Here is a 144,179-nt window from a genome sequence, read left to right as displayed (position 1 = left end):
TGGACAGAAGGCGGTTTGTGGTTTTCATCGGACCACCTTCTGTATGAGGGCGGTAATTGTCAGAGCGGCTTCGATGCAATCATGGGTGGATGCGTGTCCTCCTGTATGACGAAAAAACCACCAGGCTATTGGGCGCTAACGGTCGGGCAATGGGACACCTCTGAAATCGCCGAGAGCCGTCGGATCTGGGAGGGGCGGATCGGAGGGCTGACGAGAGACGGAGCTGGCGGCAGGTTTATACAGGGGATCTGCGCACATATTCGGATCTTAATAAAATGCCGCGGGGAGGGTTAAACTTTGGTTTTGTGGGTTTTATGGGTTTGTACAAGCGGGGGAGAACAAAACTTAATGTTTCTTAAGACTTTTAAACATTATCTTTGTGCAAATGATTGCCGGGGGGGGGGGGGGGGGGGGGTAAAGTTACAGGGTTTTGAGGACAGAGAGGTGGGTAATGGTTCTTGGTCTATCTAGAGGTTTATACCAATCCCAGTTTCTTGGCATGGATGGGTTCACAATAGCCCCAGGTGGACTACTATGTCCCAGGACTGAAAAATACACAGCTATAGTGCTATAAGGTGGGATATTTACATAGGGGAGTTATTAACATAGATTTAGTAGGGGAGGGGAAATAATAGAGGGCTATATAGTACAGTCAGTAGTTAATATGACAAGTGATAAGAAAGCACTAAGGTAAGGCACCTTAGGCTATTTTGGGGAAAAGTGACTTATAGAGGAAGGATGGAAATCCTTGAGTGAAACAGATCTTCACCAAGGCCAATGTTATGGAACATGATGAAACTAAGAGGCATCAAGCAGATCTTGACCTCTTTGGGGAAATCAATGAGTGATTTGGGGAATAAGAAGAAGGGGGAGTTAGTTATGTCCAGCTTAAGCTCCTCCTTCTTTTTGGTTTGGGTGCACTTAGACTTGCAGACCTAGCTTTACAATTTTTCTTTTTTCTGTCCTCCTATCTAAGTCTACACTTATTTCTGCCAAGGGCCCAGATTAAGCAGTTGGGCTCCTTTGATTCTCTACCTATCTACAAATCTGCCAAGATTAAACTGTTTGGACTGATATCATTCTCTATATTCTAAAACACGAAATTGAAACCCAGGGAGACCAAGGTTAAGCTGTTTGGCCTTCCCTTAACTGAAAAATTCTTCAAAAATGGAACAACTCATCAAAAATTGAAGTACAGTAGAGGCACTTGGACTAGCACACTTTTATGACTTCTTCCTTGGCTTTCTTTAAGGAAATATGGAACCTTGCAGCATGAAAGATGACATATTTGGCATGTAAAAATGTCAATCATGAAATATGAACACCTGTTGCAACAGGGGGCTAACAATGTTGACACCGCATACTGGTGAAGTGCAAGCAAAAAAGAACAAAGAGGAACAACATGCAGAGGATCTTGATAATTTCAACGAACCAAACATAGAAACCCTTAACAATTTCGAGGATTAGGGTACTGAAAACCCAGTTGATTACAATTGCTTGTAGATCTAAATAATCCAATTTCATATCCTCACTTCCATGTAGAATATATTGAGACAACACCTTTTTCATCGAGATCTCAGGATTGTTAGATGACACAGAATGATGTGGACCATCAGAGATGGAGAAGCTTGCAGGCATTGTTGAGTTCTCTTTGGTGTGATCTAATACTGACGGCTAGCCACAAACAAATATAGTTGAGAAGGCTCTTATGTCATTGGAGATGCGTCAAAGGGTGTGTCAGTGAGGGCTTCAAAGTTGTTCTAGGTTGATGTCTTGGATCATTTTCAGAAGCAGTTGAAGCCTCTGTGTGCTTGCAATTAGAATTGATTGGAGTGAATCCTTCTAGATCCATGGGTGGGTCCTTAGGTTGTTGTGTTTCCATGATGTGAAGAGGGCATTCTTTGAAGGGACGACCATATTAATGGCAAGCTAACAATGAAAAGGGATGTGTCCATACTACAGTGGTTATTGCTAGAGCTCATCCCTGAAATAGAGATCAATGGAGGATGGGAGAGGTTGAGAGATATCCATGTAGACATAGATCTGTGATGTATATTTTCCTCGTCTGGTGACTTCTAAAGATTTGACAAAGTGACCAAGCTAGTTGCTTATAGCCTCTAAGGTTTCTTCCTCCCATAATCCCCTTATTAGAGAGTATAGTTTGATCCAAATTAGAGCCATCGTAAAACTTGCTTTATTTGGGCAAAAGCATTCAATCCAAAAATGGATGCAATGTCATGTAGAATTGAAGAAATATGTACCCCCTTCAAATACCTGCATCTAGTCCTCTAGATTAGCAAATATCACCGTGAAGAAGCTTTTGACCCCTAATTCTAGATCAATTTGTCCTTTAGACTTCCATTTGTTTTGAACCCAATTGATGAGAGCACCTTGCGTGAGCTAGAAACATAAAGTTTTTCCAATTAAAGGATGGTCTTGCATGAATTGGATGCCGTGCTCTATTTGGGAAGCTTTTATCTCGAATGTAGGGTATTTGGCTACTTTTGGCAAACACCGACATCATCTTCAACCTTTCCATGTTGCACCTGACGACAAATGTGTGGAATTGCAAGAGGGAGAGCTGAGTGATTGAAAGATTATTTGCTCCTATATCCATTTGCATTGCCTCTTGGCTTGTCATCACCAAAAACTACATTATATTATAGAAAAAGAATGGAAAGCCAGTTTCTCCACTCAATGCATAAAGAAAGACAAAATAAAAAAATAACTTGAAAAAACCCTAATTACAAAATTTCCAAACCTTAACTACTATTATATTTCTATATTACTCTTAATAATCCATTTTAATATTATTAATAATTAAATTAAAAATTTACAAATCAAAATCAAAATAAACATATTTATCGCCATAAATATAAAAAATATCATAACCATAAATTAAATATTCAAAATATTCTCTACATTCGATGTTAAAAATAAATTTATTTCTCCCATTCAAAACAACAAATTTTCGTTTTCCAACCTCTCTTTTCACTAACAATTAGTCATCGTGATTGAGAATCGACCTTAATGTAAAATACCATCCTGAGTTAAACCCCGGATGATACTGAATCCTAACCATGGTTATTGATTGTCATTAAATTGTTCCTTGGAATCTTTTAATATGGAGTACTAATTTCACCTAATCAAGTTCGTTCTGGATTAAAGTAGACAAAATCTGAGCTGCATGAGTTTGAAAAATATTTTTACCTGAGATGGAACGATTAAGAATCTTCTAGAATGGTTAATTAAGTTTTGGGTATGCGACATGTATATATTATTGTAATGCACGATTGGGAAAACGAAGTGCAATTTATGAGAATATTTTTCAAAATAGAGTAGAACAATAACTAAACTGCAATTACTAAATTAAAAATATTTTTCAAAATAGAGTAAACAACTAAGCTGCAAAATAGAGTAAACAACTAAGCTGGAGTTACTAAACCAGTTTGATCAACAACTTACATTCGAGCTCCTAACATCTATTTTTCTGGGTGTTTATTATAAATTTTCAAGACAATTAAATAAGTTTTATACTCATTCTATTCACAATACATTTATCTGATATTTATAATAAATTATAATTAAATTTTAATATTAAAATAAATTTAGCTAACTAAAATATAAGTTTAACATTAAAATAATTTTAGCTTTAAAATTAATGATTAAAATATTTTATTGATTTTTAAATCACTTTGTAATGAAAAACAAATGGTTTTTAACAAAGCTTTAGTTAATCACATAATTATTAAGCAAGTTAAAATCGAATTTTATATACCGAAATTATAAAAACATATTTATATTTTATAAAAAAACATATTTAAAACAGAGATCCAATTTCCAAAGTACTTTATTTATTTAATTTGACATTGTAAAAAACACACTACGTACAACGAAGAAATAAAAATGTTCGTTGGATAGTTCTTTATTTCCGAACTTTTATTGGCAGCCAAAACATTACATTTCACACCACCATCTCATCGCACCCAGTAATTTATATCCAACCTTAAGACCTTCACAAACGCCCAACAATATTTAGGCCTATACACACGGCCGCCATATCCAAATATTTTCTTGACAGCTAACCGTCAATTTCAATGGCTCTAACCACAGGTTTGGTCTCAGGTTGCTTCGGAACCGTGACAGTGAGCACTCCGTTTTCCATTGTGGCCTTTACCTCTTCAATTTTGGCATTTTCCGGCAGCCGGAAACGTCGGAAGTTAATCAGCGATCTCATTTTCACACCTCATGCTAAAAAAATTTACCTTATGAGTCCTTTTGGTCAAACGGAGGCCAATACCCAAGTCGGAGGGTGGACTTGTAAATAATTCCTTATTTTTCTTTCTTCCTCTTTGTTACGATTGGGACTATGGCAATAAAAAATATGGCGTTACATTAATCGCTCTTTGTCACTTCTATGGATAACCGAACTTTTTAAGGATTACAGTGTATTTTTACAGGACACTCCCATGGATAACCAAATTCTTTATAAGACAATCTCTTTGGTGGTCTTATTTGGGCTTTTGGGAGGCTAAAAACATATCTTAGTATGTTTTTTTCACATTTTTGAGAGAGGTAAACTCATAAAACTATTTTGAATTATACAGGAGAGTTTCCCATGAATATATTAAATAACTCAAAAATATATATTAATTTAGACTGAAATTGTTTAAGCTTTAGATTTATTTACTTATTCACTCTAAATTAATATTAATTTCTTAATTTATATTATCATATAATATAATATAATGCTATAGAAATTATTATATAATATAATAAATTTTATTTTTATTTTTTAATAGTTATTTATTAGTTTCTGATTAGAAATTTAAAATTATGGTGTTTTATCTTTGAGTACTACTAATTGTTTATAGTATATTTAAACATTTAAACATATGTTTAAGCCTGGTAAGTACTAGTTCTGTGGAGTCCTCTGTGAAGTCCTCGTGAGTTAAGTACTAGTTTTTGTGAGTTCGTTACTTTTATAAGTTTAACGCTGTATTTAAACACGACCGACATCGGCCCTAGGTTGTCTTTATATTTCTATTCTAAGTTGTCTTGATGGCTGTGTTTCTTTGCAACGGTCCGCTCCTCCATGGCACAATGTTTAGCGTTGAATGCGTCCCAAAATGGATGGAGGAAGAAACCGAAGAAAATTACTACCACCAAGTATTTTGTAGCTTCTATTTGTTCATGATCCCTATGATGCTGATATTTTGTAGCTTCCGAATTGCTTTTGGTATTTTCCTGGAAATGCTTTTAGAATCGGCAAGGGACCGATCAAATTTTGGAATAGCTGTGTATAGCTTAGAACTAGCATGAAGATTGACTGAAGCAGTTTTTATTTACCTCTGTTAATGCAAAGCAAAAAACAGTTTCAAAGGCTTCCTCGCTGATATTCAGGCTTCATCTGTAGTTTTAAGGAATATACAGCAATTAGAAAATCGATTTTTCCAACCTGTTTTATAAACATAACTGAGGATGAGTCCCCAGTGGAGTCGCCATTATGTTATCACTCAGGTTGTCCCTCAGGTTGGAGTAAAGGGATACGGCCGAGGTAACCACAGACCAATCTTTAGACTGCAGATTCTAGCCCACCTGCAGTCAAAGAGGGCTCTCTTTCTGATTTAGCTCTGTTGAACATGATTTTAGGCTAGATATTGAGTTCTAGGGGTTTTGTTTTGATTTTGGTGGGAAAATTGATATTTTCAAGTAAAGAGGCAGGTATAGTGTGAAAGTTTCGAACCATTGGGCATGGAGTCAAGGAGTGGGACTGCTGGTGCGTTTTCTTGGTCAAAAGAGAGAGATATGGAGCAAGGTAGCTGCACATGGAACAATGTTTCAGGTTAAAAGGATGGAAAGAATGCTGAGGAATGAGAGGCAATTAAGAATCTCTCAATCAGCTTAACAGAGAGGCGAATGAGCTCTATCTAGGAGCAGTAAAGAATCCCTAGACAACAGTCATACACAAGTGAATTAGGGTAAATATGAGCCTTAGGGAATTCATATTCATGTCCAATTCATTTCAGATGAAAACATAAAGAAACAGCAGAAATTGAGCCTAGAGTGCAGTTAAACAAGTTCTAAGCTAATCTTTCTTTCTGCTATTTAGATGGTGCAAAAAATGAAAACAGAGGTAAGAGGCACTTATTGAGTCATGTTGCAGCACAAGAATTCCACATTTACTTCCTCAAACCATTAGACACAGAGTAGACAGTCATTCCTCCAATCTTTTTAGCAATCTTTGATTAAGTAAACATATCAGGTATACAGTGCGAGTCTCTAGTGAAAATTACCAATCGACCAACCCTTGAAACAATACAGAGGGTCGTATATATAGGAAAAATTCTCCAATATTGTTTATTACAGCTGTGACCTAAACAGGTCTAAAAGTAAATAATTACTTTAACCTAAACCTATCAGAAATAAATGCAAGAAAATGGGGTTGCGCTGAGGGCAGCCGTATCAAAACTGAATTAATGCGTTGTCCTCGGTGGCTTGATGCAGTGCTTCTGTAATAACTGTGCATGGGATTCTGCTCCATTGTAGCTCGGTGGCTTTAAGTGCTTTAACTGTGATTTGAGAGCTGGGATGGGCTTGCACCACCTGATTTGACTTTGCTGGAGGCCATTCAATGTTGACCTGCTTTGGGAACTGAAGATTTTCATTAAAAAATGAACTGATACTCTTTGTCGCTTCATCTTTCCTCTGATACTCTTTGACAAATGAATCGGGCCGGTTTTCTCCTTTGCTGTGGGTCAAATGAAAACTTAATGGCCGTTGTTCGGCCCTCTGTTTCCCTTAGAACTGTCTTTTTCTCCTTTCTGAAAGCTTCGCGAAGAAAAACGGGTCATTCGGTGCCTTTTGGGCTTGTTGCGGGCTGCGTGATGAGGGGTTTTCCACTTTGGCCCTTTTCCCGTAGCGCTAATCGCGCATGAAAAACTGCCTCAAAATTTGAATCCGGGCTTCCTAAGCATGATTTTCGCCTCTCGCGCAAAAATTGATGATGACGTCAGCGGGTGGGACCCAGTACGGTGGATTATGTCAGCAAGATGACATCAGCAAGGTGACGTCAGCATGTACGGCGGGTGACGTGGCAGGGACACGGTGGAAGTGACGTGGCAAGGGTGACTTGGCAGGAGGCCGATGTGTGCAGATGACGTGGTAGTGTCCTGGTGCACTCGTCAGGGGGATGGATAGAAGGCGGTTTGTGGTTTTCATCGGACCGCCTTCTGTACGAGGGCGGTAACTGTCAGAGCGGCTTCGATGCAATCATGGGTGGATGCGTGTCCTCCTGTATGACGAAAAAACCGCCAGGCTATCGGGCGCTAACAGTCGGGCAACGGGACGGCTCTGAAATCGCCGAGAGCCGTCGGATCTGGGAGGGGCGGATCGGAGGGCTGACGAGAGACGGAGCTGGCGGCAGGTTTATACAGGGGATCTGCGCAAATATTCGGATCTTAATAAAATGCCGCGGGGAGGGTTAAACTTTGGTTTTGTGGGTTTTATGGGTTTGTACAAGCGGGGGAGAACAAAACTTAATGTTTCTTAAAACTTTTAAACATTATCTTTGTGCAAATGATTGCGGGGGGGTAAAGTTACAGGGTTTTGAGGACAGAGAGGTGGGTAATGGTTCTTGGTCTATCCAGAGGTTTAGACCAATCCCAGTTTCTTGACACGGATGGGTTCACAATAGCCCCAGGTGGACTACTATGTCCCAGGACTGAAAAATACATAGCTATAGTGCTATAAGGTGGGATATTTACATAGGGGAGTTATTAACATAGATTTAGTAGGGGAGGGGAAATAGATAGGGGGCTATATAGTACAGTCAGTAGTTAATATGACAAGTGATAAGAAAGCGCTAAGGTAAGGCACCTTAGGCTATTTTGGGGAAAAGTGACTTATAGAGGAAGGATGGAAATCCTTGAGTGAAGCAGATCTTCACCAAGGCCAATGTTATGGAACATGATGAAACTAAGAGGCATCAAGCAGATCTTGACCTCTTTGGGGAAATCAGTGAGTGATTTGGGGAATAAGAAGAAGGGGGAGTTAGTTATGTCCAGCTTAAGCTCCTCCTTCTTTTTGGTTTGGGTGCACTTAGACTTGCAGACCCAACTTTACAATTTTTCTTTTTTCTGTCCTCCTATCTAAGTCTACACTTATTTCTGCCAAGGGCCCAGATTAAGCAGTTGGGCTCCTTTGATTCTCTACCTATCTACAAATCTGCCAAGATTAAACTGTTTGGACTAATATCATTCTCTATATTCTAAAACACGAAATTGAAACCCAGGGAGACCAAGGTTAAGCTGTTTGGGCTTCCCTTAACTGAAAAATTCTTCAAAAATGGAACAACTCATCAAAAATTGAAGTACAGTAGAGGCACTTGGACTAGCACACTTTTATGACTTCTTCCTTGGTTTTCTTTACGGAAATATGGAACCTTGCAGCATGAAAGATGACATATTTGGCATGTAAAAATGTCAATCATGAAATATGAACACCTGTTGCAACAGGGGGCTAACAATGTTGACACCGCATACTGGTGAAGTGCAAGCAAAAAATAACAAAGAGGAACAACATGCAGAGGATCTTGATAATTTCAACGAACCAAACATAGAAACCCTTAACAATTTCGAGGGTTAGGGTACTGAAAACCCTACAATTTTAGAAGTCCAGGATACTGAAGACCTTGCGGCTTTTGAAAGTTAGTGTATTGCAGACCCTGTGGTATTCGAAGGACAGGGTACTAAAGTCCCTGCAGTTGTAGAAGAGTGAGGAAACAAAACCCTTACTGATTTTGAATGATAAGGTTCTGAATCCCCTGAGAAACCAGGAGAACAAGTTGTTAATAGCCCCAGGGAATTGAGTGCACAAGGCATGAAGATTGGTGAGGGCATCAAAACCCTCAATAATGAGAAAACCTCGAGTATAAAAACCCTCAACAATGTCATAAAGCAAGCTTTCGACAACCTTGACCTTGATGATGATGGGACTTGTTTTGAGTCCGTGACGGAAAGGATGTTCACACCTGAAAATCTTAGCACAACACCCTCCACCCTTTTCCTCAATAGAAGAATAGTAGATCTGGAGCAACAATTCCATGACCTGGAGGTTTTGAACCAGGTCATGAAAGAGTAGAGTTGGCAGAAACAGAGTGAGGTGGAGTTACTTGCAGAAGTAAAGAGGAAGAAGTAACAAGTAAAGGTATGGAAGTATTGGCCTTCCAAAAGCTATAAATGCCTCAATAAGGTGACTAAGCAGCTACAAAAAGCCCGAGACAAGAAGCTAAAGATACTAGTGGAAGGAATAAACATTGAAGTCTAGGACTGAGGAGATGGCCATTCATTTTTGAAGGTTTTTGCAGAGGTAAAACATTGTCTGAGGACACACAACAGCTTAGGGATGGGAGGATGTTGGTATCCTAAATTTCCCTATTTTCTACCCGATTTACATCAAAATGAACCTTTGTTTTATCTCAATGAAAGACCCTTCCTTTTTGCACTAGTACAAGATAGTTATTGATTCCTCAACATGTTTATATTTTATATTAAGATTTATTTCAACAATTTATTAATCATTTTATATGGATTTCATGCCTATTTACATATCTCATGTAACTCATATTAATTTCCTAGAGTAACCATGGAACTTAGTATTAATTATGAATGAGTATGACTAGCACAGGTAGATTCCTACACCTCCACGAAGACTGTCCGAGATCTTCGAGAAGTCAAATCTTCCATGAGGGCATGTCTTGATCCTTAACTCCGAGTTTAGCTGTTGATATACTAAAGCATGATAACAGGTGGCACGCAATCAGGGAATATTTTCCAAAGTTAGGTTACTACCAAGTGAGATTCATGTGTATTATAACTTTTGGCCAAGTTTGTACTTTTAGTTTCTAAGTTTGTTTAGCCGAAAGGCCTGAACAAGAAATGTTTGTAATTAGTGAAAGTGGCTAGAGATGAAAGGATATATAAAATATAGATATAGGTAGGAGGAGGCTAGTCATAAAGGATCCACTGATTGTAATTTTTTTCATGTAATCTGGCTATTGCCTCAGCTCTGGGGTTGGACTAATCTGTCATGTATATTTTCTGAACCAAGTAATACAAGAGAACTTCCATGATTTTCATACACAACATTTAGTTTATCTTTGATGTATCTTTTGAAGTGATGAGCTTTTTCGTTCCTTAAAAGGGGAACAAGCTGGTTGGCTAGGGCCCAACCAACCAATCTCGTTTTCCCCTCTCACTTTCACTATTTAGAAAGAAGGTGTGGATATTTCGTTTGTAGCTGTGTGATGTTATAGTTTTAATCTTTATCTTTCAAATTCTAATTTAAAATATATTTTGTAGCTAAAGTGTGAAATGGATCCGTTGTTTGAGAGTTAGTTGTGTTTACTTTGTTTATGAAATATCTTTCCTGTATTTCCTTTACCCTCAATCTTTTTTTAATGCTTTTCGATCGGACTGTGTAAGGAGCTCTTTCCTACACTAGTGCATGCTATTGCCTGCACTTGGATTTAATTATTCTTTTGTAGCGAACAATGAATCACTTTTCTGCATATTATTTCCAGTTATTACAAAAGTGAATGAATCATTAATTTAGTAACCATATTCAGTATTAAAAGTACATATTTAATAAGACCTGGAAGCAGTTGCATAAAATCATCATAAACATATTATAATTGCAAAGAACATAAGCACCTTTGAATGGATTATTAAAGTTAGTTAACACATGAAAAACACTTAGATTACTGTTTGATTCTTTTGAAGTGCCTTTATTTCATGAAGTTTATTTCCTTTGCAAGTTTTTATGAATTGAAGAATTTCCTTTTTCACAGATAATTTACTTCAAAATTTCATTTATAGTTGCAATTCTTTTCCAGCACATCTTTAAGTCTTTTCGAAAGTAATTTGGAAACTAGGTGAAGGAAGCTCTGCTTTGGTGCAAGAATTGGTCTCTTGTCACAGAAACAGAGTGCTCTAAGCCCTTAGGCTTAGAGCACCTTCACTAAGACATAAGTCTCTAGTAAGGAAGGTCACATATACTTTTGCATAGAGATACTGTACTTGCACTAGTGCAAGTAGATTGTAATAGTGGAAGGACAAGTTGTTTGTGTGGAAGGAAGATAAGAAGGAAGACAAAATTTTGTAAGGGCCCACTTGTCAGATTGTTAGCCATCCATCTGAAGATGAACATAGAATTTCATTACAACAATTAAGATTGTTTACATTTTGTGGAATTTCTTTACTTGATTTACATGCAAATTGTCCTTTACATTCCAGCACTAGAGTTTCTTTGGTGTCAATTACCTTTCCAATTGTTTTCTATCTGATTCTACAAAAAATTTCCTTTAAGAGGTAAGATTAAAGATATGAAAAGTTCATACCATTTCTAGCATTGCCTATGCTTCGTCTCTAAGTTTACAAAACCCTCTGGTTGACAATCAAGTGTTGAGGAGTTTGCTCAATCACAATTCCTGCATGTAGCATCATTGCAAGGAAAAGGGAAAGAATAAAGGCTTCAACCCATTGCTCAATCACAATTCCTTCATGTAGCATCATTGCAAGGAAAAGGGAAAGAATAAAAGCTTCAACCCATGAGCACGAATGTAGGCCTAAGCTTGAACAGAAAGCTAACCTTGATTCATGACCTATTAATGCAGAGATGGAGATCAAGACTCAAACAAAAAAGGACAAGATTTGACAAAAGGAATTTTGATGAGACAAGTGATGTAGAAATCGAAGAAGTACACACCAAAAAAAAGCCCAAGACCCAAGAGATAGAGGAAGAAGAAATCAAGGCTAGTTTGATAGAGACAAAACAACACCAACTAGGCTTCTAGGTGACTTTGGAAGACCCACTGCAAGCTGCTGACTCGTCATCATTAAAGGTAGGCATTCTGAGTTTAGAAGGAAGTGCAACTGCAACTGAGCTTAGCTAGCCTATTGGAAAGTCCATTGAAGAAAGGAATAAGAAAATAAGGGAGGATATGCAACAGGAAATGACACCCCATTCAGTACCATACTAGACCAGACTTAAGGCTATTATGGACTTGTCGAAAAATCAAATGAAATTCTCACTGCATCACCCACTAGCACAGTCACTACTGTCAGGCTCCTAGTTTAGGCCCTGGATGTTTCTTTAGACTTAGAAAGTGTATCTCTACCTAATAATATCAACTTCCACAATCAAGTGGGAGAGATGCTATGCATTGAGCTTAATTGAAATGAAATTACCATAAGTAAGGCTGAGAAGCCGTTGGAGAAGGGTGCAACAATATTAAAGCAGGAAAGAGCTAACTCTAGAGCTCTATATATGTAGAATGAGAAATTCAAGGAGTTGATTGTGAAACTCGGGGTGAATCCTGAAGATAAAGCTACATTTTAGTCCCTTCTTCAAATATCACATGAAGAGGTTCAAGAGTTAAGACACAAGCTGAAGATGCCAGCCAACGAACATGTGTAGTCCAAATAACCTGCAGAGGTGGAGGAAGAGAAAGAAATCCCAGCAAAAGAGCTAATAGACATAAACAATGAGGTGGTGGCTCTTAAGAAACAGTTAGCAGAACCTTAGTTGAGGATAGACACAAAAGGACAAGACTCAAAAAAGGAATTTTGATGAGACAAGTGATGTAGAAATTGAAGAAGTACACACCAGAAAAAAGCCCAAGACCCAAGAGATAGAGGAAGAAGAAATCAAGGCTAGTTTGGTAGAGACAAAACCAAACCAACTAGGCTTCTAGGTGACTTTGGAAGACCCACTGCAAGCTACTAACTCGTCATCATTAGAGGTAGGCATTCTGTGTTTACAAGGAAGTGCAACTGCAACTGAGCTTAGATGGCCTATTGGAAAGTCCATTGAATAAAGGAATAAGAAAATAAGGGAGGATATGCAACAGAAAATGACACCCCATTCAGTACCATACTAGACCAGGCTTAAGGCTGTTATAGACTTGTCGAAAAATCAAATGAAATTCTCACTGCATCACCCACTAGCACAGTCACTACTGTCGGGCTCCTAGTTTAGGGCCCTGGATGTTTCTTTAGACCTAGAAAGTGTCTCTCTACCTAATAAGCAATGCTGAGAAGCCGTTGGAGAAGGGTGCAACAATATTAAAGCAAGAAAGAGCTAACTCTAGAGATCTATATATGCAGAATGAGAACTTCAAGGAGTTGATTGTGAAACTCGGGGTGAATCCTGAAGATAAAGCTGCATTTTAGGCCCTTCTTCAAATATCACATGAAGAGGTTCAAGAGTTAAGACACAAGCTGAAGATGCCAGCCAACGAACATGTGTAGTCCAAATAACTTGCAGAGGTGGAGGAAGAGAAAGAAATCCTAGCAAAAGAGCTAATAGACATAAACAATGAGGTGGTGGCTCTTAAGAAACAGGTAGCAGAACCTTAGTTGAGGATAGACACTCAAATTTGTGTAGTTTTGTTGCCTAAGAACCCTCAGAATTCCACAGTACAACTTATAATGATCCTCACCGAGCTCCATCTCTCGGAAGGGGAGCTGAAGAAAGTGCAGAAGGACTTAGATGCAACCCATTGAGAATTGGCACAAAAATAAAAGTAGCTTGAGACTATCAAGACTAATGCATATCTTATTAGTAAGAACATACAGGTAGCCAATCAAGAGATATTTGAGCTCAAATGCAAAGTGAAAGGAAATATGTCCATCTTGCAAGTTAAGAAATTGGTCTGGGACAAAATAATTTCAGAGATGAAAAAAAATTGGGAGAAGATAACTTTGATGGATGCAAAAAATATTGGGATGAAGAACTATGAGTTCTTCATCCTAGCTGCTAAGGAAGAAGGTGAAAAGAATTCCCAGATTGCCAAGAAATTCATCCAATTTTTAAATGAGAAACCACTCAGTGAGATGAGGGCTAAGATGTGGTGGATAGGGTGTCTGCTATCATGGAGATCTCCAAAGTAGTTTAGAAGGAGGAGGCAAGAGCCAAAGATGAAGAATGCCTAAACATGGTGTTGAAGGATGTGGCTAACTTTAACTCTGAGTTTGAGGAGAGAGTCAAAGCAAGGCTATCTAACTATCTGGATTTTGTGGGAGAAATATAGTCAGATGTTAGCTGAGGCCAAGAGAAATGTGGATTCATCTCACGAGAAGACTTCCACCCTAAAAGGTAAAATTGTCCTTAATTATATGAGAATGGATTTTCAATTGTTAGCATTGGTGAATATCTTCTTTCGCCCTAGGTTGAACTATGCAGGGTTCAGAAATCTCAATATTGTATATCAGTAATTGTTTCAATCTCATCTACCAACTCCAATGTTGTGGAAAGGATGCGAACAATCCATCAGTCCTATATTGCTCTAGATCATTGACACAATGATGCTGCCTCCTAAACCTACCTATCATAATTAAATATTGTTGGGCATGGAATCCCCCCACAACAGTCCTTTTGGGATCAAAGCCCAAGTTTTGGTTGAAGATGTTGTAAAACTCTGCGAATTGTGGGTGTGGAGCGCGAAGTGTACAATTGAGTCATACGGTTGTCTGCCATAAACATTGTATGGTAAATTAGTGTAAAGTCAGCCTACCCATGGTCCGCGGACCATGGGATTGTATAAATAGAGCAAGGCTCTAAGTTGTAAAGTTAGTTAAGTTAGGAAAGATAGAAAGAATAGCGAAGGCATGGTTTGAGCTTAAAGTGAGATCTAAAGTGTACTGGGTAGTAGTAGTAGTAGGAGGCTCTGTAGCTGAGTGCGCAGAGGCCTAGTAGATTCCACAACTGAGTGCGTGGACCCCTGCAGCTGAGTGCATAGGGCGGGATCAAGTTTGTAATTGGGATTGAAAGCTAATAAAGAGAAGTTTACTTTGTGCATCTATTCTTGTGCCAGTATTTTATGATTATTCATTACGTTTACTCTGCCTATTTACTGTGCGTAATTGAATAAATACCTATATGAATGCTTATATATGAAAATAACCTAAGTAATAAGCTAACAATGCATAATTAAGTAAGACTGGGGTAAATAACATGGGTCGCGCTGTAGCTAGAACTGTGCGAAGACAGTATCGTAGGGCACGGGGTGCCTGCTGATGCGCGTAGCACCGTAAGTGCGAAGGTTGGACCGTGTAAAAATTCCATCATATCAGACATCCCCAGGGTGCAAAAACCTAGTTCTATCACCCTCCCATACTACTTAGAGTGAGACCTCAGTCCGCGCTCCTTGGACTATTACCGAAAGGGCCAGTAGTATTAGGATTTACTTTGCTAAATCATTTCTGAACATGGGTCAGGCCCACTAAGCCAACAAAAGGTTCCATTTCCGAGACCGGGATCTACATAAGGGATGTCTATTGTCGTGCCACTGGAACTCAACAAAGAAGGAAATTGAAGAGTGGTTGGACAAGAAGGTTCACAAGTTCACGACACAAGAAAACAAATCTCTGCGAGTATCTAAGGAACAGTGGTTGGGGGACTAGGTCTATACAGAAATCCACGAAATTTTCTTTACCTCCTTTCCTTCTGAGTTGTATGACGAAGTTAGCAGGCAGCCAAAGAAGGTGTAGGCTCGACACGCTAATAGTGTGGACTCTGGAATTAGTGCGCGGACTAGAAGCCTCAGAAGATAAGATAGCATGAGCTGTGGATCACTAGCTCGACTGAATAATAGGAGGATCTATCACTAAGTTTGCAGTAGACACGACCGTCATCTACAGTGAGGTAGAGTGATGTTTTCTCAAGGGAACGCGAGGTAAGTATATCAAATCTTTGAACACTTGGATTAATATGTTGTTGTGTGAAAAGAGGATTATGAAAATAAATTAATGTTTGGGACTATGCAGAGTGGAAAGATCTATAGAAGCGGAAGTAGTGAAGAATTAGAAAATAGTCCCTTGATTTCACCCTCACAGGAGAGTGAGGATGAGGTCACGAAGGTTTCTCCAAGAAGTGTGGTCAGTTTGATAAGGCAGTGAATTCTGCGTTTACTACCTCCACCCACACTGCCACCCACTTCACCACCTTCACCTCCATCTCGACACACTCCACCTCTGCCACCTCCACAATTCAGTATGGCAAGTGTGATTAAACTACCAATATTTGGAGGAGTAGGGAATGAAGATTCAGACTAATTCTGGTTCGTAGTGAGAGCAGTATGGAAGCACAGGGTGTTGTAGATGATAATATCAAAAAGGCTACACTGGTGAGTGCATTGCAGGATCACACATTAACGTGGTACATCAAGCATTCTAATGACCACCTGAATGCATAAATTACAGAGATCTAGAATGCATTGAACAGGGAATTTAGCAGGCCAAAATCAGAGATGGAGTTAATCATCAAGTTTAAGGAAATTGCGATACTTCTGAGCGAGACCGCCTGGGATCTGGATCAAAGGCTGAAGAGTATGATCCGTGAAGCCAATATGACGCTAAAGTATGCATAAAATTGCACACGGTTTGTGGCCTCACTTATGAGACAATTAAGGATGGTGTTGTCATAGCAAAAACTTTCCACCTAGGCTGAAGCGTTGGAGATGGCAATGAAGTTGCATGAGACCCCTATACAAGACCCTGGATTGGGATTCCAACAGATCCACGCGCAGATACAAAATATATGTCTAGAAATGCAGAGTTTGAAATAGGATAGGACACCTCGGTTAGAGGCACGCGAAGAAGTATGGTGCATAAAATGCAAACGCCAGGGCCACGACAAAGATCACTGCCCAGTGTTTGTGGACTACTTAGCAAGAGGAGCCAATTCCATTAAGACTAGAGTCATAGGTGGGGCTGAGCTCAACATCTATGTTATGGTGTGTAATCTTCCAGATAGGAGGAAAGCATACCATAGATAATTGTCATCTGTTGCAGAAGTATACACATACGTCCCAATAGTTGTTTTGTAATTTCTGCAGGTCAGTAGGTGATGACGAACACACCTGCCGAAGTTATGAACTAATGATGGATCAGACCCCTACCTACAGGGTATGGGTAGAAACACGAGATCTCCACCCAAATACAGGTATGGCACACATTGGGTTTCAGGGGCACGATCAGGGTTGAGGTGGAATGGGACCAGGGAGGGGTTGCAGACAGATAATCTATTACAGTTGCGGAGGGCCAGGGCATTATGCCCGCAATTGCATGAACCCGACTAGGATATCATGTTGGTACTATACTCAATTTGATCATGAGGCAGAAGATTTCCCTGTGCTGATAGTGAAGATGCCCAAAAAGGGGGTACTCCATCCCTTTCGACTCAAAATATACAAAAGATGAGGTTTGAGCCACGTGAAGAAGACCCAAATGTACACATGATGCTCAGGAGCAGTATGACAATGGGAGATGATAAGGGGAAGCAGTCAGAAGAAAGTGTATGGGTTTGTAAGGCTCCTACAAAGGAACCCGAGTTTGATTTAGAATGATTTAAGGAGACATTCATGGAAGCTAATAAGAGCTTCACGGAGGCCTCCACTCCAAGTACTAAGGATTAGCTAGAACCAGGGATGGATCCTTCAATGCTCACTACCTTTCTGGAGACATGCATGAAACTGCTACACGACAATAAGGTAGTCAAAGGACTACAAGAACTTATCACTATGTGCACGGGGTCAGGGGAACGTCGAGTAGTCTGGAAATTGGGGAAGCATGCCTTGCGCACAAGAAGGGAAATGAGGTTGACTGTGTAGATTGGTGAGTATGAAATGGATCAGGTAATCCTAGATCTGGGTTCGAATGCGAATGTACTACCAAAGAAGACTTGGGAATGCATGGGCAAACCTACATTACAATGGTTCCCTATTCAGTTACAAATGGCAAACCAACAGAAGATTTTGCCCATGGGGAGGTTGCAAGGGGTCAAAGTTGATATTGAAGGCATGAACGTGTAGGTGGATTTTGAAGTGATAGAGATTATCGGTGACAATAATCCCTATCCTGCATTGCTAGGAATAGATCGGGCCACCGATATGAATAGAGTCATCAATCTGAAGAAGAACAAAATGATCTTCGATAAAAAGTCACTATGCATAGTAGTCCCGCTGGACCCAACCAAAGGAGTGCGCTATAATGAACCAGTGCGCGACGACGATAGCAACAATGATCTTGAATGCAATTACAAGATAACTGCGTGAGACTAGGATTGGGTGAATCTGATCGCAGATGGGAGAATCTTGTGGGAGCACGAAAGCTCCTACACTTCGGATTCAGATGAAGAAGCAGAGCGATGGCAGAATCAGTTGCATGAAGTCATGATGCTGAATTACAACATGATGGTTAGATCACTACGTTGAATAACAATAGAGGTAAGAGAGTTGCTGACATATGATGGATTGACAATGGTGGATGAATTTTTGAGAAAATTTGAAAGCGCAGTACCTAAACAGGAGCATTTGATACGTTGAGGTGGGCACTACGCGCAACACTTGAATGATGGTGGGGTACACATCAAGGAACTTTTGAAGCCTAGCATGGATGCAGAAGGATGATGTGCTTACGTTTCAGAAAAACACAATTATGGCTAGTAGAAAAATATGATGGACGAGATGATCTACGCACACACCTTGCGAAATGGACCAAGGTCCATGGGTAAGAGCCACAACTTGAATGGGTGCACTTATTCTACCATACCGTGGATTTCATACCCATGAACTGGTATACTGAGATAGAACTATGCCATGGTACAAGCAAATGGGATGTCTTGTGCGAGGGATTTTTGCTAACATTCATAGTCAAAGATCGGTGGTCGAATACTATTGATGATGCGCTACAAGTAGTTAAAATCCGCTATCTTCAAAATACGATAGGAGCTAATGGGAGTACTTCATCTAGATTGGGTGATAGAGTTAAGCAGTGCAATGGAGTGTTATAACATAAATGTTGAAGAGGATGATGAGGACCCACGAAACATTAACATTTTAGAAATCGAAGGCTCTCACGAGGTTTGCAGACCATCACTTGAAGACCCCAACATCACCACGCCGCTAAAGACAAAACAGGTCAAAATTGGAATGGAGGCAGAGCCAAAGTACGCAACGCTTGGGGACTACTGGAAATATGCCACGGTCGATAAAGTAGCTGAGTTACTCCGCGAATACCAAGACTTATTCCTGATAAAAATTACAGACTTGAAAGGGATCGTGGGTGATTTAGTTATGATGAAGATCTCCTTGAAACCCAATGTGAAGCCAGTTAGGTAGCGACCATACCGCTTGAACCCAAAGTATAAAGAAAAGGTCCGCGATGAATTATACAAAATGCTCATAGCAAGAATTATTGAACTAGTGGAAGAATCTAACTAGGTGAGTCCTATGGTAGTACAGGAGAAAAAAAACAGAAGGGCGAAATAAGAATATGTGTGGACCTCAGTAAGCTTAACAATGCCTGTGTACACGATCCATTCCTAACACCATTCATAGATGAAGTATTGGATAATGTTGGCAGTCAAGGAGCTTAGTCATTCACGAATGGATTCTTAGGGTACCATTAGATCAAGATTACACTGGAAGATAGGAGCAAAATGACCTTTGCAACAGAATGGGGCTATTTTCAGTGCACCGTTATGCCCTTTGGACTAAATAACACATCAACTATATTTTCACGCATCGTGGTGGATGCGTTCAGGGAATACATCCATAAGTTCTTGGAGGTCTATTTGGATGATCAGACTGTATTTGGATTAGTTAAACACCATGTAGCAAGCTTACGTCCGATGCAGGATACTTGCCGCTGACACCAAATCACATTGAATCTTAAGAAGTTCCCTTCCTCATTCCCTTTGGGAACCTGCTGGGACATGTGGTTTGAAAACAAGGTCAGATGGTGGACCCTATGAAGATTGATGTTATTCTGAATTTGGAAGCACCACGAAGTGTTAAACAACTGTGCGCTACATTGGGACACACTGGATACTATAGGAAGTTCATTAAAAGTTATGCCCAAATAACTGCACCGATGGAAAAGATATTGAAAAAAGATGTTACATAATGTTAGAATGAATATTGCTTGAAGAGTTTGGATGTTCTAAAGGGGAAACTAGCCTCCGTGCCAATCTTGATCTTCTTAAAATGGGACGTGGAATTTCATGTACATGTTGATGCATCGTGTATCACATTGGGATCCATACTCACACAGGAGGGCGTAGAGGGTGTGGATCACCTGATAGCATTTGCAAGTCAAAGATTGTCCAAAGCTGAAAAGAACTACTCTACCACTGAATGCGAGGGGCTGGAAATGGTGTACACACTCCAAAAATACTGACACTATTTACTTAGAGGATATTTCAAGATGTATACTGACCATTCCACATTAAAATACCTTGTGAACAAGCCTATGTTGGGGGGGGGGGTGGGGACGCATATGTAGAAGGCTTTTACTATTTCAAGAATATGATTTTGAGGTCATAGTCAAGCCGAGATGCTTCAACTATGACCATATCACTTGTCACGAATTGAGACAGGCGAGGAACCAACAAATTTGGAGGAGGGACTACCTGATGCACAACTCTTCATAGTACGTGTCATGGACGACCACTTTGAAGATATAATCCATTTTCTAACCACAAGGATTGCGCCAAAGAAGTACTCAATCCTGCAGAAGAAGGAATTGGTCGAGTGTGCAGTAGGGTTTTCTGTCATCGTGGGGTACCTCTACAAGATGGGCAATGATGAGATATTATGAAGATACGTACCCGAATTTGAACGAGGTCAGATCCTTGTGGAAACACATGGGCGCGCTGCAGGAGGACAGTATGCTAGACGCGCGACCAAACAGAAGATTTTTCTCGCAAGGTTATGGTGGCCAACCCTGCACCAGGATTTGAAAGCACACTGTAAGGCTACGATATATGTCAAAGGACAAGGAAACCATCATGAAGGGACGAGATCCCATTAAATCCACAAATTACACAGCAACCATTCGAAAAATGGGCAATCAACTTTATGGGACTGATCAAACCTCAGGGAAGGATGGTGGCATGCTACATCATCATTGCGATGGAGTACCTGACACGGTGGGTGGAAGCGCAGTCGGTCAAGGACTGCACGACCGCTACGACTGCGAAGTTTTTGTTTGAAAACGTGTTGACATGATTTGGTTTTCCAAAAATCTTAATGAGTGACCGCGGAATGCATTTTTTGAATGAAACCATCAGCGCTCACAGAGGAGTTCTAAGTGTATCATCAGCAAAGTACACCGTACCACCTGCAAGCTAATGGAACAGTTGAGGCATTTAACAAAATACTGGAGATTGTGTTAACCAAGGTATGTAACATGCAACGAAACGACTGGGACCTACACGTACTTGTTGTGTTATGGGCGTACAGGACAATGTGAAAGAAATTGACGGGAGAGACACCCTTCTGGTTGGTCTATGGTACAAAAGCTATCATGCCGACAAAATACATCGTACCTAGTCTGCGAATAGCAGTGCTCATAGGCATGACGGACTGCGAAGCTCTGGAAGAAAGGCTTGCACAACTAGAAGAACTCGAGGAAGAACAATTTTTGGTTGGATTTCATCAACTGGTGGAAAAACAGTGCGAAAAGTCCTGGCACAACCACCATATCAAGTTGCATACCTTCAAGGTAAATGACTTAGTGTTACTATATGACAGAAAGTTTGAAAAATTCCCGGGAAAATTCAGGATGCACTGGTAGGGACTATATGTGGTAAAATAGGTCACAGATGGAGGCGTTTTCTAGCTAGTCAAACTCAATGGAGAACTCTTCCAAGGAAAATTTAATGACAGATAGTTGAAGCCCTACACAAGTGGGCTAGCTATCTAACTAACCAGCCAACTCACAGTCTTCACGATCCAAGGAGCCGAACAAAGGCACAGGACTATAAACACATGACCTAGAAACTGGTACCAAAGAAAGGACAATATTCATATGCAGATGATTCAGAAGCACGAATTCAACAGGTCCAGCAGACTGTAGATCAGTGCACTGCGGACCTACGGAAGCATAAGAATGGTTGGAGGGGCTCCATGCCAAGATCACCACACTAGTAGAGTGACTCGGGATGAGTCATGATGATTGTGTTGGGGGCCTGTTGGGCATGGAATCCGCCACATAGCAGGTTTTTGGGGCTCAAAGCCAAAGTTTTGGTAGAAAATGATGTAAAACTTCACAATTTGTGAGCATGGAGCGCAAAGTGTACAATTGAGTCACAGGGTTGTTTGCCCTAAACATTGTATGGTAAATTAGTGTAAAGTCAGGCTACCCATGGTCCGCGGACAATGGGATTGTATAAATAGAGCAGGGCTTTAAATTGTAAAGTTAGTTAAGTCAGGAAATATAGAAAGAATAGCAAAGGCATGGTTTGAGATTAGAGTGGGATTTGAAGTGTACTGGGTCGTAGTAGTAGTAGGAGGCTTTGTAGCTGAGTGCATATAGGCCTAGTAGAGTCTGCAGCTGAGTGCGCGGACCCTTGCAGCTGAGTGTGCAGGGCGAGATCAAGTTTGTAATTGGGATTGAAAGCTAATAAAGAGAAGCTTACTCTATGCATCTATTCTTGAATCAATATTTTCTGGTTATGCATTACGTTTACTCTGTCTATTTCCTATGCGCAATTGAATAAATACTTGTATGAATGCTTATATATGAAAATAATCTTAGTAATCAACTAACAATGCATAATTAAGGAAGACTGGGGTAAATAATACTGGTGGCGCTGCGTTAGAACTGCGTGAAGACAATATCATAGGGCGCGGGGTGCCTTTTGGTGTGCGTAGCACCATAAGTGGGAAGGTTGGACCATGTACCAATTCCATCATATCAGACATCCCCAGGGTGTGGAAACCTGGTTCTAGCACCCTCCCATACTACTTCGAGTGACACCTCAGTCTGTGCTCTACGGACTGTTGCTGAAAGGGCCAATAGTACTGGGATTTGTTTGGCTAAATCATTTTTGAACCTGGGTCAGGCCCCACTAAGCCAACAAATATGCTGTTAATTGTCTCAACCTTGAAACTTTGATATTTTATATTTTATGTAAATATTATGTTTTCAGAGACTCAATGCTAGTTAGTTAGGATCCGACTAGTACAATTGTGCCACTAAAACATACCAATATTTTTGTTATGATGATTCACTGACAAATCAAGAAAGAATATTTTGTAGAGGGTTCTCTCCATGAGGCCATATAGAAAACAATTTATGACACAGAACAAGGGGTTCTGAATTTTGTTTTCAAGAGGGAAGCTCTACAAACTATAAATGAAAAGTATGCCCCGTTGAAGAGTAATGAAATGTTTTGGTGATTATAGCTCATATGAATGCGTAGTATGTATTCGATCTTGTGGTTGTTCCATATACCCTCACTCTTCTTCTCATATTTTTTATGAATTCATGGATTCATCTATGTCTAATTCCGATCTAATGTGCCTATGACTGATAAGATTATTATCCTTAGAATGAACTCCATGTATCTTAGCACATCATTTGAATGTTTTTATCATCCATTTCATGTTGAACGTTGATGCACTAGATTCTTAATTTAAACCTTGTGCGTTGGTTTTCTTTCCTTCTTGATTCCTCTCTCCAATATACTACAAATGACTAATAAATCTGCATGCTCCTGTAATTTTGGTCGGTGGAGTCAAACATTAATGCTTCTATGAGTATTACTTTGCATCTAGATTCGTATTTCTCTTCGCAAAGAAGATTCTGAAGGAATTCTGACTTAAAATCTAGTTAAATATTGAGTCTAAGTGAACAATTCAAGCATGGATTATAAGCACTCATCAAGATGTCCTAGGCACTGGTCTCTCTTCAACCCGGGGGCTTTCTATAGGAGCTACAATAAATATATTGTAGGTATTTTGGGGAAGGGGGGCATAGGGTATTACAGGTATTGGTGGGTATATTAAAAAATAGTATCTAGTAAAAAAACTACAGTTTTTATTATTAATGAAAAGCTACGTATTAGGATCGGGGTTCAACAAAAGGATTTTTGGAGATAGTTATAAATATCTAGTCAAATAAGGTGCATTCTTTAAATGCCATCATTGCACACACTATGTAATAGGTCCACTAGTAAATACCCTATGCAATATTTACCATAGTCTCAAAAGGTCTTGACTTGTATGAAAAGTCATTTTTGGAACCCTTCCGAAACTATCGACAAGGTTCCTAAAGAACTTGCCATTGCAACATTCAAAAGCTAACATTGGAAGCTTTTTCCATACCAATATCTTCATTTTGGGCTATTTCTTATGGTAAAAAACTAGATTATCTCTCTACAATGCAAGAACAAAGGCTCCCAAATACCATTTCTTTCCTAAAAATTTCCTTGCATCTTCATCTATCTTCTTTAAAAATCCTATCCAACCTCTTCACATCATATAGTATTATTAAGGAATATAATATATAGCATTCAACCATAAAATAAGAATATCATTAACCACGTGATGACAATAAAATCACCCAAGCAAATCTAACACCTAAGACTCTATTATTTGTTCCAAATATTTCTTCTATGACTGTCATTCTTACAACTTTTTTTAAATTAATTGTTCAAATTCTTATGCCTCCTTCGATGAGTACAATAATATCATCCTTTCCTTCAAAAGACCTTTCAACTTAAATTAACAACTTACAAATACAAAATTATTCATAGAAGGTCTCTACATGTGCTCAATATGCATTTTATTCCACGGATCTTCTATGAGTAAGTAAATTTGATTTCCTCTACATATTTTTGCAAAACTCCAACGACCTGAGCTTTCATGACTTTACTTATTTAACCTCCTTTTCGAACTCTTAATACTATGATGTAATGACCTTATTTAAATAAAAAATATGTGGAAGCTCATCTAAAACCCCTCATAAAATCTACATCAAGACTTTTCAAAACTATGTTTCTAATATTTTTATGAAGATAACTATGTCAATTTAACATTCGAAGCTTGGTCCATACCAAGATCATCATAGTGAGCTCTTTCTTATGGTAAAAGACTAGATTGTCTCTCTCTAACGCTATAACAGCGGTTCCCAAATACCATTGCTTTCCTAAGACTTTCCTTGCATCTCCATCTATCTTCTTTACAACCCCTATCCAACCTCTTCAGATTGTATAATATTATTAGGGAATATAATATATAACATTGAGCCATAACATGTGAATATGATTGACCATGTCATGACAGTAAAATCACCCAAGAAAATATAACACGTAAGACTCATTATTTGCTCCAAATATTTCTTCTGTGACCATCATTCTTACCACTTTTTTTAATTAATTGTTCAAATTCTTATGCATCCTTTAATGAGTACAATAATATCATCCTTTCATTTGCAGAGCTTTCAACTTTAAATAATAACTTCTACATACTAAATTCTTCATAGAAGGTCTCTACCAGCTTAATATGCATTCTATTCCATGGATCTTCTAAGAGTAACTAAATTTGACTTCCTCTACATATTTTTGCAAAACTCCAATCACCTCATTTTTCATGACTTTAATAGTTCAACCTCGTTTTCAACCCGGTAATACTATGATGTAATGACCTTATTTAAATAAAAAATAATCGAACCTATGTTTCTAATGTTTTTATGAAGATAACTATGTCAAATGTGGAATAGGACCTCTATAATTTTAATTTTGTCAATAATAATTATTAAGTGGATTGTAGAGATTTAATCTCCATGGAATATTCTAAAATATTCTTACTAGGATTTAGAGATCCTATGTTGAGATTTATCTCAGAAGTATTTATGCCCCTTTTGACTTTTAATTAAGTTGAATAATTAAAGAAATTTTCTCATGAATTGAGGATTTGTAATAGTAAGTAATGGTATTGGTCCATGATATTGTAACAAAGCCTATTTATAAATTAAGAACCTCCATAATAAAATGATATATATATATATATATATATATATATATATATATATAATGATTAATAGTAATAATAATAATTTAAAATAATTTTTTTATTTTTTATTTTTTTTTAAATCTTGACCACATATAAGTTATATCACAAAATAAATATTTTAATATATATTAACATTTACTAATATTAATTTATTTGTTGTATTTATTTATTCTATCTAAATGAATTTCAATAAACTTTCTTTACTTAAAATAGAAGTTAAATAAAATAAAATAAAAAATATTCACTTCACATTATTCCTAAAATCCATCCTACAAAAATAAGTTATAATATTTATTTGAAAAACATTCGAAATATCTATTTTTAACTAGAAATAAACTTATCCCCCAGTGAATTATGTAATCTACTTAATTAAATTAAATGATGAATTAATTAATTTTATATTCAATAATAAAATAACACTTTGAGTTTTAGTTATAAAATAAAATTATAATTGATTAGTATACTATGATAGTATTACTGACTTAAAAAAGAGGCTTATAATGATATAATTAAAAGAACAAAATAATAATTTAGAATAATCTTTTGGAAATATGAAAAAATGGATGGAAAATAATAATATGATTTTAGAATAATTAAGGGAATATAAAAAATTTAGAATTATCTTGGTCAAATATAAGGAAATGGATGAAAAGTTCAATAATATGAATTTAGAATATTAATAACCAAAACAATTAGAATTTATAACATGTCTCATTCCCTTCTAAAATGTTATAATTTATGGCATAGAAAAGACATTCCCTCCTAAAATGTTATAATTTATGGCATAGAAAAGACATAAATCAAGATAGTGACTATTTTGAATGATACATGAGAGTTTCCCATGAATATATTAAATAACTCAAAAATACATATTAATTATTTTAAAGTGAAATTTTTTAAGCTCTAGATTTATTTACTTATACACTATAAATTAACATTAATTTTTTAATTTATATTGTAATATAATATAATACTTTAGAAATTATTATATAACATAATAATTTTTAATTTTATTTTTGTAATAGTTTTTTTTTTAAGCTTAGACTTATTTTCGAGTTTTTACATTTTATTCAATTTAAGATAGCACAAGAATAAAAGATCTTTAGATTATTTATAATTGCCATTGATAATTTTATTTTTGTAATAGTTACTTATTAGTTCCTGATTAGAAACTTAAAACTTTGAGTACTACTAATTGTTTATAGTATATTTAAACATTTAAACATATGTTTAAGCCTGGTAAGTACTAGTTCTGTGGAGTCCTCTGTGAAGTCCTCGTGAGTTAAGTACTAGTTTTTGTGAGTTCGTTATTTAAACACGACCGACATCGGCCCTAGATTGTCTTTATATTTCTATTCTAAGTTGTCTTGATGGCTGTGTTTCTTTGCAACGGTCCGCTCCTCCACGGCACAATGTTTAGCGTTGAATGCGTCCCAAAATGGATGGAGGAAGAAACCGAAGAAAATTACTACCACCAAGTACTTTGTAACTTCTATTTGTTCATGATTTACAGCGTAATACGTCTATCGGAACTGAAATTCTATGTTGGTCTGTCATTTTTAGGTTGCACTTGTGGCTATGGAGAACGGTAATGAGCTTGGGGCGATCTACAACTTATTTAGAAGCTTACGTGTGAATTATGAGATGATGGTAAATTACGATCTCATACGGCTGTATCAAAAGGTACTGCTAAAATTCCTTCCATTTCTGTTCATATATATAATGAAAATTTCTGCCGCATATCTTGATTGTATCAACATTAACCATGAATCCATGTTTTGACGAAGTTATTTCTGTATTCAGAATCGTAGTGACTATGACCTCGTTAAATCTAGGCCAAATATGGAATTTCCGAAGAAATTCTGCATCCGATTTGTTCGACTTGTTTCTATCTTGTCAACTTTCTCAAGGTAATAGACTTTTTTTTTTATGATTTCTTTTTTTTTTTTTAATACCAATTGCAGAGGTAAGGAATATCTCTGAATCTGATTATAGGTTTTGAAAATATTTTATAATAAAAATAGATAAAGAGTAAGGTCAAACACTTTGGATCTGTTAATCAAGGAAGAGATCAAACAATTGACCTCTTTTGTTATTCGTAGATTAGGAAACATTCTAGAATCTACACATATTTTTTTTCGAGTTATGTATAGATTTTATAAATATTCTATAATTAAATTAAATAGAAAATAAGATCAAACACACTTCACTTCTGTATAGAATTCCAAAATATGTCTGAGTGTTTATTTCCACTTTCAAATTCCATATATATTTATCCCGATCCAATGTTTTCCTCATATTCATTACTATTTTACGCCTTTGTGTCCAAGCAGTGTGGAAGCATTCGACGATGTGTGGAATTCAGTGGCAGGTTGCGTTGAAAAGTTTTTGACATTGAAGACAACCACACAATTGGACGTATTACAAATCATTTCGGTTATCATATTTGTTGTTCATCTTCACAAGAAGCTACCTGTGGAGCTTGGACTCCATTTCGTGCTATTGCAGAAATATGCGATTTTAGTTGCATATTATTTTGGGGCGCGCCTCTTTGAAGTATGTGGATCTGTCAAAGATGTTTTCTCAACTCCGTTGCTGCCCGCTCTCCTGGTTTTTATAGAATGGTTTGTGTACAGCCCTGATATGATTATAGAGGAAGTCGAACCTAAGTGTAATCCCTCTGCTGTTATAAACCGGAAATTGCAACGTCGGATAGACGGGGCGAGATGGTCATTATGGAGAAATTGTCTAGGGTTTTTGTGAGTTCCTACAAGAAAAACAACGAGTTTGTAGATCGTGTTGCGGTATGGGAAGATAGTGCGGTTCAAGGATTCGCCCCCCTGGGTCCGGTCCGGTGTGCACTGAAATTATCAAGACCGGTCTCGTTTCGAGTGGATGAAAGCAAGAATCGTATGACAAGAATAACCGACGCAGCTCTGAAGGCTATGAGGCTGGACCGAAAAAGATATTGGGGTCAATAAAATTGGTGCTATGTAGCCTTGATGAGTACCTCAGGGTTTGAAGCCCCTTGTCAAGTTATTAGCCCTCCCGGGTTCAATTCAATTCTATCTGGGTCCATCAGACTGGAGACAAGTCATGGTCAACCTGCAAAGGTTAAAGCCGAATATGAAAACTTCATAGAAGGCTTTGATAGGAGTTAAAATATATGAAAGTTAAGCTATGTCCGCTAGTGTGGATAACGGTTTGCTTTATTATTTTTTTTAATAAAAAATGTATTTGCCCGCATGTCAGGCTTGTTATATTTCGTAATATTTCATTTCTGAATTTTATTTATTTATTGATATTTATCATTTATCTTATTTTTTCAAAGAGTGAAAAATCTATTATAATTTAATTACCAAATTAATATATGTTATTATTCATGAATGTATGAATGTGTGTTCATTCATTATTGATATTTAAGGAAAACCAAATCACTGGTAAGGTGGATAGACTTTTGCTTTTGGGAAATGTCTTTATGTTTTGGGTGATTAACCTATTTTCTGAAATAAAAAGGAACCTTTGCAGAAATAAAAGCAAATAGTTTACTTTTTTCAAAATCTAAAATGTGGTCCACATGGGGTAGCTCAAGTGGCAAGGGCCGTGGAAATGAAGTCTCACAGAACCCGAAGTCTTGGGTTCAAATCTTGGGCTACCCCTCCCCCGTAGAGGCCTACATAATGGACATGTAAATCAGAGAGTCCCGCCCCAGCTTACAAAAAAAAAAAAAAAAAAATCTAAAATGATAATGTTCAATGGAAAATTAACTGATAATGGAATATATATATATATTTAACTGATAATGTTCAATGGAAAATTAATATGGTATGGTCTAACTTTATAACTAACTTCTTGAGGTCATTATCATCATTACAACCTCTCTCTCCAATGTGTCCATAAAAAATACATCTGAGTTTTAAGCAAAATGAGTGATTTTTTATAATCAATACACTTTGAAAACTAGATAATTTTTTATCATTATAAATTATATTTATTCTCAGTAAAATTTCTCTATCAAATATTAGAGATGTGCAAATTCTTTTTATTTACCAGTTTATTGTAAATCAAGTAGGTAATCATCTCTAAAAATATTATAACCATTAAGGTGTATATTAGGGTTATATATTACAATTTTGAGACATTATGATTTATTATAGAGTTAGGGATAACATCAAAGGTTATAGAGATACACATTCTACATATTTCGCATTGGAGGTTTTAGGAACTATAATTTTCATGCATTGTGGAGGGTATATTATCTATAAATGTTTAGGATGAACAATTACAATAATTATTGGTTATAGCTTTTAGGGGTTAGTGGTAAAAACTTATGGTTTATAGGAATTATAGGGTTAGAGTTTATGGGCAACATATGGATTATATTAAATGTTGTAAGATTTAAGTGTTAAAGTGGTTATGGTTTATATAGGTTATGAGATATAGTTCCTATGAAATATAATGATTAATGTTGATAAGAATGTTAAGTTATATTGGGGATGTTGAGGTTTGAAGATATGAAATATAAACATTATAACATATGTAAATAATGTGCATTGTTTAAAAATGCATACATGACACTGCAATATTGAAATATGGAAATACTATTTGAATTCCAATCCAACCTAGCTATATTTTCCAACTATTAATTTAAGCATGTAGGTGCTAGTGAGAAATCATAATGCTACCAATAATATTTATCATAAATAGTGTCATAAATGTTCAGAATCTAATTATGTATTTATTAGCTACCCATTGAAGTCAATTTCTTTCATGGTACAAAATAAACATTGTTTGGATGTTTTGAGCACTAGGCATGGTTGTTGAGGTTGTAGACATTGTTATAGGAGGAAATAGTTACCTCAGGCCCTACAAGAAGCATGTAGGCATCCAAGGATGGTAATAAATTCTCAAACCACCACACATGAAATATTAATTATCTTCTACTAAATTCCTACAAATAGTAATGCTATTATTGAGCCCTTTGGATGGACGATGACCCTAACTTGGAATTACTAAGTCCTAATTCCTTAGTTTTATTCCTATCTAGACACAACTAAGGAACATTAGTGATATAATATATTCCTATACTTCACACATAGCTATAATTAAAATGATCTTGATAGGGAATCTACTATTTTATGGGACCTAAAGCATGGGTCATTATTCCTAAAATAATAAGTCTAAGAACCTAAGTGTCTAGCTTTCAGTCCTAAATCATTTCCTAGACCATATGACCCATACCTTGTACGTAATAATGTGAAACTTATATCTATAACCTAATTGGATGTTTTGAGAAGTAGGTGTGTTTTTTGAGGTTATATACATGATCACATGCGTTAATAGTTATCATAGACCCTACAATAGGGTTGTAGGAATCCAAGGATAGCCACAGATCCTCAATCCATGAAACATGACATCTTAATGGTGTTATACTTAGTTCTTAGAAATAATAATGGTGCTTTGGTTCCATTTGCATGGACCATGATCCTTACATGGAATGTATAGGACCTAAGCCCTTACCTCTTGCTTGTAAAAAAATTCATCTAAGATACACCAATCATCTTAATTATGTACATATATTATTGAGCAATTCGACAGTAGTTTTCTAGTGGTTGTAACACCTTCTAGGGTAAATGTGCATATAGAAAACATAATAGGAACATAAATACAATAAACATATTAGACATCAAAATTCATATATACACCATTTTATTTTCACATGAAAATCAAGGGAATGAATATTTTCATTAATAAATGCAATGAACCAACCGATGATGGGATTACCACATTCCACCTGACCATAGATTCACTGAGCCAAGTCTCTCTTTAGCCAATCACTCCCATGCCATATTCCAAGCATGAATGTGGGGTCTCCGAGAACACATCAATAAAAACTGATCCAGGGCTTCTAGAGGCCACCCACCTCAATCCATCAAACAATGATTCCACCACATGGTTAGACATCACCAAAAACCATCATCAGATTCGTCTCCATCCAAGCCTTCTGGGGCTTCTAGAGTGTTTTTCCAACCAAGGCCTATAAAAATAGTAACTCAACCCACAGCTTAGATAGGGCTTATAGAGCATTTTTCCAACCAAGGCTTCCAGAACTAGTAACTCAACCCACAACTTATACAGGGCTTTTAGAGCATTTTTCCAACCAAGGCTTCCAGTACTAGTAACTCAACCCACCAAGGACTTCTAGAGAATTTTTCCAACTAGGGATTCCAGGACTAGTAACTCAACCCAAGTTGTTAAAGGGCTTCGAGAGTGTTTGTTCAACCAGGGCTTCAAGGACTAGTAAATCAACCCAAGTTGTTACAGGGCTTCCAAAGAGTTTGTTCAACCAGGGTTTCCAAGACTATTAAATCAACCCAAGCTAAAGAAACATGGGAACCAACAAAAACAAAGCAATGAAAGTAAACCCAGAATCACCATGGCTATCCAGGAAATGGAAAGGCTAGGAAATCCACTTTCAACCCCGAGCACCCTCCTTCTCTGCTACACAGTCCCTTGAAATCCGATCACCCCTTCCATGCAGTCACTCACCTTCCAAGTTACATTAGCACCCCCATACTAGGAAGCCCATCCCTTGGCAAGGCTTCTCACATCTGAAGATACAAAAACCAAGGCATATAGTTGCCTCAACACATCATACCAGTTATAGCATGCTCATGGAAATTAATGGACACTATTGGGTACCAACGTCCCAAAATGGCCCTACTTCTAAAGTGCTTTACCAACATACTATTGCATGTTCCAATTCCATTCATTGTTGTTGCTAATTCTTGTAGTTTATTTCAACTACCCAACTAGGCATGTTCATGCATTCTTATACCAAGAACATAACTTCCATTATATTTAAAATAAATTGAAATAAATTCACATCATACCTCATTGGTAGCTTGTCAATAAGGTATATTTGCAATCTTGTTCGCTTCCTAGCACAACAAGTCAAACTAGCATATTTGACCAAATCAACATGTATAAAAATATCACATCAGGTTATCTCAAAACATAGCCATCAAATCATAAATTATATGTAACCATCATAAATCAAAATCATAGATCACATGTAATCATCATAAACCAAAATCATAAATCACATGAATAATAAAACTAAAATAAAATACTAATAATTTTCCTTCATTTATCCTTACTTTTGTCTTTGTCTTTATCCCATATAAACTCTGGATCAGTTTCCATGCCCGACAACCTCCCAGTTCCTTCTCCTAAACCAGTTGCATATACACATAGTGTGCATCACACACATACAACACACAACATACCATACCATGAAATACATGTATCTACACCTGACTTACAACAAATACCCCTACACCTAGTGTGTACAATACAATGCATCTATCTATACCAGATGTGCAATACCACCTAATACATGTACCTACATAGATTACAACACAACGAGTACACACACCACAATACCATGACTACATGATGCACATAGATAAGACTACATGCCCATAACATAGCATGAATGACATGCACACAATATCACACATACACCAGTACCATATGTACAACATGTACATAGTACCACCGGTACATTGCACCACCTACACAACATGTGTACACTATCACATGTAAATGGCACCACCTGCACAACGTGTACACAATGCCACATGTACACTACACCACTATACAATGTGTACATAATACCACATGTACATAGTACCACACGCACAATGTGTACACAACACCATACGTGCATAGCATCACATGCACAATATGTACCTAGCACTGCATGCTCATAACACCCTATGTACAACATGTACATGACACCATATGCTCACAACACCACTTGTATAATCATGCACACAACACCATATGTACATCGAGCCATATGTAAAACATGCACACAACACCACAATACATAGCACTGCATATCTAACATATACATATCATCAACCATACATAACACTGCATATCCAACATGCACAGAGCACCATATGTACACACACCACATATACATCATGAAGACAATACAATATGTATGCAACGCCCCATATGCAATATTTGCACAACCCTATTTGTACCATCGTGTACATAAAATTGCATAAATAACATGTACACATGCTATGTATACACAACACTGCATATGCACACATCATATATGAAACATGTACAACATATACAATATATTCACAACAGTAGTACCACACATCCAAAACCATACTATCGTTACCAAGAAACCTTTCTTCTCGTGTCTTATCTATGCTGACCCTAACATGCCACAAACCACACTTCTTTCACTTTGTTGGTGTATCCTTCAACATTACCCGTCATAACATAAACATAGGCATAATAAAAGTATACAATATGAATTCATATCCACATGATACTGACCTCGTATATTTGTCATTACTACTCTTCCCAATTGATTCCTCGTAAGAACAATAACCTCTTCATGTCATTCTCTTGCATAAGCAATAATTCCTCCACAAGAATGATCCTTGACAACTCTTCAGACAATAACATAGATACATGAATGCATACATACATACATACACACACACATACACACACACACACATATATATATCAATATTAGCATAAAACAATCATGATCCTGTCAGAAAACAACACACATACATACATGTATACATACATAAACTTCAACATAATCATGTTCACAAAATAATTACCACATAACATAAGGTCTAGGTTAAGAGAACTTCCTTATTTATGCACAGGCATTGAGAGTCTACACTGCTACTGTCCATTTACCGAAATGGACCCAACCAGTCCAACCAATTGTCATAGATTACCTTCCGCTACACTTACTCATGCACAAAGCTTCATCTAGGGCTTATATATTTAGTTGGGTACCACACATCTCTCCCTATTTCCATCAACTTTCCTCTTCCCCAACCAATTTCCAAGACTAAAAGCAATAAAGGAGAAGACAAGAAAAAACCAAGAAGAAGACCATGAAAGCCCATAACAATATGACACTACAACAAAGTGGCAAGGCCTTGTACCAGACATAAACAAAACCAAAATCAAGCTCAAATGACCAAAATCACAATACTGACACCATGACTCAATCCCCATGGTTCCCAACGAAAGCTCAACCTAAACCATCTTCAAGATTTCATGGCAACCTGTCTTGCCATGAAACTCCCTGCATCATGCTACCATAAACACATAATTGTTAATGTATAATCAAGCATAATAATACACTATTTACCTCATCTTATTATGCCAAGCACGCTGCTTGCAACTGAACACATCCATGCCATCTATTAAGGGACTCCAATCCTTTAACAGATCCACCTATAGCTAAAGACTAGCTAAATTATATATATGTCAATGCATGTTCATGAATATAGGAGATATCCACATAATGTCAGACAAAAATCAAGGTTAAGAAGACTTCCTATGTGCAAAGCACTTATTCATTCGAAATTAGGGTTTCCAAACATACCCAAAGGAATTCTTGCCCAATTCCTTTCTTTTACCTTTTTACCTTGTTGGAATTGAGGCTTACTATATGTTGTCACACCACCCAACTGTTAGTTATATAGACATACCAACTATCACCCTCTCATGTTAATACCAAGCATGTTACCCTAAAACTGCTCACACAAGTCAACCACATGTTCCAAATATCAAGACAATCATATCTATTAATTTGAAATCATTTGTTACCAAGAATAACAATCATGTCATAATCCATAGTCAACTTATATATGTAGCATTATACATATTTTGCATTAGAGGTTTTAGGAACTATAAGTTTCATGCATTGTGGAGTGTATATTCTCTATAAATGTTCAGGCTGAACAATTACAATAATTATTGATTATAGATTTTAGGGGTTAGTGGTAAAAGCTTATGGTTTATAGGAATTATAGGGTTAGGGTTTATGAGCAACATATGGATTATGTTAAGTGTTGTAATATTTAAGTGTTAAAGTGGTTAGGGTTTATATATGTTATGAGATATAGTTCCTATGAAATATAATGATTAATGTTGATAAGAATGTTAAGTTATATAGGGGATGTTGAGGTTTGAAGATATGAAATATAAACATTATAACATATGTAAATAATGTGCATCGTTTAAAAATTCATACATGATATTGCAATATTGAAATACTATTTGAATTCCAATCCAACCTAGCTATATTTTCCAACTATTAATTTAAGCATGTAGGTGCTAGTGAGAAATCATAATGCTACCAATAATATTTATCATAAATAGTGTCATAAATGTTCAGAACCTAATTATGTTTTTATTAACTACCCATTGAAGTCAATTTCTTTCATGGTACAAAATAAACATTGTTTGGATGTTTTGAGCACTAGGCATGGTTGTTGAGGTTGTAGACATTGTTATAGGAGGAAATAGTTACCTCAGACCCTACAAGAAGCATGCAGGCATCCAAGGATGGTAATAAATTCTCAAACCACCACACATGAAATATTAATTATCTTCTACTAAATTCCTACCAATAGTAATGCTATTATTGAGCCCTTTGGATGGACGATGACCCTAACTTGGAATTACTAAGTCCTAGTTCCTTAGTCTTATTCCTATCTAGACACACCCAAGGAGCATTAGTGATAGAATATATTCCTATATTTCACACATAGCTATAATTAAAATTATCTTGATAGGGCATCTAATATTTTATGGGACCTAAAGCATGGGTCATGATTTCTAAAAGAATAAGTCTAAGGGCCTAAGTATCTAGCTTTCATTCCAAAATCATTTCCTAGACCATATGACCCATACTTTGTACGTAATATTGTGAAGCTTATAGCTATAACCTAACTGGATGTTTTGAGAAGTAGGTGTGTTTTTTGAGGTTGTATATGTTAGCTACCTATACCAATAGGTTTCATATTTCATGATTGGCTATGAAAAGGTCCAAATATGCTCTGCTTTGATGATTCAAAGATCACATATTTCCAAGAGAACCCAAGCTGTGCTTATAGCTTGGTAAGGACTTAAATTGTGATGGATGGTCCAACAGTCTAATCTGGATCATGTCATGTTTTAAATTTTTTCAGTTGTAGAATAGAGAAAGAAGTTTGTCCAAACTGTTTAATCTTGGCAGACAAGTAGTTCAGGTAGAGAAGAAAAGGCTCCCAACAGCTTAATCTGGGACCTTGGAAGAAATAAGGGTAGAAGTAGATAGAAAAACAAAATAAAAGCCAAAGATAGGCAAGTAGCTGGGTAAGTAGTTGGGGTTGCAGAAAGGTTATCTTTACCATTGTAGGTGTGTTAACTTTGTTTACCAAAGCAAAGCTAATCAATTGAGAAGGGGTTCTTCTTCATCAAGTTGCAGCAGGAAGCATGTCTAACCTCCCTCTTCCCCTTGTTCATTTCATTACTAACACTCCCTCATCAGTCAAGATTCATGGAAAAAGATTATGGTTTCATGGTGGTTCTTGTTCCTTCAAAAGCCACATTTCTTGTGTAAAAATATTTTCATTTTGATCTACTCCCTAAGCTAAGTGTTTTTCAAATAAACTTAGCTCTGTCTCCCCTAATCCACTTCTTTCATCCATATTAACTTTAACTTTACTATATAAATCCCCTATATCACCTTTCCCCTACTAATATTAACACCATGGTGTATAAACCCCAAATTTTGTATAAATATCCCTCCCCTTGGCATTATAGCCATGTGTTCTCTAAAAAAGGAATCAAAATGACATCTGGTCACTTTGATGAACCTATACCTCATCTCTCCCCCTTGCTTCAAGTCATTCCACTCATTAAACCATCATTTGCAAAGAAAAACCCTATACAAACCCCTTTCTACCCATAACCCCTTTTGAAATCATGAAAAAACCCAAAAAACCCACTTCTGCCGCTTAACCAAAGTTGGCGCATGCATTTGATTTCTTCGAAATACATTGAAAACCTTATAAAAAACCCATATCCGGAGGCTTCCGCCGGGCGCTGCTTCCAAAAACAAATATTAAATAAATACCCGCCCGCATCCATATCCAGCGATCATATCGCCCTCCCGTCAACCGTCGGATCGGACCCAAGTGATCCGACGGTCCTCATTAATATCGGAGCGGCCCCCACGACAGAGATTTAGCGCCCGAGAAAATGACGTTGCGTTACGTCAGTGCTTGGCCACGCGTCACCCGATCAGGGCTCTCGGAGCGGCCTCTGACAAAATCAGGGCCGTATCATAACCGCCCCGAGAAACCGTAACCGCTGGCGCTTAACCGTAACCGCGGGCACCTACCGCCCGGTTTGCTGGTCCCACGTCCTGCCCACGTCATCGCCGCCCTGCCATCGCATCAACACTTTTGTCCGCATCTGTGCCAACGTGCCTGCCACCGCATCACCCCGTGGACCAATAGTAGCTCGCCACCTCACCCGATGACGTCATGCTGACGTCATTCGAGCTTGACCCCACCCTATGACGTCATGCTGACGTCATCAGAGAAAAGGCGCCAAATTGCCAAAAAGTCCATATTATGGCCAAAAATTGCATTTTTCATACTTTCTGCTTACTTGCTACTGCTTCTTCTGCATGGTGTTTTACGTTCAAAACTGCGCCACCCCGCTGGAATCGACCTAAAGACCTCCAGAGCACCAATTCTACCCACATTCACGACCACTGCTCGTTGTTTGCCAGGTATTTCTCGTCGTTCATCCTCCATACGCCTAAAATTGACTGTAAAATTACTCGGAAGGCCTAAACAACACTAAAACTCACAATCTCACCGGCAAAATCCCTCTGTAAAGCCTCTATTTCCAATTACAAGCTTGAAAACCACTAGCTGAGCCTTAATTTCCCGAGTTCTTATCAAAAACTGTAAATTGCTCGCGCAATCGTGAGACAGCTGGTTAACACATTAAAAACCTGCTACAAAGGACAGAGGGAGACCAGACATTTGGCCTTATTCATAAATCAAACAGTATTTCAAGTGCTGTGTGCCCATTTCACCCTCTGGTCCCTGAAATTCACAATTTCATTGCAAGAAATCACCTCTGTACTATTCTGCCTACTTTGGCCAGCTCACCAGCAAGACAGAAACTTAATAGACTATGGAGACTCCAATTGCACTGAACATCAAACCTCTCAATGCCCCTCATAGGGAGTTGGAATGGAAAGCCCTGGGAGATATGGATTATCAAATGTTAGACTAGTTTCCATTAGGCTCCAAATACAATATTCAGATGCTGAATGAGTTGAAAGCCCAACACCTTAGTGGAGTTGACATCCTAGGAATTTGGGACTCAAACTTGCCCATCTACAACCTCCCCCAGGTAAATCCTATGCCTGAATTGATCCACAGATGCCAAGAAAGCTATGATCCATGCCAAAGAGCTGTCCTTAGCCCCACAGGCTCAATTCTGTTTCATATCACCCCAGAAAGCATAAATGAGATGCTGCACTTCCACACTGCAAAGCCATTGACCCCCCTCCACATGCAGAACTTGATAAAGAAGGGGAATAAGTTGTCAAATGACCAGATCATCAAAATCAACCAGCTGTTTGTACAACCAGGCTCTGAAGCCATCAGAACCCCTCCTATTGGATATGTGTACTTAAATCAATTGGGCAGAGTGCTAGTGGATTTGATCAGCTATGTCCTAGGTTTTATAGGAATGGAGGAGGTGGATGAAATTATAATGGCAATGCTGTCTTTTTTCTCTCCTGCAAAGCCTCCAGCTGTACATTATGATTATGCCACATACATTGCAGATAGGATCCATGACCAGCTGATGAATTTGAAAAGGGAGAGACTGTTCAGATATACTTCATACATATACCACCTATTCTTGTTTTATCAGCCAGCCAACTTCTCTATTCCCCTGAAGCAAGTCAATTCCCAGGGGAATCCAAGGTCAGTTGTGTTTTGGACCTCTGTTTTTCATTGTGCCTCTGTATCACCATACACATACTCTGAGTTCATAGACTTATTCATTCATCCAGCCATGACAGTATTGGATGGTGTTCCTCCTCCAAGGTTAACTGATGACATGAGGAGAATTCTCCACCTGAACAAAACCTACAACATTGGTAATTGGTACCTCTACCAAGACCACACAGTCATTAGAGTATATGGCTGTGAGTTGAAGCCTTATAAACTGCCAAGGTATGTCCCTATGAGGCCTTTTGCCTTAGAATATTTCAGGCAATTTGGGAATGCCGACTACCTCCACTTCCAAAGTAAGAACAAGAAGGCACAGTTGAAGGTAAGGAGCCAGCTGGGCCCCTTCCTATATAACAGAAAAGAAGAGGGATGGAAAGAGGCAGATAGAATCCTAGAGGGCCTCAAAATGCAAACTAGTTTTGAGTGGATACCCTATGACCCCAATCACTTTGTCTCCCTCAGGAGGATAAGATACAAATTGGGTACCTATTCACATGTGAGGCAGCCTGAGATTGAGCAGTATGCCAATAGCTTAAGCTGGGAAGAGGGTACCCTAGAAGAGGAAATCACTAGTGAAGAGCTGCTAGAAAGAGAGGCCAGAAATATTCAAAAGGAAACTGACTTAGAAACTTGTGGACAGGTCCCCCTTTCATACAAAAGACAACTTGGAGCAGCTTCTTCAGTTTCAACAACACATCAGCCAGCTGCCATGAATACTCCACAGACAACCAGCAAAGGCAAAGAAAAGCAGGTGGAACAGCCACCTCCAATGACCGAGGAACAAATGGAAACACTAGTGCAGCAACAAGAAGAAATGGAGCAGCGGGGAGAAGGGCAGCAGCAAGAGGAACAACAACAACAACAAGAACAAAGGCAGGAACAACCTGTCCAGCAAAAGCAAACAGTGGAAGCCCCTAAATCCACTGAACAAACTGTGCCTCCAAGGCAAGAAACTTCAGCAGAGGCATCAATACTCCAAACTCCACAAAAGGAGGACACAAGCAGGAAAAGGGACAGAGAGACTCCCCTCACAACATCAGCAACTCATGGGGAGAAAAGACAAAGAATCAATCCCCTCTCAGAGGAAGAAATTCCAATAGGGCAGTCCTTTGGTATGGTCCCACCCAGTAGGGAAGCATCAGCAAGTTCCTTTCAACATGAACAGGATAGAGCAATGGGAGGAGAAGTGAGTTCCTCGAGGCAGCAAAGGGAAGGTGGACCCAGCATCAAACAACAGTTCATAGACATTAAGAGGAGAAATGAGCCCATCAAGAGACAGTTGTATAACCATCTGTTAAACATGGCTCCCACCAATCAGCAAAGACTCATGTCTGCATATGATGTGCAGGAAGGCAAAATGATCATGAGTCATTTGATGCCAACAGTAGTGCAGCCCCAAACTGCCTCTGACTACTTAAGGACTAACCTGGAAGTCCTTGCCAAGGATATCCACCCGATGGACAAAATAGAGCTGCATAAGCAAACGGGTGAGATGGTCTATGCCTCCCTGGCAGACCAAACATTGGATAACTACAGGCTACAAAATAGCCTTAACAATACAGCCTCTCAGCTAGAGTTGGAGAGAGCATCATCCCAGGCAAAGGACAATAGAATAAGGTCCTTAGAGGACACTATCATAGAGATGGGGCATGATCCCAAAAACATCAAGGGCATACAAGAAATACTAAAATTGAGGGATGCAGACATGGCAGCTTTGAGGAGAAAGATCAAACTGCCAGCCACAATCCACCCTCAAACAGATGATGTGGCCTAGCAAAGACATGATCAAGAGGCCACAACCCTGTTGATATCTCTGTACAAGGAGCTGATCCGAACTCAAGACAAACTGGGAGAATCAGAGGCTGCAAAAGCAGCACTACAGGCAGCATTGAAACAAAGAGGGGAAGGTCAAACCTCCCAGCCTCCTCCTGAAATAATCAACATTGAGGAAGCTGCTCCAACTACTGCTCCTCCTTGTTGGGGGGAAAAGTATCTAATGCAGAATGCCTCTATCCCACTCTGAAGGTGATAGTACTCCAGCAACAACTGAATGCAAAGCTATTCAAAGTTTCTTCTTTATGAGATGAGAGAGGGAAGAAAAGGATGATCTACTAACCGTTATCTTGCGCTAATAGTCGATCCAGTCTTCACTCCTTGCCGCTTGCTCCTAGCTCCTTGCCCTTTCACCGGCCCAGCTACACACAGATCCTGTAAAAGAACAAGAAAAGGAAACTACAAGAAGCATACATCCATAATCGATTATAGGATTAGCATAAATCAAATATACAAGCATCTATTCATCATAAAGACACATGCATATAGAAGAACCTCAAATACTTTATTGATAATAGAAGTAAAGTTCTAAGAGAGTTACAACCACAATGGGCCCAATCCAGCAACACCTCCCAGCTGAAAGAAATCTCCTCTTCACCTCCTTCAAGCAAAACACCCAATAGCTCTATACACAAACCAACAGCACTTCCTTACTTGTACAAAATTCCCGCCCCCTTAGACCTCATGAGAGAGCTCTATATATAGGGTTTTGGAGAAAGGATGAGTCATCTTGAGACTGGCCTGAAGCTGACTTGTGTCCTCTCCCACTTTAGTTAATCTTCAGTTCTTGAGTCCACTTGGAGAATCTTGCTTCCACTTGGACATCAAGACCCTCTTACTCATCACTAGGCGAATTCCTTGACCCAAGTGTCAGTTTGGAAGCTTCTTGGGCAGTTGACACCTTGCAGAATGACTGTGCCACTTGGCCAATCTCGCCCAGTGCAGGTAGCCTTCATTAGTTTTGACCTTCAGTACAGGTACAAGGAGGAGCAGTTGACATTCAGCGCAGATGCTCAGTGGAGCAGCTGACATGATCCAGAAATAGCCTGTTTTTGAGTGTTTTTGGGTGGAGAACTGATTCTCAGTGCTGTGGTTTGCAGACCTTGTTCCTCTAAGGGTAAGAACAACATGTTTAGGGACTTTGGATCCCTCAGATTATTGACATTTCATGCTCCATGCTGTTAGGCACAAAAATGTCTATAACAGTTGCCCCCTAAAGTATGAGGTCGTTTATCGGGTGAAATGCTTTATTAGGAGGATCCGAAGTTCATTCAATCGCTGAGAGGTGCCCTACAATAAAATACAATACAATACATTATTTTTCATTCTGCTTTCATGATCTAGCTGAGGCGGGCATTCCCATGCTCAGCTTTATAAATTCATTTTGGTACACATAACAGACGACCGTCTGATGATAGACTGATAATTCTCTGCTGAAATTATCATCCTTTGAGTAGGATGATCATCTGCTGCAATGATGTACATATCAAATGTCTTTATATTTCCTGAATATATATCGCAGCCCGGATGGATGAAACTAGATCCGGGGTCTTCAATCTCGTTCGATCTTCACTCTAAGTACAAGTCGATCCATGTGAGAATTGCGCTGAAGTCGAACATGGAAAGACATCGCTTGATTACCGGTCAATAATGTAAACCGTTAACAAACGCGAGAGGAATCACCAATAATGACAATGACCCTCAAGGTATTACAGTACAATTCACGTGGTGTGAATAAAGGACTTGGTGTCGAACACCACGCAAAATCTTCTGGTCGAAGGTCATTGATGTATACCTGTCGCCGGAAGTGAGAAACTTGCCATTGAGGCATGCAAGCTTCAAAGTACTGGGGGGGGTGTTCCTAGATCAACTTCTTGGATAATGAGCTGAAGTCGACAAGAAGCGAATCGTCAAAGGAGGGCCTTAATGAATCCCACATCAGTGACACGGAACGGAGCTAATGACTTTAGTGGAGGTGAAAACAAACTGTGAGATATGATTCAGGGTGGCGATCATGGGTGGATGAAGGATAATGTATGGCAGTGGATGGGACACGGTTGACTCTTTCTGAACACATCTCTTGAACATATAATGACACTAATGTGATGGATCGGTAGCATTACCCCAAATACGGATGGTTTGGCGAGGACCATGGTGATGAGACCGGTGAATGAAACAACCCAACCCGATGTGCTACGGAGGACAAAGTGTCATGTTCAAGAGCGACTTGCTACCATCAAAGCTTTGAGGTTCTCCCAATTTTTCCCCAGTCATTTCTGACCAGTACCTCTTTATTTTTGTCAAGCTTGAGGAGGATAACATATGCTTGTTCTATAACCTGCCCTTCGGGCAAGCCCATCGCTATGTTTTAACGAGCCTAGCGATAGGGAAACTCATTCTCGTCTAAAGACAAGTTTGTCGCTATTTAATCATTTTAACGAGTCTAGCGACAAAGACAACTCGGTCCTTTTCATTTTTAGAGAGTCTGAAAAGGTACAGAATGTTAACTCCAAAATTCCTTTTTCGTCATCTAATCCCTTAAGTCCAAAAAAGTAAAAAACAATACAGAAGAGATGAGTTTTCGATTACTTTAACGAGCCGAATAAAACAAGCGCTCGACCTTTTTGTGCAATAATCCCTCAAGTCCAAAAAGATTAAAATCTAGAGGAGGGATAGCTCTTCCGGTCCTTTTAACGAGTTGGAAGGCCAAAACTCGGCAAACTTTTCATATTTTACGAGTCAGATGAAAAGAGCTCAAAGAAGACTTGTCTTTTGAGGAACGAGTGATAAATAGGGATAGCAACAGATTCCAGGTGCAGGTTGGAATTTTCCAATCACGGCAGTGTCACAAGGATGGCTAAGTGGAATCACTCTTCGCAGCTGTTCCTCAAAATGGGTAAACAATCATATGGAGGTGAACGATAGGCCAAATGGAATGGAGGTGGCGGGTGCAAACACGACCAAGGCTTTTATGGCTAATAAATTTACGATCACAATGGTTATTTACCAGAATAGGTTCTTTTTTTAGATAAAAATGAGCTTAAACTCTGGAGGAAACATTGCTCACTGCTTTTATTTATTTTTTAACGAGCATGAAGACCGTGTTAAAACTGCTCGGATCTTGCGTTTATTTTTTAACAAGCATGAACTTTATGCTAAAACTACTCGATGATAAGTTCGCATGCCCCCAGCATAATAACGCAAATCGAGGTGCATGCCCCCCAAGCTTCATTGCATTCAACTCGGTGGTTGGAATGAAGGTTTACCTTTGAGAAAGGGGATTTGTTTCATTTTTTAATGAGGTTGACACAAGATAAGAACCGTCCTCTGACTCCTTGTTTCATTTTTTAACGAGGTTGACATGAGATAAGAACCGTCCTCGGAGTCCAAATCCATCAGACATAGAAGGTTTCATATTCCACTGTGGCCACTTCCGCCAGATTACTTGGAGGCAGTAGGGCAAAAGTACCCATTAAGGCAGGGTCTTTTAGGAGACCTACTCCGATATTTTGGAGCGAATGATTCCTTCCATGGATCATTGGAATGCTTCCCGTAACTTGTGAACTGTTGGGGAGAAAAGTTTGTTGGTCGACGATTGTAATTCCTCCTTGGAAGGGAAATGCAATCTTCCTAAAGTAGGTCGACACAACTGCGGCCATGGCATAGATCCATGGTCTTCCGAGTAGGATGTTGTAATCGAGGTTTCCATCAATTACTTCAACATCAATTCCTACTTTTTTGCCCCCTAGTTCAACTTGCAAGTTACTTAAAATCCCGTATGGAGTGTATGATCGTCCATCAGATGCTTTTAACGTCGTTGACGATTTCGACAAGGGTGGTGAGCCTAAATCTTTCCAGCAACTCATCGACATAAGACATGTAGATGCCCCCTCATCAATAATTGTTCGATGAACAGTTTTGTTGAGTGCTTTCACTTGAATAAGGAAAGCTAGTTGAGCTGGTAACTGAGGATCATATCCCTTGTGATCAAAGGACACAAGATTGGAATCCTTAGGATCAACCCCACCAATTGCTGATAACAATGCCTGCCTTTGGGTCGGACAATTTTGTATCACTTCAAGAGTCGACATAGCGGATGGTGATTGGGCCAAATCTTCCACTATATTATAATGTTGTGCCGCTCTGGCGCGAGGATTAAATGTCGACTTGTGTACTACACCCTTTGGCGGTTTTATTGTTAACTCAGGGATAGTAGGTGTTACAACTTCTGTCGAAGTTGTTGTCGAACTACTTGGTTGATCTTTACCTTTTTCGTTCGACACCTGAGGGTTCCCATAATATTTGTTCCTTGTCGAAATCAAAGCAGCATTCTGCTGTTTTGAAATCGACAACATAAGGACTTGCGACGGGGAAGCATTTCCACTATCAACCATATTTTGACCTGGGTTGGGAAACGGATCAGTCAACACAGCTGAGGTTTGGGAACTTTTAAAGAACCTTTTAAGCTCAGCTTTGTAAGGACAATCTCTTGTCCAGTGATCTTCGTCACATATCATACATGGACTGTTTGGTTTCCCTTTTCCAGGAGGGTTTGAAGAATTTTTTCCAGGGGATGACTCACCTTGTTTCTTCTTCTTCCCTTTGTTTTGCTTTTTCTTCTTGCTTCCTGGTTGATTGGTTTCTTTGCCTTTATCTTCCGATACGGCATTTACTTCCGAAGCAAGAATTTCTCCTTTTGCATTTTGATCCGAATTCTTACGGGCTTTCTTTGCGGAAGCCTTTATCGATTTCGTGTTTGCGGTGCCAATCACACCATCGCTGGCATGAGAGTCACTATTTGATTTAGGAGGGGGAGGAATTGAAAATTCCGGTCTAGGGGCATCAGGTATTTTGTCATAGAGTGTGCCGGACTAGGTATAAACCAAGTCCAAATATTGTGCATGAGCAATAACCTGCTCCTCTGTTACGACTCCCCCCTTGGCCACATCTTCCGTAATAGCCGGAAGTAACGACTTTATAAACCATTCAGCTAATAGCTGATTGGGAACATATGTTTTCACCATCCTACGACGACGATGCCACTCATGTATATGATCAGATATATGGGTGGCAGTTGTCTGTTTGAAGTTGGTCAATATTTCTGTTCCCGTTTCATACCTTATCAGTAATTGAAAGTGGGTTAAGAAAGTGGTGGCTAGGGAACTAAAGTTTTCGAAAGAGGCTCTTGGCAATTCAATATACCATTTAGCCGCTGGACCTGTCAATGTCCTATGAAAAAGGCGAAGTCTTATCGAATCATCGTTAAGGGTGTTTGACAAACACCACAGATGAAAGGTCATCACGTGATTCGACGGGTCTTCACCTGGATTTCCATTGAATTTAGGAATGTCAGATGGAAGTTTATGAGGAATCGCTGGCCACCAAGGGGCATAAGCAATCGGATCGTTCGTTAATCGATGTAAATCAAGTAACTCTAAAGTTGCCACGAATGGTAACTGTTGATTCAGGTTAGGCGAAGCGTAACCAGGGTACGATGGAATCGCTTGAGCGGTGGGTCTTTGCATACCAGCATAATGTAATTGATGTTGGTATGATTGATACGGTTGATGGACTTGACCACTGTAAAGTGGTTGGTTTCGACCGTTTTGGATATACGGTTGTCCACTATTCGCAAAGATCTGCTGCTCAGAACCTTGGTATACTTGCTGGAACTGCGGTTGTTGGTATTGTACAAGCCATGGTTGTGACGCCATGTTCTGTTGCACCATGCTAACCATTGGACCAAGGTGTGGGGTAATTGTACCCGTTTGTACTTGTGTCGACCCACCAGTTGGCGATTGTGGTTGCGACCCATGGTCAAGCGACTGTTGCATTACAACCTGAGGTTGACATGTAACAGGTATCGCTTGAACTTGCGACACGGTTACAATAGCCGGTGTGGTTGGGATGCTCGTCACAGGTACACACTGTTGCATAGAATATACAATCCTTGGTTGTTGAGGTAGCATGGGTACCCAACTACTTGATGCAATTCCAGTATAACCTGAACATTGTTGTGAAATCACGTATGAATACCCTCCCGGGGGGGGGTAATGAAAGGGCATATTTGTTGGCATTATGATTCAGGTGTTGTCCTTGATGGCAAACCCTTTCAGGTGATAAATCAAGAAGGACGCAGGAAATATGTTCAGCAAGTGCGTCCCCGCAGGTATACCATACAGAACCCGCGTCCAGGGACGCCGGCCAGCCGTTCAGGAGGTGCGTCCGCCCAGTGCACACATTTCAAGGCAGAGAAAAGCACGTGGGGGTTTCTTGCGTGGTATCTAGCCGACGTTTTTGTGTTTCTATGGTGTCGGCTCGTGGTATTGTTCCATGTTTTGGGGAGAAGCTTGCCTATATAAAGCAAAGGAGTTCATTTGGATTAAGTATCATCTTGGTTGAATATCTTTTGGTGAGATCTAGTCCAGATCTATGAAGGCGAATCTTCTAATGGACTGTGATCTCTATGGCGCATGATCAGATCTGTGGATCTGAGTGTTTGGGTTGGTTCTGAAGTCCTCATATCTTTTATATCTGAAGGGACGCAGGTTCAGTGAAGGGAAAGTGCGCCGGGACGCAGTACAGTAAAGGCTCAGGTGCGTCTCGGAGGCAAAGGACGCGGCGTGACTGTGTTATTGGGTGCGTCTCTGAAGCAAAAGACGCGGCGCGATAGTGTTTCTGGGTGCGCCGGTCGCAGCAAAGCATAGAGGAACAGTGCGTCGGCACGCAGAACAGTGGAAGGTAGACTGCGTCCAGTTGCAGGTCACAGAAAGAAAATATGCGTCCCTGTCTTAAGATGATCTGTTGACTGTATATTTCTGTTCATAAGGTGTTCTGGGTTATTTCTGTAATTACTGATCTGATATCTGTAGTGGACTGTATCTGTTGTATACTTGTTGATCATTTGATTCTTCATGAAAAGAAGTAGGGGGTTGTAGCTCCCTTCCAGGAGAGACTGGAAAACGAGAGAGAGTTGTAGCTCTCTGCAGGTTGCAGCCTGCGTGCTGGTAAAGGACTGCACCAGTACAAAATCATTGTAAAAAGAATTTCTTGAAAGAAGATAGAGACATATTGCAGCAGGTGGTTTTCTCCCGCATTGGGTTTCCACCTTACATCTTGTGTTCTTTGGTGTGACTGTCTATTTTCTTTATTCATGCTCATTATTTTATGGTACCGATATGCAAGAATAATTCAAAAGATCAAATAAGGAAGATTTGGTAAATTGCTTGATAATACTGATTCACCCCCCCTCTCAGTATTATTTCCAACAATTGGTATCAGAGCAGGTCCTTCAGAAAAGCTTGATCGCTTGAAGGTAGATCGTTCATCATGAGCAACTACGAGAGAGAAGCATCAATCAGGCCACCAGTTTTTGATGGGACAAACTTCAATTATTGGAAGGTAAGAGTTACTGCATATCTTCAATCTCTTGGTACTGAAGTTTGGGACATTGTAGAAACAGGCTATGCTTTTCCTTCAGCTACTCCTACAGATCCAGCTGAGAAAAAGAAGTATGAAACAAATGCAAAAGCAGTCAGTACTCTATTAGGAAGTATATCCCAAATAGAATTCATGAAGGTAATGCACTTCAAATCAGCAAAAGAAATATGGGACAAAATGATCACAAGCTATGAAGGAGATGAACAGGTAAAACAAGCCAAACTTCAAACTCTCAGAATTCAATATGAGACTCTCAAGATGTATAATGATGAAAGTGTGGCTAATTATTTTCTTCGGGTAGATGAGATTGTAAATTGTATGAAAAATTTGGGTGAAGAAGTAAAGGAGTCTCTAGTAGTTCAAAAGATTCTAAGATCATTATCCCCCAAGTTTGAATCCAAAGTATCTGCAATAGAAGAAAAAGAAAATCTCCGTGTTCTTACTATGTCTCAGCTACATGGAATTCTAACTGCTTATGAAATGAGAAAGGGAGGACCATCAGACAGAAGGGAGGCTGCTTTTAAAGCATCAGGCAAAGAAGATTACTATGAAGCAAGCCATGATCCAGAAGAAGAGGAAGAAGAATCAAATTTTGTCAGAAATCTTCAAAGAGGTTCTGGAAGGTTCAGAGGTAAGCTACCTTTCAAATGCTTTGCTTGTGGAAGAGTAGGTCATTATGCTGCAAAATGCTCTTATAAGGATAAAGGAAAGGAACCAGTTAGATGGAACAAGAAACAAAGCGCAAATAAGAAAAGCTACTACACCCATGAAGATAGTGATGGCTTATCAAACAGTGATGAAGATGAACAAGGTAATAAATATAGGTTGTTAATGGCATTTGAAGATGATGATTATGAGGATGCTGTAGATGTGGATAACCTTTATGATGAAATTACTAGACTCAAGAGATGCATAGAAGAAAAGAACATGATTATTGATACTCTACAATTCCAAATTGATGAAAAGGAAAAACATCTTGAAAAATTAGAAGGTGAAATTGTTGGTCTTAGAAAAGAAATTGAGAAAACAAAAACTATTAATCTCAAGTTTGTCAAAGGATCTGAAACTTTGGATGAGATTATCAGTGTGCAGCGGTCTCCACTAAATAAGACAGGTTTGGGCTATAATGGAGAAACTTCTCAAGCATCCACTTCAAAAAGTTATCTTGATGCAGCAAGAAGAAATGAGCAAGAGCACAAGGAAGATCATCAGGTAAAGCAGGGACAAATGTCAAGCAGAAACTATCAGGGGCAATCCAGCTTAAGGGTGAACAAAAGCCACAACCAGCCACAGGTAAAATCTTCTCAATTTGGTTCAAGAATAGATGAAAATAGAAATTACAATCAGTTGGCTGGTAGATCCAATAATCGCAGAAGCTTCTTCAATGGACAATGCTTTTCTTGCCATAACTTTGGTCACAAAGCAGCTCAATGTGTTGCGTATAAAACAATCATGACTAGGGAAGCTCAAAAACAAAGAAGTATGACAGGGATTACAAAAAGGACCTATAACAACTTTTCAGCTCTTGAAAATGAAGTTGAATGTTCTATTTGCAATAATTTTGGACATAAAGACTTTGAATGCAGAAGCAGGTTTCCGGAAAGAAAGGTACAAGAGCAGAAAAAGGAACAAGCCTCAGGCGCCAAAACATGGAGAATAAAGGAACCTCAAACAGAAAGATGTGGGATAGCATTTTATGCAGAAGGACAAGAAAATCTATGGTACATTGACAGTGGATGTTCGAAGCATATGACAGGTGATAAAGAAAAACTTGAGTCTTATTCTAATTTAGAAAAGGGAAAGAAAGTCTCTTTTGGAAATGATACTCCTGCAACTATAAAAGGAAAAGGTATTGCTCCTTTAAAAGAAGATGTTAAGGCTGGAAATGTTTTGTTTGTTGATGGATTGAAGCATAATCTACTAAGTGTCAGCCAGATGTGTGATCAAAGAACCGAGGTTATATTCAGATCAAATGGATGCCTTGTTCGTGATCTTGATACAGGTAAAACAGTTCTCAAAGGAAAGAGAACTCCAAATAATCTATACATATTTGATGAAGGACAACAACAATGCTATCTAAGCAAGAATGAAGAGCACTGGTTATGGCATCGAAGGTTGGGACATCTAAGCTTCTCACAAATAAGGAAATCTTGCAAATATCAGGCAGTTCGCGATCTTCCAGATATCAAAATTCCTGACAACACCATATGCAGATCATGTCAGTTTGGAAAACAAACCAGAACTAACTTTCCAGAGAAAGAAGGATCAGCCAGCATGCCTCTTGAGCTAGTACATACAGATGTATGTGGACCATTCAGAAAAAGAACACCTAGAGGAGAGGAATACTTGATATTATTTATTGACGATTTCTCCAGGTTTGTTTGGTTAGGTCTTATGAAGCACAAAGATGAAGCATTCGAAAAATTCAAAACCTTCAAAGCCTTGGCTGAAAATGAATCAGGTCACAAAATTAAGTGCCTCAGATCTGACAGAGGTGGGGAATTTACTTCAAATGAATTTTTCGATTTCTGTGATGAACATGGGATAAGGAGAGAATTCTCTACAGCTAGAACGCCTCAGCAAAATGGAGTTGTTGAAAGAATGAACAGAACAATCCAACAAATGGCTCGTGCTATGCTTGATGAATCAGGAACCCCCGCAACCTTCTGGGGTGAGGCTGCACATACTGCGGTTATTATTCTCAACAAGACAAATGTCCGGGTGAACAGCACTCAAACCCCTCATGAGCTCTGGAGTGGTAAAACTCCTTCGGTAAAGCACTTCAAAATATTTGGGAGCAAATGCTATATCAAGAATACTGAGGAGCAGCTTGGCAAACTTGATCCTAGAGCAGATGAAGGCATTCTTCTTGGCTATTCTCCACATAGCAAAGCATACAAATGCTACAATAAAAGACTTGGCAGAATTGTTGACAGCATTGATGTAGTGGTTGATGAAAAGGGATATATTCCTAGGCAAATACATCGTGAAGACATCGAAGAAGATGAGAGCTACCCTCAAAGACAGAATGATGAAGAAGAAGAACCTCAAGAAGAATCTCAAGAAGAACCTCACGAAGAAGCAGAAGAACGGACAAGAATAGAAGAAAAGACTCCATCCAGATATGTTCAGAAGAACCATCCAGAATCTCAGATCATGGGACAAAAAGAAGCAGGTATACAAACTAGAAGAACAGTTGCAGAAGCTTCAAGCTATTTGGCATTACTTTCCTCCACCGAACCACAAAATGTGAAAGAGGCATGCAAAGATGAATGTTGGGTGAAAGCAATGGATGAAGAACTTGAGCAAATCGAAAAGAACAACACTTGGGAGCTGGTTCCTAGACCAAAAGATAAGAATGTTATTGGAACAAAATGGGTCTTCAAAAATAAATTGAATGAAAATGGAGAAGTAATTAGAAACAAAGCCAGACTCGTCTGTAAAGGGTATGCGCAGCAAGAAGGAATAGACTTTGAAGAAACTTTTGCTCCTGTTGCAAGACTTGAGGCCATCCGAATGTTCCTTGCTCTCTCAAGTTTTCAGAACTTCAAAGTATTTCAAATGGATGTGAAATCAGCCTTTTTGAATGGAGACTTGGAAGAAGAAGTGTACATTGAACAGCCAGATGGGTTCATTCTTGGAAATGATCCAAATCTTGTATGCCGATTGAAAAAGGCTCTCTATGGTCTCAAACAAGCTCCAAGGGCTTGGTACTACCGGTTGGACAAATATCTTCATCAACAAGGTTTCTTAAAAGGTTCAGCAGATAGCAATCTGTATATAAAAGTTGAAAATGACAAATTGCTAATACTTGTTGTGTATGTAGATGACATTATTTTTGGCAGCAATGAAGAAGCTATGAGTCAAAGCTTTGCCTCAGTCATGCAGAAAGAATTTGAAATGTCCTTGCTAGGAGAACTGACATATTTCCTTGGTTTGCAAATCCAACAGAAGGAAGGAGGAATCTTTTTATCTCAAACCAAGTATCTCAAGCAGATTTTGAAGAAATATGGCATGGAAGATGCAAAACCAGTATGTACACCCATGGTCACAGGATGTAGTCTCAGTGCAAATGATGAATCTGCAGCAGTACATCAACCAACCTACAGATCTATGATTGGAAGTTTACTATATTTGACAGGTACCCGACCAGACATCATGCATGCAGTTGGAATAGTTGGAAGATTTCAGGCAAATCCAAAGGAGACTCATCTTCAAGCAGTGAAGAGAATTTTCAAATATCTTCAAGGGACTCAAAATTATGGCTTATGGTATCCTAGAGATACAGATCTTACTCTTCATGCCTATACAGATGCAGATTGGGCCGGAAGCGTGGATGACAGGAAAAGCACAAGTGGTGGTGCGTTCTTTATGGGTCCCAGACTGGTCTCTTGGTTCAGCAAGAAACAGAGTTCAATTGCCTTGTCTACAGCTGAAGCAGAATATGTTGCTGCTGCATCTTGTTGCACCCAACTCCTTTGGATGATGCAGAATTTGCAGGATTATCAAATCACTTGTACTCCTCCAATCCCTATCTTATGTGACAACACAAGTGCAATCAGCATCTCAAAGAATCCGGTTATGCATTCAAAAACCAAGCACATACCAATCAAGTACCATTTTCTCCGGGAACAAGTACTTGAACAGAAGGTCAAGTTGGAGTATGTTCCTTCTAAGGAACAAGTTGCTGATATTTTCACCAAACCATTGCCCAGGGACACTTTTGAATACCTCAGGCAAAAGCTGGGGGTTGTTGATACATCATCTTACTGTTGATCATCTTCCTATTGGTGGTATAGGCTCAGGGGGAGCACATAATGCATTGTTGGCATTATGGAAAAGGAGATCTTGGAAATAGCTGCAATATGTCTCTATCTCCTTCATGATGGATTTCTGGTTACAGATCTGGAGATGCATGAGCATAGGGGGAGCATACCCTTTGCTCTTGATGTCAAAGGGGGAGAATGAAGCTGAAGATTATGTGGTTGCCATCAAGTCCAAAGGGGGAGATTGTTGGCATTATGATTCAGGTGTTGTCCTTGATGGCAAACCCTTTCAGGTGATAAATCAAGAAGGACGCAGGAAATATGTTCAGCAAGTGCGTCCCCGCAGGTATACCATACAGAACCCGCGTCCAAGGACGCCGGCCAGCCGTTCAGGAGGTGCGTCCGCCCAGTGCACACATTTCAAGGCAGAGAAAAGCACGTGGGGGTTTCTTGCGTGGTATCTAGCCGACGTTTTTGTGTTTCTATGGTGTCGGCTCGTGGTATTGTTCCATGTTTTGGGGAGAAGCTTGCCTATATAAAGCAAAGGAGTTCATTTGGATTAAGTATCATCTTGGTTGAATATCTTTTGGTGAGATCTAGTCCAGATCTATGAAGGCGAATCTTCTAATGGACTGTGATCTCTATGGCGCATGATCAGATCTGTGGATCTGAGTGTTTGGGTTGGTTCTGAAGTCCTCATATCTTTTATATCTGAAGGGACGCAGGTTCAGTGAAGGGAAAGTGCGCCGGGACGCAGTACAGTAAAGGCTCAGGTGCGTCTCGGAGGCAAAGGACGCGGCGTGACTGTGTTATTGGGTGCGTCTCTGAAGCAAAAGACGCGGCGCGATAGTGTTTCTGGGTGCGCCGGTCGCAGCAAAGCATAGAGGAACAGTGCGTCGGCACGCAGAACAATGGAAGGTAGACTGCGTCCAGTCGCAGGTCACAGAAAGAAAATATGCGTCCCTGTCTTAAGATGATCTGTTGACTGTATATTTCTGTTCATAAGGTGTTCTGGGTTATTTCTGTAATTACTGATCTGATATCTGTAGTGGACTGTATCTGTTGTATACTTGTTGATCATTTGATTCTTCATGAAAAGAAGTAGGGGGTTGTAGCTCCCTTCCAGGAGAGACTGGAAAACGAGAGAGAGTTGTAGCTCTCTGCAGGTTGCAGCCTGCGTGCTGGTAAAGGACTGCACCAGTACAAAATCATTGTAAAAAGAATTTCTTGAAAGAAGATAGAGACATATTGCAGCAGGTGGTTTTCTCCCGCATTGGGTTTCCACCTTACATCTTGTGTTCTTTGGTGTGACTGTCTATTTTCTTTATTCATGCTCATTATTTTATGGTACTGATATGCAAGAATAATTCAAAAGATCAAATAAGGAAGATTTGGTAAATTGCTTGATAATACTGATTCACCCCCCCTCTCAGTATTATTTCCAACAATATTGCCCCCCATACAGTAGCAATCCGGAATTAAAAGGGATTGATGGCCCAGGTTGACCTCCATGAGGATCAATCTGTTGAGTCTCAACATGAGAGTTGTCGGGTATTACTCCGGATGAACAAACTGGAACAGACCACACTGTCGAAATACTCCCTTGGTGGACTCCTTCTAGTTGTTGAGAACTAGTTGGGACAGTTGGTATGCCGGCAAACATCGTCGGAGTGACGGCAGGAGCTTCTGCTGTCACTGCGTCATTTGACACAGTCCTAGATGATGACGGTTGTTCAGACATTTTAAGTCTATCCAATAGATTGCCTAGCGATTCTACAGGAACTTCCACTTGTGGTGGATTAACTTCTGATGAAGGAAATAGAGTGACCCCGACTCCAAAATGAGTTGGAGTACTTGCTTGCGGATCCTCTGCAATTTCCTCTATCGCAATCAAACCCGGTGGAAGAGGAAGACCATCAGGTCCGTAAAATATTTCTGGTGCCGAAGAAGTGGTTGCTTCGACAGCGACAGTTGTTTGAGGAGCAAAACTCTCTGGACCGGTTACAGATGGAACTGGTTCAGTTACACAAGTGTTTGCCCCCAGACTAGGATCAGTATTACTGTCCTTCTGTGGTTGTTGAACTTCCTCTATAGAGGCAGGGTTTCCAGAAATGTTAGGAGTAACCGGAACCTCGGATGTAGTAGGAACACTTGTTCTAACTTTCAAAGGAGATTTTGAACCGGTTAAACGAGTTCGCTTTGCCCGTACTGTTTTCGATTCCGGGGACAAAGACGGTTGACTCGCAAGCCTCCGCGAACGACGTATTTTCAATTGACTTTCTTCCACGATTGCGGATTACTCGATCAACTAAAATATTAAAAGGGTAAATTTGTGTTTCCGAATTGAATGAATTTTATTAGACGCTTTTAGACACAACTTGCTTTTTCACTTTTTAAGAGTCGAGAAAAAGCTAAAGATGACTCTAGTCTCCTTCGATGTATTAACGAGCCCGAAGTGACAAATGCTCGGATGGACTTTTTCAGTTATAGAGTTTGAAAAAGGCCAAAAGAAACTGATCTGGAGATCTAGGCAGAGGGTGTGCCAAACCTTTCGCAAAACCACAAAATACGTTTTACGGTACGAGTGGTCGATCTTCCTGAATGCTGTGTTCACTGCATTGCGATCAGTAGGGCGGCCGACACGGTTTCCTATGGATAAAGGCTTTTGATCCTATAGGGGTCTCCCAATATACGTGACGGTACGTGGGAGAACAAGTCCGTATTAGTGCCACCGACTCTCAGGAGGAATCACCCACCTTCGTCGAGATCGACAGTCACTATGTTTAACGATGCCGGAACACGTCTCTAGCTTAGACCTCTAGATGTTTGCGTTATGTTTCAAAGCGTTGTTAGGTTCATTCAATATATTTTAAGTTGATCTTTTTAAAGTTTGTCTTTCAAGGTTCACCACGAGATGTATTGATACAAATTCCTAAATGCAGTCTAAGATGAGAAGCAAGCTTTTCAAATCTTTTCGACTTATGAAAATCTTAACTACTGAGGGAAAAGAGAGATAAAATCCTTTTCACACAGATCAAAGAGCACTCGCTAATGCACTTTTCCCTAAATCAACATACAAACTTAATGCAAAATGCAAAAATGCAAGTATTTCTTTTCTCTTCCTTAATGTTTTGATGAAAAGCAAAAAGAAAGCTGTTGTATAATTTCGAATTCAATTTCAAGCGAAAGCAAACAAGTTTGTCCAAAATCGAAAGACACCTTACGATTCACTTGTTTCGACACTTAGAAATATATAAATTCAAACCATATAACGAAAGCGACAAACTCAATCAGCTATGAACAGCAAATAAACTAACTCTTAAGATCAGAACGACACTTAATCATAGGTCTAGATCTAAGAGGTCAATGCAAGACTGGTTCACTTTCGTTATGGGAAACTGTAAATGACACAAGAAATACAAAAGAACAAATACAGTTTCTTTATACAACTGAGGCGGAATAATGACAAAGGAAGATGGTTTCAGATAGGCTTACTCACTGGCAACAAACAGCAAAAACAATAGTGAAAACAAGGCAAGACACAGCAGGAAACCTCAGTAACTCAAGCGAAGACTGGTCCAGCGCAGGTGTAACACTGCCTGTTTGACCTTCAGCGTAGGTAGCCCCTTCGGGAACTGCGCTGAAATGCAGACTGCCTTTGTACAGCCTGCAATGAAGAACGAGACTTTCGTCCGTCTTGGTTTCCGGGTCACAGATTGCTCAAAAATTCACAGTTTTTGCTCAAATCAGAAGCTATCAGTCAGGGACACACTAAGGGATGTAAAGGAGGATGAAAATCTATCACTAAGAGCTTATTAAAGTCCTTGTGGATCAGCTCTTCAAATCATAAACTTGCCCAGAAACTGAGCTAGAGTAGCTGCCCTCTACTTTGTGTTTGATGGACTCAAACACAGTTCGATTCGGTACTCCCTTTGTTTATGAAATGAATAGCAAGAAACACAACAAACCAACAAGATACGCTCCCCAGTGGAGTCGCCAATTTGTTGGGGGGAAAAGTATCTAATGCAGAATGCCTCTATCCCACTCTGAAGGTGATAGTACTCCAGCAACAACTGAATGCAAAGCTATTCAAAGTTTCTTCTTTATGAGATGAGAGAGGGAAGAAAAGGATGATCTACTAACCGTTATCTTGCGCTAATAGTCGATCCAGTCTTCACTCCTTGCCGCTTGCTCCTAGCTCCTTGCCCTTTCACCGGCCCAGCTACACACAGATCCTGTAAAAGCACAAGAAAAGGAAACTACAAGAAGCATACATCCATAATCGATTATAGGATTAGCATAAATCAAATATACAAGCATCTATTCATCATAAAGACACATGCATATAGAAGAACCTCAAATACTTTATTGATAATAGAAGTAAAGTTCTGAGAGAGTTACAACCACAATGGGCCCAATCCAGCAACACCTCCCAGCTGAAAGAAATCTCCTCTTCACCTCCTTCAAGCAAAACACCCAATAGCTCTATACACAAACCAACAGCACTTCCTTACTTGCACAAAATTCCCGCCCCCTTAGACCTAATGAGAGAGCTCTATATATAGGGTTTTGGAGAAAGGATGAGTCATCTTGAGACTGGCCTGAAGCTGACTTGTGTCCTCTCCCACTTTAGTTAATCTTCAGTTCTTGAGTCCACTTGGAGAATATTGCTTCCACTTGCAGATCAAGACCCTCTTACTCATCACTAGGCGAATTCCTTGACCCAAGTGTCAGTTTGGAAGCTTCCTGGGCAGTTGACACCTTGCAGAATGACTGTGCCACTTGGCCAATCTCGCCCAGCGCAGGTAGCCTTCATTAGTTTTGACCTTCAGCGTAGGTACAAGGAGGAGCAGTTGACATTCAGCGCAGATGCTCAGTGGAGCAGCTGACATGATCCAGAAATAGCCTGTTTTTGAGTGTTTTTGGGTGGAGAACTGATTCTCAGTGCTGTGGTTTGCAGACCTTGTTCCTCTAAGGGTAAGAACAACATGTTTAGGGACTTTGGATCCCTCAGATTATTGACATTTCATGCTCCATGCTGTTAGGCACAAAAATTTCTATAACACTCCTCCTCGGCCAACAGAACCTACAGCACCAACTACATCAACAACTGCACCAACAACAGAGCAGACTCATAGTCTGGACATGCAGAAGCTCCAAAATGAAATTCAGGTCCTGGAAGCTCAAATGTTAGAGCTCAATTCAGCCAAAGAATCTTTGGCTAAAGTAAATGAGAGATATGATAAGAGCAAACAGAATGTAGCTTAAAAGGAACGAGAAATAAAAGCTCTAAAGAAGAGGATAACTGAGCTTGAGAAGGATCTCACACTAGATAAGGTGACAGCAGAGCTCAAGGCAGTCCTTTGGGCCAATATTGGCCAGTCCATTACTAATCAATGGCAGTACATTGAGACCATAGATGAACAATCAGCTCTCATTGCAAAGGCAAATAGGGAAATACACAGAGCTAGAGCAAGCCTTGGCAACATGCCTGATGCTGCCAACAAAATGATCAACATTTTGAATAACAGAACAAGCTCTCAACTGGCCACCATGGGAATTGCTCACAGGACTGAGACAATCTCAATGGTTAAAAGGGTCCTGACACTAAGAAACCTGGTTGGAACATTGGAAAGGAGAACCCAATATATGCAGACTGAAATCAACAAGTTCATGGACAGGTTTCAGGTATTGCAAAACAGAGGCCTCCCCAGCATACTAAGCAGTGTGGGAAGACTGCTTACCCTTGAAAATTATACTAAAAGGGTCAATTCCTATGCTGCAGGACAAATTGCAGGACAGCCCAGCACTTCAGCAGAATCAGGGCCAGCATCAGGGCAAACTTTATATAATAGGGTGGACAACCTATTTTTTATCATGAACGAGATCAATCATCTGTTTGATGTGCCTCCAAATTTTTATAAATATACAGAAGCAGATGAAACCATAGAGGCAATTGTCAAGCACCAATTGCCCACACAAGAAGTCTGGAACAAATTGACACAGATGATATTATCAAGCCAGAACCTGTAAATGTTAATTTTTGTCCAATTTAAAAGTGATCATACATAGGCAGAATTTTGATAGATAAGCATACAGAGGAAAGATGAAAGGCTGAGCCAACTCAGCAGAGCTATTCGGTCACCACAGCAGCAAGCACAGTCACAGGTGGCAGGGCCGAGAAGATACAGCATAGCAAAAAGTAAAGACGCATTTTCCAGCATCAAAGCAAAGCGGTTCAACCGACTCAATGACCTCCAAAGGTCAAATTATCCTCTGACAGACTTAAAGAGCATTTATGCTGCTTTCAAAGCTGGAATAACTTCTTTTCTACTTTCTGTACGAAGTAATGAAGATATTTTCTCTCTCAGATGACTCAATGCCTGAGATATTTTGTATACACACTTCTATAAAGTCCCCTTCGCATGAGTTTGCAAGGGTTGTTGTTGATTTCTCCTGAAGAAGTTCTTATGCTGTAATCCTTTCAGAAGTTAATAAAGAAAGTGATGGAATTTCTCGGATTTCTGAAGTGTTGAATGCGTTCTGGTGTCTGTTGAAAACTGCTGGATTCCTGTGTATTTCACCATACAATAAGTCTCTGTAACTCTCTCTGTTATGTATTTTGTTTTGTTAAAATCCATATATGTTATCTAACTTTAAATATTTAGCAACAAGGAAAAAGAATAACTTTCAGGATTTATTCAATGAATACCCTGAGTTCAATCTGTGTTGTTAATGAATGTTTTCTTCAGTTGTAATCTTGATAAGTGTAATTCTTAATTGCTGCACTTTCAGAATACATCTTTCACAGTGGCCTTTGTCACAGGAATTCAAGTTTGCTCCTGTGCAGCGTGTTTCACTTTCACCTCACCAGCTTAATAGAAAATTCTTAATTGCTTTCTGTTGGTTGACATACATCACCATTTAAGCTAAATTTGTTTGTATGAGATACAAAATTGGCCCTGCAGTTTGAGCACCACCAATCCTGCATTTCTAAGCATTTCACTACTCCAGACTCCATTGCCCAATGATATTTTACTCTCCGAACACTACATCTTAAGACCTGAAAGAAATCCTTCAACCAAAACATAAACCAAAACCTGAGCATAATAGCTAGCCTAAAACACCATCATAACAGAGACAAATCATAAAGAGAGAGCCCTCTCTGATTACAGTTTGGCTAGAAACTATGATCCGAAGATTGGTTAGTGGTTACCCCGGCCGTATTCCCTTGGGAATCATAGGGAACAACCTGGGTGTTAACATAAATGGCGACTCCACTGGGGAGGCTTGAGATTTTTTCAATTACTATATATTTTCCATAGCTACTATCAAGCCTGAAATCAGTCAAGAGGCCTTTAATCTGTTTCTGTATCACATTAACAGCTTTAGGGAGGAGCTTGTTTAGGGAATCTTCATCTTAGCTCTGAGAATATATAGCCATTCCAAAATCTTCATCCAGTCCCTTCAGATATAAAAATTTCCTACAAAATCCTAAAAAACAGTTAGAAACTGGCTCCTAACAAAAATCCACGGCACACTAGGGAAAATCCTGACCCTAATCCACCCATCATTGTTGATAATCCAAATACCATCCCAAGAAACATCAGGAGGCAGCAAAAGCAGGAGCAGCCTGCTGATTTAACCTCAGATTCAGACCATCCTAGCCTTATATCTACCCCATGCAAGGTCCTTTTCCGGTATACCCCTAGTTCCCCTAGTTCACCATCCACATCTCAAAGTCCGCCTCTCACATCTTCATCCACTGCACATATCCCCTTGACCAACATTCTAGGTTCACCCCTACTTGTTACCCCTGTGATACCCACTGTTCCTATTATCCCAGCTGCCCCTGTTAATCCTCTAAATCCTGTAAATATGGCTAACAGATATGCACCATTGCAGATACCAGCTAATGCTGCAGCTCTACCCCAAGATTACCAAACCAAAATTTCATATTTTGACTCCAATGGCCCTCTGACAGCTGCCCAGCATGCCAAGAGGATGCAAGACCATTTTGAGACCTATGAAATAGATGATGACAGTGTCAGAATGAGGATGTTTGTTCAAAGCCTAACTGGGGATGTAAGAACTTGGTTTAGATCCCTGAATGCAAACTCCATTACAACTCCTGCTGAACTGTATCAAGCCTTTACTAGTAGATGGGAGAAGAAGAAAGATCCTCTGCACATACTTGGGGAATATGACACTATCAAAAGAGGTCCCCAGGAGACTGTTTTGGAGTATTGTGCAAGATTTAACAATGTATATAACTCAATTCCACAAAATTTAAGGCCTCCTCCAGATTTAGCCTTGTACAAATTCCCTGATGGTTTTGACCCTGACATGGCCTATCAGTTGAAGGAAAGAGACTGTCAATCCCTTGAAGAGGCCCAAAGGGTTGTTGTCACAGTGGAAGCCAACCTAATTGCCAAAAGAAACAGGGCAAGGTTGGAAAAGAGGACTGTTTTCAAAGAGGAACCCTCTGCCTTTGATCAAAAGCTTGATGCCATACTAAATGGAATGAAAAGATTAGGTGATAGAGTGGAATCGGTTGAAAGAAAATCATCATGGGAAGCACCACAAAACAACCCTCCTAGGAATCCAAATTTTAGGAGAACTCAAAACCCAGGCGTTGGCAAAACCAGTGCTGATCAAGATATAAGACCCCCTTTCCAAGAAAATTATGCAGAAACTTCCACATCAGTAGAGCCCAATGAAGATCCTGAGATTAATTTATTGGGTCTAGATGGGGAAAGCCAAGTTTTCCTAACACAAGAAGATCATGAGGATGATGAAATCAAACTGTTCCAAACTAAGTCAGGTGAATCCTTTGACTTCAAACAAGGCTATGACACTGCTGTTTATGAAGTCCATAAACAATACAAGCTGAGGAGCAGAACTGTGAATGTTAACCAGCCTGAAAAGAAAAAGGATAATCAGCAGCCTGAAAGAGTTATAGTCATAGAACCTAATGACAAAATGACTTCACATACAGAAGAAGTGATTGTTGAGGAGATCACTGAACCACTGTCCTTAAAACAGCAGCCTATGGTCACTCCCCCTGCTCATCCTTATTCAACTCTTTCTCCTCAAGAGATGAGTAAAAAGGATAAGTCCCAAAGTCAAGACAAAAATCAAGAAGAAGATGTAATGAACAAGGAAAGGACTGTCACCTATAACCCCAAGACCCAATCTGAAAAACCTTTTGATCTAGAAACAGAAATTGGCAAATTAAAGATAGCAATTCCTCTCTTAGAACTTGCCAAGCATGACATCTATAAACTACAGATCAAAAGGTCCCTTCAACTCACTAGTAACAAAGATGATGTCAATGTGCTGGATGACACCCCAGAACTCCTGTTTGGCCCAGAAGTGGATGGAAAAATAGTAGTCACAGGGGTACTGCCTTTCTATGTCAGTTTACATATTCATGATAAAATATTACATAATGCAATGTTTGACTCAGGTGCCTCTCACAATCTCATGCCAAAAGCAGTCATGGAGAGATTGAATTTAGACATAACAAGACCATATAAGGATCTGTTTTCCTTTGACTCCAGCCAAGTCAAGTGTTTAGGTATCATAAAAGACTTATGTGTGTCTCTGGTTCAATACCCAAACAAGACAATCCTAATGGATGTGGTAGTTGCTGATATCCCACCTAAGTATGGGATGCTGTTATCAAGATCATGGGGAGCTAAACTCCAAGGTTCCCTGCAATTTGACATGTCATATGCCACCATCTCTGTTTTTGGGCAACCAAAAAGACTGTACAGAGAAACACTTATGAAATACATGGTCAGCAGTGAAGAAAAACCTCAAAACTTTCCTATATATGCTGTCCATTCAGACATAGACTCGTACATTCTCTTCAATGACACCACAACTCGCTCAAAAGGTGAGGTTGAAACCGAGATATTCATACAAGAGGAAGATTCAGATGAAAGTATTACCACCCATGAAACAACAGTCAATCAAACACTAGATGTTGTTGCTGCCCTAGTTGTCAAGAAAATCCAATCAAACGATGACACTGCCCTAGAAGACAAGTTAGAGAAAAAACCACAACTGCTGCTCACATGGCCAGCCCATGAACAGATCATCAAATCTCCTTCCCAACGGGATATTCTATGGTTCCTGGAATTTGATGGCTCAGTTAACAAATTAGGGGCAGGAGCTGGAGTTTGGGTACACAATAAAGAAAATAGTCATGCAGAAGGCAGAGCCTATAGATTGAATTTCAGATGTACTAATAACATGGCAGAGTATGAAGCTCTTTTACTAGGACTCAAGTTGGTAAATTTCTTGCAAGCTGCCAGGGTTTCAATAATGGGTGATTCAGATTTAGTTATCCAACAAGTGAAGGGAAAATTTGTCACCAATGACAAAAGACTAAGGACTTATAGGTCTGCTGTTGCTGAGGTACTAAACTTTTTCTCTGAATTCCAAATTACTAAAATTCCCAGAACCCACAATCTACATGCTCATAGTTTAGCCACCTTTGCAAGTACCTGCAAGTTTCCCTTTGAGCCCCACCATTGTTTTACAGCTGAGGTAAAACACAGACCCTCCATTCCAAACAATATCAATGATTGGCAAGTATTTGAGGATGACAAGCAAATAAATCATTTTTTAACTATGCAGCAAGAATTTGCAGGACTAAATATTGACACTGAGACAGCAAGTCAATCACAAATACTTGAGACAGCAAGTCAATCACAAATACTTGAGATAGCAAGTCAATCACAAATACTTGAGACAGCAAGTCAGTCACAAATACTTGAGACAACAAGTCCATCAAAAATACAGTTTCAACAGATTGCTCACCCAATATCACCTAGAACTGCAAAACTAATGCTGAGTCCAACCATTTTCAACAAGGAAAACATTCAGCAAATTCAACAAATTAACTACGAAGAGGTGGCCAATGCTGAAACTGAAATCATAGAGCTGAAAGACAATTTTCTTCCAACGGGCCTAACTCCACTAGAAGACATCTTTGACTCAAATGACATCCCTAGAAAACCAAAAATGCAGCCCTTAAATGCAGCCATTGAAGAATACAGCATAGGTACAATGGACAAACCCAAAATAATTAAATTGTCTGCTTCCTTACCTCCTGACCAAAAGCCTAAATACATTGACCTCTTTAAAGAGTTCCAGGATGTCTTTGCATGGAGTTATGAGGACTTAAAGTCCTATGACACCTCTGTCATCCAGCATACAATCCCTCTTAAACCTGATCAAAACCCCTTTAAACAAAAACTGAGGAGAATCAATCCTATGCTTCTCCCAGCAATGGAACAAGAGGTACAAAAAATGTTCAAGGCAGGCATCATAGCACCAATCAGATTCTCTGAATGGATCTCCAACCTAGTCCCTACTAGAAAGAAGACTGGTGAAATTAGGCTGTGTGTGGATTTGAGGAATCTGAACCAAGTGTCCCTCAAAGACAATTACCCCTTACCCAAGATGGATCACATTTTACAAAGAGTAGTGGGGGCTTCCAGAATTTCTCTACTTGATGGATTCTCAGGTTTTAACCAGATCTTAGTTCACCCTGATGATCAGGACAAAACAGCATTTACAACCCCATGGGGAACTTTCAAATACGTAAAGATGCCTTTTGGATTGAAAAATGCAGGGGCAACTTTTCAAAGAGCCATGGATATTGCCTTTGCCAAGGAGATTCATGACTTTCTAGTCATTTACCTAGATGACCTTACACCTTTCTCAAAATCAGACCAAGAACATATAAAACATTTGAGACAGATCTTCCTAAAATGCAGAAAATATGGAATCTCCTTGAATCCCAAGAAATCCCTCTTTGGTTTAGAGGAAGGCAAGCTATTGGGCCACATCATTTCTAAAGATGGCATTAGAATTGACCCAGATAGGATACAAGCTATCCTACAAATGCCCCACCCAAGAAATGTCAAAGAGTTGTAAGGATTCTTGGGAAAAATCAATTTCTTGAGAAGGTTTATCCCAAACTTAGCAGAGCTAATCAGATTATTAAATAACATGCTAAAGAAAGATTCAAAAGTAAAATGGACTGTTGAAGCCAATCAAGCCTTTGAAGGTATAAAAATGGCCCTTACCCAAACTCCAGTGTTGACCAATCCTCAGTTTGACAGAGAATTTATCATTTTCTCTTTTGCCTCCCAGCATACTATTGCTGCTGTTTTATTGCAAAAAGATGACCAAGGAAATGAGAAGCCAATTGCTTTCTTTAGCAAAGATCTTAGAGATGCACCTTTAAAGTATCAAATCATGGAAAAGCAAGCTTATGCTTTAGTCAAAGCCATTAAAGACTTTAGGATTTATATCCTTTATTCCCACGTTATAGCATATGTGCCAAGCCCTATTGTCAAAGACATTCTCACCCAAGAAAATTTAGAGGGCAGAAGAGGGAAATGGATTGCTAACATCCTGGAATTTGACATTGAGATAAAACCTACAAAACTAATAAAAGGGCAAGGCTTGGCCAAATTAATGACAGAAATAAATTTCCAAGCCTTAGACATTAACCAGCTGGACAGTGAACCGGAGCTGGCGACTCCAAAGATCAATGTAGCCTTTGAACAATCCCCCTGGTATTCTGATATCTGCTATGTGTTACAAAACCTGTGTGCTCCCCCAGGACTGTCCAGAACTAAGTGTAGATTCTTAAAAATGAAAACCTCAAGATTTTGTGTGATGGATGGCAATCTGCTTTGGAAAAACCATGAAGGTATATTGCTGCACTGTTTAATTGAAAATGAAGCTGACAATATCATAAAAGAATTTCATGCAGGAGACTGTGGTGGGCACTTGTATTGGAAGTCCACTGTGGACAAGATACTAAGGGCTGGATATTACTGGCCCACCATGTTCTCTGATGTCAAGAAATTCATTACCTCATGTCATAAATGTCAAGTGTTTGAGGGAAAGAGACAGTTGCTGCCACTTCCTTTAAAGCCTATTGCAACAGAGAGACCTTTTCAACAATGGGGATTGGACTTCATTGGGGAAATTCATCCCTCATCTTCAGGCCAACAAAGATGGATTTTAACAGCAACAGACTACTTCACTAAGTGGATTGAAGCTGCCCCATGCAGACAAGCAAATGATTCAATAATTATTCAGTTCTTGGAGAACAACATATTGGCTAGATTTCGCTGTCCTGACAAAATAATCACAGACAATGCTGCAGCTTTCAGATCAAAGAAGATGGTGAACTTCTGCCACAAATTTCACATTACTTTGGGCCATTCTACTGCATAATATCCCCAAGGAAATGGCCTTGCTGAGTCATCAAATAAAAGTCTGGTAAACATCATAAAGAAAGTGCTAGAAGAGAACAAAAAGAATTGGCATAAGAAGCTTATGAATGCCCTATGGGCAGATAGACTAACAACCAAAAGATCAATTGGGACCAGCCCATATGAGTTGGTTTATGGATTAGAGGCCAAGTTCCCCTCATCATTAGGAGTGCCTGTTATGAAGCTTCTTCAAGAAAGCCAAGCTGAACCAAATGATATGCAAAGAAGAATCAATCAAATCATATGTCTACAGCAAACCAGAGATCAGGTTTTCAGCAGAGTTCAAGTTCTACAAGAAAAATTAAAGAAGGCTTTTGATAGAAGAACTAAGGCAGAAGATTTCAGTGTGGGAGATAAAGTCCTCAAGTGGGATGCAAGAAGAGAAGACAAAGGAAAACATGGAAAATTTGATTCCTTATGGAGAGGACCATTTGCTGTCCAAGCAGTGCAAGGTAACAACACTTACTTCCTAAAAAGTCTCAATGAAACTGACTTGGATGAAGGTCCTGTCAATGGCAGGATGCTGAAGCATTATTTTGACTATTACCCATGAGTACAGCCTGAGATTCCCTTGTATATATGCAGATGTATATATTGTTTTCTGTTTAGATTGTAAAAATGCAGTTTTCCTAGTTTATTGACTATCAGCAAAGGGTAAATAGAACCAGAGGTCTACCAAGAAGAGAAGCACACAATTTTGGGCACTTCAAAGCAGCAAACTTCAAAATTGGCAAGAGTAGTCAAGGAGCAAGGCAATCTGACCTGCTGTTCTTGGTCTTTCAAATGAAACACCATCCCCATGTGGAGCCACTGTTAGCTACCTATACCAATAGGTTTCATATTTCATGATTGGCTATGAAAAGGTCCAAATATGCTCTGCTTTGATGATTCAAAGATCACATATTTCCAAGAGAACCCAAGCTGTGCTTATAGCTTGGTAAGGACTTAAATTGTGATGGATGGTCCAACAGTCTAATCTGGATCATGTCATGTTTTAAATTTTTTCAGTTGTAGAATAGAGAAAGAAGTTTGTCCAAACTGTTTAATCTTGGCAGACAAGTAGTTCAGGTAGAGAAGAAAAGGCTCCCAACAGCTTAATCTGGGACCTTGGAAGAAATAAGGGTAGAAGTAGATAGAAAAACAAAAGAAAAGCCAAAGAAAAGAAAAGGCAAGTAAGGGTCTGCAAGTCCAAGTGCACCCTCCAAGAAGAAATAAAAATGCTAGGCAAGTAGCTGGGTAAGTAGTTGGGGTTGCAGAAAGGTTATCTTTACCATTGTAGGTGTGTTAACTTTGTTTACCAAAGCAAAGCTAATCAATTGAGAAGGGGTTCTTCTTCATCAAGTTGCAGCAGGAAGCATGTCTAACCTCCCTCTTCCCCTTGTTCATTTCATTACTAACACTCCCTCATCAGTCAAGATTCATGGAAAAAGATTATGGTTTCATGGTGGTTCTTGTTCCTTCAAAAGCCACATTTCTTGTGTAAAAATCTTTTCATTTTGATCTACTCCCTAAGCTAAGTGTTTTTCAAATAAACTTAGCTCTGTCTCCCCTAATCCACTTCTTTCATCCATATTAACTTTAACTTTACTATATAAATCCCCTATATCACCTTTCCCCTACTAATATTAACACCATGGTGTATAAACCCCAAATTTTGTATAAATATCCCTCCCCTTGGCATTATAGCCATGTGTTCTCTAAAAAAGGAATCAAAATGACATTTGGTCACTTTGATGAACCTATACCTCATCTCTCCCCCTTGCTTCAAGTCATTCCACTCATTAAACCATCATTTGCAAAGAAAAACCCTATACAAACCCCTTTCTACCCATAACCCCTTTTGAAATCATGAAAAAACCCAAAAAACCCACTTCTGCCGCTTAACCAAAGTTGGCGCATGCATTTGATTTCTTCGAAATACATTGAAAAACTTATAAAAAACCCATATCCGGAGGCTTCCGCCGGGCACTGCTTCCAAAAACAAATATTAAATAAATACCCGCCCGCATCCATATCCAGCGATCATATCGCCCTCCCGTCAACCGTCGGATCGGACCCAAGTGATCCGACGGTCCTCATTAATATCGGAGCGGCCCCCACGACAGAGATTTAGCGCCCGAGAAAATGACGTTGCGTTACGTCAGTGCTTGGCCACGCGTCACCCGATCAGGGCTCTCGGAGCGGCCTCTGACAAAATCAGGGCCGTATCATAACCACCCCGAGAAACCGTAACCGCTGGCGCTTAACCGTAACCGCGGGCACCTACCGCCCGGTTTGCTGGTCCCACGTCCTGCCCACGTCATCGCCGCCCTGCCATCGCATCAACACTTTTGTCCGCATCTGTGCCAACGTGCCTGCCACCGCATCACCCCGTGGACCAATAGTAGCTCGCCACCTCACCCGATGACGTCATGTTGACGTCATCCGAGCTTGACCCCACCCTATGACGTCATGCTGACGTCATCAGAGAAAAGGCGCCAAATTGCCAAAAAGTCCATATTATGGCCAAAAATTGCATTTTTCATACTTTCTGCTTATTTGCTACTGCTTCTTCTGCATGGTGTTTTACGTTCAAAACTGCGCCACCCCGCTGGAATCGACCTGAAGACCTCCAGAGCACCATTTCTACCCACATTCACGACCACTACTCGCTGTTTGCCAGGTATTTCTCGTCGTTCATCCTCCATACGCCTAAAATTGACTGTAAAATTACTCGGAAGGCCTAAACAACACTAAAACTCACAATCTCACCGGAAAAATCCCTCTGAAAAGCCTCTATTTCCAATTACAAGCTCGAAAACCACTAGCTGAGCCTTAATTTCCCGAGTTCTTATCAAAAACTGTAAATTGCTCGCGTAATCGTGAGACAGCTGGTTAACACATTAAAAACCTGCTACAAAGGACAGAGGGAGACCAGACATTTGGCCTTATTCATAAATCAAACAGTATTTCAAGTGCTGTGTGCCCATTTCACCCTCTGGTCCCTGAAATTCACAATTTCATTGCAAGAAATCACCTCTGTACTGTTCTGCCTACTTTGGCCAGCTCACCAGCAAGACAGAAACTTAATAGACTATGGAGACTCCAATTGCACTGAACATCAAACCTCTCAATGCCCCTCATAGGGAGTTGGAATGGAAAGCCCTGGGAGATATGGATTATCAAATGTTAGACTGGTTTCCATTAGGCTCCAAATACAATATTCAGATGCTGAATGAGTTGAAAGCCCAACACCTTAGTGGAGCTGACATCCTAGGAATTTGGGACTCAAACTTGCCCATCTACAACCTCCCCCAGGTAAATCCTATGCCTGAATTGATCCACAGATGCCAAGAAAGCTATGATCCATGCCAAAGAGCTGTCCTTAGCCCCACAGGCTCAATTCTGTTTCATATCACCCCAGAAAGCATAAATGAGATGCTGCACTTCCACACTGCAAAGCCATTGACCCCCCTCCACATGCAGAACTTGATAAAGAAGGGGAATAAGTTGTCAAATGACCAGATCATCAAAATCAACCAGCTGTTTGTACAACCAGGCTCTGAAGCCATCAGAACCCCTCCTATTGGATATGTGTACTTAAATCAATTGGGCAGAGTGCTAGTGGATTTGATCAGCTATGTCCTAGGGTTTATAGGAATGGAGGAGGTGGATGAAATTATAATGGAAATGCTGTCTATTTTCTCTCCTGGAAAGCCTCCAGCTGTACATTATGATTATGCCACATACATTGCAGATAGGATCCATGACCAGCTGATGAATTTGAAAAGGGAGAGACTGTTCAGATATACTTCATACATATACCACCTATTCTTGTTTTATCAGCCAGCCAGCTTCTCTATTCCCCTGAAGCAAGTCAATGCCCAGGGGAATCCAAGGTCAGTTGTGTTTTGGACCTCTGTTTTTCATTGTGCCTCTGTATCACCATACACATACTCTGAGTTCATAGACTTATTCATTCATCCAGCCATGACAGTATTGGATGGTGTTCCTCCTCCAAGGTTAACTGATGACATGAGGAGAATTCTCCACCTGAACAAAACCTACAGCATTGGTAATTGGTACCTCTACCAAGACCACACAGTCATCAGAGTATATGGCTGTGAGTTGAAGCCTTATAAACTGCCAAGGTATGTCCCTATGAGGCTTTTTGCCTTAGAATATTTCAGGCAATTTGGGAATGCCGACTACCTCCACTTCCAAAGTAAGAACAAGAAGGCACAGTTGAAGGTAAGGAGCCAGCTGGGCCCCTTCCTATATAACAGAAAAGAAGAGGGATGGAAAGAGGCAGATAGAATCCTAGAGGGCCTCAAACTGCAAACTAGTTTTGAGTGGATACCCTATGACCCCAATCACTTTGTCTCCCTCAGGAGGATAAGATACAAATTGGGTACCTATTCACATGTGAGGCAGCCTGAGATTGAGCAGTATGCCAATAGCATAAGCTGGGAAGAGGGTACCCTAGAAGAGGAAATCACTAGTGAAGAGCTGCTAGAAAGAGAGGCCAGAAATATTCAAAAGGAAACTGACTTAGAAACTTGTGGACAGGTCCCCCTTTCATACAAAAGACAACTTGGAGAAGCTTCTTCAGTTTCAACAACACATCAGCCAGCTGCCATGAATACTCCACAGACAACCAGCAAACGCAAAGAAAAGCAGGTGGAACAGCCACCTCCAATGACCGAGGAACAAATGGAAACACTAGTGCAGCAACAAGAAGAAATGGAGCAGCGGGGAGAAGGGCAGCAGCAAGAGGAACAGCAACAACAACAAGAACAAAGGCAGGAACAGCCTGTCCAGCAAAAGCAAACAGTGGAAGCCCCTAAATCCACTAAACAAACTGTGCCTCCAAGGCAAGAAACTTCAGCAGAGGCATCAATACTCCAAACTCCACAAAAGGAGGACACAAGCAGGAAAAGGGACAGAGAGACTCCCCTCACAACATCAGCAACTCATGGGGAGAAAAGACAAAGAATCAATCCCCTCTCAGAGGAAGAAATGCCAATAGGGCAGTCCTTTGGTATGGTCCCACCCAGTAGGGAAGCATCAGCAAGTTCCTTTCAACAGGAACAGGATAGAGCAATGGGAGGAGAAGTGAGTTCCTCGAGGCAGCAAAGGGAAGGTGGACCCAGCATCAAACAACAGTTCATAGACATTAAGAGGAGAAATGAGCCCATCAAGAGACAGTTGTATAACCATCTGTTAAACATGGCTCCCACCAATCAGCAAAGACTCATGTCTGCATATGATGTGCAGGAAGGCAAAATGATCATGAGTCATTTGATGCCAATAGTAGTGCAGCCCCAAACTGCCTCTGACTACTTAAGGACTAACCTGGAAGTCCTTGCCAAGGATATCCACCCGATGGACAAAATAGAGCTGCATAAGCAAACGGGTGGGATGGTCTATGCCTCCCTGGCAGACCAAACATTGGACAACTACAGGCTACAAAATAGCCTTAACAATACAGCCTCTCAGCTAGAGTTGGAGAGAGCATCATCCCAGGCAAAGGACAATAGAATAATGTCCTTAGAGGACATTATCATAGAGATGGGGCATGATCCCAAAAACATCAAGGGCATACAAGAAATACTAAAATTGAGGGATGCAGACATGGCAGCTTTGAGGAGAAAGATCAAACTGCCAGCCACAATCCACCCTCAAACAGATGATGTGGCCCAACAAAGACATGATCAAGAGGCCACAACCCTGTTGATATCTCTGTACAAGGAGCTGATCCGAACTCAAGACAAACTGGGAGAATCAGAGGCTGCAAAAGCAGCACTACAGGCAGCATTGAAACAAAGAGGGGAAGGTCAAACCTCCCAGCCTCCTCCTGAAATAATCAACCTTGAGGAAGCTGCTCCAACTACTGCTCCTCCTCCTCGGCCAACAGAACCTACAGCACCAACTACATCAACAACTGCACCAACGACAGAGCAGACTCATAGTCTGGACATGCAGAAGCTCCAAAATGAAATTCAGGTCCTGGAAGCTCAAATGTTAGAGCTCAATTCAGCCAAAGAATCTTTGGCTAAATTAAATGAGAGATATGATAAGAGCAAACAGAATGTAGCTGAAAAGGAACGAGAAATAAAAGCTCTAAAGAAGAGGATAACTGAGCTTGAGAAGGAGCTCACACTAGATAAGGTGACAACAGAGCTCAAGGCAGTCCTTTGGGCCAATATTGGCCAGTCCATTACTAATCAATGGCAGTACATTGAGACCATAGATGAACAATCAGCTCTCATTGCAAAGGCAAATAGGGAAATACACAGAGCTAGAGCAAGCCTTGGCAACATGCCTGATGCTGCCAACAGAATGATCAACATTTTGAATAACAGAACAAGCTCTCAACTGGCCACCATGGGAATTTCTCATAGGACTGAGACAATGTCAATGGTTAAAAGGGTCCTGACACTAAGAAACCTGGTTGGAACATTGGAAAGGAGAACCCAAGATATGCAGACTGAAATCAACAAGTTCATGGACAGGTTTCAGGTATTGCAAAACAGAGGCCTCCCCAGCATACTAAGCAGTGTGGGAAGACTGCTTACCCTTGAAAATTATACTAAAAGGGTCAATGCCTATGCTGCAGGACAAATTGCAGGACAGCCCAGCACTTCAGCAGAATCAGGGCCAGCATCAGGGAAAACTTTATATAATAGGGTGGACAACCTATTTTTTATCATGAACGAGATCAATCATCTGTTTGATGTGCCTCCAAATTTTTATAAATATACAGAAGCAGATGAAACCATAGAGGCAATTGTCAAGCACCAATTGCCCACACAGGAAGTCTGGAACAAATTGACACAGATGATATTATCAAGCCAGAACCTGTAAATGTTAATTTTTGTCCAATTTAAAAGTGATCATACACAGGCAGAATTTTGATAGATAAGCATACAGAGGAAAGATGAAAGGCTGAGCCAACTCAGCAGAGCTATTTGGTCACCACAGCAGCAAGCACAGTCACAGGTGGCAAGGCCGAGAAGATACAGCGCAGCAAAAAGTAAAGACGCATTTTCCAGCATCAAAGCAAAGCGGTTCAACCGACTCAATGACCTCCAAAGCTCAAATTATCCTCTGACAGACTTAAAGAGCATTTATGCTGCTTTCAAAGCTGGAATAACTTCTTTTCTACTTTCTGTACGAAGTAATGAAGATATTTTCTCTCTCAGATGACTCAATGCCTGAGATATTTTGTATACACACTTCTATAAAGTCCCCTTCGCATGAGTTTGCAAGGGTTGTTGTTGATTTCTCCTGAAGAAGTTCTTATGCTGTAATCCTTTCAGAAGTTAATAAAGAAAGTGATGGAATTTCTCGGATTTCTGAAGTGTTGAATGCGTTCTGGTGTCTGTTGAAAACTGCTGGATTCCTGTGTATTTCACCATACAATAAGTCTCTGTAACTCTCTCTGTTATGTATTTTGTTTTGTTAAAATCCATATATGTTATCTAACTTTAAATATTTAGCAACAAGGAAAAAGAATAACTTTCAGGATTTATTCAATGAATACCCTGAGTTCAATCTGTGTTGTTAATGAATGTTTTCTTCCGCTGTAATCTTGATAAGTGTAATTCTTAATTGCTGCACTTTCAGAATACATCTTTCACAGTGGCCTTTGTCACAGGAATTCAAGTTTGCTCCTGTGCAGCGTGTTTCACTTTCACCTCACCAGCTTAATAGAAAATTCTTAATTGCTTTCTGTTGGTTGACATACATCACCATTCAAGCTAAATTTGTTTGTATGAGATACAAAATTGGCCCTGGAGTTTGAGCACCACCAATCCTGCATTTCTAAGCATTTCACTACTCCAGACTCCATTGCCCAATGATATTTTACTCTCCGAACACTACATCTTAAGACCTGAAAGAAATCCTTCAACCAAAACATAAACCAAAACCTAAGCATAATAGCTAGCCTAAAACACCATCATAACAGAGACAAATCATAAAGAGAGAGCCCTCTCTGATTACAGTTTGGCTAGAAACTGTGATCTGAAGATTGGTTAGTGGTTACCCCGGCCGTATTCCCTTGGGAGTCATAGGGAACAACCTGGGTGTTAACAGTATACATGATCACATGCATTAATAGTTATCATAGACCCTACAATAGGGTTGTAGTAATCCAAGGATAGCTAGGAATCCTCAATCCATGACACATGACATATTAATGGTGTTATACTTAGTTATTAGAAATAATAATGATGCTTTGGTTCCATTTGCATGGACCATGATCCTTACATGGAATCTATAGGACCTAAGCCCTTACCTCTTGCTTGTAAAAAAATTCACCTAAGATACACCAATCATCTCACTTATCTACATATATTATTGAGCAATTTGGTAGTATTTGTCTAGTGGTTGTAACACTTTCTAGGGTAAATGTGCATATAAACAACACAAGAGGAACAAAAATACAATAAACATGTCAGCCATCAAAATCCATATATACATCATTACATTTGCACATGAAAATCAAAGGACTTAATTTTTTCATTAATAAATGCAATGATCCAACCAGTGATGGGACTACGACATTCCACCCAACCATAGATTCGTTGAGCCAAGTATCTCTTTATCCAATCACCCCCATGCCATATTCCAAGCATGAATGTGGGATCTCCGAGAACACATCAATCGAAACTAATCCAGGGCTTCTAGAGGCCACCCACCTCAACCCATCAAATCGTGATTCCACCTCATGGTCGGACATCACCAAAAACCATCATCATATTTGTCTCCATCCAAGCCTTCCAAGGCTTCTAGAGTGCTTTTCCAACCAAGGCTTATAGAAATAGTAACTCAACCCACAACTTAGACAGGGCTTCTAGAGCATTTTTCCAACCAAGTTCCAGAACTAGTAACTCAACCCACAACTTATACAGGGTTTCTAGAGAATTTTTCCAACCAAGGCTTCTAGGACTAATAAGTCAACCCACCAAGGACTTCTAGAGCATTTTTCCAACCAGGGCTTTGAGGACTAGTAACTCAACCTAAGCTGTTACAGGGCTTCCAGAGTGTTTGTTCAACCAGGGCTTTGAGGACTAGTAACTCAACCCAAGTTGTTACAGGGTTTCCAAAGTGTTTGTTAAACCAGGGCTTCCAGGATGAATAACTCAACCCAAGCTAAGGAAACATGAGAACCAACAAAAACGATGAAATGAAAGTAAACCTACAATCACCATGGCTATCAAGGAAATGGAATGGCTAGGAAATCCACTGTCAATCCTGACCACGCTCCATGCCAATGAAAAATCATAACTAAGAAACCACATGCATGTGCCATGCATGCCAAAACTAGTGAAGAAATCATACATGCAACTTGATACCTGTAACCAATTTGATATAGCTTCTGATGTATCTTCTAATGTCAATGCCCTCTTGTGCTTTCCTACTCTTCCTTTGCCTTCTTTCTCCAAGAATCCAAGTATGCCACACCCTCCAAGAGTTCTCCAAGAAAACTCTAAGTATCCAAGTGTATGAGAGAGAGAGAGAGAGAGAGAGAGAGAGAGAGAGAGATAATGAGCAAGCTCCCAAAACTGAACTAGAAAAAGATTCACACTGAAAGGAAGAAGCTTGCCAACTAATCCTCAGAAGCATTTTTATTAATGCAGCCTCTATTTTCTTCATTTTCCATTATTTTCCTTCATTTTCCTCCTCACATGCAACCTATGACCTTTTACCTCCTTTCTATCCTAATTTCCAATATTTTCATAAATAAATGTGCGAAAAATGTCATTTTGCCTCTTTAATTCCTTAGCCATTGCCTTTTCCAATTTCCTTAACCATAAACAACCAAATGAACACCCACTAGGATGTCCTTCCCACCATTGAGCTTGGAATACATGTCCCATCATCTGTGGTATTTATATATTTTTACATGGAATTTTCACCAGGGTTGTTATAGAACCCTCCCCCTTGGGGGAACACCGTCCTCTGTGTTTAATGACACATATAACCACATGACTACTGAAAACAAAACATACTCCCCATGTATCTTTATAGCACAACTTGTTGCAGTATTTAAAACTAAATACCTGCTCAAAATCAAAACGTCATTACAACATGACAACATACTGCATACTGGAGTTTTATAACATAGCTCCATAAGGTATTTAGAATGATATAAACATATACACATTTTCTTAAGCAACAAATAAATGATACAATGCTCATATCAATCAATAAGGGAATCTAAAGGGTCACACCTCCATCCTCAAAGTAATACCAAGATTCACTTCCTTCTTAGGAAGTCTAGAAACCACTATTGTTATAGACATATTTGGGCCCTGCAACCCCAATATCATATGTCCATAAACAAAGGGCTTCTAAGCTACCAAAAGTGTTGTTTCATACCATAAAGGAGCAAGGTCAGTTGATTACATCATCTTCCAGAAGTTCTCCTTGAAAAACTACTCAGAACTGGTCAAAATTGGAACATACAGACTGCTCAGTGCTAAGGGTGCGATGTATCTCTCCTGCCACATGCAAAAAGTGTGATGCATACTAAAAATCCCTTCTATAGTGTGTGATGAGCGAGAGCAGACAAATGGCAGAGGCGGTTGGCTAGGTGGAAACCAAGAGAATCTTCTAGAAACTGCCCATTTGACACTTGCCTCTCTAAATTCGCCCAGGGATGAGTAAGAGATCATGAAATCTCCAAGTGGAACGAAGAAATATCATAGAAATGAAACTAATCAAAATCCCAGAAGCTAACTCACCCACTTGCAAATATCTATATATGGATCCCTAATCCTAGAGATCCAGAGGCTAGAATTTTGTATTTTGTAAGGAAGCGTTGTTGGTTTCTCTGTGCAACATTACATTGTTGGGTGATCTAGCTTTTCATTAGGTGAAGAGGGCTTTCATGCTGGGAGGATGGCACTGGATCAGACAGCTTGGTTGTAATCCTCTCTTCTTCTACTTCTATCAATAAAGCTATTTGAGTTTTCCTCCATATTCTTGTATATTTCTCAATCTCGTATTGGTATATGCATTTTATGGTTAATATATATCTGATCCTATATTGTTTATGGTTATAGATATCTATGCTTTAATGGTATTATGCTGCTTTGACTCTACAGGTGTTCTTTGAAGCGGGACAAGTGAAGAAAGAGTGGCAAAGCCCTGTCAAAGGAGAGACGAAACAAGCAAGGTGTTGAGCAAAAGACTGAGGTTTGTACTCTCTGCTTCTCTCTCATCTATCTCTGATAAAGGAAAACACAAGTAACTTTAGTTTGTTTGTTTATGAGATAGCTACCCATGTTAGTGGGACTAGCAGCTCTAAATGGACACTAGTTTTCTCGATAACAAAATGGTGACTCCATTGGGGAGCGAATAGTTTGTTTTCTTGTTTCTATTTCTTTGCTTTATAAACTACAGACAGAGCCTGAAGTTAAGCCAACTAGCCTTTGAACTGCTTTTGCTATGCAACTGCAAAGTAGATCAATGTTGCTTCAATCAATCTCTGGGTTAGTTTATGAACTGAACATCTGACTTGAAAACATCCTAAGTGCCCTGGTGGTATCTCAAGTAACCTCATTAGATCAGCCCCTATGCTTTGTGTTTACTGCCTATCATTAGCTCAGCCTAAATCTCTTAACTAAGTTGCAAACTGTGAGCAAAAACCAAGCTCAGTCTCGTCCCTAGACCATCGTACTATCTCTCATTGGAAGTCTGGATGCATCACACCTCCCGTGTGCTACAGGTGAGATGCATCCTTGTTTCCCTGTGTTATAGGTGCAATGATTGAGTAAGATTGTTTCTGCCTCTAGATTTGGTTTTTTCTTCATTGTCTTCAGCTTTATTCAATAGTTTTGTTGTCTGTGATCAATATATCACTGTTGAAACTCCCTTCCTTTGCATTATTCAGCCTCCATTGATAGAGAATTATGAATTTTTTTATGCATTTTTCATCACTTACAATTCTCCTTTGCAAAAAATAGCTTAATCGAACTATTGTCTTTTGATTTGAAAGTGTCACAAGTGTCGTTTTTAGTCAAAGAAAAGAGTTTCATAAAGTGTTCCTCTTTTTCATAGTTGATTACACTTTTGCCATTGTATTTTATTTGAATTAATAGTATTTCAAGTGTCAAAAGCAATTTTAAATTCGAACTTGCAAAGTGTCGTCTTAGTCTTCCTTTCGTTTTTTGAATTCGAAATTGCAAAGTGTCATCTTAATCTTCCTTTCAGTTTTGAATTCAAAATTGCAAAGTGTCGTCTTAGTATTCCTTTTGTTTTTTGAAAAGAAAATTATTAGTACTGTTGCTTTGAAAGAAAAATAGTTCAGATATGTACTTACCATTCTTTTTGTCATTCACACATTAAGAAAGCGGAAAACAAATACATGCATGTGCATTTGCATTTAGACTGCATGCGGAAATTGATTTAGGACAATGCATCTTAGTGTGTGCTCTCTGCTCTATGTTGAAATAATTTTACTTCTCTTTCCTTAGTAGCTAGGATTTTCATTGCAAAAAGAAAGTAAATGATTGTTTATCATCTTAGATTTCATATTTAGGAATTGTATATCTACATCACACGGTGAACCTTAAAGGAAAGCTTCTTAAGAAAGATCAACTGCAAAATAAACCTCAATGAACATAAAAATGCTTTGGACCCTAACACACAACATCTAGAAGTCTAGGCTAGAGATGTATTCTGGCATCATAAAGCCTGGTAACTATCGTTTCCATCGTAGGTTGGGTGATTCCTCCTCTTTTATATGACAAGTGTTAGTATGGACTTGTGCTCCCACATATCATCAAGTATATATTGGGAGACCACAATAGGCTATATCCTTTATCCTTAGAAAGCCATGTCTGTTGCCCTTTCGATCGCAATGCACTGAACACAGCATTCGGGAAGATTGACTGCCGTAACTTAAAAAGTATTCTGCAGTTTTGTCCCTTTTTCTAGATTTCTATAGTAGTCACTTTTGTTCCTTTTCAGACTCCTTAAAAGAAAAGGTCCATCTGAGCACTTGTCACTTCAGGCTCATTAAAAATTGAAGGCGACTAGAGTCATCTTTAGCTTTTTCTTGACTCTTAAAAATTGAAAAAGCAAGTTGTGTCAAAGCATCATAAAATTTATTTTAATTAGAATAACATCACTATTCCCTCGTTGGTCTTAGGTCGAGAAAGTGGAGTCCACCAATCAAGGATTTACCCTTGGGGGGAATCCTAGTCCCTTCTCCTCTTGGGGAGATGTTGGTGCACCTCATATGGCTACATTGTCCCTTCCAGGACTTACAATTGGCATGCCAGTATGACTTTTCTCGACCTCTGTCATTCAAAACACCGTGATTCTTGAGCAATCAAATCAAAAACTAGATGATAATAGAGTTACCCCCCAACCTTCTACTTCGTTTGTTTCTCCCTCTCCTTCTTCCTCTTCGCTTGGTGAAGCTAGTAAAACTAAAACCAAATAACTAAGAAGAAGAAGAAAGGGAAGGAGAAGAAGAAGAAGAAACCAATGGAAAAAGGGGGAAACCATGCATCGTCTAGCGAAAATCCACACACTGCACCATCCAAACCTAAATCTCCATGTGTCATTTGCAAAGGAGACCACTATCATCGAGATTTTCCTTGCATCTAATGGATCTTAAAGCACTGGTCTCCCTGCTTGCACAATTCGATGTCCTCAACATCTAATGATCATGTTGAAGGTACATCATCAATTAGTGAAAACGAATTCAATGGACAAAAAGGAAGATCTAAATTTCCTTGTAGACTGTGTGAAGGCGATCATGCCCTCCACTATTGTCCCTTCTTGGACGAAGCTAAAAGTGTCTTGGATAATCATCCTGCTTCACCACTATGGCTTCCTCTTGGATACCAGAAACTCTTTCCGAGTCCATCACTATTTGAAAATTTGACTGACACACCTTTGTTGTCGGTCGAAGCATCTATCATTGAAGATAAACCCTCTAAGTCCACACAGGACCAAATTCAACAGGTATAGACAGCAGTTGACCCAGTCTTGTCTTCAGAAGGTCCACCTTCAAATGATACAGTCACCAAAGAGAATGAGAACGACACCATTCAAATTCTTTTGTTAGCATAGAATCCAATGAACCTGGGGGGAATCTACCCGTTCCTTTACCACAGGAAGGAAGTTCGTCACAGATTTACCTGTCCGTTTATTCAGTCCCTCCTCCAAGCAATCTAGTCATTTCCTTCAATTTGAATCTACTAGGCAGACTCTACCTACCAATAAGCTTACATAATGATCATGGTTGGTACTATCATAAATGAAGGGGATTCTGTGAGTATCCTTTCCTCAACTGCGTGGAAAGTGCTTGGTTCGCCATCGCTTCTGCCTGAGATTTGAAATCTGACAGGCTTCAATAAAGGAACCAGTTGACCATTAGGGATCATTCCAAATTTTCTTATAACTTTGAGAAGGAAAACCGTTCATCTAAATGTGATGGTAGTCTAAGGACCTTTAGATTACAATCTACTGCTTGGATGTGACTATATTTATAGCATGGGAGCCATTGTTTCCTCACTCTTTCGAGTGATGTGTTTTCCGCATGAAGGCAGAGTGGTCCACCTAGTTGACCAACTTTCAATCCCTGGTTCAAACACAGATACTAGTCAAATGCCATCGCTAATTGGTCTTTTTACGCAAGGAACGTCTCATCAATCTCTAGTCCATCCACCTGATGAGCGCGAGTGATTCAGTGATTGTGACTGAAACCTAGGAGGCATGCGCCCTAGTCTGCTTCGGTAGGAAAACCCCATATATAAGGTAGGTTTCCACGCAGTATATATGACTAGTCTGACTCCCCTATCCATTTAGGAAAATATAAGTAGAATAGAAAAGGATTCCTCCGTCAAAAGCTATGTCTATTCCTGACAGAGCCAAGGAAGTGTTTTGTCTGCAAATGCGGATGAAACAATCTTGCTAATGCAAGAACTTCCATATGGTAACCTCGAAGCTCTATTTCATTATACCTGGGGGCATGCAAACCTTTTTGCATGCAAGTGAAAAGTGACCATTCATTTTCTTAGTTTGTAGGCTCTTAACCCTTTAAAATCGTAGGTTGGTCATTCCTAGCTTGCATAACAAAAGGCTTTGGAGCAAAGTTTCGAATGGGGCAAGCTCCCTAAAAAATGAACCTATCAATGAAACATCCTTATTATATGACTAGCATGAGCAATGTTTCCGTGAAGTTCAAGCTCGTTAAAAAATAAACCTAGAGATGAGTAAATGTTCCCCCAGAGTTCAGGCTCATTAAAAAAATGAACCTACTTTCGGTAAATAACCATTGCCATCACGTAATTATCAACTTTTGAGCCTTGGTCATGTTCTTACCATCACCTCCACTCTCTTTAAGTCGATCATAAACCTCCATTTGATTGTTTACGCCTTTTGAGGAATAGTTGCGATGAGTGATTCTATTAGCCACCTTCTTTGCACTGCCGTGATTGAAAAAGTTCCAAACCTTACCTAGAACCAGTTTCTATCCAAAAACATCACTCGTTCCTCAAAAAATGAGTCTCCTTTAAGCTCTTTTCATTTGAATTGTAAAATAAGAAAATATTGCCAAGCAATTGGCCTCTCCAGCTCGTTAAAGTCATTGGAAGTGCCATCCATTCTCTATATTTTAAGCTTTTTGGACCTGAGGGATTATTACACAAAAAGATCAAATGTTTGTCTTGTTCGGCTCATTAAAACTATCGAAAATTCATCCCTTTCGTATTATTTTATAATTTTTTGGACTTAAAGGATTATATTATGAAAAAGGACTACTGGAGTTGCCTTTCTGTCTCCATTTAGACTCTCTAAAATTGAAAAGGACTGAGTTATCTTTGTCGTTAAACTCGTTAAAAAAATAACGACAAACTTGTCCATGCAGACAAGAATGAGTATCACTGTCACTAGGCTCGTTAAAACATAGAGACAGGTTTGCCCGAAGGGCAAATTATAGAACAAGCATATGTGTTATAGACAATTTTGTGCCTTACAGCAACAAGCATGAATTGTCAATAATCCAAGGGATCCAAAGTTCCCTAAACATGATGTTCCTACCCCTATAGGAACAAGGTCAGCAAACCAACAGCTCTCAGATCAGTTCTCCACCTGAAAACACTCAAAAACAAGCAATCCTGAAATCAAAGCAGGTGCTCCACTAGGCTTCTGCGCTGAAACACAACTGCTCCATGGTGTACCTGCGTTGCAAAGCAGGCAGAACAAAGCCCACCTGCGTTGGGCGAGTTTGGACATGTGGCACAGTGAGTCATTGCTTTGGAATCTTCCAAAAATGACACTTGGATCAGGTATTTCGCCTTGTGATGAGTCAGAGGCTTTGTTTCTCCAAGTGGAAGCAAGGTTCACCAAGTGGACTCAAGAACTGAAGATCAACTAAAGATTAACTGAAGAGAGAGAGGACACAAGGCAGCTACACATCAGTTGCAAGCTGACTCATCCTTTCTCAATTCATCTATATATTGAGCTCTCTCCTATGAGCTCAGGGGGCTGGAATTTTGTGCAAAGTAATGATATGCTGTTGGTTTCACTATAGAGCTATTGGGTGATTACTTGAAGGAGGTGAAGAGGAGAAATTCTTTCTGCTGGGAGGTGTTGCTGGATTGGGGCCTTTAATGGTTGTAACTCTCTCAGAACTTTACTTCTTCATTAATAAAAGCTATTGAGGTTCTTCTATATGCACTTGCTTCAATGATGTGTTGTGATAATTGTATATTTGATTTACGCTAATCCTTGAATCAGTTATGATTGCATGTTGCTTGTAGTTTCCTTCTTTGTTATTTTGCAGGATCTCATTGTAGCTGGGCCAGCAAAAGAGCAAGGAGCTAGGAGCAAGCAGCTAAGAGAAGAGTTTGGATTCGACATTAAGCGCAAGGCAACGGTTAGTGCATTCCTTCATTCTCTATTGCTTTCATAAAGAAGTAAACCTTAAGTAGTTTTCTTTACAGTTGTTGCTGAGGTACTATCACCCTTAGATTGGGATAGGGTCATCCGAATCGGATACTTTTCCCTACAACAAACTGGCGACTCCACTGGGGATCGTATCTGTTTGATTGTTTGTAGTATTTTGCTATTCATTTCCTGAACAAAAGAGTACCAAATCGAAAAGCTTTTGACTATATCAAAAGCGAAGTAGAGGGCAGCTACTCTAGCTCATTTCCGAGCATGTTCATGATTTGAAAAGCTAATCTACAAGGATCCTTGTAAGCTCTTAGTGATAGCTTTTCATCCTCCTAATCATCCCTTTGTGTGTGCTTGACCGATTGCTTCTGATTTGAGCAAAAACTGTGAATTTTTGAGAAATCTGTGACCCGGAAACTGAGAAAACGTAAGTCTCGTTTTCCAAAGCAGGCTGTACACTGGCTACCTGCTTTGCAACGCAGGTAGCCCCTTCGGGACCTGCGCTGAATGTCAAACAGGCAGTGTACTACCTGCTTTGATCCATTTTTGCCTAGTGCTACTGGGGTTTCCTCCTGTTTCTTGCCCTGTTTTCACCATTGTTTTGCAGCCAGTTACCAGTCTTGTACCTGTTCTGAAACCAACCTTACTTGCCATCATTCCGCCTCTGTTATATAACGAAATTGTACTTGTTCTTTTGTATTTCTTACATCATTTACAATTTCCCATAACGAAAGTGAAATAGTCTCGCTTTGGCCTCTTAGATCTGAACCTGTGTTAGGCGTTTTGCTGGTCTAAAGAGTTAGCTTGTTTGCTGTCCATAGCTGATTAGTCTTTTTACTTTCGTCATTATGGTTTGATTTCATGTATTTCCAGTGATTAAACGAGTAAATCTTAAGGTGTCTTTTGATTTTGGACGAACTTGTTTGTTTTCGCTTTAAATCGAAATCAAAGTTATATAACAACTTTCTTTTTGTAATACATCAACATTAAGAAAGGGAAAAAGAAAATACATGCATTGTGCATTTTGCATTTGAAAAAGTTTGCATGTTGATTTAGGAGAAAGTGCATTAGTTTGTGCTGTATGAACTGTGTGAAAAGATATGCCTTTCTTCTCCCTCAGTAGTTAAGATTTTCATCAGTCAAAAAGATTTGAAAAAGCTTGCTTCTCATCTTAGGCTGCATTTAGGAATTTGTCACATACATCTCGTGGTGAACCTTGAAAGGCAAACTTTAAAAAGATCAACTTAAAATATACTGAATGAACCTAACAATGCTTTGAAACATAACGCAAACACATAGAGGTCTAAGCTAGAGACGTGTTCCGGTGTCGTTAAACGTAGTGACTGTCGATCTCGAAGAAGGTGGGTGATTCCTCCTGAGAGTCGGTGGCACTAATACGGACTTGTGCTCCCACGTACCGTCGAGTATATATTGGGAGACCCCTATAGGCATATATCCTTTATCCTTAGGAAGCCGTGTCGACCGCCCTACTGATCGCAATGCAGTGAACACAGCATTCACGAAGATTGACCACACGTACCGTAAAACGTATTCCGTGGTTTTGCGAAAAGTTTGGCACACCCTCTGCCTAGATCTCCAGAGCAGTTTCTTTTGGCCCTTTTCAAACTCTATAACTGAAAAGGTCCAACCGAGCATTTTTCACTTCGGGCTCGTTAATACATCGAAGGAGACTAGAGTCATATTTAGCTTTTTCTCGACTCTTTAAAACTGAAAAAGCAAGTTGTGTCTAAAGCGTCGTTATAAAATTTATTTTAAGCAGAATAATCATCACCCTTCCCTTGTTGATCTTCGAAGTTAGTCCACCACAAGTGGAAGTTCCTGTAGAATCGCTAAGAAATCTTTTGGATAGACTAGATATGTCTGAACAACCGTCGACATCTAGGACTGTGTCGTCCGACACAGCAGCAGCAGAGCCTCCTGCTGCTACTCCAACGATGTTCGCTGGTATACCATCTGTCTCGGAAAATTGTCAACAACAAGCCGGAGTCCCATCAGGGACGATGACATGGTTAGTTCCTATTTCTTCGTCCGGATTATCATCTGGTATTTCTTATGTTGAAACTCAACAAATCAATCCAACGTGTCTTCAAAGGCCAATCTACCCTTTAAGTACTGGATTGCCACCATATGGAGGACAGTATGCCTTTTCATTGTTCCCCCCTGGAGAACAACCATATGGGAGTTTACAACAAAATTCAGGTCAAACTGGAATTACATCCAGCGGTTGGGTACCAATACTGCCTCAGCAACCAAGAGTTGCATATTCAGTGCGACCAGTACACCCTGTGTCGAATATTACCACCACACCTGCTATGGCGAATGCGTCGCAAGTACAAGCGCTACCTGTTGTAATACAACAACCTCTTGTCTTAGCGGCTCAATCACAACCTCAGGGTAGTGCCTCCTTATCTGGAGCGACTCAGGCTCAAACAAGTACTGTGACTCCTCATCTTGGTCAATCATCCAGTATTGGTCAACAGCAAATGGTCCAACAACCACAGCTGGTTCAATCTCAACAACCGCCATTCCAGCAATCATATCAAGGACCTGAGCAACAAGTCTTTGTAAGTAATGGGCAACCATGCTATAATGGTTATGCCCATCAACCTTGTCAAAGTTGTCAGCATTATGCTGGTCTGCAAAGACCCATTGCTCAGGCGATACCATCTTATCCGGGATATGCTTCGCCTAACCTGAACCAATAGTTGCCCTTTATAGCAACTCTAGAATTACCAGATCTAAACCGGCTGACTAATGATCCAATTGCTTATGCCTCTTGGTGGCTAGCGATTCCGCATAAACTTCCATCGGACATTCCTAAATTCAATGGAAATCCAGGTGAAGATCCGTCGAATCATGTGATGACATTCCACCTATGGTGTTCATCAAACACCCTGAATGATGATTCGATAAGACTTCGCCTCTTCCAGAGGACATTGACAGGTCCAGCGGCTAAATGGTACATTGAATTGCCAAGAGCCTCTTTCGACAATTTCAGCTCCTTAGCCACGACTTTCTTAACCCATTTTCAATTACCGATAAGGTATGAAACAGGAACAGAACTCCTTACCAACTTCAAACAGACAACGGCCACTCACATATCTGATCATATACATGAGTGGCGACGTCGTCGTAGGATGGTGAAAACTTACGTTCCTGATCAGCTGTTAGCTGAATGGTTTATAAAGCCGTTACTTCTGGCTATAACGGAAGATGTGGCCAAGGGAGGAGTCGTAACAGAGGAGCAAGTCATTGCTCGTGCTCAATATTTAGACTTAGTATATACTCAGTCGGGCACGCTCTACGACAAAATACCTGACGCCCCTAGACCTAAATTTTCAATTCCTCCCCCTCCTGAATCGAATACTAACTCTCACGCCAATAATGGCGTGACTGGCAAACACAAAATTTCTAGTCAAAATGCAAATGAGGAACTTCTTGCCTCAGAAGTAAATGCCATGTCGACCGACAAGGGCAAACAACTGAAGCAACCAAGGGGCAAGAAGATAAAGAAAAGGAAAGGGAGACCCCCGACAGGGTGTCATATATGCGATGAGGATCATTGGACGAAAGATTGTCCACATATACCTGAAGTTAAGAAACTCTTCAAGAGTTCAAAAACCCCAGCAGTATTGATTGATCCGTTCCCTAATCCAAGCCAAAATCTGGTTGCCAATCAAAATGCTTCCCGATCCCAAGTGCTTATGTTGTCCACATCAAAGCAGCAGAATAATGCTTTGACAAGGAATAAAGGTTACCGGAATCCACAGCGGTTGAATAACAAGGTTGATAAACAACCTAGCAGTTCGACAACAACTTTGAACGAAGTTGTGCCACCCATCGTTTCTAAACCAATGATAAAGTCGCCAAAGGGAGTAGTACACAAGTCTACATTTAATCCTCGTGAAAAAATGACACAGGATTATAATATAATAGAGGACCTGACCCAATCGTCGTCCTCTATGTCGACACTTGAGGTAGCACAAAATTTCACCTCCCAAGAGCAAGCTTTATTATCAGCTATAGGTGGGATTGGCCCAATGGATTCCAATCTTGTGGCCTTTGATCATAAAGGATATGACCCTAAGTTACCAGCTCAACAAGCTTTCCTTATTAAAGTGAAAGCCCTCAACAAAACTGTTCATCGAACAATTATTGATGAGGGGGCATCTACATGTCTTATGTCGATGAGTTGCTGGAAAAATTTAGGCTCACCACCCTTGTCGAAATCGTCAACGACGTTAAAAGCATTTGATGGACGATCATACACTCCATACGGGATTTTAAGTAACTTGCAAGTTGAACTGGGGGGAAAAACAATAGAACTTGATGTGGAAGTAATCGATGGAAACCTCGATTACAACATCCTACTGGGAAGGCCTTGGATATATGCCATGGCTGCAGTTGTGTCGACCTACTACAGGAGAATTGTATTTCCTTTTCAAGGAAAAATTACAATCGTCGACCAACAAACATTTCTCCCCAACAGTTCTCAAGTTACGGGAAGCAGCACAATGATCCATGAAAGTAATCAATCACTCCAAAATATCGGAGTAGGTCTCCTAAAAGACCCTGCCTTAATGGGTACTTTTGCCCTACCGCCGGCAAGTAATCTGGCGGAAGTAGCCACAGTGGAAACCTACAATATGAAATCTTCTATATCCAACGGATTCAGAAGATTCCTAAATATTTTGTCAGCATGGATCGTTGCCCTAATGGAAATACTGTAAATACAGTGGGCCCCGAGGACGGTTCTTATCTCGTGTCAACCTCGTTAAAAAATGAAACAAGGAGTCATGAGGATAGTTCTTGTACTATGTCAACCTCATTAAAAAATGAAACAAATCCCCTTTTCAAAATTCAAAGGTAAACCTTCATTCCAACCACCAAGTTGAATGCAATGAAGCTTGGGGGGCACCCTCCTTTGACATGCGTTATTATGATGCTGGGGGCATGCAAAAACGAGCAGTTTTGGCAAAGTTCATGCTCGTTAAAAAATAAACGCAAGATCGAGCAGTTTTTGTGCAGAAGTTCATGCTCGTTAAAAAATAAACGTAAATTGTGAGCAATCTTTCCCTAGCAGTTCAAGCTCATCCAGAAAAATGAACCGGTAAACAACCTCGAGAAATGTAACCTTTGAAAGCCATATTAAAAGCCCTTGGTCGTGTTTATATGCCATCACCTCCATCTGTTCATTTGGCCAATCGTTCACCTCCATATGTTTGTTTACCCATTTTGAGGAACAGCTGCGAAGAGTGATTTCACTTAGCCATCCTTGTGAAACTGCCGTGATTGGAGAATTCCAACCTGTACCTGGAATCTGCTGCTATCCCTGTTCATCACTCGTTCCTCAAAAGACGAGTCTTCTTTAAGCTCTTTTCACTGACTCGTAAAATATGAAAAGTTTGCCGAGTTTTGGCCTTCCAGCTCGTTAAAGCAACCGGAAAGCTATCCCTCCTCTAGATTTTAATCTTTTTGGACCTGAGGGATTATTGCACAAAAAGATCGAGCGCTTGTTTGTTCGGCTCGTTAAAGCAACCGAAAATTCATCCCTTCTGTATTGTTTTAAACTTTTTCGGACTTAAGGGATTAGATGACGAAAAAGGAATTTTGGAGTTAACTTTTCGTACCTTTTCAGACTCTCTAAAAATGAAAAGGACCGAGTTTTCCTTGTAGTTAGACTCGTTAAAATGATTAAATAGCGACAAACTTGTCTTTAGACGAGAACGAGTTTCCCTATCGCTAGGCTCGTTAAAACATAGCGATGGGCTTGCCCGAAGGGCAGGTTATAGAACAACCATATGTTATCCTCCTCAAGCTTGACAAAAATAAAGAGGTACTGGTCAGCAATGACTGGGGAAAAATTGGGAGAACCTCACAGTATTAATGGTAGCAAGTCGCTCTTGAACATGACACTTTGTCCTCCGTACTGCATCAGGTTGGGTTGTTTCATTCACCGGTCGCAGAACCATGGTCCTCACCACACCGTCCACAATTGGGGTAATGCTACCAATCCATCACATCAGTGTCGTTATATGTTCAAGAGATGTGGTTCTGTAAAGAGTCAACCGTGTTCCACCCACTGCCATACATTATCCTTCATCCACTTCATGACCGCCACCCTGAATCATACATCACAGTTTGTTTTCACCTCATCATAATCACTAACTCCGTTCCGTGTCACTGATGTGGGATTCATTAAGGCCCTCCTTTGACGGATCGCTCCTTGTCGACATCAGCTCATTATCCAAGGAGTTGATCTAGGAACACCCCCCTCAGTACTTTGAACCTTGCATGCCTCAATGGCAAGTTTCTCACTTCCGGCGACAGGTATACATCAATGACCTTTGACCAGAAGATTTTGCATGGTGGTCGACGCCAAGTCCTTTATTCCCACCATGTAGATTGTACTGTCGTACCTTGAGGGTCATCATCCTTATCGGTGATTCCTCTCGCGCTTGTTAACGGTTTACATCATTGACCGGTAATCAAGCGATGTCTTTCCATGTTCGACTTCAAGAAATTCTCACATGGATCGACTTGTACATCGAGTGAAGATCGGAAGAGACTGAAGACCCCGGATCTAGTTTCATCCATCCGGGCTGCGATATATATTCAGGACATAAAGACATTTGATATGTACATCATTGCAACAGATGATCATCCTTTTCAAAGGATGATAAATTCGGCAAAGAATTATCAGTCTAGCATCAAACGATCGTCTGTTCTATGTACCAAAATGTATTTATAAAGCTGAGCATGGGAATGCCCGCCTCAGCTAGATCATGAAAAATGTATGAAAAATAATGTATTGTATTGTATCTTATTACAGGACACTTCTCAGCAGATTGAATGAACTTCTGATCCTCTCAATAAAGAATTTCACCCGATAAATGACCTCATACTTTAGGGGGCATCTGTTATAGACAATTTTGTGCCTTACAGCAACAAGCATGAATTGTCAATAATCCAAGGGATCCAAAGTTCCCTAAACATGATGTTCCTACCCCTATAGGAACAAGGTCAGCAAACCAACAGCTCTCAGATCAGTTCTCCACCTGAAAACACTAAAAAACAAGCAATCCTGAAATCAAAGCAGGTGCTCCACTAGGCTTCTGCGCTGAAACACAACTGCTCCATGGTGTACCTGCGTTGCAAAGCAGGCAGAACAAAGCCCACCTGCGTTGGGCGAGTTTGGACATGTGGCACAGTGAGTCATTGCTTTGGAATCTTCCAAAAATGACACTTGGATCAGGAATTTCGCCTTGTGATGAGTCAGAGGCTTTGTTTCTCCAAGTGGAAGCAAGGTTCACCAAGTGGACTCAAGAACTGAAGATCAACTAAAGATTAACTGAAGAGAGAGGGGACACAAGGCAGCTACACATCAGTTGCAAGCTGACTCATCCTTTCTCAATTCATCTATATATTGAGCTCTCTCCTATGAGCTCAGGGGGCTGGAATTTTGTGCAAAGTAATGATATGCTGTTGGTTTCACTATAGAGCTATTGGGTGATTATTTGAAGGAGGTGAAGAGGAGAAATTCTTTCTGCTGGGAGGTGTTGCTGGATTGGGGCCTTCAATGGTTGTAACTCTCTCAGAACTTTACTTCTTCATTAATAAAAGCTATTGAGGTTCTTCTATATGCACTTGCTTCAATGATGTGTTGTGATAATTGTATATTTGATTTACGCTAATCCTTGAATCAGTTATGATTGCATGTTGCTTGTAGTTTCCTTCTTTGTTATTTTGCAGGATCTCATTGTAGCTGGGCCAGCAAAAGAGCAAGGAGCTGGGAGCAAGCAGCTAAGAGAAGAGTTTGGATTCGACATTAAGCGCAAGGCAACGGTTAGTGCATTCCTTCATTCTCTATTGCTTTCATAAAGAAGTAAACCTTAAGTAGTTTTCTTTACAGTTGTTGCTGAGGTACTATCACCCTTAGAGTGGGATAGGGTCATCCGAATCGGATACTTTTCCCTACAACAATATGTTATCCTCCTCAAGCTTGACAAAAATAAAGAGGTACTCGTCAGCAATGACTTGGGAAAATTGGGAAGAAAAATTGAAGAACTTTATTGGTAGCAGGTCGCTCTTGAACATGACACTTTCACTCCATCACCATGATTGCATCGTGTTGGGATATTCCGTTCACCGGTCATATCACCATTGGTACTCGTACCATCCATTTTTGAGGTTAACACTACCAATCCATTTCAGTGTCACCGATATTTCAAGAGAAGTCGCTTAGAGAATTCACCAACCTAGCTTATATCTCATCTATTGCAATACCTTCACGCTTCATTCTTTCATGACCACCACCCTGAACCTTGTATCATCAGATTGTTTTTACCTCCACAAAATCATTTGCTCCGTTTCGTGTCGTAGATGTGGGATTAATTAAGACCTTCCTATGATGGGTCACTTCTTGTTGACATCAGCTCATTATCCAAGAAGTTGACTTAGGAACAAACCTTTCAGTACTTTGAAGCTTGCATGAATCAATGGCAAGTCTTTTAGTGATAGGCTTACATCAATGGCCTTCGACCAGAAGATTTTGCGTGGTGTTCGACATCGACTCATGTATTCGCACCACGTGAATTTTATTACAGTACCTTGAGGGTCATTATCATTATTGGTGATTCCTCTCATGCCTGTTAATAGCTTACATCATTGGCTGGTAATCAGGCGATGTCTTTCCATGTTCGACATTAGAACATCCTTTCACATGGATCAACTTGTACTTCGGGCAAATATTGAATGAGTTTGAAGACCCCGGATCTAGTTTCATCCATCTGGGCTGCGATATATTCAAGAAAATAAAGACATCAAATGCACATCATAGCTGCACAGATAATCATCCAAGCCAAAGGATGATGGCTCTACCAGAATCATCAGTCTGTCTCACAGATGGTTGTTTGTCACATGTACATGAAAATGAATTTATAAAGCTGAGCATGGGAATGCCCACCTCAGCTAGATCATGAAAATATTATGAAGATAATGTATTGTATTGTATCTTATTACACGTCACCTTCTAGTTCAAAAAACCACGGATCCTCATGATAAAGCATTTCACCCGACATCAGAAAATTTATGACCTCATGCTTTAGGGGGCAAATGTTTTAGACATATTTGGGCCCTGCAACCCCAATCTCGTATTTCCATAAACCAAGGGCTTCTAAGCCCCTAAAAGTGTTGTTTTGTACCCTAAAGAACCAAGGTCAGCTGATTACATCATCTCCCAGAAGTTCTCCTTGAAAAACTACTCATAACGGGTCAAAACTGGACCATACAGACTGCTCAATGTTAAGGGTGCAATGCATCTCACCTGCCACATGAAAAAAGTATGATGCATGCTGAAAAGCCCTTCTGTAGGGTACTATGAGTGAGAGCAGACAAATGGCAGAGGTAGTTGGCTAGGTGGAAACCAAGAGAATCTTCTAGAAACTGCCCATTTGACACTTGCCTCTCTGAATTCACCTAGGGATGAGTAAGAGATCATGAAATCTCAAAGTGGAACCAAGAACTATCAGAGATGACACTAATCAAAATCCTAGAATCTGACTCACCCACCTGCAAATATCTATATATGGATCCCTCATCCTAGAGATCCAGAGGCTAGAATTTTGTATTTTGTAAGGAAGTGCTATTGGTTTCTCTATGCAACATTGCATTATTGGGTGATCTAGCTTTTCATGAGGTGAAGAGAGCTTTCATTCTAGGAGGATGTGGTTGGATCAGACAGCTTGGTCGTAATCCTCTCTTCTACTACTTTTATCAATAAAGCTATTTGAGTTTTCCTCCATATTCTTGTATATTTCTGAATCTCGTATTGGTATATGCATTTGTATGGTTAATATATATCTGATCCTATATTGTTTATGGTTATAGATCTCTATGCTTTGATGGTATTATCCTGCTTTGACTCTACAGGTGTTCTTTGAAGTGGGACAAGTGAAGAAAGAGTGGCAAAGCTTTGTCAAAGGAGAGAGGAAACAAGAAAGGAGCTAATCGAAGGACTGAGGTTGGTACTCTATGCTTCTCTCTCATCTATCTCTCATAATGGAAAACACAAGTAACTTTGGTTTTTTTATTTCTAAGATAGCTACCCATCTTAGTGGGACTAGTAGCTCTGAATGAACACTAATTTTCCTGATAACAACTACAAAGTCAAATCTCCATTCAATGTCCAATGCTATAATCTCGTGCCAGTTGTCCTCTTAGCGAAAAATTACCGACTCATTGTTCCAGGGTGTAGTCCTAATGTGCATATGATTCCATATGGAAATGTTAGTGAGCAAAAAAATCCATCAGTGACATTCCTTTCTCTGCTACACAGACCCTCAGAATCTGATCACCCCTTCCACGTAGTCTCTCACCTTCCAAGTTCCATCAGCACCCCCATCCTAGGAAGTCCATCCCTTTGCAAGGCTTCTTCGCATCTGAAGATACAAAAACCAAGGCATATACCTGCCTCAACACATTAGACTAGTAATATCATGCTCATGTGAATAAATGGACAGTATTGGGTACCAGTGTCCCAAAATGGCCCTGCTTCTGTAGTGCTTTACCAACATACTACTGCATGTTCTAATTCCTTGTGTTGTTGCTGCTAATTCTTGTAGTTGATTTCAACTACCAAACTCGGCATGTTCATGCATTGTTGTACCAAGAACATAACTTCCATTATTTCTAAAACAAATTGAAATAATTTCACATCATACCTCATTGGTAGCTCATTAATAAGGTATATTTGCAATTTTGTTCGCTTCCTATCACAACAAGTCAAACTAGCATATTTGACCAAATCAACATGTATAAAAATATCACATCAGGTTATCTCAAAACATAGCCATCAAATCATAAATTATATGTAATCATCATAAATCAAAATCATAGATCACATGTAATCATCATAAACCAGAATCATAAATCACCTGCATAATAAAACTGAAATACAATACTAATACTTGTCCTTCATTTATCCTTACTTCTATCTTTGTCTTTATCCCGTATACACTCTAGATCAGTTTCCATGCTCGAAAATCTCCCAGTTCCTTCTCCTCAACCAGGTCATAGACACATAGTGTGCATCACACACATACAACCACACGACATACCATACCATGAAATGCATGCATCTACACCTGAGATACAACACATACCCCTACACCTAGTGTATACAATACAATGCATCCATCTATACACAATGTGTAATACCACCCAAAACATGTATATACACAAAGTACAACACAACGAGTACACACACCGCAATACCATGACTACATGATCCACATACATAATGCTGCATGCCCATAACATAGCATGAATGACATGCACACAATACCACACATACATTAGTACCATATGTACAACATGTACATAGTGCCACCAGTACACCACACCACCTACACAACATGTGTACACCGTCACATGTAAATGGCACCACCTACACAAGGTGTACACAACACCACATGTACGCTACACTTCTATATAATGTGTACACAATACCACATGTACATAGTACCAAACACACAATGTGTATGCAACACCATATGTGCATAACATCACATGCACGACATGTACACAATATTGCATGCTCATAACACCCTATGTAAAACATGTACATGGCACCACATGCTCACAACACCACTTGTACAATCATGCACACAACACCATATGTACAACACACACACAACACCACGATACATAGCACTGCATATCAAACATGTACATAGCATCATTTGTACATAACACTACATATCCAACATGCATAGAGAACCATATGCACACACACCACATATACATCATGATGACAATACAATATGTATAGAACACCCCATATGAAATCTTTGCACAACCCTATTTGTACCATCGTGTATATAACATTGCATAAATAACATGTACACATGATATGTATACACAACACTACATATGCACACATCATATGTGAAACATGTACAACATATACAATATATGCACAGCAATGGTACCACACATCCAAAACCATATTGTCCTTACCAAGAAACCTTACTTCTCATGTCTTATCTGTGCTTACCCTAGCATGCCGCAAACCACATTTCTTTCAATTTCCTGGTGTATCCTTGAACATTACCCGTCATAACATAAACATAGGCATAATACAAGTATACAATATGAATTCATATCCACATGATACTGACCTCATATATTTGTCATGACTACTCTTCCCAATTGATTCCTCGTAAGAACAAGAACCTCTTCATGTCATTCTCTTGCATAAGCAATAATTCCTCCACAGGAATGATCCCTGACAACCCTGTTAGACAGTAACATAGATAAATGGATACATACATACATATATAAATGTTAACATAAAATAATGATGACCCTATCAGAGAACAACATACATACATACATATATACATATATAAACTTCAACATAATCATGATGATAAAATAATTACCACATAACATAAGGTCTAGGTTAAGATAACTTACTTATTTATGCATAGGCATTGAGAGTAATAGTTCCCAACATAGCCAATCTATATGACACCTCTGATTCATTTACTCTACCTTTTCTAGTTACAATTCTTGTGTCTACACTGCTACTATCCATTTACCACAATGAACCCAACCAGTCCAACCAATTGTCATAGTCTTACCTTCCGTTATGATTAATCATGCACAAAGCTTCATTTGGGTCGTATATCATTAGTTGGGTACCAAACATCTCTCCCGATTTCCATCAACTTTCCTCTTTCCCAACCCATTTCCAAGACTAAAAAAAATAAAAGAGAAGACAAGAAAAAACCAAGAAGAAGACCATGAAAGCCCATAACAATATGACACTACAGCATAGTGGCAAGGCCTTGCACCAAACATAAAAAAACCACAATGAAGCTCAAAAGACCAAAATCACAAGACTGACACCATGACTCAATCCCCATAGTTCCCAAGGAAAGATCAACCTAAACCATCTTTAAGATTTCATGGTAACCTGTCTTGCCATGCAACTACCTACATCATGCTACCATAAACACATATCTATTAATGTATAATTAACCATAATAATACACTATTTACCTCATCATATTGTGCCAAGCACACTGCTTGCAACTAAACACATCCACGCCATCTGTCAAGGGACTCCAATCCTTTAACAGATTGACCTATAGCTAAATACTAGCTAATATACATGAGTTCATGTTCATGAATATAGCACATATCCACATAATGTCAGACAAAATCAAGGTTAAGAATACTTCCTATGTGCAAAGCACTCATTCATTTGAAATTAGGGTTTCTAAACATAGCCAAAGGAATTCTTGCCCAATTCCTTTCTTTTTCCTTTTTACCTTGTTGGAATTGAGGATTATTATATGTTGTCACACCACCCAACTGTTAGTTATATAGACATACCAACTATTACCTTGTCATGCTAATACGAAGCATGTTACCCTACAACTGCTCACACATGTCAACCACATGTTCCAAATATCAAGAAAACCATATCTATTAATTTGAAATCAATTGTTACCAAGAATAACAATCATGTCATAATCCATAGTCAACTCATAGTCATCATTCATAATATTACAACTATCACCTACTATACTCAAGTACATACCAACTGTCTCAACTCATATATTTTAGTACAATCATCTTAAAATAAGATCATTTGAACACATACTCATACCATTCATACCATGTAATTCATCAAACATACATACCATGTTAAATAAATTAACTAGATGAAATAGTCAAGCACCAAATATATGACATAAGCAACTGATACCTTAATGTATCTTATGGGAGGTGATCTTGTGATCTACACAATCAATCTAGTTAGCACAATATAACTTTACAGCACATCAGTTCAAGCACTCATAAGATGATGATATCCATAACAATATCTAACTAACATGTTCACATCGTAAACTCATACACATATGCAAAGTCAATCTAGATTAGCATGACACCATCTCACAAATATGTTAGTTCATGCGTGAATATCGCAACCATAACCATTTGCGTAGGTCAAACTAGGTTAACAAAATACATATAACATCAAGATATTCAAGGCAATGAACATAACCATCACGCATATGATGAATCCAAATTATAACATCAATATCTCAATGAAATGACTCTAATCATCAATTTAATAGCATATAACAACAATAAGTTATATCTCATACTAATCAACAACATCCAAGATAATCATCAAGTTATCAAATATAAAACAAGAATAGCAATGCATACAACTATAGGTTACTATATTCTTGACTATCTGACACATGTGCATATAACCACAATAATCATATAAAATCTATCATCAATGTAACCATAACATCAAATACATGTTCATAAACCTAATGTATATAACCCTAATGGATATAATAATCCTTAACTTACATACCTGCATGCTAAACATACACTACCTATATGACGATATGCTCTTATCTCAAATTCTAATGTTGCAACCTCATTATGATGATCTGCATTGCTTGTTCTATCTCAACTAGTTCATTAGCATCATAACAACCAATAGCATCATGAAGACCTAAATTGCATACAATGACTTCACAAGGAATGTTTGACCTACTATACATGCATAATCATAGTCACGACCATACATGCATAACAACAACCATTACTCCATTGTACACATTGGCACATGCAACCAACAATATGCGTAAGCAATGCCAAATCAACTACACCTACGCATAAGCACATATAGTCAAACATAAGTGATCAATTCTTGTAATCAACCTGCAAGATTGATACATGTAATCAATATATTTAAAATTTTAACCTAACATACAAGGATGTAAGTAGGTATCATGAAATCAACATGTAAGCAACATATATTACACATTCAGTCACATGTTCCAAAAATCAAGACATTGTGTCTATTAATTTGAAATAAGAATTCACCAATATTGACAACCTATAAACATGCCCCCTTACTATCCATGGTCCACACTAATGTAGAAGGAGGAAGCAACTATAATGGACCAATATCCAATGTCCAATTATGGAAATAGGATCTCCAAAGTTCTACTAAATTTAACCACACTTGAAAAGAAATTGAATTTTATTTCTCATACATTTGTATGATACTAAGTCAAAAACATTTCACTTATTCCACTTGTAACATAATAACTAAAAACATGCCACTTTTCCATTTCCTTACATGCAACTTTTCAAATTCTTTGCATGCAACCTTTCAAATTCCCTACATGCAACTCTTCAAATTATTTGCATGAAAATAGGAATATATCAACTACATCCATATTATGATACTACAATACTATCCCATCCAAAGAGATAACATTTTCTTCAAACAATTACCATACTTTTACATTTTTCTTCAAACAACTACTATACTATTACATTTACATGTAAGCGTTTCTTCAAACACTTTACATGAAAAGTAATATAGTAAAGTATTTGCATACAAGTAAGCATATATCAATTACAAAAATACTATTATGCATCAATATTATCCCCAACCACAAACAACATATTCATTGGGGCATTTTATCAAACATTTTGTATGCAATTAATCATTGAACCACTTAAGCATTTTATCAAACACTTTGCATGCAAACTAATATAGTGAATGATTCAATGCATATATCCTACACTGCAGTAGTACAAGATATGGAAATTGAACCATATGATCGGTGGTATTTTCCCTCACTATGGTTCAAGTTTCAACTTTTGAGATTTTATAGATGAAAAATTATAACAAAATACCAACACAATCATATTTCGTGCACAATTCTAGAAGTATCCAGAATCTCGACTTCCACTGGTAAGATCTCCTACAATATAGTGAATAAATGCCTGAATTTTTTATCAAAATATCAGTGAGATTTCCCCTCATTGTGGAAAAAATTTCAGCTCCTGAGAGTACCTAGAAGAAATGCTATAACAAAAATGTCAGCGTGACCTATTTGAGGCCTTATTTTAGGAGCATTGTAAAGGCTTATCTCCCTCTACTCATATCTCCTAAAATATTGTGACCCAATATTTGAAATTTCTACCACATAATCCGTGGTATGCCCCCTAAATTTGCACAAATTTTCAGCTTCTGAAAGCCCATTGAAGATGAGTTATTGCAGAAATTCCAACATGACCTCTTTAAAGGTGCATTCAGGAAGGTCATCTTCCTTAGATCATAATTCCTAAATTATTGTGAACCAATATCTGAAATTTTTACCAAATTATTAGTGGGATTTACCTTGAATATGGAAAAATTTTAAACTTATAATATGACGCAGAAGGAAATTTATAACACATATGATAGAAAGGTCTAAACTTTAACCTTTGTTCTTCATTTCACCTATGATAGAGCCCATCTAGTCCAAGTGTTTGAACCATGCTATGATACCACTCTGTAACACCTTCCAGGGTAAATGTGCATATAAACAACATAATAGGAACATAAATACAATAAACATATTATCCATCAAAATCCATATATATTTATCAATACATTTTCACCTGAAAATCAAGGGAATGAATTTTGTCACTAATAAATACAATGAACCAATTGGTGATGGGACTACCACGTTCCACTTGACCATCGATTGGATGAGCCAAGTCTCTCTTTAGACAATCACCCCCATGTCATATACCAAGCATGTAGGTTTTAACCCTGTACAGAAATTACCTGCATACGAATTCTTAAACAAAGAAAAATAAACAATGCGAGAGCATAACCCATAAAACACATAGGCACAGAGATTTTTCCCTGGATCCCAAAACCGGGACTACCAGCTTGATTTTTCATTATGTTCCTTTCAATGTTACAATACATATTTATACATGCCGAAGCATCCAATACCATGGACCGAAAAACCATCGCGTCCAATACCATGGACCGAAAAACCATCTCGTCCAACAATCTCCCACTTGTTGTTTTCTTTCCACAAGGGGCCACAGGAGAGCTTAGTCATTTTTCCAGCCCTGACACACCCATTGTTTCTCTACACCAAGAGAGCTTCTCAGAGCTCACAGATTTTGTCAATGCATCTGCAGTATTCTTCAAAGTGTCCACCTTTACCAGCAACACCTTTTTGTCTTCTATCATATCCCTCACAAAGTGATACTGAACATCAATGTGCTTTGTCTTTGAATGATAAGCAGGGTTCTTTGCCAAGAAAATTACACTTTGGCTGTCACAGTCTATTCTTATAGCTCCCTGTACTAACCCCATACTTGAACACAATCTCTGCAACCAAACTGCTTCCTTGCTTGCATGAGTAGCTGCCATGTATTCTGCCTCTGTAGTTGATAGTGCCACTACAGATTGTTTCTTACTCATCCAACTGACTGCACCTCCAAATAGGTTAAACACATACCCACTTGTAGATCTTCTCTGATCCAGATCTCCAGCCCAGTCTGCATCAACAAAACCATGAATATCCAACACTCTGTCCAATCCTGGTCTTCCTTGGTAGCACAAACCATAATCACTAGTGCCACGCAAATACCTGAAAACCCGCTTCACTGCTGTCCAGTGCTCCTTCCCAGGTTTTGACATAAACCTGCTCAATACTCCCACTGCATGTGAAATGTCTGGTCTAGTTCAGACCATTGCATACATCAGGCTACCGACTGCACTTGCATATGGAACACGGGACATGTCCTCTTCCTCTTCTTGTGTCTTGGGACACTGTTCAGCAGATAACCTCACACCTACAGGAATAGGAACCTTCACCGGTTTACTATCCTGCATATTAAACCTCTGCAGTATTGTCTCGACATACTTCCTCTGGTTTAACCAGAGCTTCCTCTTTGCCCGATCTCTTTTAATTTCCATGCCCAAAATATAGTTTGCAACACCAAGATCTTTCATGTCAAATTTGGAGGAAAATTGGGTCTTCAAATCCTGGATAATTTCTTTGTCATTTCCAACCAGCAACATATCATCCACATACAAGACCAGATAAATAACACGGTCACCAATTAATTTAAAATACACACAATGATCTGCTTTGCTTCTGGTGAAGCCAAGTCCCCGTATAAATGTATCAAATTTCTGATACCACATCCTTGGTGACTGTTTTAACCCATACAGAGACTTCTTTAACTTGCATACCAGTTCTTTCTTACCCTTCACCGCAAAGCCTTCAGGTTGCCTCATGTAGATTTCCTCTTCCAAATCCCCGTGAAGAAATGCTGTCTTCACATCCATCTGTTCTACCTCAAAATCAAAAGCAGCAGCAACAGATAAAAGTAATCTAATAGAAGCTACCTTGGCAACAGGAGAAAAAATATCACCAAAATCAATTCCCGGCACCTGGGAATAACCTTTTGCTACCAACCGAGCTTTGTATTTCTCCACCTTTCCTTCTACATTAGTCTTCTTCTTGAACACCCATTTGCTGCCAATGGGTTTCCTTCCAGCCGGCAACTCTACCAGATCCCAAGCCTCATTTTTGTGCAAAGATGCCATTTCATCAACCATGGCCTCTTTCCAGAGTTTTCCATCCTCTGAATCCACTGCTTCCTTCACAGTTCTGGGATCATCATCAGTAACAGACAAAGCAAAATTTGAACTGAAAGCAGCTGGACTATACCTTTCTGGCTGCCTTCTTTCTCGACCTGATCTTCTCACAGCCGGAGTTTGTGGCTCTTCATCTTCTGATTCCTCCTCTGCTGCAGAGTCTGATTCTTCCTCCTTTGGCTCAAACTCTATCTTCTCAGGTTCCTTTGGTTGGACTTCAGATTGAATAACATCTTTTACCTCTCTGAACACCACATCTCGACTGTACACAACCTTCCGTGTGACTGGGTTCCAAAGCTTATAACCCTTTAAACCATCCTTATACCCAATAAAGATGCACTTTTCAGATTTACTATCCAACTTGGTTCGTTTCTCCTTTGGAACATGTACATATGCATCACATCCAAATACCCTCAGATGTGAAAGAGAGGGTTTCTTACCAGTCCATACTTCTTGTGGAGTCTTATCCTCCAACGCTGATGAGGGTGATCTGTTGATCAGGTAACGTGCAGTATCCACCGCCTCTGCCCAGAATTCCTGTCCTAACCCGGCACCACTGAGCATGCTTCTTGCCCTTTCCATCAACGTCTTGTTCATTCTTTCTGCGACTCCATTTTGCTGAGGTGTATATGGAGTAGTCTTCTACCGTGCTATACCACACTTCTTACAAAATTCTTCAAATTCCTTGCTGCAAAATTCTCCACCATTATCTGTCCTCAGCACCTTTATCTTCTTCTCTGTCTGATTTTCCACCAGAGCCTTAAATTCTTTAAACCTGTCAAAGACTTCAGATTTCTTCTTAAGGAAATATATCCATGTATTCCTTGAGAAGTCATCTATGAATGATACATAGTACACAGACTTACCCAGTGATGGAACCTTCACAGGTCCAAACACATCACTGTGCACAAGCTCTAATATTTGTTTCGTCCTCTTACCACCAGAGGGGAAACTCACTCGATTCTGCTTCCCATACACACAATTTTCACAGAAATCAAAATCCAGAGAGCTATCATTCATACCTTCTACCATACCTTTACCATGAAGTATTCGAAGGCCCTTCTCTCCAATATGTCCAAGCCTTTGATGCCACAACATGGTCTTCTCTCCAGAGACCACTAGATTTTCTACTCCATTTTTCAGGAACCATAGAACTATTGCACCCATCAACAACAGTGCTACCTTGCAGCTTGTACAGAGTTCCAGTCCGAACTCCCCGCATCAATATCAGTGCTCCTCGAACCATCTTGCAGGTATCTTTCTCGAACACCGTCTTTACACCTGCATCATCCAACTTGCTTACAGAAATCAGATTTCTGGCCAATGCAGGAATATGTAGAACACCCGGAAGTGTTCTAACCCTTCCACCTTGCAACTTCAACTTTACTTTTCCCCGACCAATGATTCTAGCCTTCCTATCATCTCCTAAGAAGACATCACCACCATCGTATTTCTCATACTCGCAGAACCACTATCTATGGGGAGTGAAGTGAAAGGATGCACCTGAGTCAATCAACCATGCCTCATGATCTACATGTGTACTTGAAGAAGCCAAGTACACATCCCCACCTTCATCTGAGGTGGTTTTCGCCTCTGCAGAAGGAGCATCATCAGATCCCTTTCCTTTATCAGGAGCTTTAGATTTACAATCCCTTCTGAAATGCCCTTCCTTTCCGCATTTCCAGCACACCACCTTTGTAGGTTTTCCTGGAGATTTAGATCTCCCTCTAGATTTAGATCTCCCACTCGATGACTTATTTTTGTTTCTGTTCTGGGACCGTCCTCGTACAGACAAGGCATCACCATTCTGGTTGTCCATATTCTTCCGTCTCATCTCCTCCGTCAGCAAGGCTGAGACTATTTCATCAAACTGCAAAGCAGTTGCATTGCTACCTATTGCAATAACCAGACTATCCCACGAATCTGGTAGAGAACACAATAGACTGATGCACTTATCTTCATCTGAAATTTTAATATCAACAGATAATAACTGACTTACCACAGTATTAAACGCATTCAGATGCTCTGTCACCGAGTCTCCATCTTTCATCCTCAGGTTATACAGCTTTTTCCGCAGGAACAGTTTATTCACCAGAGACTTAGATTGGTACAAAGTCCCTAACTTGACCCACAAAGCCTTTGCCGTAGCTTCCCCTGATACATTCAGCAATACTGAATCTGAGACACACAATCGTATTGTGCTCTTTGCCTTCCGATCCAACTTCTTCCATTCTTCATCGGTCACTCCCGATGGTTTAGTACCCGGATCTACCGCGATCCACTGATCTTTATCGACCAACAGATCCTCCATCTTGAGTTTCCACAACTCAAAACTCTGACCATTGAACTTCTCAATCTCGATCTTTCCACTGCTCGCCATCTTCTTTCACCACCAGAATCGATCTCGCAGATCTCCCACTGAACAGGGTCTACCACAGGCCCGAGCGAAACCCCTCAGCAACAAAGGCGTCCCCTTGAAGCCAAAACAACTCTGATACCAAATGTAGGTTTTAACCCTGTACAGAAATTACCTGCATACGAATTCTTAAAAAAAGAAAAATAAACAATGCGAGAGCATAACCCATAAAACACATAGGCACAGAGATTTTTCCCTGGATCCCAAAACCGGGACTACCAGCTTGATTTTTCATTATGTTCCTTTCAATGTTACAATACATATTTATACATGCCGAAGCATCCAATACCATGGACCGAAAAACATCAATAAAAAATAATCCAAGGCTTCCATAGGCCACCCACCTCAACCCATCAAACAGTGATTCCACCTCATGGTTGGACATCACTAAAAACCATGATCAGATTGGTCTCCATCCAAGGGCTTGAGGAAATTTGTGGAATATTTGGCCCATTTTACTCAAGAGTAAAAATCAAAGAATCTTCTATCAGTTCACCTCATAAACTTAGGAGCCGCTTTTGATAGAGCTATGGATATAGAATTTGTTGGAGGACATGACAAATTTATAATAATCTACCTAGATGACATCATTGTTTTCTCAAAAATAGATGAAGAGCACATTAAAAACTTGCATAACACTTTTGAGAAATGTAGAAGGCATGGTTTACCTTTAAACCCTAATAAATCCTAGTTTGCTCTAAGTGAAGGAAAACTACTTGGCCACATTGTGGCAGAGGAAGAAGTAAATATTGATCCCAAAAGGGTGGAAGCCATCAATCACATTGCATTACCAAGAAATAAGAAAGAAATCCAAGTATTCTTGGCCATAATCAACTTCTTAAGAAGGCTTATACTCAATTATGCTAAAATAGTCAAAGAAATCACAAAGATGTCGAGGAAGGATAGTGAGGTAAAGTGGAATATAGAATCTTGGGAATCATTCTCTAGAATCAAAAGGGATTTTTCAGAGGGCCTGAGAACTAGTCAGCCCAAATTATCAGAAACCATTTTTCATCTTTTCTTTTTCTTCCCCCCCCCCCCCCATGGTGGATGTTGTCTTGTTGCAAAAAAATGATAAAGGAAAAGAGAAACCAATCACATTCTTTAGCCAAGTGTTATGAGATGCTGAGCTAAAATGCAATATCATGGAGGAACTAGCCTATGACTTAGTCAAAGCCCTGTAAGCTTTTAGAATCTGTGTCCTACAATCAAATATAACAACTTAGGTTCCTTCATATTTTTTGAAAGATATCCTTGTGCATGGTGACAGCGAGGGAAAAAGAGGCAGGTGGATTGCTAAAATATAGGAATATGACATGGATATAAGACCCACCAAGTTGATCAAAAGGCAGGGGCTAGCTAAAATTATGTTTGATGCAAATTTCGAAGCTTTGGGCATAAACGTATTGATGAAAAAGGATGGAGAAAGTGGAAAAGTAGAGGAACAACAAAGAATTGAGACCTGAACTTAGAAAATCCAGATGAAATACGTTGTATCCCACTGGCATAAACATATTTTCCATTATTTACTTTTTTTAGGGGTCCAGTCAATTTTGATAAAGTTAAATACAAGGCTTTGAGGGTACAAGCCAAGAAATTTGTGATCTCAAATGGCCAACTGTATTGGAAATACCTAGTGGGTATTTAAATATTATGTCTGGTTGGAGAGATCCATAAAGTGATTAATGAGTTCCTTAATTGCATCTGTGGAGGACACTATATTTGGAGAGGTAATCACAAAAAAATATGAAAGCAGGCTTTTATTGGCCTAAGTTGTTTGGCGAGTTGCATGCCTATGTTTAGATCTATGAGAAATGTCAAATGTTTGTAGAAATAAAAAAGGTTTCCTCACGTTCCTTTAATCCCTATTTTCGTAGAAGAACGTTTCACACAATGTGGGTTATACTTCATTGGAGAAATACATACACCTTCTAGTGGCCAACACAAATAGATATTCACATCCACTGATTATTTCAATAAGTGGGTGGAAGCTACCCCATCTAGAAATGCAACTAATGCATTAGTCATCAAGTTTATGGAGGAAAACATCCTTGCCACATTTTGTTGCCTAGGTAAAATTGTCATTGACTATGCTTAGGTGTTCAAGTCAGCCAAATTTATGGATTTTTGACAAAGGTACAACATTACAGTAAGCCATTCCACTGCCCATTACCCACAAGGAAATGGATTTGTTGAATCCTCTAATAAAAACTTAGTAAGTATTCTGAAGAAGACAATAGTAGAAGATCAAAAGAACTGGTATTCACAAATGAATTTTTCCCCATGGGAAAACAAGGTTACCACCGAAAGGTCCACTGGGAAATATCATTTTGAATTATTGTATGGGAAAGCTACAATTTTTCCTATACAATTATCAATTCCAGTAGCTACAATTGTAAAAGATGTTGAGGAGGAGCCAAATGCATTGTCCGAAAGGATAAATTAGCTACTAGAGCTTCAAGAAAACAAGTAACAGGTAAACTAGAATTTGCCAAATTATTAGGAGAGGATGAAGTCTCTCTTTTATAGAAAAGTGAAGGACATATCCCTGCAACCAAGAGATTTAGTACTTAGGTGGGATGTCAGAAGAGAATGTAAAGGAAAACATGGGGAGTTTGATCCTCTGTGGTTTGGAACTTTCAAGATTGTTGAAGCAAAATGGAACAATAATTTCTTGTTGGAAGATTTAGATGGTGAAATGCATAGATTGCCTGTGAATGGGATGTTTCTCAAGCTTTACTTCGAGCATTGAAGAAGCCCATTCTCACCCACTTAAATACCGATGAGCCATTGTAACTACCAGAAATGTTTTGTGTTCTTATTACTGTTGTTTTTTTTTATGTGGCTTTGAATAAAATGGCTCCATTCCCAAGGAAGGAGACACTAATATGTAGGTTCTCAGTGCATTTCATACAATAAAATGTCCCCAGTTGGAGCCAATTTTGTTTATATTCATTAGTTCTTGTTGTAGGGGTGATAAATGGTTGCATTCAAGACTTATGGCTTAAAACATAATAGAATTGGGGACGAGGGAAACTTTAGGCCTTGGTGCCATAATAAGGAGCTCTAATACTAGAGGCTTCATCCATGGAATACTCCACAAAGTCAGTGTAGTGGGGTAAATAATGAAATTAGTATAGGAACACCTTTTTGGTTAAATTTAGTGAAGATCACATGTTGGATCATCGTCCATCTCTTGCTAATCGACCCCCAAAAATATTTCGAGGAGGTAACATTTGTGGATGATAGACCAACGCTACCCCTAGAGTTGAATAGCCAAATATGTGGGCTCACTGATCCAACAACCCATATTAATTTTGTTGGATAACCATAGGATCCTGCTTCCCATTCTTCTGCTCATTGGATGAAGGTGGGGTCCACCTGCCACGTCATAATTTCGCCAGCACCATTTTTCAAGCGAGCGATGAAAGTAAAGGTAGAATGATAACTTCCTCATTTCTTGCTCCCATCCTCTGTTACACTAAAAAATGTCACCATGGCTATTTACAGTTAGTATGGCTCTATCAACAGTCATGCTATCCTCCTGGGCAAGTCTTATGCCTCTGCTCTCCATGTCAAACTCCAAAAAGAAAGAAAGTCTTTATAAATGTATTTATCTCTGGGTACGCAGGTTCTCTCAACCTTACCTGCGGGTACGCACCCAATGTTCACAAAAGCTATGTCTTTGGACGCTCTGTATGTAAAGGGGCAGGTGCGTCCCCCTATAAAGGTCAAAATGCGCAAGTTTCATCTTTAAAAATTTACTTGTGGTCATTTCTAGAACATTCTAGAAGGTTGTTCGACGTGTATTGAGCGCCTCCAGATGGTTCATGTACCCCTACCAAAGAGGAACTTATCCCATCAATAAGGGAGCTATCCCATCTCAAGAGGGGATTATCCCATTGATGGTGGACCTGATTAACTTCCTCTTGAGCACTATAAATACAGGCATTGGGCCAGAAGGAGGAGAGGTTGGAAGCTAAACATTTCTAAGGGTAGATGTTGCAGGAATTAGGACTCCCATTTAGAAGCTTGTGAGGAGAGATTGCCATCTTTGCTTGTTCTATTTGGAAGTGGGTGAGCTTTGTCAAAGTAAAGGAGAACTCTTGATGGACCCTGGGAGGAACTTGCACAACACCAAGGCTCAGGTTGTATTTGTTCCTTTTGTTACCTATTAATGCAAATGAGTCCATTCTTCTCAATAACTTGTTATTTATGAGTTGTTTCATGTACTCCTTGGTCTATGTGTTAAATATGTTTTATTCTATGAGATTATCAAGTGCTATTTAATCGTTTGATTGTTAGTGGATGCAGGTTTCAAAGTGAAGGAGGAGCTCATCCGGATCAGCGGAGCTGGACTGCTACAACAGCGTTGGACTACAGGTAGGATCTAAACACTTTATTTCTTATACAGTAAATGCATGTTTAGAGAAGGATTGCTCTTGTTTGTCTTGTTTGTCACTGGAGAGTCTTAGGCTCCTAGGGAGGTTGGTTGTGTCCGCACAATCGACTCTTTCCGCCTGACAAATTGGCGACTCCACTGGGGACTCCATTGATGTGAAAGTCTTTTCCTTTGTATGCAACTTTGCTCTGAGAAAAGTCATTTATTTTCTGGTTTTTGGCTCTGTGACTTTTTTTTTGGGTGGGTTAGCTTAGGGTTAGATTCAATTTAGTTTTTCTTGAATTTTCCAGTAGGACGCACCCTCTGAGTATTGCACAGTGCGTCCCTGGACGCACTGTCGCTGTGTGCACAGAGCGGGCCCGCACCTGTCTTAACGGGTTGCCTGCGTCCCCTGCTAAAATTTAAGAAAATTCCATTTTTTGCATTTTTTCTCTTAGATCTTGCTTTTTCTTAGTTTTTACTGCCCAGATCCATTAGTCTCTTCTCAAAGATCTTCACCTGAACTTGTTTCGATAGCATTGAGTGTTTTAGTGGATTTCATAGAAGTTTAAGCCCTAGGGTTTGATTTTTGAGTAGGTCTTGTAGTGACTTTGGCGGTAGAAGTTGTCAAGCCTTAGATCTCTCTGGTTTTGTCAGCCCTCTTAGAAGTCAGACCTGTCATAAAGTCTACCTGTGAGAGCAACTTACCTTTGAGTTGTCTCTTTGGCAAATTTCGAAGTGCTTGTTGATTGAGTATTGAATTCCATTTTACAAAAAGAACAAAAATATTTGAGTTTTGTTTTGACTGGTCTTTTGATTCTGCATTAGATGGTCCTTGACTTGATTGTGGTCAAGTAAAACAACCTAGAATCATCTTTGTAGGCTCTTGCCTCGTTAGGTTTACTTAGTGTAAATTTCTTTTTGATTTGCTTGTGAGTCAAGTTTTCATAGATTTTATAGCTTTTGAGATTGATTTTCGTTAAAATAGATTTATATGCTTTATTAAATAAGAGAAAATACAAAAAACATCTCCTTTGAAAAGTTTTGTTTCAAGTAGCTTTGAGGCATTTTGAAAGAAAAAGAGTTTTTCGTGCACGTAAGGAGTGGTCATGTTTGTATGCTTGAAGAGATAAAGAGAATTGTTTCTTTGATTGTCTTTACTAAGAAAGTTGTTTTCTATAAAATTTGCATCTCTCAACTCTCTTAGTTAGGAATTTCATTGAAAGAGGAAAGTAGCGTAAATCATCTTAGGTGCATCTTTGTAGTGGTTTGAGTCGAGTCTACACACCATTGGTTTCACTTCCGCTACCTTTTGTCTTTAAGAAAAACCATAAAATTAACGCTTAAAGTAAAATCAACGTAGTAACTTTTATTTACTAGGGCTCTGAAACACCAATTTAGATCAGGCTAGTGTCTTGGAGTAGGTGAGTAATTAACTCTCCAAGACAACAAAACCAAACAAGTAGCTTATCTTGTGATAGAATAAATCCAGTTGTCTCATTTGTACTCTGGGAAAGCTCCTCTTAAAGGAGAAGCACGAGCTCGTGTCCGAACCAGTGAGGGGATCAATCCCCCCTCGTTGGGAACGACGCCAGACACGCACGTATTACAAACGGTAAACCTCGGATTAACCATTGTCGAGGAGCCAGGGGTCACTTGTCGGTAAACCTTGGATTATTGTCAAGGAACCGGCAAGGGGATTGAGCTTGATACTCTGCCCTTGCGTGCTGTCGGAGTGTAGACTGTTCCCCCAGGTGCATTTGTTGCGGTTGGTAACCTTAGTGACCATTATCTTTAGGATTCTACCGAGGTGACGGTGGAGGGAAGATCCCACTGTACCTGGAGCAGACGTCGGCTAGACTCACTTGGATTTTCGGGGGGTTCACTTCACTTGAGACGGTTAAAGTGGAGGAACTTGTGCCGGTCTATTCATTAAGCAGGTTGCCGGGGTAACTGTTCCACCCGCCACTTCTGTACTGAATCCGGCGATGTTGGGTTTCATCTCCAACTAGCGTTTTCGGTCTGGAAGGCTACTGTTTGTGCTTGGTTTGATGCCCTAGATTCTTTAGGCGTGTGATTCAAATTTGTTTGGTTCTTTAGAGACTTTAGGTGGTTTGATTTGAAATTTTATTTTGTTTTCGTGTGTAGTAGTTAAAAGCTTTAGCTGTGGCGGAATTACCGAGACAGTCCCGTAGACTTCGGGGCCAGTCTCCTGAAGTTGTTTCTGTGGCCGAATTGTTGAGAAGATCCCGTAGACTTCGGGGTGAACCTCCTCGAGACGACCCCAGTAATTTAGAAGGTTTAAAGGTCCTTGTAACTCCTCCTAGTGGCAGTAGAGTAGGTTCACCTGAAGAAGGAGAATCTTCCTTGGTAGTCCATTCAGATTACCAAGGTTTAGAGACAGGTTATAATCCCGAAGCTGTTACAGTTTCTGAACTTGTTGGTAGTTTTTTGTCTGCTAGTGATACAGGCGAAGAACCTGAAATATCTGAACCTGTTACTCCGACTTCTAGTGTTCCAGATTCACCGAGAGTAGAACGAGTTATCACCGAAAATCTTCCTACTGGTCTGATTGCTATTGAAGAACTTGCTCCAGAGGAAGAAATAGGCGTCTCTAACCTTGAAGATCAACTTACTATTGATCTAAGGGAGCGTGAATCTATCTTTTACAGTCCTCCTAGAAGTACTACTTGGTACCTTTCGTTAACCAATTATTTAGACAACTCAGGGGTAGGTTTTTCTACACCTCGTACTCCTTTTCCACCTGGAGGTATTTATACTCCTGTAAATATGTCTGGTCAGTCGTCCGTGTTTACTCAAAGTCCTGAATCTTTCTTACACGGCGGTCCTTCTGTTCCCACCGGGTATCAATCACTTTCTGGTACCTTTGCGGGGGCATCTCCTCAACCCATTGATCATGGGTTATTTGCTGGAAACAATGGTAATATACCATTGGGTGTAGGAGACATTTACATGATGTCAGGTTCAGTTCCCGTTCCCCAACCTCAAGGTGGCCAATTACCGCCTGGGGGGCAACCTCAGTTAACGCCTGGGGGGCAACCTCAAGGTACACAAATCGTGTCTGGGGGGCAACCTCAAGGTCAGTATGTACCTATGGTGCAATACATGCCTCAAGGTCAACCCCAGCCTCAATATGTACCCCAGGGTCAACCTCAGTATCAATATCAACCTCAAGGATGGCAACCTCAAGGATGGCAACCTCAAGGGTATCAACCCCAAGGGTATCAACCTCAAGTGTATCAACCTCAAGGTCAAGGTCAACCCCAGTATCCGTATTTACCTCAAGGTTATCAACCTCAAGGTCAATACTCGAGTCAAGGTTATCAACCACCTCAAGGTCAGTCATATGTTCCAGGTATGGGAACTGCACCTTTCAATTATCAATCCTATCCTCAATCCGGTTATGGATCTTAGTATCCTCAACCTGTTACGGGTCAATACCCCGGAATGTTAGTGTGGGATCCATCACAAGGTCAACAGGTGTTGCAGCCAAGTTTACAGTTGGTACCTCAAGCTGGACAACCCTTAGTTTCTGGTCCACCCCAGCAACCGCAACCTGTCCAGTCAAATGTTCAAACTTCTGTAACTTCGGTAGTTACTCAGCCGCCAATTGCACCTAGTACTCCATCTCAAACGGCTGCTACAACTACCGCTACATCTGCCGCACTTACTTCTGGAGTATCGACAGCTCCAGTTTCTACTGTCTCTGTAACCACTCCTCAGACATCTTTACCGTTGTCCGGATCTACGATTCAAACCACGGTCCAGATGCCTACAGGTCAGCCTGGTATAAGTACGGTTGTCACTACTCAACCTCAATTTGTTCAACAACCGTACCAGGGACAGTACCAACCTGGGCAAGCTGTCCAACAGCCAGTTTACCAGTATCAACCGTATCCTGGGTACACTTATCAACAACCTCAACAACCCCAGTACGGTCCAGTTAATCTTGGTTTTCCAGGAGGATATAATATCCCAAATGCGACTCCTGTTCCTAGCTATCCTGGATATCCTCCTCCTGGGACTGGTCTTGTGACCCAGAGTTTTAGAGATCCTAACCGGCAGTTACCGTTTATCGCAACTTTGGATTTACCAGACTTGACGCGCCTAACGAACGATCCAATTCAATATCTTTCGTTCTGGCCGCCAATGCCAAATAAGTTGCCCAGTGATATACCCAAGTTCGAAGGTAAGTCTGGAGAGGATCCGTCCAATCATGTGATGACTTACCACCTCTGGTGTGCTTCAAATTCTATCTCGGATGATTCGATCCACTTACGTCTTTTCCAGCGTACACTCATTGGTCTCGCGACCAAGTGGTACATTGAGTTACCACGGGCCTCTTTTTACAATTTTAGCCAGTTAGCTACATCGTTCTTAACTCACTTTCAGTTGTCGGTCAGATACGATAACGACACGGAGTTATTAACTTCACTAAAACAATCAACGTCCACGTATATTTCTGATCACATTCATGAGTGGAGACGTCGAAGAAGGCTAGTGAAAGTTTTTATCCCGGACCAAATCTTAGCTGAATGGTTTGTTAAATCATTATTACCGAAGATTACTGAAGATGTAGCTAAGGCCGGAGTAGTTACTGAGGAGCAAGTCATTGCTCAGGCACAATACCTTGACTTAGTTTATACTCAGTCGGGTACGTTACACGAGAAGATTCCAGATCTTCCAAAGTCGAATCAAATCGCTGCTGCTCCTTCGGGATCTCATGCCGCTGATGGTATGATTGGTATCGTGAATACAAAGAGCAAGAAGAAGTCTTCCAAGGCTTCAACTACTCCTATAATCACTTTGCCCGATTCCCCGACAGGAGAGTCTTCTCCTGAACTTTCCGCCAATATTCACGCTGTAGAGTCATCTACGGCCAAATCAAAAAACGGTGGAAAGAAGAAGGCTAAAGCAGACAAGGCTCCGAAGGAGAAAGCGGAAAAGTCGGAAACCAATGACGAAAAGCGCAAACCTCGATATCCTTGTCTTATTTGTGAAGAGGATCATTTTACGAGAGATTGTCCTCATCGGGTCGAGGTTGTGAAAATAGTCAAAGGTTCTCCCACTCCTGCTGTGTTAAAAGATCCATTTCCAAAGCAGGAGAGTAAGATGATAGGTTCTTCCTCGACTGCCAGTGAAGAACCCATTTTGATGATGTCTCATGTGAGGATTGCGACTCGATCGCAAGATTATGGTAGTAAGAATCCTGTTGATGGTAAGGAAGCAGAATCTTCTCACTCTAACCCATCAACCTCAGCTCCTGGTTCCGATCCACTACAGATCGAGAAACCTAACCCGGACCTAGTAATTAAACCTCCCGCCAAGGGTGTACTTCGAAGGTCTGCTTTCAATCCACATGCGAGAGCGGCCCAGAATTACAACATTGTTGAGGACTTAGCTGTTTCACCCTCAGCAATGTCGGCTTTAGAAGTGCTGCAATCATGCCTAGCACAACGAAAATTACTTTTGTCGGCTATCGGAGCTGTTGATGTTCAGGACCCGAACCTGATAATATTCGATCTATAAAATAGTACACCGCGTCTCCCCCATCAAATGGCTTTCCAAATTCCAGTGATAGTAAAAAACAGGCCTATTCATCGGACTGTGATTGATGAGGGAGCTTCTACGTGTATTATGTCGATTCAATGTTGGAGATCGCTTGGTTCTCCTTCATTGAACCAATCCCCAACCATCCTTAAGGCCTTTGATGGCCGTGGGTTCCGTCCGTTTGGTATTCTACAGGAATTGCCTATAGGGGTAGAAGGTAAAACTGTTAGTCTGGATGTGGAAGTGGTTGATGCCCCTCTAGACTACAACCTTCTTTTGGGTCGAAGTTGGTCATATGCTATGACAGCAGTCGTTTCATCGGTCTTCAGAGTAATAAAGTTTCCATATAACGGTAAGATCGTGACCATTGATCAGCTGTCATACTTTTCATCCGACCCAGCCTCTTCAGAGAGTATCCAGCATGTCGGTAAGACGACAATCCCTTATAGGGACGTTGGCGTAGGTTTAGTTAAAGATTCCGGTTTACTGGGAACTTTTCCTTTCCCTCCAATCAACGCAGACCCTTCATTTGCATCAATTCATATGATTACATCAGAAAACATTATTTATGATGATCCTTGGATCGTCCCATCTGAATCTGAGATAGACTCATTTGGTGATGTTATGCCTTTGAGTCCATATGAAATTGCTTATGAAGCTGTCATGTCTTTTACCGACTCGCGTTCAACCCAAATCGACCAAATGAATGTGGTCAGTGAAGAATCACTTTTCACATCAACCTTAGAACGGATAGCGTTTCCCGAAGTCGTGTCATCTGACGAGCAACTTCGCGAAATCCTAAGTGTAGACAATCTACCATGGGAAGATCTCCATCACAGATCTTCATTTTTACCTAAGGATGATGCTTTTGAAAATGATTTTTCATCTATCTTTACCGCTGAATATGTCAAAGACGCTCAGAATCCAACGAAACATTCTGATTCAGAGTTGAATTTAGGGAATATTTCTCGTACTATTCCCATTGATATTTCAGTGAAGCCCGGAATTGAGGAAAACATTCATATAGGTGCCTCATGTACAGAAGATGAAATCCAAACTTACAAGGCCCTATTCCAAGAATTCCGCGATGTGTTTGCCTGGTCTTACGAGGAAATGTCGGGAATCGACCCTGCCATTGTTGTTCATGAAATAAAGACCTACCCGGATGCTAAACCCGTCCAGCAACGGTTGCGTCAGATTCACCCTCGGAAAGCGGCTGCGATTAAAGCAGAAGTCGAGAAGCTGTTGAAAGCAGGTTTCATTTATCCAATACCGTTAACGGATTGGGTATCGAATATTGTTCCAGTCAACAAGAAACAAGGAACAATAAGAATCTGTATCGACTATAGGGATATAAATCGAGCTTGTCCAAAAGACAACTATCCTACGCCTTATATCGATCAAATTATTGATGATTGTGCCGGAAGTGAAATGTTTTCCTTCATGGATGGTTTTTCGGGCTATAATCAAATCAATATTCTACCTGCCGACCAACCAAAAACGGCATTCATTTGTCCATGGGGGACATTTGCTTATTGCAAATTACCTTTTGGACTTAAGAATGCCGGGGCCACTTTTCAACGGGCGATGTCTTACGCATTTCATGACATCAAGCACATTGTGCAACCGTACCTCGATGATTTGCCTGCTCATTCTTTACACCGAGCTGATCACCTTGTCCACTTACGAGCAATCTTTATGAGGTGTAGGCATTATCGAATTCGGTTGAATCCCCACAAGTGTGTGTTCTGTATAGAGACAGGTCGATTGCTGGGATTTGTTGTTTCAAAAGCCGGCATTTGCGTCGATCCCTCGAAGGTCGAAGCTATCATCAAATTGCCTCCTCCTTCGAGTTTGTGCCAACTCCAAAGTTTGCAAGGGAAAGCGAACTTTTTACGCCGATTCATTCCAAACTACGCCGAGGTCACTAAAGGTTTTACACGGTTGTTGAAACAGAACGCTCAATTCTTTTGGGACGAGATTGCCCAACAATCTTTTGATGCACTTAAACACGCGTTGACCCATGCACCGTTGTTGCATCCTCCCAACTACAACCAGGACTACTTCTTATACCTCGCAGCTTCGCATTCCACCATTGGAATGGTATTAGTTCAAGAAGATGAATTCGGAGCGGAACATGTGATATATTATCTTAGTAGGACCTTAAATCCCACTGAGCTAAAATATTCGCATGTGGAGAAATTGGCCCTGGCAGCCGTTCAAGCTGTCCAGCGTTTTCGTCACTACATTCTTCTCCGTAAAACTACAGTTATTTCGGATTGCAACCCTATGATTTATATTTTGACAAAACAACTGCTAGGGGGCAAGTACTCTAAATGGATCGTTATCCTGCAAGAGATCGACTTGGAGTTTGAGAAGTCCAAGTCTAAGAAATCCTTAGTTTTTGCGGAATTAATGTGTGATTTCCCGCGTGCTGACACAGAGACTGTGGCAGAGGAGTCCATTGCGGACGAATATTTGTTTCTTATCACTACTTTAGATCCGTGGTACGGGGATATAATCATCTATCTCCAAACCCAAACCTTTCGGCCTGAAGCTTCAAAGTCGGAACGTCGAAAAATTCGGTTTCAATCCCAACAATACAAGATTATTGGAGATACACTTTATCGCCGAGGGGCAGACTTAGTTTTTCGACGTTTCTTAACTCACGAAGAGGCTGAGATGGTTTTGAATGATTGTCACTCTGGAGCATGTGGCGGTCATATGTCTGGGTATGCCACAGCTCAGAAGGTGTTGCGCGCTGGCTATTTCTGGCCGTCTATGTTTAAAGATTGTATCATTGCAGTCCGGAAGTGCCACAACTGTCAAGTGTTTGATCGCAAGATGCGCGCACCACCTGCTCCTCTCCACCCTATAATTGCCGTTGGTCCATTCGCCAAATGGGGTATCGACTTTATTACTTGTAACCCTCACTCGACCGGGGGGCATGCGTATATCATCCTCGCGGTTGATTATTTTACTAAATGGGCCGAGGCGATGCCTACATTCGACGCAAGCGGCAAAACAGCTGCAGTTTTCGTATTCAATCATATTATAACTAGGTTTGGTGTCCCACAAGCAATCATCACTGACCATGGGAGCCATTTTCGAAACATCATGATGACTGAGCTTACAAGCCAGCTTGGTTTGTGCCACGATAGCTCTACTCCTTATTATCCGCAAGCCAACGGTTTGGTTGAGTCTATCAACAAAGTTCTGGTTATCATGATCCGACGAACCATTGGTATTCATCGGTCGAATTGGCATAACATGTTATTTTCAGTGCTATGGGCATACCGAACCTCAGTGAGAACTTCAACAGGGTTCACTCCTTTCCAGCTAGTTTATGGCTTGGAAGCTGTGTTACCCATTGAATGCGAAATCCCATCACTTCAAATGGCTGTCGAATTACTTCCAGCTACTTCCGAAGAGGAGAAACGTTTATTATACTTAGCTAAATTAGATGAGACTCGACGTGACGCTGCATTGGCAATCGAGACTCACGCGAAGCGAATGAAAGCTCAGTATGATAGAAATGTGACCCCTCGAAGTTTTTCAGAGGGAGACCTAGTGCTATTATATGATCAAGCTAACGATAAGCTAGGTGCTGGAAAATTCGTTCCCATGTGGCATGGACCCTACATTGTAAAGCGAAAGCTAGCAAAAGGGGCTTATGAGCTGGTAGATTTTGATGGGGACTCTTTGGGTAAACCCAGAAATGGACTTTACCTAAAGAGGTATTATGCTTAAATGGTGGGTATGGAGAATTTTTAGTTAGGTTAGGTTTTCTTTTTAGCTAGTGTGTTTGTTAGTTTGGTTAGTGTGCTTAGCTTAGAGAGTGTGTTTTTCGTCGTTATTCTGGCTTATCTTGGTTTTACTCTTGATACTGCAGATGTCGACGCCTCTCCAAACATACATCGGATTTGCTGATGGTGCTTGTCGTAGTACACGGAATATCTCTTCCGCAGCTTGGGTTATCTATTCGCCCTCTGACGAGTTAGTTTCTATGCATGGGGTAAGCCTCGGTCAAACAACGAACAACATTGCAGAATACAGTGCAGTGGTTGAATTATTATCCGAATCTATTTCATTTGGAATTCGACGTCTGATAGTGAGGTTAGATTCTGAACTTGTTGTATTACAACTTAATAGAGTATATGCCATTAGAAATCCTGTGTTATTAAGGTTATTTTTGAGAGTGCGTCTCTTGGAACGTGAATTTGATTACATTGAATATCAGCATATTCCGAGGTCTTTAAATACATTAGTAGATGCAATTGCTTCTCGAATGTTGGACAGACATTTACGATAATCATGCAAGTAAATTTAAAAAACATTTCATCACATATGTTAAACAAGATAAACCGGTAATAGTGATATATATATAGATACGAGTGTGTCAAAAAATATACATCGTCTTCGATCATAGGTTGAAAAACACCTTATGATCGGCAAAAATGATAAGTACAAAAAGCCAAAAATGTCATATGTGTCTACAAAAGTGGCTAGCCAATCACTGGTGGTGCTCCCTATACGACACCACTGCACGGGCTACCTTACACAAAAATATCCTAAACGGTCCAGGGACTGCGACTACATAGCGCTGAAGTCTGATAGGAATATCATCTATGGTAGTCTCAGGTATATCCACCGTCAGACGCTCTAGATCCTGCTCCAACTCAGCTAGTGACTCTGCAGCCGCGTCCTGTGGAGCCGGTACCGGTGCAACTGGATGTCTCCTCTCAAAAGGCCGGAGGTTGGCTGGGCGCTGTGGACCAACATCTGCATTTTGAAAATTTTTACTGTCAGTTTTGAGACGATATATATAAAAAACAAAAAAATATATAATTTGAAAACTTGTGAAAAATAAAGTACCTCTGTCGTCCCATTGTTCTCCCTGTGGAAGAACCATGTCCGAATCACCTCGAAAATCTACTCCGGCATACGGAAAGTCCTGGATCGAAAAAACCTGGTCCTCTAACCAGTGAAAATAACTATCAGGGAATCGAACAACCGCCGTGCCCTCGTCAGGATGTCAGGCCATCACCGTAACCCATCGTATCAGCTTTGGCTCCCGAGGACCCAAGATATCAACAGTGAGTTGCTGAGGGATCAGCATCGGAACTCTCTCTAAGGCAAAGCTCATAACTAGAGGCCCATATCCAAAGGTCTTCAGTTGTCCGTTCTTTTCCCTAGTCAGTTGGCCCTTCATATTGGCCGACACAGCATCACACCAGTTGAAAATGGTGCCTTGGAAACAGTCAATCGCCATCCGCATTTGGGACCCGGTGGCAATATGTAAAGCGGCTGCACCGCAAATTCTGGTAACCGTGAAAGCTATAACCTTGAGTTCACGCAGAGAGATGTGTTTGATTTCTACGCCTTTCGCATGGTGTGCATTGGGTATGCACCAATCTACCCAGAGACTAGCAAGGGATTGGCCACCCGGCCTAGTCCCGGCTAGATTGAGTTGCTCGCCCCTATTTGGAAAGCCAGTGAGAAAGTATATGTCAGAGGGCTCTATCTCGAGCTAGTGCCCTCCGATGTAAAAGCATTGCTCATGAATGTTCCATCTCTCATCCAGCCACTCCAAGAATCTCACCTGAGCCCTCATGCCAGGTATGGCCCAGTATTTATATAGTCTGCATGCTTTTAGGGCATCAATGGAAGGTTGATGATTAATTGCGGCTAAATCAACGTCCTCGTGCTCTCTTTCTCTCCAATCCAACATGGTGAGTGCCCTACACACCAAGAAATGAAGATTAGAATTGATTTGGGAAAATTCAAATGGTTGTTTGTGGAGTTTGGGGTTTCAAATTCCGCCTTTCGCGGGGGACGCACCCCGCGTTTAGGACACAAAGCGTCGGGACGCAGCTTCCCTGAAGGTGGGCTGCATCCCCCGACCTTTTTCCTGTGTGGGAAAAAGTCGGGGGACGCAGGTCACCCTTAGGGCACCTGCGTACCCCGCAGAGCGATTTTTGAAACCCAAAACCCCCCAAAAATCAAAACTAAAACCTAAAACAAACTTTTAATCGGATGAAATTGAAGAGGAGGATGTTGTGAAATACCTGGAAGAGACGGCGTTCGATTCTGATGGTCGGATTCTCCGCAGCGACCACGGGAAGTTTCTTGCCAAAAGCCCTTTTTTCAACCTCAACAGTAAAATGGTAAAAATGACATGGTAAAAAGTCTTTTTATAGGTTTTTTGGCTGAGTGAATGCTAGGTTTGTTCATTTTTCACCATGGAAGGATATTTTTCAATATATTTTTGCCTATCTTAAACACGTATGAGTAATGTGTCGTTTTTGTGCAGGACAAAGGGATTTAGAGGGAAAATTGTCATTTTTCACGAACCAAAATATCAGAGTCATCTTTTAAGCCCTTTTCTGACTCCTAAAATATGAAAAGATTGCCGAGCGTTTCTTTTACACTCGTTAAAACGGAATTAAAAGACGGTCCCCTTATAGCTCTTTTCTGACCGTAAAATTAGGAAAAGATTGTCGGGTTTTTGTCGTTTCAAACTCGATACTGGAAATAAAACGACGTGTCCTTGATCGCTTTTTACTTTTCAGGTCAGTGACACTAATTATGAAAGTACTCCTTGGTAGCAAGATCAAGCGGTTCCCCCAGGTATTATTTTATACTTTTTCGGGCTTGAGGGACACAAATCTACGAAAAAGTTCAACTTGGAGTCTTCTTAAGTTTTTGAGACTCTCTAAAATTGAAAAACGCCGAGTTTCTCCTATACTGGGTTCGTTAAACATTTCACAGTAAAGGACCTGTTCAATTAAAAACAGGAACGAACCACTCCTTCCTAGGGTTCGAATCAAAACTAGGTTGGACTCATCCGAAGGATGAGCTTATAATCAGGCATATGTTATCCTCCTAAGGCTTGTTAAAAATAAAGAGGTACTTGCCAGAAATGGTGGGGGAAAAGAGAGAAGAATGAACCTGTTTGTTATCTTTTGTCTCAGAAGAAACTTTATTACCACTCTTGAACACGACACTTTTCATTCACCTGGGTTGGGAAATCTTTTACCTCACAGTTGATCAAACCACTTTGAAAGTCTTCAGCCGGGTTCCGGGGATTAACTTTGAGTTATTCATCACCAAGCCATCTGTCGTGTCGTTATGTGTTCAAGAGGTCTGCAAGCAAAACTTTCATCTGCAAAATACTTGTCATCCATTTGACCATCCCTGAGTCAGTCCTTACAGCAACATTTCTTCAACTTGAACAATGATTTCGTGTTGTGGGCTTGCCTGCAACGGGTCGCTTTCTATCGACATCAGCACATTATCTAGAGAGATGACTTAGAAATCGTCAGTACCTTGAAGTCTGCATGCACCAATGGCAGGTTTCTCGCCTTTGACGTCAGTTTACATCATTGACTTTCGATCGAAGGATTCCGTGAAATGTTCGACATCAACTCATTCATTCACATCTCATGGATTGTACTGGGTACTTTGAGAACCATTGACATTACTAGTGGTCTCTCTCACACTTGTTAACAGTTTACATCATCGACTGGTAATCAAGTGGTTTCTACCATGTTCGACATCAACTCATTTATTCGCATGGCTAGAATCGTACCAATTCGGGAAGCGGAAATGAAGACCCTGGATCTAGTTTCCACCATCCAGGCTGCGAGGAGTTTTGTATTCATTATCTAAGAAGACTAATCATAAACAGATGGCTGCGCCCATACTGTGTCTACAAAAGTCTATGATTATGATGTACTGCAAGATCATTCCTGTATCAGAGTAGTTAGTCTGTTAGTTAAAGTTTTGATCTGAGTATGGGAATGCCTACCTCAGTGATGATATAATCTTATACATGTATTTTGTGTTGAAAATTGCAGGTTCTGACCAGGCTCTCCACGAGATAATCCTTGAAATGATAAAGCACTTCACCCTTCCTAGATAATACAAAACCCTAATCTATTACAGGCTTCGCACTTTAGGGGGCAATCTGTTACACTAAAAAATGTCACCATGGCTATTTACAGTTAGTATGGCTCTATCAACAGTCATGCTATCCTCCTGGGCAAGTCTTATGCCTCTGCTCTCCATGTCAAACTCCAAAAAGAGAGAAAGTCTTTATCAATGTATTTATCTCTGGGTACACAGGTTCTCTCAACCTTACCTACGGGTACGCACCCAATGTTCACAAACGCTGCGTCTTTGGACGCTCTGTATGTAAAGGGGCAGGTGCGTCCCCCTGTAAAGGTCAAAATGCGCAAGTTTCATCTTTAAAAAGTTACTTGTGGTCATTTCTAGAGCATTCTAGAAGGTTGTTCGACGTGTATTGAGCGCCTCCAGATGGTTCATGTACCCCTACCAAAGAGGAACTTATCCCATCAATAAGGGAGCTATCCCATCTCAAGAGGGGATTATCCCGTTGATGGTGGACCTGATTAACTTCCTCTTGAGCACTATAAATACAGGCATTGGGCCAGAAGGAGGAGAGGTTGGAAGCTAAACATTTCTAAGGGTAGATGCTGCAGGAATTAGGACTCCCATTTAGAAGCTTGTGAGGAGAGATTGCCATCTTTGCTTGTTCTATTTGGAAGTGGGTGAGCTTTGTCAAAGTAAAGGAGAACTCTTGATGGACCCTGGGAGGAACTTGCACAACACCAAGGCTCAGGTTGTATTTGTTCCTTTTGTTACCTATTAATGCAAATGAGTCCATTCTTCTCAATAACTTGTTATTTATGAGTTGTTTCATGTACTCCTTGGTCTATGTGTTAAATATGTTTTATTCTATGAGATTATCAAGTGCTATTTAATCGTTTGATTGTTAGTGGATGCAGGTTTCAAAGTGAAGGAGGAGCTCATCCGGATCAACGGAGCTGGACTGCTACAACAGCGTTGGACTACAGGTAGGATCTAAACACTTGATTTCTTATACAGTAAATGCATGTTTAGAGAAGGATTGCTCTTGTTTGTCTTGTTTGTCACTAGAGAGTCTTAGGCTCCTAGGGAGGTTGGTTGTGTCCGCACAATCGACTCTTTCCGCCTGACATCCTCCTATCAAATTCATCACCCAATCACCTCTACCATGTGTCCCCCCTATGACACCATTCGACATCAGATGATCATTTCCCCTCTCTGCGTATAAAAACCCTTCCTGCTCTAGATTTTTTTTTTCTTTCCTAGTGAAAATTCCTCCTATACTTTGTTTGATCTATAACGTCATTCAATTACTAAGCTAGTTTAGAACTCACCTCCAATGTTATTTTTAGTTGTTTCCATGCCAATCAGGTAGCATGTCGGTCCCCTCGACTTGCAAATTGTTCTGATAGTTGTTTAAAATGAAGAAGGCAGCCCCCAAGACCCTCAAAGCTTAAGGAGCCAAACCCTCTTCCAATATCAAACTACTCATGGACACGAATGCACAAATTTCACACCCCTTTGTACTTACCACCTGTCGGACATATGGTTTGACATGTATTTCCACCATGCTAGAGGATAGGATCCACTTTGTGTAGTTGATTCAAAGCTATATTACCTTATCACCCCTTCTATGCATCATTTCTTTGAGTTCATTTCTTGGTTAATTTTTGCAGACATAGAAGAAAAGAATTGTTTTCTTTACTCCATTGCCAAAATCCTAGAGGTGACACTAGAGTTGATCTAGAAATATTTGATTTACCCAAGCTCCCCTGAACCCTAGCAATTCAAAGAAACCACTCTGGTTTATAATTATACTACCCTTTCAACTGTTGAAAAATAATCCTTTCTATAAATGGTCATAGCCCCTGGCTTGCATTCCTTGCCCATTGCTGATAGTTTCCAAATAACTATCTTTTCTAAGTTTTCGCAACCTAATATGTCTATAATTTCTCATCTTCTTGGGGATGATAATGCCAATATAGACAATAAATCATCCCTATGGGTTCTAAGGGAGATGATGCATCTAGACCATATATTTGAAATACCTTATTACTTGGATGAGTCCATAAAATTAAAATTATGTTGTTTTTTTACCACCTCATACTTCATGTATTATTACCTGTTGTTCTATTTATTCGTGTATACCTAGGTGGATGAGTTTGAGTGCTTCGGTATCAGTATGATGGTGTTGGCATTATGAGACAAGTATTGTCCTTGATGGCAAATCACACTGATAACAAATCATAGTGCAGAAGGATAGCAGCAAGGAATTGATGATTAGTCTACAAGTATGAAGAAAAATATATACACGCTGGTTCACTATATACCAAGTCGCGTATACAAGCAGGTTCACTATATACCAAGTCGCGTATACGCAGGTTCGCTATATACCAAGTCACGTGTACACGCTGGTTGGCTTCAGTAAAAGCGCGTGTATGTGGAAAACTTATCTTTGGTCCATGGCGGTTATTCCTTGGAAGTTGTGCTTATGGTTTTGGACCTTGGTGTCTCGACCGACGTGTTGATCCCTAGTTTTGAGGATGATGGTATTGGATTTCTATGGTTTTGGCTCTTGGTATTGAACAATGCCTAAGGCTATATAAGGAGAAGGAAATCATTAGGCAAGTGTATCTGAAAAGTCTTGAATATCTGATGAAGTATTAGATCCAGTATGCAGGTTATTGGTTGATGATGTATTGCTTGATCTGAGCTAAGGAGAGATCTCATCGGTTGATGGAGAACAAGATCTAAGGAGAGATCGGGATCAAATGGTTTGAAATGAACTATCTTTATATGGTTTATTATGCGTATTTCTAGATCTGCATACTGACGCAATGTTATATTCTGGGTATAACTGATATCTGGTACAGCTGCAAGTTATGAAAAGTTATTTTTAGATCTGTACGTAGGTTGTCTTCGGTAAAACCGCGTGTATACGCGGGTTGCCTTCATTGAAGTAGCGTATATCTTTTGAAGCATGATTTTTGGGTTTGCAGTTGGGTCTGACTGATATTACAGAGTTCTGTAGTCTGCTCTGTGTTCTGGTGACAGGTGTTGACAGGGTTTCCGTGGTTCAGTGATTCAAAGATTGATGATGCTAGTATTGGTTGTTTTATGCTTCAATGATTTGTGAATGAATCATAGTCTTCAGATTGTAATGTTGTGCTTCAGGAATATCCAGTCTGAAAATTGATGAAAAGTGGTACCTGAAGGAAAGAAGATTGTAGGCCAGCACCTACGTACTAGTATCTTAGCTAGTACAAGAGCAAAGGGGGTTGGAGCTCCCTTCCAAGGAAGTTTGGAGAACGAGAGAAGGTTGAAGCCTTCTGCAGGTTGTAGCCTGCGTACTGGTATAAGGCTGCACCAGTACAAAAGATTGTAAATTGAAGTTCTTATTAAAGAAAGATAGAGACGACTTGCAGCAGGTGGTTTTCACCCACATTGGGTTTCCACCTTATATCATGGTGTTCATGTGTGTGGCTTTTGTGTGATGATATGTTCTGTTATACTGCATCTGTTTACTCTTAATATGGTGAATAATGACCTGATGCACTTAACTGAAGATAAACTAACTGAATTATAAGTTTTCTGGTTATACGCTGTTTTCTTTAGACACAGTAGCGTGTACACGCTGGTTCACTTAACTGAAGTAGCGTATATGTTTCTGAGCATTGAAAAAGTTTTATTGATCTGATAATACTGATTCACCCCCCCTCTCAGTATTATTTCCAACAATTGGAATCAGAGCAGGTCCTTCAGAGAAGCTTGATCGCTTGAAGGTAGATCGTTCATCATGAGCAACTACGAGAGAGAAGCATCAATCAGGCCACCGGTTTTTGATGGGACAAACTTCAATTATTGGAAGGTAAGAGTTACTGCCTATCTTCAATCTCTTGGTACAGAAGTTTGGGACATCGTAGAAACAGGCTACGCTTTTCCTTCAGCTACTCCTACAGATGCAGCTGAGAAAAAGAAGTATGAAACAAATGCGAAAGCAGTCAGTACCCTATTAGGATGTATATCCCAAACGGAATTCATGAAGGTAATGCACTACAAATCCGCAAAAGAGATATGGGACAAAATTGTCACGAGCTATGAAGGAGATGAACAGGTAAAGCGTGCTAAACTTCAAACTCTCAGGATTCAGTATGAGACTCTCAAGATGTATAATGATGAAAGTGTGGCTAACTATTTTCTTCGGGTAGATGAGATTGTTAATTGTATGAAAATTTTGGGTGAAGAAATAAAAGAGGCCATAGTGGTTGAAAAGGTTCTAAGATCATTGTCCCCCAAGTTTGAATCTAAAGTATCTGCAATAGAAGAAAAGGAAAATCTACGAATTCTTACTATGTCTCAGCTACATGGAATTCTAACTGCTTATGAAATGAGAAAGGGAGGTCCATCAGACAGAAGAGAAGCTGCTTTCAAGGCATCAGGCAAAGAAGATTATTATGAAGCAAACCACGAGGAAGAAGAATCAAATTTTGTCAGAAATCTTCAAAGGGGTTCTGGAAGGTTCAGAGGTAAGTTACCTTTTAAATGCTTTGCTTGTGGAAGAGTAGGTCATTATGCTGCAAAATGTCCTTATAAGGATAAAGGAAAGGAACCTGCTAGATGGAACAAGAAACAGAGTGCAAATAAGAAAAGATACTACACTCATGAAGATAGTGATGGTCTATCGAATAGTGATGAAGATGAACGAGGTAATGAATATAAGTTGTTAATGGCATTTGAAGATGATGATTATATGGATGCTATAGATGTGGATAACCTTTATGATGAAATTACTAGACTCAAGAGATGTATAGAAGAAAAGAATATGATCATTGATACTCTACAATTTCAAATTGACGAAAAGGAAAAACATCTTGAAAAACTAGAAGATGAAATTGTTGGTCTTAGAAAAGAGATTGAGAAAACAAAAGCTATTAATCTTAAATTTGTTAAAGGATCTAAAACCTTGGATGAGATTATCAATGTGCAGCGATCTCCTCTGATCAAGACAGGTCTTGGATATAATGGAGAAACATCTCAAGCCTCTACCTCTAAAAGTTATCTTGATGCAGCAAGGAAAAGCGAGCAAAGGCCAAATAAAAGTAATCAGGTGAATCAAGGACAATTTACCTCAAGAACAAATAAAGACCATCAAGAAATTTGGGGACAAACTGCCTTAAGGACAAACAGAAGCTACAATCAGCCACAGGTAAAATCTTCCCAATTTGCTCCAAGAATAAATAGAAGCTACAATCGGTTGGGTGATAGATCTGATTATCGCAGAAGTTTCTTTAATGGCCAATGCTTTTCTTGCCATAACTTCGGTCACAAAGCAGCTCAATGTGTTGCATACAAGACAATCATGACTAGAGAAACTCAAAAGCAAGGGAGAATGACTGAAACCATGAAAAGGACTTATAACAACTTTTCAGTTCTTGAAAATGAAGTTGAATGCTCTATTTGTAATAACTTTGGTCATGAAGACTCTGAATGCAGGAGCAGGTTCCGGAAGACAATTCAGAAGGAGCAAAACTCAAATGTCAGAACATGGAGAATAAAGGAACCACAACCAGAAAGATGTGGGATAGCCTTTTATGCAGAAGGTCAAGAAAGTCTATGGTACATTGACAGCGGATGTTCGAAGCATATGACAGGGGACAAAGAAAAGCTTGAGTCATATACCGCATTAGAAAAGGGGAAGAAAGTTTCTTTTGGAAACGATATCTCTGCAGCCATAAAAGGAAAAGGTGTGGCTCCATTGAAAGAGAAGGTCAAAGCTGGAAATGTTTTGTATGTTGATGGATTGAAGCATAATCTTCTGAGTGTCAGTCAGATGTGCGATCAAGGAACAGAGGTAATATTTAGATCAAATGGATGTTGTGTTCGTGATCTTGATACAGGTAAAACAGTGATCAAAGGAAGAAGGACTCCAAATAATCTATACATATTTGAAGAAGGACCACAACAATGCTATTTGAGCAAGGATGATGAACACTGGCTATGGCATCGAAGGTTGGGGCATCTAAGCTTTTCACAAATAAGGAAAGCATGCAAATATCAGGCAGTTCGTGGTCTTCCAGATATCAAAATTCCAGACAACACTATATGAAAATCTTGTCAGTTTGGAAAGCAAACCAGAACTAACTTTCCAGAGAAGGAAGGATCAGCTAGCATGCCTCTTGAGCTAGTACATACAGATACATGTGGTCCATTCAGAAAAAGAACACCTCGAGGAGAAGAATACTTGATATTATTCATTGACGATTTCTCCAGGTTTGTCTGGTTAGGACTTATGAAGCACAAAGATGAAGCATTCGAAAAATTCAAATCCTTCAAAGCCTTGGTTGAAAATGAATCAGGACACAAAATTAAGTGCCTCAGATCTGACAGAGGTGGGGAATTTACCTCAAACGAATTTTTCGATTTTTGTGAAGAACATGGGATAAGAAGAGAATTCTCTACAGCTAGAACTCCTCAGCAAAATGGGGTGGTGGAAAGAATGAATAGAACAATCCAACAAATGGCTCGTGCTATGCTTGATGAATCAGGTACTCCCGCAACTTTCTGGGGTGAAGCTGCACACGCTGCGGTTATTATTCTTAACAAAACAAATGTCCGAGTAAACAGCACTCAAACACCTCATGAGCTCTGGAGTGGTGAGACTCCTTCGGTGAAGCACTTCAAAATATTTGGGAGCAAATGTTATATTAAGAATACTGACGAGCAACTTGGAAAACTTGAACCAAGAGCAGATGAAGGCATTCTTCTTGGTTATTCTCCACATAGCAAAGCATACAAGTGCTACAACAAAAGACTTGGCAGAATTGTTGACAGCATTGATGTAGTGGTTGATGAGAAGGGATATATTCCTAGGCAAGTTCATCATGAAGACATTGAAGAAGATGAAGGCTACCCTCAAAGGCAGAATGATGAAGAAGAAGAACCTCAAGAAGAAGAAGAACCTCAAGAAGAACCAGAGGAGCAGACAAGAATAGAAGAGAAGACTCCATCCAGATATGTTCAAAAGAATCATCCAGAATCTCAGATTGTGGGGCAGAAAGAAGCAGGAATACAAACAAGAAGAAGAATTGCAGAAGCTTCAAGCTATTTGGCGTTACTCTCTTCCACTGAACCACAAAATGTGAAATAGGCATGCAAAGATGAATGTTGGGTCAAAGCAATGGATGAAGAACTTGAGCAGATCGAAAAGAACAACACTTGGGAACTGGTTCCTAGACCAAAAGATAAGAATGTCATAGGGACAAAATGGGTCTTCAAGAATAAATTGAATGAAAATGGAGAAGTAATTAGAAACAAGGCCAGACTTGTTTGTAAAGGGTATGCGCAGCAAGAAGGGATAGATTTTGAAGAGACCTTTGCTCCTGTAGCAAGACTTGAGGCCATCCGAATGTTCCTTGCTCTCTCAAGCTTTCAAAACTTCAAGGTATTTCAAATGGACGTGAAATCAGCCTTTCTGAATGGAGACTTAGAAGAAGAAGTATATATTGAACAGCCAGATGGTTTCATTCTTGGGAATGATCGAAACCTTGTATGCAGATTGAAAAAGGCTCTCTATGGTCTCAAACAAGCTCCAAGGGCTTGGTACTATCGGTTGGACAAATATCTTCATCAACAAGGCTTTTCAAAAGGATCAGCAGATAGCAATCTCTATATAAAAATTGAAAATAACAAACTGCTAATACTTGTTGTTTATGTAGATGATATTATCTTTGGCAGCAATGAAGAGACTATGAGTCAAAACTTTGCCTTGGTTATGCAGAAAGAATTCAAAATGTCACTACTTGGAGAATTGACATACTTTCTTGGATTGCAAATCCAACAAAATGAAGGAGGCATCTTCTTGTCTCAAACCAAGTACCTCAAGCAGATCTTGAAGAAGTATGGCATGGAAGATTCAAAGCCAGTATGTACACCCATGGTTACAGGATGCAACCTCAGTGCAAATGATGAATCAACAGCAGTTCATCAACCAACTTATAGATCCATGATTGGGAGTTTTCTTTATTTGACAGGTACCCGACCAGACATCATGCATGCAGTCGGAATAGTTGGGAGATTTCAGGCAAATCCAAAGGAGACTCATCTTCAGGCAGTGAAGAGAATCTTCAAATATCTTCAAGGGACACAAAATTATGGATTATGGTATCCTAGAGATACAAATCTCACACTTCATGCTTATACAGATGCAGATTGGGCCGGAAGCGTGGATGACAGGAAGAGCACAAGTGGTGGTGCATTCTTTATGGGCTCCAGATTAGTATCTTGGTTCAGCAAGAAACAAAGTTCGATTGCCTTATCTACAGCTGAAGCAGAATATGTGGCTGCGGCATCTTGTTGCACACAACTTCTTTGGATGATGCAGACCTTGCAGGATTTTCAAATCACTTGCACTTCACCAGTCTCTATCTTATGTGATAATACAAGTGCAATCAGCATTTCAAAGAATCCAGTCATGCACTCAAAGACCAAGCACAAACCAATCAAGTACCATTTTCTTCGGGAACAAGTGCTTGAGCAGAAGGTCAAGTTGGAGTATGTTCCTTCTAAGGAACAAGTTGCTGATATTCTCGCAAAACCATTGCCCAGGGAAACTTTTGAATATCTCAGACAAAAGCTGGGAGTAGTTGATGCTTCATCCTGTTGTTGAAGCTTGTCTGTTCTACAGAAAATTTGGTATACGCAAGTTACGTAAGGGATATCCGCGTATATACGCCGATTTATGCTGGGAAAGTCGCGTGTATAGTGTACGCGTGTTGCAGAAAGAATATCCGCGTGCATACGCCGTTTTCTGCAGGAGAAGTCGCGTATATGGAGTTCTGAACAGCAAGGGCAGACTCCGGTCGGAGAAAGTCTGAGATGGGTATGCCAGAATTCTTCAGGCACAGGTTCAGGGGGAGCAGCAGGCACAGGTTCAGGGGGAGCAGATTAAAGTCTCATAAAGCATTGTTGGCATTTAGATGATTTTGGTTCTAGTACACAACTGTTGTTGGTTTCAGGAGAAGGAGCTCAGAAGGAAATCTTGGTTGCTGATCTAAAAGATGTGTATCAGATGCTGCTTGTGACTTTCATAAGTCTTGGTCTAGATTTGTTGTCTCTATGTCATGTATCTCTTCTGTGATATCTCTTTTATGGTGTCAAGGTCATGTAACGGCCTATGTTGGTTTCCCCACTATGCCTGGGATGAATGATGTAATATAATTAGTTGTTTCTGATGTATCCCCTCTTGGTTGGGAGTATAGATGTATGTATTGAGTCTTTTGGTAATAGGAAGGTCCCTTATGGTGTATAAGTCGTGGTTCTTTTGAAGAACATCTTTTGCAGATCTTGCCTACAGTCAGGGGGAGCATGTTTCAGCACAACCAAGCCAAGATATTAGCATGTACTCAGGGGGAGCACAGCCCTTTGCCCTTGATGACAAAGGGGGAGAGTGATTTGATTTGGTGTTGTTGCCATCAAGTCCAAAGGGGGAGATTGTTGGCATTATGAGACAAGTATTGTCCTTGATGGCAAATCACACTGATAACAAATCATAGTGCAGAAGGATAGCAGCAAGGAATTGATGATTAGTCTACAAGTATGAAGAAAAATATATACACGCTGGTTCACTATATACCAAGTCGCGTATACAAGCAGGTTCACTATATACCAAGTCGCGTATACGCAGGTTCGCTATATACCAAGTCGCGTGTACACGCTGGTTGGCTTCAGTAAAAGCGCGTGTATGTGGAAAACTTATCTTTGGTCCATGGCGGTTATTCCTTGGAAGTTGTGCCTATGGTTTTGGACCTTGGTGTCTCGATGGACGTGTTGATCCCTAGTTTTGAGGAAGATGGTATTGGATTTCTATGGTTTTGGCTCTTGGTATTGAACAAGGCCTAAGGCTATATAAGGAGAAGGAAATCATTAGGCAAGTGTATCTGAAAAGTCTTGAATATCTGATGAAGTATTAGATCCAGTATGCAGGTTATTGGTTGATGATGTATTGCTTGATCTGAGCTAAGGAGAGATCTCATCGGTTGATGGAGAACAAGATCTAAGGAGAGATCGGGATCAAATGGTTTGAAATGAACTATCTTTATATGGTTGATTATGCGTATTTCTAGATCTGCATACTGACGCAATGTTATATTCTGGGTATAACTGATATCTGATACAGCTGCAAGTTATGAAAAGTTATTTTTAGATCTGTACGCAGGTTGTCTTCGGTAAAACCGCGTGTATACGCGGGTTGCCTTCATTGAAGTAGTGTATATCTTTTGAAGCATGATTTTTGGGTTTGCAGTTGGGTCTGACTGATATTACAGAGTTCTGTAGTCTGCTCTGTGTTCTGGTGACAGGTGTTGACAGGGTTTCAGTGGTTCAGTGATTCAAAGATTGATGATGCTAGTATTGGTTGTTTTATGCTTCAATGATTTGTGAATGAATCATAGTATTCAGATTGTAATGTTGTGCTTCAGGAATATCGAGTCTGAAAATTGATGAAAAGTGGTACCTGAAGGAAAGAAGATTGTAGGCCAGCACCTACGTACTAGTATCTTAGCTAGTACAAGAGCAAAGGGGGTTGGAGCTCCCTTCCAAGGAAGTTTGGAGAACAAGAGAAGGTTGAAGCCTTCTGCAGGTTGTAGCCTGCGTACTGGTATAAGGCTGCACCAGTACAAAAGATTGTAAATTGAAGTTATTAAAGAAAGATAGAGACGACTTGCAGCAGATGGTTTTCACCCACATTGGGTTTCCACCTTATATCATGGTGTTCATGTGTGTGGCTTTTGTGTGATGATCTGTTCTGTTATACTGCATCTGTTTACTCTTAATATGGTGAATAATGACCTGATGCACTTAATTGAAGATAAACTAACTGAATTATAAGTTTTCTGGTTATACGCTGTTTTCTTTAGACACAGTAGCGTGTACACGCTGGTTCACTTAACTGAAGTAGCGTATATGTTTCTGAGCATTGAAAAAGTTTTATTGATCTGATAATACTGATTCACCCCCCCTCTCAGTATTATTTCCAACAGATGGGCCCAAATAAGCATAGGAAGTTTGTTTTTAACTGGAGTGTTACTGTCAGGAGGAGACCAAATAATGATGGCTATTCTCAGTTCATATCCTCCTACATGGCCATTTCTTATAAAATTATTCATAATGTTTCCCCTCTAAGAATCCTCCCTCACCAAAAATAAATACTTTAAGTGAGGAAGGCCTTTAGGGTGATACATCGGTATCTATTTGAGGATTACATAGAGATTAGGGTCTATGGGTATGAGCTTCCTCCTTACCACTTGCTTGTATTTATTCCTATGAGGATATTCACCCTTGAGTTCATTATACAAAGTATTAATATGGACCAAGTCCACTTTGTCCCTGCCAAAAAGGTATACATGTTCAAGTTGGGTAAGCCTATAGTTCCTTTTATTGTTGACTCTAGATAGGCCTTCCTGATAGCTGAGGAATTAATGAAAAAAATAATTTTGATATTAGAAATGTTTAGCATTATGATCCTTGTGATGTCATTTGTTGGTATCCTAAATTGCCCTATTTTCTATACCATTTCCATCAAAATAAACCTATTTCTTCTCTCAATAAAAGACCCTTCCTTTCTGCACTAATAGAAGATAGTTACCATTCCTGTATATGCTCATATTTTATATTAATATTTATTTCAGCACTTCATTAATCATTTTATCTAGATTTCATGCCTATTTACATATCTATTGTAACTCATATTAATTTCTTATAGTAACCATGGAAATTAGTATTAATTATGAATGAGTATGACTAGCACAGGTAGATTCTTGCACTGCCATGAAGTTTGTTTGAGATCTTCGAGAAGCCAAATTTTCCATGAAGACAGGTCTTGATCCTTAACTTTGAGTTTAGTTGTTGATGAATTGAAGAAGGATAACAGGTGGTGTGAAATCAGGGTATATTTTCCAAAGTTAGGTTACGATCAAGTGAGATTCATGTGTATTATAACTGCTGACCAAGTTTGTAATTTCAGTTTGTAATTATGTTCGGTCAAAAGGCCTGCACAATAAATGTTTAATGAGTGAAAACGGCTAGAGCCGAAAGGATATATAAAATATAGATATATGTAGGAGGAGGCTAATCAGAAAGGATGCATCGATTGTAATTTTTTTTATGTAATCTAGTTATTGCCTCAGCTCTGGGGTTGGACTGCTCTCTCGTATATATTTGTCGAATCAAGTAATACAAGAGAATTTCCATGATTTACATACACAATGTCTAGTTTATCTTTAATGTATATTTTGAAGTGTTGAGCTTTTTGGTTCCTTAGAAGGGGAACAAGCTGGTTGGCTAGGGCCCAGCCAGCCTAGTTCATTTACCCCTCTTGCTTTCATCATTCAGTAATAAGGTGTGGATATTTCATTTGTAGTCATGTGATGTTATAGCTTTAACCTTTATCTTTCAACTTCTGATTTAAAATATATTTTGTATCTAATGTGTGAAACAGATCCGTGGTTTGAGAGTTAGCCGTGTTTAATTTTTTTATGAACTATATTTCTTATATTTCCTTTACTCTCAATCTTTGTTTTAATGCTTTTCGATCATATCGTTAAAGGAGCTCTTTCATGCACCAGTGCATGTTGTTTCCTACACTTGGATTTAATTATTATTTTGTAGAGAACAGTGAATCACTTCTTTGTATATTATTTCCAGTTATTATGCAAGTGAATGAATCATTAATCTAGTAACTATATTTGGTATTAAAAGTACATCTTTAAGAGGATATGGAAACAATTGCATAAAATCATCATAAGCATATTATACTTGCAAAGAACATAAGCATCTTTGAATGGATTACTAAAGTTAGTTAACACATGCAAGACACTTAGTTTTCTACTTGAATCTTTTGAAGTGCCTTTATTTCATGAAGTTTATTTCCTTTGCAAGGTTTAATGAATTGAAGCATTTCCCTTTTCATAGATAATTTACTTCAGAATTTTATTTACAGTTGCAATTCTTTTCTAGCACATCTTTCAGTCTTTTCGAACATAATTTGGAAACTAGGTGAAGCAAGCTCTGCTTTGGTGCAAGGGCTTGTCTCTTGTCACAAAAATAGAGTGCTCTAAGCCCTTAGGATTAGAGCACCTTCAATAAGACATAAGTCTTCAGTAAGGAAGCTCACATATACTTTTGCACAGAGATATTGTACCTAAACTAGTGCAAGCATATTGTAATAGTGCAAGGACAGATTGTTCGTGTGGAAGGAAGATCAGAAGGAAGACAGAACTTTGCAAGGGCCCACTTGTTAGACTATTAGCCATCCATCTGAAGATGAACATAACATTTCATTACAACATTTAAGATTGTTTCCATTCTGTGGAATTTATTTACTTGATTTACAAGCAAATTTTCTTTTACATTCCAGCACTAGAGTTGATTTGGCATCAATTACCTTTCTGATTGTTTCCTATCTGATTCCGCAAAGCATTTCCTTTAAGAAGTAGGATTAAATATAGGAAAAGTTCATACCATTTCTGGCATTGGTTGTGCTTCATCTCTAAGTTTACGAATCCCTTGGGTTGACAATTAAGTGTTGAAGAGTATGTTCAAGTGCAATTCCTCCACCCAACATTTTGGCATTATTGTTGGGGACGCGATTTGAATTGGTAATAATTTTGCTTTTTTTTGCAATAGGGGTAAGTTTGTTATTATTTTTTCTGCAGTGTGCTTCTATTGTTTCAATGAATTTATGGGTACCGATTTACTTTTCAAAACTTTTAGTTTTATTTGGATTTTGTTTTGTCATTTTTTAAAATGAATGCCTAAAAGATGTAGGGGTTCGAAGCCCACTAGGGGCCAAAGAAGGATTGACAAATATTAAACCAAAACTCACATTAGGCCTTCTTTTGTAGGAAGAAATTCCAAACAAACTCATACTCATCATGCAGGAACAATCCACCTAGGCCCTGGTAACAGTGGTTCAGGTGTGACAACCCATAAAGTGGAAGAAGGGGACTGTTGGAATCCATAGTTAGCCTTCTCAACCTATTAAGAATGGTTTGAGTGGAGGAACAACAATAGAAGATATGGAAGAACATGCAAAAGGAAGTGGTGAAAATAAAGTAAATGAGGAACAATCCACTTTCAGATTCTCGGTTGTGGATCTTGATACACAAGTACAAATGAAAAACATTTCACCATCAACTCTTCCTCATTTATCTAGTAAGGTACATGAAGACCTAGACTCTTTCTTATTTGAGTTTGATATTTTGTGTAGAAGTTATGATTATTCATTGGATGCCAAGAAGTTAAAGTTGTTTCCTGCAACCCTCAAGGAAACACTATATCTTCTTGGGAGCAAATGAAGAGAGTGTTCTTGTCAAAATATTAAGAATATTGTGAAACTAGAGATATTCAAGATAAAATCTTTACTATTGTGCAAAATGATGATGAGACTTTAGAGGACTACTTGGAGAGATTCTTGTATATCCTTCAAATGTCAAAGCACAAATTTGATCTAAGTACCATTAGAACCTTGTTCTTACATGCGCTCACTAATGATACTAGAATTAATTTAAATCTGTTAGGACAAGGGGATATTTGTAAAAAGACTTCTAATCAAATTTGTGACTTGTGTAGGAAATTATTGAGGAATCTATATAGATCTGGTAAAGGAATTCATAATAAAAATAGAAAAACCAAATCTAATGATGTTATGATTATTGGATTAGAAAACAAAATGGACAATATGAAAATTGAAATAATGAATATTGTTAGTAAAAAAATAGACCCTTCGAAGTTTCAGTAGAAACTTGTAGAAGAGCAAGAGATATTGTCTATTTTCTTTCTTGAATGTACAAAAAGGCATCCTTTAAGAAAATGTCCTCTAGGTACTAAAGAAACTAATAAATGTGAAATTTTTGCAGATAACCATGCTACGGATAAATGTCCATCTATACCTTGGCTGAAAGCTGTATTGGAGGGGGGACAACCTGAAGCTGAATCATTGCATGCTATGGGAGCAAGAAGGAATTGGCATTAGGTAAGTGTAGGTATGGTTCTTGAATGGCCACGACATTTTTTTGGTTATAATGCACATTTGGTTTCCTATCCTAACACTAGTCACTCTCAGCATTGGTAGCAGGGGAATCAATATCAATATGGAAAACCCTCCCAATCTTGGCAATAAGGATGGAGTGGGCCAAACCATTCATATCATCCACATAATTCCTATCATGCACCTATGCAATCATACCCTCTTGCATATGCACCTTACCCAATGCCTCAACCATCATTACCTTAGCTGAGTCAAGCTATGCCACCATTACCGTTACCTCCACTGTTTCAACCTTATTAGCTTCCTTCTCAACCTTTACCCAACCCCAACAATAAAGCAGTAAAAATGATACATTCTATGACTCTGCTTTCTTCATCCAGATTTCATACTATGCTAGTTGGAGTTAATGATCTCCAATTGAGATTAGGGAAGGTAGTAACCTCAAAGTATCAAAAGCAGCTCATGGTTATTATCAATGACAAAGGAGAGGAGGAAAATCCTAACCATTCCGAAAAAGATGACACCATTCAACCTATCCCTATACATTCTGATCCCTTGTCATCTTCTTCCAACTGACCTCCCTATCCAAAGAGGTTAGTCATGGAGAAGAAAGACCCCATTCCTTAGTCTAGCCTGGCTTCCGAGCTTAGGAACCTTTTCATAAGGGTACCTTTGCTCCAAGCTATCAAAGATATCCCCATTTGTACAAAAATCATTAGAGAACTCTGTCTCAAGAAGGTAGGAAGGAGAAGATTGGAACCCTAAACCATTCAATTTGTTGGTAGAGCAACAGAGTTAATGAAGAGATGTATGAACATGGAAAAATATATAGACCCCAGAAACCTTGTTGTATCTATTAAGATAGGTGATGTTCTTGTCAAAAATTTACTTATAGACCTAGGGGTAGCCATTAATGTTATGACCAAGAAAACTATGGATCAACTTGGACCAGTCCATATTCAGCCTACTCCCACTGTGCTTGAATCGGCAGATAGATCTAAAATCAAGCCGGAAGGAGTATTGGATGATGTGGTCATTTCCTTATATTCTTGGGAATATCCCATAGATTTCATTGTGCTTCATCCAAAGAAACCTATAGGAGGGAATCCATTTATCTTGGGATGACCATGGCTTGCTAAGGCTGATGCTTATATCGAATGTCATTTGACATCTGGTGATATGTTTATTTCCCATGGAGATTCTAGAAATAAAATCACCCTATATCCACTCGCTAGATCTATTCAAGAGTTCCGAGACACTTTATGGTTAGACTAGAGTAGTGATGAGGAGACTTAGCCTACTTCATTGATACATTAGACACCATCACTATAATCTAGACACCATGCCTAATTCTGAGTCATTGAGTTAGATTTTTAGTCTAGATTTTCAGGAAGGATATGACTCTCTACCCCCATCATCACCATCTCTAGTGGCACCCTTGTGTACTATTGAGCTTGATACTACTCTTATTGAGATTAGTCCAGGTAAATCCTTGTATATATGTTTGGACTTGGATCCTTCTCATCAAGAACATCTTGTGAATTTGTTGCAAAACCATCTTGATGCCTTTGCATGGGGTTTTGAAGATATGAAAGGCATCCCTCCTAAAACTTATACACTGATCTGGATTTATACAGGAATGCAACAAATTACAGAGATGACCATAGAAATAGAGATGTAGCAAAAATAATACTTCATTTCATTAATGTAAAATATTGAAATATGCTTACAAACAGAAATGGAAATAAACTAGCTAGGGCGATGGTAGCTTATCTCTGAGAAGAGATGTGGCAGCTACATTCCTCTGAACTATGTTACAATGACGCTCGAAGGCCTATTTATTTTTGAGAAATAATGGAAAACCCTACATATCCAAATACCTAACCCTAGAATATGAAACACCAAATTGTGGGCCCTGTTTGGATAAATTGGCACATCAACTTCCCAGGGTTGTAACTTTGGCATACGATCTCTGTTTGATGTGTACAATATCTCATTAGAAAGATCTATCTGAGAAATAAAAATTTGGGAAGAGAAAAATCAGTCCAGGTACCCATGTCGCTCAAAATAGCTCTGGAAGTTCGGGATCTGAAAAACTGCTAAAAATAGTAAATTGTGTTACAAACAAGGAAATTGAAAAACTGAAAGGTGACAACCGTGGGGGTCCATGTGCAATAGGTGGGTGGCCACCAACATACACCTGAATCATTCCTCCCCACTTAGGAAGTAATTGTCCCCATTTCGTTCAGTTCCTCCATCTACTGAACTTGGATCGTGGTGAGATGATCTGTAATCTTTGATGTATCCAATAATGGTGGGAAGCATGGTAGAGGGCGGCCATATTGAACAATTGGTGTAAGCGAAGGAATGGGGGAATGTTGTGCTCCAAATAATTATTCCCCACAACCTTGGTACTGGTGTAAGGATCATGTCGCTTCTTGTACTTCTCATTTTTCAGAACGAAGTAGTGATATATCGGCCCGTTGGGTAAAACATTGGCGAATCTCACTAATCCCTAATATGCAAACTATAAAATGTTTATTGATATATTTGTAAAATTATTCAAATTTATAATGATTTTATATATAGTCTATATATAATGTTGACGAATTTTAAGGTAAAATAATTTTATATTCTAAAATTTGGGCGAATCGTCTTTTATAAAATTGGAAATTGGCGAATATTTTTTGTGGAAAAATCATCGAAACTTAGCCCACTGGGCGAACATTAGCCCTTAAAATTTTCCATGGTAGAGGTGCTCTGGGAGTCAGATCGAATGAATGTTTGACCTGATAGTGCCATGGTACCCCTATGGATGAGGAGAAGATGTTCATGTGTTCTTTCATGATCGTATCCATCTGCTACTGTTGCTATGTGGAGGAATCCTTCGTGGGGGTCATGGATGTGGAAATGATCTTCCCCTTACTTTGGGAGTGAACTAGATAGAAAATTAATTTCCTAGTCTGGGAGATTAGCTTGCTGCATTTATTAGTAGTGATCAAAGAGGTGGTGGTATGTGGGGCTACCTCTGGTATCTTGTATAATGAATTACACAAAGAAATAATGACATCGCAAGGCCTTGACTCATACATAGCATGTTTCCTCCATAAGTATGGCTAGCCTAATGATACATCACAAACATCCAGAGGTGCAACATCACACAATACCTCGTCTGTGAGGGGTTTGATGTTGTAGGGAAGGCAACACTACCGGTGGACTCGTAGATCTTGTCATTAGTGAAGCCATCCAATATTGTATGGCTGAAGGTGTGGTGTAGTCGGTAGGCCCAACTGCTTCACGACCTCTGATGAAATGAGGTTCTTTTAGCAGCCACTATTGAGAATGAATTACAACGGTGAACCCTTCACCCACATCTGTGAGTGGAAAATATGTTCCCCCTCTCTATATCTTTAGGTTCATTCTTCTGGATCTTGGCATTGGCAACAATGGCACTAGGCTCCACGTCAATGATCTACTTCCATTTTCCATTCCTCTTTTTGGGTTATGAATCAAGGTTGGAACATGCATCTGATTCGAAAGCCTTCAACTCAGCTAGAAACGGCTGCTTGGTCTGACACTCAATGATGTTGTGAGTGGGGCTCTTGTGGAACTCACATCACTTTGCTATGTCCTTGTTTGACTTCGTGGTGTTGTTCTTTTCTTGTGGCTTCGATGGGTTGTATTAGGTTGCCCTGTCTTGGATTTGTCCTTGGTTCTGCGATTTGGGGAAGCCTTTCCCTTACTTTGGGTTTGCAGATCCAAAGTATCGCCTCTTTCATTTGAAATTCTGCTTGATTTTGACAGTGTATCAACATCTCATGCCGAGCAAGGAGATGTTCAAGAAATCCATCTCTTCCTGGATGTATTTGTGTAGGAAATCACAGTATTTGAGTACCAAATGTAACTCAGAATCCTTGATAACCAACTGCGTGTGAAGGGTATGAAAAATGTTTGTGAACTCTGGCACATATTGATCCCTTCCCTGTCACAGCGTGGTCCGCTTTATGTATTTGTCCTCATAGCTTTTGACAGGGTAGTACTGCTCCTTGATGGCATCTCTGAATGAATTCCAAGTGGGTGCAGCTGAAAACATTGAGTTCGTACTTTTTTCCTTCTGCTCGCAGTAGGTTTCCCACTAGTCCTTGATGTGGGTGGCTGCTTTGAGAAGAGCGAAAATAATGTTTTCTCGACAGGAAAAATCATGAACAAAAAAATAACCCTCTAGTATATTTAACCATTTATCTATGGCATCTACATCTATCTAACCCTCGAATATGGGGATTTCAAAATTAACTTGTACCTTAAAGGGTGTGGTGTTTCAAGAGTAGCGGTTGGAAGCCGATGCATCACCTCTAGGTAGCCACTGAAGGATCTGGGCGAAGTTTTCCATCATTGCATTCCTTTGTTGCTCGAGGGCTTCTTCGAGCAATATTTTGATAGGATCTCCTGCCCTGTTACATAGTAATTTGTCACTATCCTCATCTCAGTCCCTCTATTGTGTCATGTGTTAAATAAACATGTTCATATCTTCCCACTCATGAAAGAAGATTAAGCAAATGCTTTTTGATGCTGAAATTTGACCCTTATTCCCTAAATTTCTGCCTCGTCACAAGTAAACCTTTAATATGCATGATGAACCCTTGTCAAAAACAGTCTCATCATGACACCATCGCAGTTGTACATCTGTTTCCCATGACGGTCAAATTCTAGGGCCTAGGGCGAGGCTTCTAGCTATTTACTACCATGATTGGTCTGCATGCATTGCCTCCTTGCGATGTCGTTGCTGAGACTTAGTTCACAACTAGAAATGATCTAGATTGGGCGAGTTTATTCCAGTAGTTGGTCTTTTGGATGTCTCTAGACCTAGTTGTTGGGTCGGTTTGGGTCGCCTTTCCTCCTTTGCGGTGGTGGTTCTGTCTTTTGTGCAACCATCCTTGAGGATAAGCTCCCTCTCCCTCATTTCATGGAGACTCCTTTTCCTATAAAAACACTCACAATTTTTATGATCTGCTAGTTTTTTTGGTTGGACAGTGCTGCTAGTGCATTTGAGTTTTGTACATAGCTTTGGTGTGAGTGTGACAAGTGTGGGATTGCCAATAGTTTGTTAAGGGGGTGTTGAGTGCCTTAACTTTGTATTAAATTTTGTTAGTGAGAGAGAGAGAGATATTGTCTATTTGGGAGACCCATTCTTGAGAGTGAATTCTTGAAGAAACCTACTGGTTGTACCCTCTGAGAAGGCTTGCGACATCAAGACTTGGTTTTAAGCTTTACTCTTGATTCATTTTAATACAATCAATGATGATTGCCTATATTTTGTGTACATTTACTTGATAGCTTATGATTTCTTGACTTTATATGTAAATAGATCATTTTTGTTCTCGATTACGTGCTTTGTTGTTTTCTTGTGGTGTTTCAAGTTGATTACTCATTGAGGAGAAGGAAACGAAAGCTGGAGTAGTGAAACAGAACGTCATCTACCTCTAGTTTGAGGTAGGCCTCCAACGATGACTATTTAAGGGAATCTATTGTTGTTTTGTCTTTTCTGTGACTAGACCCACTGTAGGGCTAGAGGGGTTGCCTCTGTCTGCAGAGTGAACACTTTCCTACACAAGTTGGCAACTCCACTGGGGAGTCCTTTGTATGTTTTTTTTCTTGTTTTCTTTTGATTGGTTTTGATTTACTGTCTCTTGAATTTTGGGGTTAAACCATCAATTTCTTGGGTCACCTGGGTCAATCTGGAAAATCTCTTTACTATCTGGAAGAATAGTCTGGTCTTTATTTGGGAGTTTTCATTCGTTTTTCATTATTTTTAAGCTCATCGCTAAGAAAAGCTTAACAGTCGCACCGACCTCGCCCTGTCTCTATTTTGTAAACCTGTGCATCACTGAATCTTGTCGTACAGTCACGACGATTCCTGAAATCGTCACGTCGCAAAAGAGATGTGTACTCTCACGATGACATCACTCTGTTACTGTGACTATTGGTTGATTGTCACTAGTTGTTGGTTTTACACCCGTGACAATTCCTGTAGAGTTTTTTTTTCAACTTTACCTCCAAAATCCACCAGTCTTGTTTATCCCCTGTTGTCTTTTTCTTTCCCATTAGTTTGTTTTAATTGTTGTGTTTAAAAGTACTGTCTCTTTGGTTTCATTGAGTGAATCTTGTATTTGTAGGCTTTATTACCTATCTCTTTCAAGTTTCTTGAATCATTTTTCTGGGTTGCTTGTCTATCAAAGGTTCATCTGTAGTCATTTTATCGATTTGCTTGGTGCTTTTTCATTGCTTGTTTTGCTGATTGATTTTTAATGTCGATTATTGAACTGATTTTTGATATTGGTTCGATTTCTTCACTACCAAGCATAGATC

General features: G+C 39.7%; 1 protein-coding gene across 1 annotated transcript in view; it reads right to left on the bottom strand.

The window, feature by feature from the left end:
• Positions 1–4,237, bottom strand: part of LOC149241371 (17.8 kDa class I heat shock protein-like) — a 7,472-nt gene extending 3,235 nt beyond the window's left edge. Inside the window, exon 1 of the mRNA XM_089370527.1 lies at positions 4,087–4,237. Within this exon, the coding sequence (XP_089226653.1) occupies positions 4,087–4,237 (151 nt within the window). The remainder of the gene's footprint in view (positions 1–4,086) is intronic.
• Between the last annotated feature and the right edge of the window lie 139,942 nt (positions 4,238–144,179).

The sequence above is a fragment of the Pinus tabuliformis genome, chromosome 8, assembly GCF_031772625.1.
Source record: "Pinus tabuliformis cultivar Carrire ecotype Pingquan chromosome 8, CPIR1, whole genome shotgun sequence".
Classification (NCBI taxonomy): Eukaryota; Viridiplantae; Streptophyta; class Pinopsida; order Pinales; family Pinaceae; genus Pinus; species Pinus tabuliformis.
Note: the sequence above shows the minus strand (reverse complement) of the source record. Positions and strands in the feature narration are given on the sequence as shown.